The 122,568-nt window shown below is 57.0% G+C and overlaps 35 protein-coding genes across 35 annotated transcripts; 16 read left to right on the top strand and 19 right to left on the bottom strand.

Moving 5' to 3' along the window:
* Nucleotides 1-2,983: 2,983 nt before the first annotated feature.
* P884DRAFT_300920 (alkaline phosphatase-like protein) lies at nucleotides 2,984-5,379 on the top strand (the record flags this gene model as incomplete). Its single annotated transcript, XM_069444814.1, has 7 exons — nucleotides 2,984-3,466; nucleotides 3,548-3,707; nucleotides 3,758-3,924; nucleotides 3,985-4,054; nucleotides 4,117-4,258; nucleotides 4,352-4,986; nucleotides 5,165-5,379. The coding sequence occupies 7 exons, from the start codon at nucleotides 2,984-2,986 to the stop codon at nucleotides 5,377-5,379; spliced, it is 1,872 nt and encodes a 623-aa protein (XP_069296428.1).
* Nucleotides 5,380-5,454: 75 nt separating this feature from the next.
* On the bottom strand, nucleotides 5,455-7,200 carry P884DRAFT_246040 (glycoside hydrolase family 33 protein). Its single transcript, XM_069440453.1, has one exon. The coding sequence runs from the start codon at nucleotides 6,753-6,755 to the stop codon at nucleotides 5,526-5,528; it is 1,230 nt and encodes a 409-aa protein (XP_069296427.1). The 5' UTR covers nucleotides 6,756-7,200; the 3' UTR covers nucleotides 5,455-5,525.
* Nucleotides 7,201-7,673: 473 nt separating this feature from the next.
* Nucleotides 7,674-11,792, top strand: P884DRAFT_330677 (P-loop containing nucleoside triphosphate hydrolase protein; the record flags this gene model as incomplete). The annotated part of the gene is made up of 4 exons (XM_069445696.1): nucleotides 7,674-9,574; nucleotides 9,632-9,885; nucleotides 9,943-10,152; nucleotides 11,195-11,792. The coding sequence occupies 4 exons, from the start codon at nucleotides 7,674-7,676 to the stop codon at nucleotides 11,482-11,484; spliced, it is 2,655 nt and encodes an 884-aa protein (XP_069296426.1). The 3' UTR covers nucleotides 11,485-11,792.
* Nucleotides 11,793-12,313: 521 nt separating this feature from the next.
* Nucleotides 12,314-14,927, bottom strand: P884DRAFT_278680 (kinase-like domain-containing protein; the record flags this gene model as incomplete). Its single annotated transcript, XM_069443215.1, has 3 exons — nucleotides 12,314-13,752; nucleotides 13,829-14,465; nucleotides 14,541-14,927. The coding sequence occupies 3 exons, from the start codon at nucleotides 14,925-14,927 to the stop codon at nucleotides 12,314-12,316; spliced, it is 2,463 nt and encodes an 820-aa protein (XP_069296425.1).
* A 2,170-nt stretch (nucleotides 14,928-17,097) lies between these two features.
* Nucleotides 17,098-19,536, top strand: P884DRAFT_330675 (uncharacterized protein). Its single transcript, XM_069445695.1, has 2 exons — nucleotides 17,098-17,399; nucleotides 17,455-19,536. Exons 1-2 carry the CDS (start codon nucleotides 17,194-17,196, stop codon nucleotides 19,421-19,423), a joined length of 2,175 nt encoding a protein of 724 aa, XP_069296424.1. The 5' UTR covers nucleotides 17,098-17,193; the 3' UTR covers nucleotides 19,424-19,536.
* A 1,453-nt stretch (nucleotides 19,537-20,989) lies between these two features.
* On the top strand, nucleotides 20,990-22,328 carry P884DRAFT_204010 (uncharacterized protein; the record flags this gene model as incomplete). Its single annotated transcript, XM_069438542.1, has 5 exons — nucleotides 20,990-21,065; nucleotides 21,146-21,182; nucleotides 21,276-21,414; nucleotides 21,527-21,870; nucleotides 22,037-22,328. The coding sequence occupies 5 exons, from the start codon at nucleotides 20,990-20,992 to the stop codon at nucleotides 22,326-22,328; spliced, it is 888 nt and encodes a 295-aa protein (XP_069296423.1).
* Nucleotides 22,329-24,834: 2,506 nt separating this feature from the next.
* On the top strand, nucleotides 24,835-26,471 carry P884DRAFT_278678 (soluble quino protein glucose/sorbosone dehydrogenase; the record flags this gene model as incomplete). Its single annotated transcript, XM_069443214.1, has 2 exons — nucleotides 24,835-25,182; nucleotides 25,266-26,471. The coding sequence occupies 2 exons, from the start codon at nucleotides 24,835-24,837 to the stop codon at nucleotides 26,469-26,471; spliced, it is 1,554 nt and encodes a 517-aa protein (XP_069296422.1).
* Nucleotides 26,472-27,417: 946 nt separating this feature from the next.
* On the bottom strand, nucleotides 27,418-28,741 carry P884DRAFT_270840 (WD40-repeat-containing domain protein; the record flags this gene model as incomplete). Its single annotated transcript, XM_069442385.1, has 4 exons — nucleotides 27,418-28,165; nucleotides 28,362-28,507; nucleotides 28,597-28,644; nucleotides 28,739-28,741. 4 exons carry the CDS (start codon nucleotides 28,739-28,741, stop codon nucleotides 27,418-27,420), a joined length of 945 nt encoding a protein of 314 aa, XP_069296421.1.
* Nucleotides 28,742-29,491: 750 nt separating this feature from the next.
* Nucleotides 29,492-30,721, top strand: P884DRAFT_203989 (uncharacterized protein; the record flags this gene model as incomplete). Its single annotated transcript, XM_069438540.1, has 2 exons — nucleotides 29,492-29,611; nucleotides 29,681-30,721. 2 exons carry the CDS (start codon nucleotides 29,492-29,494, stop codon nucleotides 30,719-30,721), a joined length of 1,161 nt encoding a protein of 386 aa, XP_069296420.1.
* A 1,083-nt stretch (nucleotides 30,722-31,804) lies between these two features.
* P884DRAFT_204042 (isoprenoid synthase domain-containing protein) lies at nucleotides 31,805-33,250 on the top strand (the record flags this gene model as incomplete). The annotated part of the gene is made up of 5 exons (XM_069438546.1): nucleotides 31,805-32,031; nucleotides 32,169-32,606; nucleotides 32,661-32,750; nucleotides 32,820-32,853; nucleotides 32,945-33,250. 5 exons carry the CDS (start codon nucleotides 31,805-31,807, stop codon nucleotides 33,248-33,250), a joined length of 1,095 nt encoding a protein of 364 aa, XP_069296419.1.
* Nucleotides 33,251-33,896: 646 nt separating this feature from the next.
* Nucleotides 33,897-34,871, top strand: P884DRAFT_203551 (DOPA-like domain-containing protein; the record flags this gene model as incomplete). The annotated part of the gene is made up of 3 exons (XM_069438507.1): nucleotides 33,897-34,075; nucleotides 34,212-34,249; nucleotides 34,426-34,871. 3 exons carry the CDS (start codon nucleotides 33,897-33,899, stop codon nucleotides 34,869-34,871), a joined length of 663 nt encoding a protein of 220 aa, XP_069296418.1.
* A 1,051-nt stretch (nucleotides 34,872-35,922) lies between these two features.
* On the top strand, nucleotides 35,923-36,340 carry P884DRAFT_300909 (uncharacterized protein; the record flags this gene model as incomplete). The annotated part of the gene is made up of 3 exons (XM_069444813.1): nucleotides 35,923-36,022; nucleotides 36,082-36,127; nucleotides 36,271-36,340. 3 exons carry the CDS (start codon nucleotides 35,923-35,925, stop codon nucleotides 36,338-36,340), a joined length of 216 nt encoding a protein of 71 aa, XP_069296417.1.
* An 874-nt stretch (nucleotides 36,341-37,214) lies between these two features.
* On the top strand, nucleotides 37,215-43,541 carry P884DRAFT_270837 (uncharacterized protein; the record flags this gene model as incomplete). Its single annotated transcript, XM_069442384.1, has 3 exons — nucleotides 37,215-37,497; nucleotides 37,563-42,860; nucleotides 42,922-43,541. 3 exons carry the CDS (start codon nucleotides 37,215-37,217, stop codon nucleotides 43,539-43,541), a joined length of 6,201 nt encoding a protein of 2,066 aa, XP_069296416.1.
* Nucleotides 43,542-50,141: 6,600 nt separating this feature from the next.
* Nucleotides 50,142-51,233, bottom strand: P884DRAFT_203972 (uncharacterized protein; the record flags this gene model as incomplete). Its single annotated transcript, XM_069438538.1, has 3 exons — nucleotides 50,142-50,267; nucleotides 50,358-50,959; nucleotides 51,044-51,233. 3 exons carry the CDS (start codon nucleotides 51,231-51,233, stop codon nucleotides 50,142-50,144), a joined length of 918 nt encoding a protein of 305 aa, XP_069296415.1.
* A 2,677-nt stretch (nucleotides 51,234-53,910) lies between these two features.
* Nucleotides 53,911-55,078, bottom strand: P884DRAFT_309943 (uncharacterized protein; the record flags this gene model as incomplete). The annotated part of the gene is made up of 5 exons (XM_069445178.1): nucleotides 54,938-55,078; nucleotides 54,734-54,854; nucleotides 54,458-54,472; nucleotides 54,329-54,395; nucleotides 53,911-54,165 (listed from the first exon to the last, which is right to left on the bottom strand). Exons 1-5 carry the CDS (start codon nucleotides 55,023-55,025, stop codon nucleotides 53,911-53,913), a joined length of 546 nt encoding a protein of 181 aa, XP_069296414.1. The 5' UTR covers nucleotides 55,026-55,078.
* Nucleotides 55,079-59,647: 4,569 nt separating this feature from the next.
* Nucleotides 59,648-60,168, bottom strand: P884DRAFT_261245 (uncharacterized protein). Its single transcript, XM_069441540.1, has 2 exons — nucleotides 60,032-60,168; nucleotides 59,648-59,965 (listed from the first exon to the last, which is right to left on the bottom strand). Exons 1-2 carry the CDS (start codon nucleotides 60,156-60,158, stop codon nucleotides 59,721-59,723), a joined length of 372 nt encoding a protein of 123 aa, XP_069296413.1. The 5' UTR covers nucleotides 60,159-60,168; the 3' UTR covers nucleotides 59,648-59,720.
* Nucleotides 60,169-64,478: 4,310 nt separating this feature from the next.
* P884DRAFT_300905 (beta-tubulin) lies at nucleotides 64,479-66,370 on the bottom strand (the record flags this gene model as incomplete). The annotated part of the gene is made up of 7 exons (XM_069444812.1): nucleotides 64,479-64,872; nucleotides 64,950-65,740; nucleotides 65,808-65,862; nucleotides 65,919-65,960; nucleotides 66,033-66,058; nucleotides 66,131-66,154; nucleotides 66,359-66,370. 7 exons carry the CDS (start codon nucleotides 66,368-66,370, stop codon nucleotides 64,479-64,481), a joined length of 1,344 nt encoding a protein of 447 aa, XP_069296412.1.
* A 786-nt stretch (nucleotides 66,371-67,156) lies between these two features.
* On the bottom strand, nucleotides 67,157-69,919 carry P884DRAFT_226451 (P-loop containing nucleoside triphosphate hydrolase protein). The gene is made up of 3 exons (XM_069439653.1): nucleotides 68,983-69,919; nucleotides 68,827-68,907; nucleotides 67,157-68,760 (listed from the first exon to the last, which is right to left on the bottom strand). Exons 1-3 carry the CDS (start codon nucleotides 69,763-69,765, stop codon nucleotides 67,375-67,377), a joined length of 2,250 nt encoding a protein of 749 aa, XP_069296411.1. The 5' UTR covers nucleotides 69,766-69,919; the 3' UTR covers nucleotides 67,157-67,374.
* A 5,697-nt stretch (nucleotides 69,920-75,616) lies between these two features.
* P884DRAFT_270832 (uncharacterized protein) lies at nucleotides 75,617-79,222 on the top strand (the record flags this gene model as incomplete). Its single annotated transcript, XM_069442383.1, has 2 exons — nucleotides 75,617-75,634; nucleotides 75,842-79,222. The coding sequence occupies 2 exons, from the start codon at nucleotides 75,617-75,619 to the stop codon at nucleotides 79,220-79,222; spliced, it is 3,399 nt and encodes a 1,132-aa protein (XP_069296410.1).
* A 1,948-nt stretch (nucleotides 79,223-81,170) lies between these two features.
* P884DRAFT_278669 (uncharacterized protein) lies at nucleotides 81,171-81,944 on the bottom strand (the record flags this gene model as incomplete). The annotated part of the gene is made up of 2 exons (XM_069443213.1): nucleotides 81,171-81,865; nucleotides 81,932-81,944. The coding sequence occupies 2 exons, from the start codon at nucleotides 81,942-81,944 to the stop codon at nucleotides 81,171-81,173; spliced, it is 708 nt and encodes a 235-aa protein (XP_069296409.1).
* A 2,575-nt stretch (nucleotides 81,945-84,519) lies between these two features.
* Nucleotides 84,520-87,412, bottom strand: P884DRAFT_226443 (uncharacterized protein). The gene is made up of 4 exons (XM_069439652.1): nucleotides 86,026-87,412; nucleotides 85,587-85,966; nucleotides 85,128-85,518; nucleotides 84,520-85,030 (listed from the first exon to the last, which is right to left on the bottom strand). The coding sequence occupies exons 1-4, from the start codon at nucleotides 87,045-87,047 to the stop codon at nucleotides 84,757-84,759; spliced, it is 2,067 nt and encodes a 688-aa protein (XP_069296408.1). The 5' UTR covers nucleotides 87,048-87,412; the 3' UTR covers nucleotides 84,520-84,756.
* Nucleotides 87,413-89,177: 1,765 nt separating this feature from the next.
* Nucleotides 89,178-90,635, bottom strand: P884DRAFT_270829 (SRP40, C-terminal domain-containing protein; the record flags this gene model as incomplete). Its single annotated transcript, XM_069442382.1, has 1 exon — nucleotides 89,178-90,635. One exon carries the CDS (start codon nucleotides 90,633-90,635, stop codon nucleotides 89,178-89,180), a length of 1,458 nt encoding a protein of 485 aa, XP_069296407.1.
* Nucleotides 90,636-91,225: 590 nt separating this feature from the next.
* P884DRAFT_285968 (uncharacterized protein) lies at nucleotides 91,226-92,480 on the bottom strand (the record flags this gene model as incomplete). The annotated part of the gene is made up of 2 exons (XM_069443800.1): nucleotides 91,226-92,309; nucleotides 92,426-92,480. The coding sequence occupies 2 exons, from the start codon at nucleotides 92,478-92,480 to the stop codon at nucleotides 91,348-91,350; spliced, it is 1,017 nt and encodes a 338-aa protein (XP_069296406.1). The 3' UTR covers nucleotides 91,226-91,347.
* Nucleotides 92,481-92,602: 122 nt separating this feature from the next.
* Nucleotides 92,603-93,006, top strand: P884DRAFT_261233 (uncharacterized protein). The gene has a single exon (XM_069441539.1). It carries the CDS (start codon nucleotides 92,781-92,783, stop codon nucleotides 92,940-92,942), a length of 162 nt encoding a protein of 53 aa, XP_069296405.1. The 5' UTR covers nucleotides 92,603-92,780; the 3' UTR covers nucleotides 92,943-93,006.
* Nucleotides 93,007-93,023: 17 nt separating this feature from the next.
* Nucleotides 93,024-95,403, bottom strand: P884DRAFT_226437 (uncharacterized protein). Its single transcript, XM_069439651.1, has 3 exons — nucleotides 94,905-95,403; nucleotides 93,766-94,753; nucleotides 93,024-93,651 (listed from the first exon to the last, which is right to left on the bottom strand). The coding sequence occupies exons 1-3, from the start codon at nucleotides 95,250-95,252 to the stop codon at nucleotides 93,482-93,484; spliced, it is 1,506 nt and encodes a 501-aa protein (XP_069296404.1). The 5' UTR covers nucleotides 95,253-95,403; the 3' UTR covers nucleotides 93,024-93,481.
* Nucleotides 95,404-95,615: 212 nt separating this feature from the next.
* On the top strand, nucleotides 95,616-96,577 carry P884DRAFT_285966 (trimeric LpxA-like protein). Its single transcript, XM_069443799.1, has 2 exons — nucleotides 95,616-96,258; nucleotides 96,367-96,577. Exons 1-2 carry the CDS (start codon nucleotides 95,869-95,871, stop codon nucleotides 96,553-96,555), a joined length of 579 nt encoding a protein of 192 aa, XP_069296403.1. The 5' UTR covers nucleotides 95,616-95,868; the 3' UTR covers nucleotides 96,556-96,577.
* Nucleotides 96,578-96,670: 93 nt separating this feature from the next.
* P884DRAFT_261230 (uncharacterized protein) lies at nucleotides 96,671-99,062 on the bottom strand. The gene has a single exon (XM_069441538.1). The coding sequence runs from the start codon at nucleotides 98,633-98,635 to the stop codon at nucleotides 96,836-96,838; it is 1,800 nt and encodes a 599-aa protein (XP_069296402.1). The 5' UTR covers nucleotides 98,636-99,062; the 3' UTR covers nucleotides 96,671-96,835.
* A 2,050-nt stretch (nucleotides 99,063-101,112) lies between these two features.
* P884DRAFT_203633 (uncharacterized protein) lies at nucleotides 101,113-102,219 on the top strand (the record flags this gene model as incomplete). The annotated part of the gene is made up of 1 exon (XM_069438512.1): nucleotides 101,113-102,219. The coding sequence occupies one exon, from the start codon at nucleotides 101,113-101,115 to the stop codon at nucleotides 102,217-102,219; it is 1,107 nt and encodes a 368-aa protein (XP_069296401.1).
* A 153-nt stretch (nucleotides 102,220-102,372) lies between these two features.
* On the bottom strand, nucleotides 102,373-104,927 carry P884DRAFT_330654 (P-loop containing nucleoside triphosphate hydrolase protein). Its single transcript, XM_069445694.1, has 2 exons — nucleotides 104,614-104,927; nucleotides 102,373-104,560 (listed from the first exon to the last, which is right to left on the bottom strand). Exons 1-2 carry the CDS (start codon nucleotides 104,845-104,847, stop codon nucleotides 102,440-102,442), a joined length of 2,355 nt encoding a protein of 784 aa, XP_069296400.1. The 5' UTR covers nucleotides 104,848-104,927; the 3' UTR covers nucleotides 102,373-102,439.
* A 514-nt stretch (nucleotides 104,928-105,441) lies between these two features.
* On the top strand, nucleotides 105,442-106,738 carry P884DRAFT_300892 (FtsJ-like methyltransferase-domain-containing protein; the record flags this gene model as incomplete). Its single annotated transcript, XM_069444811.1, has 2 exons — nucleotides 105,442-105,544; nucleotides 105,636-106,738. 2 exons carry the CDS (start codon nucleotides 105,442-105,444, stop codon nucleotides 106,736-106,738), a joined length of 1,206 nt encoding a protein of 401 aa, XP_069296399.1.
* A 316-nt stretch (nucleotides 106,739-107,054) lies between these two features.
* P884DRAFT_293041 (uncharacterized protein) lies at nucleotides 107,055-107,866 on the bottom strand (the record flags this gene model as incomplete). Its single annotated transcript, XM_069444198.1, has 2 exons — nucleotides 107,567-107,866; nucleotides 107,055-107,349 (listed from the first exon to the last, which is right to left on the bottom strand). Coding segments are annotated over exons 1-2 (549 nt in total), but the record flags the coding sequence as incomplete, so codon positions are not given.
* An 823-nt stretch (nucleotides 107,867-108,689) lies between these two features.
* Nucleotides 108,690-110,659, bottom strand: P884DRAFT_309883 (uncharacterized protein; the record flags this gene model as incomplete). The annotated part of the gene is made up of 6 exons (XM_069445177.1): nucleotides 110,327-110,659; nucleotides 110,211-110,254; nucleotides 110,000-110,128; nucleotides 109,483-109,899; nucleotides 109,198-109,382; nucleotides 108,690-109,080 (listed from the first exon to the last, which is right to left on the bottom strand). Exons 1-6 carry the CDS (start codon nucleotides 110,568-110,570, stop codon nucleotides 108,690-108,692), a joined length of 1,410 nt encoding a protein of 469 aa, XP_069296397.1. The 5' UTR covers nucleotides 110,571-110,659.
* A 2,313-nt stretch (nucleotides 110,660-112,972) lies between these two features.
* P884DRAFT_203713 (peptidase M24, structural domain-containing protein) lies at nucleotides 112,973-114,764 on the bottom strand (the record flags this gene model as incomplete). Its single annotated transcript, XM_069438516.1, has 6 exons — nucleotides 112,973-113,029; nucleotides 113,089-113,175; nucleotides 113,236-113,400; nucleotides 113,501-113,764; nucleotides 113,835-114,655; nucleotides 114,716-114,764. The coding sequence occupies 6 exons, from the start codon at nucleotides 114,762-114,764 to the stop codon at nucleotides 112,973-112,975; spliced, it is 1,443 nt and encodes a 480-aa protein (XP_069296396.1).
* Nucleotides 114,765-116,322: 1,558 nt separating this feature from the next.
* On the bottom strand, nucleotides 116,323-117,564 carry P884DRAFT_261220 (uncharacterized protein). The gene is made up of 4 exons (XM_069441537.1): nucleotides 117,214-117,564; nucleotides 116,939-117,040; nucleotides 116,656-116,857; nucleotides 116,323-116,493 (listed from the first exon to the last, which is right to left on the bottom strand). Exons 1-4 carry the CDS (start codon nucleotides 117,322-117,324, stop codon nucleotides 116,489-116,491), a joined length of 420 nt encoding a protein of 139 aa, XP_069296395.1. The 5' UTR covers nucleotides 117,325-117,564; the 3' UTR covers nucleotides 116,323-116,488.
* Nucleotides 117,565-118,058: 494 nt separating this feature from the next.
* On the top strand, nucleotides 118,059-121,636 carry P884DRAFT_300887 (TUP1-like enhancer of split-domain-containing protein; the record flags this gene model as incomplete). Its single annotated transcript, XM_069444810.1, has 5 exons — nucleotides 118,059-118,095; nucleotides 118,191-118,265; nucleotides 118,334-118,552; nucleotides 118,616-121,408; nucleotides 121,506-121,636. 5 exons carry the CDS (start codon nucleotides 118,059-118,061, stop codon nucleotides 121,634-121,636), a joined length of 3,255 nt encoding a protein of 1,084 aa, XP_069296394.1.
* Nucleotides 121,637-122,568: the final 932 nt, after the last annotated feature.

The following is a 122,568-nucleotide window of genomic DNA, read 5'->3' as shown; positions in this document are numbered from 1 at the left end:
GGATGGAGGGTGACAAGTCCGGGCAGGGGATTCTTCTGTCCGGGACCGGAAACGGCGAGGCTGTCCCGGTAGAAGGGGAGGGGGGAGGGGGGCGTCGCCAGGAGAGGATGGGATTCAGGGACGGATTGCAGTATCCGCCATGTTCGAAACACGATGTGATTGAGATGTGCAGTCAACGATTGCGACGGCTACGGCAAATGGGCACAAAAACTGCAATCACTGCATCTCATCAGGCCCCGACTAGGTATATAGCGGCTGTTGAGACGCATTCGATCGCAGGCGAGCCGCACTTTGTGTCGGGAGTGGGACTCGTGGGCAAAGCGTGCGGGCGACGGGGCTCTGGCGCCGACTGCCGCTGCACTCTTTCATTGGTTATTTTTGTGTGAAGCCGCCTCGAGCTTGCCGGGCCTCAAATCCAGGAACTGCGGGTGCTCGCATGATGGAGCAGGGTTTGGCGGGCGCAGCGCATGTGCTGTGCGACCTGTGAGCGTTGCTATCGCCCGTCCTTGGCTCAACTGAGGTGTGAGTGACGGGAGTTGCGAGGTCCTCCCGTTCCCTGGTTGGCTGGATCAGTTTGGATGTGCAGACGGGCCAGCGGTAAAGGCGCCCTGCTGATTGGTTGGCAACATCGAGGCCGCACATGCCCCGCCATCCACCCGCATCTGCCCCTGTAACCGGTTGCACACTCCCTGCGCTAGTTAAACCCTCTTGCTCCCGTCACTCTCCTGTCCAAGGTTAGTAGTGTAAAGACGCTTCCCCACCATGGAAGCCGATATAGCACAGCACACAGCCACCACCGCAGTGTGTGCGTCTCTGAAATAAGGTCTTTAGCAATAGACATTGACAGATCTCAAAATCCGATACAGAAGAATACAGGCATTGTCTAAATACAAGTGACCATCTGGATAATAACTTTTTTTGTTTGTTCTTGAGCGGCAAGTGTGAGCGGGTGCTGTCCAGACCAAAAGGCTCTGGCGCACTTCATAGTGGATTCGGTACCTCTCGTTTTGATTCGGTCCGTTGCTTTGGCGGGCATCACTTGCTGTCACAGGCGCGAGATATCGCTGATCACAGTGACCAGAGCGCTGAGTGGCACGACCACAAGCAAAAGCATCCGCTGCAGAAGTACGTACCACAGTATACGGGATAGATCGGCCTTGTTCCAGTGAATGGAACCACAGAAGTAGGAATTAAGTCTTACAGAGTGTATACCGAGTAGACTCGTAAACGAGATACTCAATGTTGTTTGATCCACATGAGGAGGGTAGTGTAGATAGAGATGTCAAGCCGGTCCACGACCGGTCTGCGCCCTTCACAAGTTATTATCTCAGACGTACTTGGAACTCATCTCAACAGCAACCTGCGTCTTGGAGTACTGGCAGCATGAAGCTTCATGTACGTACTACGTGTGCCCAACAAATCCATGATTTGAATCATTGCTCCATGCATTTTCCATATAAGATTCGGACCACTACTTGTAAGTCGAAAACTAGAGTGATTATGTAATCGTGTGCGAACACTTGAGAGAGGGTGTGCCTGCCTGCGTTTGCTATAGAGATCCTCTCGTGTGTCTCTCAATCCTTGCCATGGGTTCTCGGTGGGGATCGAGCGATAATCTTGGTTGAGATCGCGGACTCCGAAGTCGCTGAAGTGTGTATCAAGTCGATACCCTACTTTATAAGGTACACACACACGACGGGTGACACACTTTGATCAGTACCATGATCACGCACGTGCCAACAATCAACCCTCACACGGTTCTGTATTACGCTTCTACATGTAGTATGCTTCTCGTTTCCGAGTGCTATACGTACACTCTGATCGCATGCTGCCTGGAACTGTTTAAGGAGGACTTTTTTATGTTAGTGTAAATCCCCCTTTATTCCCCGACCCAACTCGTTGCCAAACGGGCGGAAGCCAGTAGCATGGCCTCGCATGGTTAAGCGAAGCCTCGATGACTGCGTCCCTAAAATGAACATGTATTGAAGAGCGAAGGAAGGAGCTTCGCTTCAATAAACGGCTAATCCTCTAGATAAAAATCTGACCGACCATCGGATGCTACATTCTTGGCCTCCCGCGGTACTCCTTCCCTATATATCGCTAGTAAATAAGGGTGGCATTGGCCACAGAGGTGTGGCTAGGCTGTTAAGCCCCTCGCACGAAGTAGTTGGGATGGAAATGCCCCGACACGGTTGAACCTACGGCCGATTGTGCGAAGCTTCATGCCCACTGTGGGCCACGACAAGAGCTGCGCGAAGCGTATAACATAGTCAGGGTTTTTTATATATGCACATGGGATGGATTAAACTGCTCCGTCCGCTGAGGCTCGATCCGAAACCGAGGTGCATATCTCACTCAGTGCGACCATGCCAGCTTTTTTGCAAAGATGACTGTCATTCCAATTGCATTTGAAGTATCAACACAACAGGAATCCCTCGCGCCGACCTTTTATGAAAAAGGAAACATCCAACTGGCGTGCTTACAACTAGTCCGCTGCTATTTGCTAGAGAAGATCGAGCCTTGGTTGCCGATTAATTAATTACTACCGGTTTCCGACTTCGATACTACCTTTCAACCTTTCAAGAACCCCGCGCAGCATCCGCCCAATAGCACTGCAGCACCGCTTCACGTTGCTCAAGCAGGCCCTGCCTCCGTCAATAACACTAATTGCATCATTCAGGAACCAACAGAGCTCGTGTATATGTGGGCAAGACTTATTGGTCCTCCCCGCCATGGGATGCAGAAGGTTGTCTGAATTAGAAGGAGGAAGGAGGAAAGAGGACGAGATACCTTGTCCTACCTCAAGCATCCACCGGATATGCCGGGGGTGTGGGGGTGGAATATGGCAATAGAGCATCCGAGGGCTTCCAGAAAATGATATAAATTTAGTATGGATGGGATGGGAGCTAGGGGGAGGTGAAGAGGGCAGAAGAGGGCAGTTTGGTCGCTGCATGCTCGGTCAACCTCCCAGAGACTGACGACGATGCATATCCTGTCGACTCTGAGCCTCGCAGCTCTGTCGGCGCCTCTGGCGTCTGCCTCATTTGTTGGGAACATCAACTACCTCAGCCCCTCCCGGCGCCATGTCAACCTCGGCATCGACGTCCCGGCAGTCGCCCGCCGCAGCGTGAAGCGCGGCGCCGTGCCGTATAAGCCATCCGAGTTGAACTTCACTCACGGCATCGCGTCTGGCGACCCCTATCCGGACAGCGTCATTCTCTGGACCCGCGTCGCGCCGTCCCTGGCTTCAGACAACAGCAATGTGACCGTCGAGGGAACCGTTGACCTGTACAATCACGAGACCGAAATGTACGTCAAGGCGGATCCTAACCCAGTTTGCGTCGAATGGAAGGTCTGGGAAGCCCAGGAGAAAGGCTCGAAACGTCCTGGTCACGGCGGATCCGGGAAGCACGTTGTTTCGCAGGGTACTGCCTACACTACTAGCGATATCGACTACACTGTCAAGGTTGGTGAGAATAAGAGGCAAAAAAAGAGAAGAAGAAAACATGCGTCTTGTGCGGTAATTCATGAGGCTGACGAAACGCAGGTCGAGGCCAAGGGCCTGAAGCCATTCACCACCTACAACTACCAATTCAACGTTTGCAAGTCCGATAACGCCAGCCCGGTGGGAAGGACAAAAACGGCTCCAAGGGAGGATGCTAAGCTGGACGAGATCAAGCTTGCGGTGTTCTCGTGCAGCAATTTCCGTAAGATAACTCTCATCCGGCTTCGCGATCACTGCTGACTGGTAGCTCAGCCAATGGCTATTTCAATGCCTACGGCAACGCGGCGCGGAAGGACAAGCACGACTACGTGGTCCACCTAGGTGACTACATATACGAAGGAGCTCAGGGGGGCGAGCGTGCACACAACCCGACACGCATCATCTTTAGCCTGTGGGACTATAGGACCCGTCACGGACAGGTGAGTGTGTCGGGCTTAGATACCGGAATACAGCAGGTGACTGACGAAAACAACAAACAGTACCGCACTGATCCCGATTTGCAGCTCCTGTCTCAGAACTATGCTTGGATGCCGACGTGGGATGATCATGGTATGGGCCGCCATGGCCATGCTGCTTGGGATCGGGGCTTGGTGCTGACATGAACGAAACAGAAATTGCCAACAACGGTTACAGGGACGGATTCAGCGCGCTGAACAACACCGAAGACTCCTTCCGCAAGGACGGCCCGTCCATCAGCGTCGATCAGCGTAAGATGAACGCCGTGCGGGCCTACTTCGAGTGGATGCCTATCCGGTAAGTATTATTAATATGCTATTTGATATTCCCGCTCCATCCCCCAACCCACCGATATCTCACCAGCCGAAAAGGCAACTGACTTTCACCCAGCCAAGTCGACCTCGACGACAATCTTCGGATCTGGCGGTCCTTCAAACTAGGCCGCCTGCTGGACCTGATCATCCTCGATACGCGCAACTACGACCGTAGCATCACTAGCCTGGGCTGGAACGACCACTACATCGACCTGATCCGTGACGACGCCTCGCGGTCGCTGATGGGCTCGCGCCAGGAGCACTGGTTCTACAACCAGCTGACCGAGTCGTCGCGGCGGGGGGCCGCCTGGCGCGTCGTCGGCAGCCAGGTCATCTTCTCGGACATCAACAACAGCGGCGACACGTGGTCGGGGTACACGGCCAACCGCAACCGCACGCTCAAGCACCTGTACGATAACAAGATCGGCAACAACGTCTTCCTCGCCGGCGACAGCCACCAGAACTGGGTCTCGGACCTGGCCTGGCTCGGCGAGAAGCCGTACAGCTCCCAGACCGGCGAGGGCGCCGTGGGCGTCGAGTTCGCCGGCACCGCCGTCAGCTCATCCGGCCAGAGCGGCCCCATCCTGGCCGCGCGCGAGAAGGCCCGCCAGCAGGTCGAGGCCAACGAGCTGATGCAGTGGCAGGAGGGGTACTACCGCGGTTACTTCATCCTCAAGATCCGCGAGGAAGCGGTAACGGCGCAGTATTTTGGTAAGTTTCTGCCCCTTAAATTAATTAGTAGCATTGCGGATGGTTATTTCTATTCGGGAAATAAAGAAAAAGGAGGTGTGCAAAAAAAAAGGGGGGGGGGGAAGAGAAAGGAAAAAAAAGAAGAAAAAAAAAACCAAAAAGAATAGAAGAGCTTACTAATTCTTCGGCACTATGATAGGCTCGCCCAGCGTGGCCACCCCCAATGCGTGGGACCTCCCGCTGGCCAACTTCACGATCGCTTCGGGAAAGAATCACCTGACGCGTCCAGTGGCCGGCGGCAACGTCGAGGCCGGGTTCGTCCGCGGCGGCACGACGACGGGCACGAACCTGACGCTCAACACGGAGACCGGGAAGTGGGACGTTGTTGGGTTCGAGAAGATGTACATCAAATAACTAATTAATCAACCAAGGCGCCGCGTAATTCTGTCGCCCTATCGCTCTAAAATACCAGAATTGCGATAGTAACGAGCTGCTTCGCATTGCATTTCTTGGTCTAATTATGATCTCATGAAAAGGAGCATTCAACCCGCACTGGCCCCCTAATTGCGCGGCCCGTTCAGGATCCACGACAGGTTGAAGCGTCTCCAGATGATGGCGCGGTACGACTTCTCGCCGCCCTTGTCGTTGTAAAAGTCGCTCTCGACCAGGGCACCGATCTTGTAGTCGGCCGTCTTGGTCATGCTCGAGTACCCGCCCTCGTAGCCGGCGCCGGACACGGGGGCGTCGCTGAGCTCGCGCCCGAAGTTGAACTCGGCCGCGTCGCTGTCGTAGCTGATGCGCACGCGCATCGCCCGGCGGCTGTCCTTGCTGGCCGAGTTCACGAAGACGACCCGCGCCGGGCCCTTGTCGTCGGCCAGGTTGTACAGCAGCACCGAGCCCTCGCACCCGGGATCCGGCAGGCCCGTGTCGTCGGCGAAGGCGCCGAAGCTGGTGAGGTTGCCGCGGGCCACGCGGCGGTAGTCGCTGTTGCTGCCCGGCCGGTCGTTGCGGTAGAGCCGGCCGTCGGGCGTCTGCGCGATGGTGCCCTCGGACCCGGCGCCCGGGAGAGACTGCACCGACCAGGTGCGGTTGCCGGGGGGCCCGCGCCCGATGATGTTGCGCTGCTGTGCGGGCACCACCAGCTCGCCCGTGGCCAGGCGGATGCCAATGCCCGGCCCGACGGCGTCCCAGGCCCGGCCGGCCGGGGTCAGCGTCTCGGTCAAGTCCTCGGGCTTGGACCAGGTCGCGCCGTCGTCGGTGCTCTTGCTGAGGTACAGGTGGCGGCGGCCCTCCCAGGTGCTATCGATCTTCTTGGTCTTGGTCCCGTCCGGCAGTGTGTCGCCCCCGTTCTGGCTGTACTGGGCGCCGTTCCAGGACATGAAGAGGTAGATGGTGTCGCCGTCGACCACGGGCGTCGGGTTACCCCACGTTCCGGCGCCGGCGCCGACGACTTCCTTCAGTGGCTCCCAGTCGCTGAAGGAGGCGCCGTGGCTGGCGGTGGTCTTGGTGCGCTTGTAGACCAGGTTGATGTCGCCATAGTCGCGGTTGTTGTGGCGGCGGCCCTCGGCAAAGGCGAGGATCCGGCCTGTGTTAGTCCGGACAGCGGCCGGGATGCGGAACGAGTGGAAGCCGACGCCGCTCGAGAGCTTATCGGGTGAGGCCATGTTGGCGCTGCGGAACAGAACGAACTCTTCATGGTAGGGGGTGGCGTCCTTGGCCGGGTCGGGAACGTTGGCGTGCGACAAGGGGGCGAGCGCCGCCCACAAGGCGATGCCCTGTAGCCAGCGCATAGCTACGCTAACTCTGTGATAGAATGTAACTAATTACAGTACAGTATCGCCAGATAATGAGTGATGCTCTTGTCGTAACTATGCTGCGGATTGCAAGCTACCTCCGACTTGGAAAAAAAAAATACGTCGGGTTGCCATCGTTCTTATGCGTTTGCTCGACACGACGTGTTCGAGAAAGCTGGCCGCCGAGCCTTTCAACTCGGCTTATTCAATCTTCTGGCCGACGAGGTGGCCGAGGCAACTGACAGATACCTCTCTCATGGCTGTGTCGTCGTGAATTCGGAAAGCGCTTCGCATGGGGGGCAGACGGCAGTGAAATTATGATCTAGCGATAGACCACTGGAAACGAACGGAACGAGCACGTGGGTTTCGGCGTTTCCCGAGCGCCCCAGGTCTTGATACTGTTTTAAGATGCAGTCGGGATGATATGCTGACCCGACTCTCGGTTGTTTCAACATTGTCCGGGGTAATCGAGGTGCCTTATTACTTGCCCTACTGTAAGAAAGGTAGTAAGTACTCCGTGCAGATTACGAACAAGCCGTTCCTAGTCCATGTTCGGAAACCTGGGCAGTCAGCAAAGTCACGTGCTAACGTGCGCTAGTCGCCCCACATCCAAACGCGACTTCCGCGCCTCGAGCGGATGAACCAGTGTCCGCAGGAGGGAATCGGGAAGGAGGGCTTGTCTGCTGCTTCTCACCCTGGTACTCGAAGGCCGAAACTAACAAGTCCACCGACCTCCCCAAGGTATCTAAGGAAGGTACCTACGCTGCCTATAGTGGCCCGGGTCCCCATTGGTTAGGGGGACCCTGCACCCAAAGTATGGCCAAGGTTCTTCTCTAAGCCTGCGTTTTATTCACCTTACCGCGCTCACGCGCTTGCGCGCTCGCATTTTCGCGCGTCCGTCGATTCGTGACCGGAATGGGACCCCCAGTGCCGAGTCATCCGATTCTCAATGGCCTCAACGACGCGCAGCGCCGCGCTGTCACCTCGGAGGCGGCAACGGTGGCCATCCTCGCTGGACCAGGAAGCGGCAAGACCCATACACTGACGACTCGAGTTGTCTGGCTGGTCGACCAAATGGGAATCCGTCCACAGGATGTTATCGTTGCTACTTTTACCGTTAAGGCCGCCCGTGAGATGAAGGAGCGCATCGGCAAGGCCCTCGGCAATGGCAGGGAGAACAAACTCATCCTGGGCACATTCCACAGCATCGCCCGCCGCTATCTCGCCGCGTACGGACGGCACATTGGTCTCAGCCAGGACTTTGGCATTGCCGACGCCAGCGACTCCAGCGAGATCATCAAGCGCATCTGCAAGAGGCTGCAGCTCGCAGTCGACCCTGCTGGTGCACGGGCCTGGATCAGCAAGAAGAAATCCAAGGGCACCGAGGTCCCCTCCAAGACGGCCCGCCAGGAGGCGAGCAAGGTGGCAGGGCTGCAGGAGCTCGACACCTGCTATCGCGAGTATCAGAAACATCTCGAGACCGCTAATCTCCTAGACTACGACGACCTCCTGATCAGATGTGTCGAGCTGCTGCAGAAATTCCCGTCCTGCGTCTCCAACATCCAGACGGTGCTCATCGACGAGTATCAAGACACCAACGGGGTGCAGTACGACTTGATGAAGCTCTTCGCTCAGCATCGGAAGAGGATCACAACGGTGGGAGATCCGGACCAGAGCATCTACGGGTGGCGGTCGGCCGAGATCAGGAATCTGTGGAAGATGCTCCGCGAGTACCCAGAGACGGAAGAGATAGCCCTTGAGGAGAACTACAGATCCTCACAAGCGATTCTCGACTTGTCACTCGAGGTCATCAAGCAGGATCAGAAGCGGTATAAGAAGGTCCTCAAGCCCACCCACAACAAAGGCTCCCGCCCGGTGCTCCGCCGTTTGAAGACCGCCTCCGCCGAAGCTGACTGGATTGTGTCGGAGATCAGAAGGGTGCTCGTCATGTCCGGAAATATGTTGACCCACAACGATGTAGCCATCTTGCTGCGCTCGGCAGCCCTTTCGAGGCACATCGAGGCTTCCCTTGGAAAGGCGGGCATCCCATACCGAATGGTCGGCGGCTTCAAGTTTTACGAACGTGCGGAGATCAAGACTCTCATCGACTACCTTCGCGTCATCCATCAACCCAAAAATAACGATGCGCTCGCAAACATTGTCAACGTGCCGAGGCGCGGAATCGGCGAGGCTACCGTCAAAGCACTGCTCGAAGAGGCCGAGACATCTGCGCTCAGTCTCTGGGACGTCTTGACGAAGCATTGCCGAGGGGATCGAAAAGCAGAGACAAAGATCACAAAGCAGGCCGAGCAGCAGCTCAGTGGCGGCTTGCTGCGCCCGCTACAGGATATCAGGAGACGGGTCGCAGAAGCCTGCGAGCCCAACGGGAGGCCTTTTGGGCTAGTCGAGATGATTGAGCAGCTTCTCACCAGGTTGAGCTTTGAGGAATACCTCAAGAAGAAATATCCGGATCCCGATGACCACGGGCAGAGGTGGGCTAACGTGCAAGAACTTCTCGGTCTTGCCGCTGAATTTGAGCGCGACATGGACCGGTCGAACGAAGACGACCTCCCTGAAATTGAGGGGCTTGATCAGACGAGAGAGACGGGAGTCCTGCCACGTTTCCTAGCCAACGTGGCTCTCGCATCCGATGCTCAGACCGAGGACGACGGGCAAGAGAGCCGGCCCTTGGTGACCATCTCCACAATTCACGCGGCAAAAGGTCTTGAGTGGCCCGTCGTCTTTGTTCCTGCGGTCTACGACGGCTCCATTCCTCACACTCGAGCCGAGGACGGAGACGAGGAGCGAAGGTTGCTGTACGTGGCCATGACGAGGGCCCAAAGCCTACTGTATCTTAGTTGCCCGCTTTTTAGCGCCAATGGCAACGGGGAGCGCAACAGACTGTCGCCTTTCGTTGATCCCGTCAGCCGCTTCTTCTTGAACAAAGGCCCGTGCCTTGATCGGCGGGTCATGGCCGAGATTGCCAGGATCCTCCGCCGAGAACTGCCAGCGGAAAGGCTTATTTACGAAAGAATGCCTGCTATGTTCAGTATGGAGGACGATCTGTTTCCGGTAGATCCTGAAGAGGAATCAGAGAGGACGGAGCACGGCTTCGACCACGAGGATGGTCGCTATAGAGACAATGCAGTCCGGGCAAAAAGACCTCGACTACATGGGCCAATAGGAGGACAAGACAGCGACGAGGAGGTTCCCTGGAAGCAGTACATGACTCCCATGGAGCAAATATCTACGTTCTCCGTCGCCCCATTTCCTGGTTTTGTCAGTGTGGGGGCCCATCAAGCTGCTATCACTGCTGCCAACTCCGCCGCCACGACTGCGCCGAAGGCCGAGAAGAGCAAGCCATCAGCGAGCAAACGACCCCCAGATCAGAAGAGTATCATAGGGTTCGTCAAGATCCATTCTGTTTCTGCTCGTCCGCAATCCGGAGCGGCATCAGCGTCCAAGCCGAGCAGTGCAGTTTCAGTACGGAGTGGGCTTGAAGTGCAACCCAAAGCTGCTTCAGCACAGCCGGCGATCGACCCGAATCTCGCTGGTCATAGACTAGGATCGGGAAAGTTGGTGTCTCGCCCGGCAATCCCAAGCGAGGAAACCTCGATCAAAAGGAAACAGTACGCCTGCTTTTCCAGCTCGCCCCCCCGGCCAACGGCTGTGGAGGAGACGAATCGGGAGGGCAGCAACACGACAGGGCTGGATGACGATAATGAGCCGCCGCCGGGAGGCATTCGCCCGGCGTCCTCTCTGCATGCGACGTCGGCTGGACTTGGCGGCATGTTCAGGAGGCCCCGAGGCCTTGGTCAGCAGTCTCTCGCTCCAATGGAGAGGCTGCGGAGGCCGTTCAAACCGTTGTCTATAACCAAGCGTCAGGACTAGGCCGAGCTGATGCGTTATGGTTATGCGTTATGTCTAAACCCTAATGGGACATGTCCAGATATTTAGTGTCTTCTCGGCGCCAATCCGGCTTCTTCCGGCCATAACGGTTATGGCGCAAAAGTACCTGTAACTGCTTACTTGCCTATTCGGGCAACCCCTGATATGAGCAATCAGGAACGAACAATACCACGCGTCAAGCAACTTTGACCATGTCGTGGGCGTCAACTTCTATATATACCATGCTTCGTAGCACGCATCCAACACTCCTCGTTCATCATCGACACCGCTTGCAAACCACCTCGCTCTTCTAGTAGCCAACACAGCCACTGCCAGGCAGAACACAACCCATCACCAACAACTTTCTCCTCAGCGCCATATATCAACTACTAAGGCACATAACAAGCCGTCCTCCACCATGGCCAGCTCTTTCCGCATGCCAGGCCCACGCCTCCTCCTCACCGCCCGCTCGGCCACTCTCTCTTCCGCAGCAGCACCTCGTCTCAGCCACGCTCAAGGCTGGACCAAGCCCCTCCCCCCCACCTCAGTCTCCCCCCTCTCCTCCTCGACCTCCTCCTCCTTCTCGACCTGCCACGCCATGCGCAGCAGTGGCGCCCATTCGGGGGGCGCTACTCCGAGCCCCAGCCCGTCCTACCCGGCCTTGTCCCTCCGGCGCATCGTGGCCAACCCGCGCACGCGCGCTGCCCTGGCCGTCGGGGTTGTCCTCCTGGCCGCTGTGGACACGTACGTGTACGTGACGTACTGGCCGAAGATCGCGGGGAAGGGACGGGGCGGTGGTGTGCCGGAGATGGGTGGTGAAGGCGATTCGCGGGAGTGAGGCACGATCTTTATCGTCTCTCGTTCGTTTACCCGGATCCGAGAGGAAGGGATGCAGGCCGATATTGAATTCGGGCAAGGGATCCAAAGCTGGCGATAGTGATTTCGAGGATGTGTGTGAGCTGGCTTCATGGGGACACGACGAGCATATAGTTGTTTCCGGGAAGGTTCCTCGAGAGCTTTCTGAACTATATACAGTACATCATCTTGATCGCTCGTCGAGATTTGGATTGGAGGATGAGTCAAAAATCACTAGTCTTTTGTGTGTCTGGTAGTTCAGGAGAGGGCAACACCACTTGCTACTATGAGTTTCCCAAACATCTACTTGTATAGATGCGCATACATACATTGAACAAAATACCGCACTCTCTTCCTTCCGTCGCCAGCATTCCCGCTCCTACACAAGGCCCAAATGCTCGTGAAACATGGCCATGTAGAAATCCTGATCAAGATACCCTTTGAAACCCCCGCCCCCTCAACCCCCCTCTTCTCTAGACAGACTTCATGCGAAACTCGATAGCTCTCGAGGCCGGGTACCGCAAGATGAAGGGAGGCATCACAAGATCAGCATTAAATACTAGTTAGCATAATAAAAAGGTTCAGGTCTGAAAAGACGCAACCCCCCAGCATCGTCAGGACTGGACAAAGCCATGACCAGCCTAACATGACACGCACTGAAATGTAAAACATCTTTGATGGCCCTCCCTTGTTATACGTACCCCTCTCTCCCCTCTCCTCCTCCTCCGCCCGCCTCAATCCGAGACGTGAACGTTTCACCCCGTGCCCCCCCCCCCCCCCCCCCCGGGGCAGGGGCCAACCTCCCGCTCTGCCTACAACCTCAGCTTCCTTACGATCTGTTCTGCCGTGGCCTTGTACTGCCACGTATCGCCCCCTAGCCGCTTGAACTGCACGCCGTGCAGGCTGACGATGGGGACCTTGACGATGAGCACTTCGAAGCGGATCTCGCCGTCGGCCACGCGCTCCTCGCCGCGCGAGGGCGAGCGGTACCTCTCCTCCTCGGCGATGCTTGGCGCGTGGGTGCAGCTGAAGCCGCCCTTGATCTCGGTGTAGTCGACGCCGAGCATCTTGAGCACGCGCTTGATGTCGGCGCGGATCTCGGACAGCGGCTTGGTCGACGTCGTCGACACGCTGAAGATGCCCTTGAGGTACACGGGCTTGGCGAGGTCCGGGTCCTCGGGCTCGAGCCGCTCGTTGGAGCCGCCGCTGGTCTCTCCGCCTTCGCCTTCGCCTTCGAGGCCGAGCTCGGCATCCGTCTCTTCCCGGAGGGGGGGTTCCTGATGGGGTGTATGGGGGGTCTGCGGCTGATCGCGCGCCTCCGCCTCGCGCCTGGCGCGGCGCGCCTGGATGCTCTCCCGGCGGGCGTGGCCGAGGGACTTGGCCCGCTTGGAGACGGATTTCTGTAGCGAGATGGCTTTGGCGTCGGACGGCTCTTTCCTCCTGTCGCGCGTGCTGAGTCTGCGGAGGAGGGAAACGGGGCCGTTGCCGCCCTTCTTCGTCGGCACCATGTCCGGCGAGAGCAAGCCGTTCTGGACCGGCTCCCGAACCTGGTCTTCGCTATGCGACCTGGCCCTGTGTCGCGTCCGGCTGTTCTCGGTGTGTGCTGGTTGCGGAGGCACGATCTCGGCAAGCGAATGCTTCTCCTTGTGCCGCGCGATCGGTGATGGCGGAACGGGTGGCGGCGCCTGCGCTTGTTGCGGAGATGACGGCGGGACCTGTTGCACCTTGGGTGGAACTGCGGGTTGCGCGGCTTGCGCCTCTTGCCGCTCGCGCTCGAACTTCTCCCGGACGAGATAGTAGACGGAAATCATGGGATCGAACGCGTTGAGCGGATCATCACCGATGGGCAGCCCATCGGAGCTACCGTTGGTCAAGGTCTCCTTGCTGGTAATCGAGTTTCGCCTCTTATAGAAATCGAAGCCAAAACCGCGTCGCTTCTCCGCACCTTGGGGGTTCGGTTGTGGCTGCTCCCGCTCCTTCTCCAAGCGTCGCACCGCTGCTTGGTACTTTGGTGACGTGATCTTCTTGGTTAATTCCTCGCGGATGTACTCCGGGGGGCCAAACTTGAATCCCGTCATATGGGCGATGACCTCCTCGTCGAGCGGCAGTTTCAGGGGCTCGCGGTGCGGAAGAAAGTTCTCCGGAGGGCCATTATACCCTTTGAGCATCCATGGGTGGTTCATGACCTCATGCATGGTGGCGCGTTGTTTCGGATCCGTAACCAGCATCCTGGAAATGAGGTGCTTGCACTCTAGACTTGGGTCAGCGAGGGTTGGGGGAAGAGAAAAGGGGGTGGGGGAGGGGAAACGGAGCACGCCGTGGCTTACCACTAGACAGCCAATTGGGATAGTCGACTTCGCCCTTTTTGATCTTCTGGTGGAGAGCGGGCATGTATTGGTCGTCGAACGGCACCTTGCCGCAGACGAGCACAAACAGAACCACGCCGAAACTCCACACATCGACCTCGGGACCCGTGTATGGTCTCGCCTGGAGCAGCTCCGGAGCGGCAAAGTAGAGACTGCCACAGTACGTCTTGAGCTTCCTATCCTCGTCGGGCGAGAAGAGATTGCTAAGGCCAAAGTCGATAATCTTGATGTCGCCCGTCTTGCTAATCAAGATGTTCTCAATCTTCAGGTCCCGGTGGACGATGCTATTTCGGTGACAGTAGTCGACGGCACTCGCTATTTGGCGCGCAAACTTCCTGGCCTGCTTCTCCTTGAGCTTTCCGTGGGAGATGATGTAGTCGAGCATCTGGCCACCGTTGACATACTCAAAGAGCATGTACCAGTGCCATCGTGTTCGCAGGTTATCGCGCAGGCCGCAGATGTATTGATGGTTCAGCAGGCTGACGATGGCAGCCTCGCGGGCGTTGCGATCCTCCCGGGCGGCGTCGGCCCGCTCTCGCTCTTCTCTGCTCAGCCGTCCGTCATCGGGCGACACCCTGTCGATGATCTTACAGGCGACCTGCATTCGAACAAAACAAAAACTGGAGCGTTAGCTAGGCAGCCCGGGCACACCGCGTGGGGTCGAGAAACTTGCCAGCTCGTTTGTGCCCTCCTTCCTGGCCAGCTTGACCTTGCCCATGCTCCCCTGGCCGATCGTCTTGATGAAGGCATAGTTGCCTGACGGGGCGGGGATGACGGTGCGATACCTGTGCTTGGACGGACGCTGCGCGTAATGATCGGCGGCGGCGGCGTTGGCGGCGTTGGCGGCGGGCCTGTCGTGGGGCTCCTCGGCGGCGGGAGCGGGCACGTCGGACGGCGGATGCCGTGGGGACTGCGCCGCACCCGTCGTCGAGCGCTGGCTGCTGCGGCGGTGGGGGCGCGATGCTTCGGCTCGTGTCGATGACTCGGACCGTGGAAGGGGTTCAGGGCGCGATGCAGTCGGTGGCCGGCGTGTCCGAACGGATTGCGACCGCATGGGCATGTCAGCCCCGGCGGAGAGTGCTGTGGTCATCGCGGCCGAGGGGGGAACGCAGAGCTCAGGCGGCAAGGTGGCGGAGGCTCGCTATGGCCAGAACCGACGATTGGGAAAAACGTGGTGCACGGAAACCGCCCTCAAGCGGGAATCACACCATTCAATGTTGATGTGTAGATGGAGAGGGGTGATGCTTTGTCTATCGAGGAGAAAAGTCAACACGATTATGTGCAGGTCGCCTGAGGTATCGATCGGCTGGCGGTTCGTAACTGGGGCGTTCGGGTTGGTGGAGGGAAGAATGGATAGGTGACGGCGGGAAGGGGCTGATGGTGAGTGGAGCGAAAGAGCGCCGAGTTGCGGCGCATGCGGGATTGGGAATTGATGGCTTTGGCCGAACTTTGGATGGCCGCTCCTTTGTGCGATGTGCGGTTTGGATGCGCCGCGTATTCCCAAGAAATCCCAGGGTCACCAGGCCGTCCACGGGTCGCACCAAGGTTGGGCAGTCGAGGCCGCTTTTCAGCACCTGAGAGTTGAGGGGGGACAACTCTCGGCGATTTTGGCTGGACGCTGGCGTCAGGGGGGGGCGGCGCCTTCCTCTGTAATCCGTACAGTGGAGCCCAAGCGGCTGGTATCCACGCGCTACCCGGTAGGAACAGGAGGTAATTTCGAGGCATGCTACTGGGGCCTCGCGGTTTCCATATTTGCCCCCCCCTCCCCCCGTGCCATAACATGGCCATAGCTAACGTAGGTTACGTAGTTGCTTGCGCTACGTGTCGAGAGCCTTGTGTATCACTCTCCCTCGGACCTTACAGCCCATCCCCGCTGCTCCATGATCCCCTGAAAGTCTCATCGACTTTTGTCTCTGATCCCTGAACTTCAAGTCAGATACCCTGACATGTGCCCGATTCGGGGGTGATTAGGGTCCATTAACTGGCCCCTGCTCCGGCAGACCGGACCTCGAGCTGCTTGTCGGGCCCTGATTGCCAAATTCGAAACAACAACCTGCAGGATGATGGCGTCACTACCTGCAAACGACTCTGCCAAACAAGGTTTCGGCCACGTCGACCGGAGTCCACGGAGAGCTGCTACGGAGTAGTTGTAAGAGTTATTGGCATTGAACCCATCTACGGAGTGTGACCATCAACTCCAGCTGCGTCTTTTTTAGAGGAGGTTGGCGGAGGCGTGCTGCCTCTGCGGGCCTGGCTCAGTGGCTGCTTGATCGCCTCTTGATTGGCCTTTGAGGGGCGGGAATATGTGGTGTGCTGCACCAACTCGGTGACCAGCGCGGCCGCCGACCCAACCGTTGACCTCACCAAAGTAAACTGTCCAAGCAGCAGGAATGGCACTTTAAGTCACCCCCGATAGCTCAAAGTAAAGAGATAACAACAAACCCCACTGCCCATTCTCTGCTCAATCTCCAAATAAGGCATCGATAAGGCCGAAGGGGAGGGCGGTTACGTCCCAACACGCCTGGAAGAAGAATGATGGATGTTGGTAATTTGCGTTTGGAAAGAGCACTCTCGATATCATGGTGCTGATAATCGGATGGCTCTATGGATTTTAACGCTGAGCGTTTCACTTAATCAACGATAGGCCGAGGGCAGGGTCTAGGATGTCACCAAGCAATGCGTTCACTATACTCCGAGTACTCCAATAGGGAAAGCTACATCGCAGCGACCTGGCCCCTGTTAACGTGATATTGCCGATGAAGTGAACAGTCACGGCATGAGGAGCGGGAAAGATGATAAAAAAGAGGCGTGAATAAGAGGAAAACTAATGATTCAGGATGAAGCTAGCTCCGATAATCAACTCTAAGTGCCGTGGCACACCGGGCCCGACGGACACAGCATGGAATGTGCTCGAGGGGCTGGGTTGGCTGCTCGAAGGTACAACAGTACATAAAACTATGCATACTCGAGTACATACGGATAACGTTACATACCAAGTCCTACGGCAGCAAGGAGAACTGGAGAGCTTCAACGTGTGGCTGGAACCAGGAATCTCAATTCGTCTCCAAGAAAAGGCCCCACATGCACTTGGCTCCCCGCATTGCGGAAAGCCAGCCCCACCGGTCTCACTACGGATTACATCCCAGCTTTACCGCCTTCCACTCCAGGCAGCATTTCATGAGTTTCATGAGCCGTCGATACCAGGCACTTGTACGTCAATTTAGTGGAGAAGTCGACGACATCTTCAATACGGGGGCTGTTGGCAACTTGGATCCCTTCGAAGAAGTTCATTTTCGCCTACGAGCTCATGCTCCTTTGGCATTCCCATGTCCTACAAGAGATCTCGTGCGACCTACGAGGCTGACGTTACTGCGCAACGATCGCCGTACGTCGCGTTCGGAACGCCACTCCCGCCGCTCGACTCGGAAGCCCGTGACGATGGCTCGTACGTGCCGCTATGGAAGCAGGAGGTGAGGGATGAGCGGGGGAGGAAGAGGCTTCACGGCGCGTTTACCGGCGGATGGAGTGCAGGGCAAGTATGCACGATTTGTCGCTCCCGGAAAACGAGCTCGCTGACATGTGCCCAGCTATTTCAACACTGTCGGCTCTAAAGAAGGATGGACACCTTCAACCTTTGTCTCTTCTCGAACGAATCGCCGCAAGGATGACCCTAACGCGGTGCAGCTGCGCCCGGAGGACTACATGGACGAGGAGGATCTCGCCGATGCGGAAGAAGCGAGGAAAATCCAGACCCGAGCCGCGTTTTCCGGGCTGGGCTCGACCGCCGATGATGCTACGAGAAGGAATGGTCTGATGGATCTTTTTCGCGCAGAAGGCGATACAATGGGCACGAGACTGCTCAAGAAGATGGGCTGGAAAGAAGGACAGGGAATTGGGCCCAAGGTCCGCAGGACGGCTCGCCTAGAACTCAGCAGCGACACCGGTGATCCGGGGGAAACCTACCTTTTCGCGCCAGAAGATGTCCCAATGATTAGCTTTGCGCGCAAGACCGACCACAGAGGGCTGGGATACGAGGGAGAAACGAGGTTGGCACCTCTCAGCCTCGGAACCAAGCATGACTCCGATTCCGACGATGACGAAGGAGCGAGCAGCTTAGGGCGCCCGAAGTTTACACTATTCGCCGGCCGCAAGAAAGAGCGAGAGAAGAGCCGCGGAGGGATAGGGGTTGGTATACTGAATGATACCGGCTCCGACGACGAAGATCCCTACGAGATTGGTCCGCGAATATCGTATAACCGAGTAATAGGAGGAGACAAGAAGAAGAAAAAGGCCACAACCGCGATAAACCCAGCGCTAAAGGCGAAACCGGCATTCATACCGTCCAAGAAGTCAGGCTTGGGGAAGATTGCGCTTGGGGTCAGGAAGTGCCATGATGGGCGGTTACCCCTGGATGGCTTCGTCTTTGGCAGGGAGCCCGACGCCCTGACGTCTGAAATCAATAGCGAAGGAAAATATCCTCCCCCAAAGATCCCGGACGGCTGGGTCTCGGCGAAACAATCAAAGTCTCAGGCGGGCGCAACTGGCTACGTCTCCGCAGCAGAGGCCGCCAGGGCGTCCACGCTTGATCCGAAGGCGCGCGCGGCGATCCTTGGTGAAAAACCACTCCCCGGGAAATCCGTTTTTGACTTCATGTCTGCAGAAGCTCGGGAGCATCTGGCGGCTGTGACCGGCAAGAAAGACCTCCCGCCCGCTCGGGGCGAGGTTCCGGCCGAGTATGCGCTCAGCGAGGCGGACCGGTTGCAAGAGATTCTCAGCCGCGTCCCACAGCTGGGGAAGGAGACGGCGGTTGCGGCCATTTCCAGGGGCGCCAGCGGTAACGCGCCTTATCGAGACGACGAGGCCAAGCGCGCGAGGTACATTGCATTCCTGGAGTACCAGGCTGGGTTCAAGCCGACTCCGGGGACGAAACCGCCCAAGATGAACAACGAAGAGTGGCTAAGGGAGCTGCACGAATTCTACAACTGCGCCAGGATATTCAGGCCCATGACCGGTTTCATGGCCAGCCGGTTTACGACTTCGACAAACCAGTCCAGCCCCGGCTCGGGCGGCGAGGCGGAAGAGCGAGATTTGCTCTCGAAGCCACCAGCCAAACCCCAGGATCCGTCTGAGGAGGCAGCCAAGCTTGGTATGTTTGGGCCGATGACGAGATCCGTCACCGAGTTCTACCCCGCCCGGCTGCTATGCAAGCGCTTCAATGTGAAGCCGCCAGAGCATGTGCAAACCAATGATCCCGGAGCGGCTTCGGCGGCTTCAGGAAAGGCAAAGTACGATACTGCGACTCAGTTCAGTACCACGCAAACGTATGGGTCATCGGGACAAGAACCCATGGCCCTCGAATTTGGTTCGGTCCATTCCTCCTCCGCCGGCACGCCTAGAGATGCCGGCTCGAACCTCGAAGACGAGGCTGCTGGCCGGCAACCTTCAGGCCCCGGAAAGGCTGTCATTGATACGAGCAGGAACGAGGCTCTAGAAGGGGAGAGGGCGGGCGAGGATGTCTTCAAAGCCATCTTTGGGGATAGCGATGACGAGGACTGATCTGTACATGTATAATCACAAAGAATATTACCATTTGACTTGGGCCTCGAGAGGTTAATCATGCATGCACTTGGTGCGATTTTATGCCAATGTTTGATCATCAACGGACCAAGAATATTCATTTCATGAAACTTATTGCATATCTGTCTCTCGCCTCCTTTTAGTTATCCTGCCTTCTGTTCTCTTCCGACAATGAATACGGATTACATAGACCCTCTTCCCGCACTGGGGAACCTGGTCTTCATTGCCCAGATGTCATCCCTTCTGATTGGGTCATTTCGGGCGGTTACAGTTGCTGGGTCGGTATGGAGTCCGATAACTACTGTACGGAGCCCGATTGTGGGCCGCCCCGCTAATCCCAGCCAGACAAGGGACTCGGCGGCTGGCAACACTTCAGGGGCCTGACAGCATGCCATCTCGCGTGCCCCGGGGTTCAATTCGCAGCGCTGGGACAGCCTCATCTCAGCGGCATTAGGTAGCGATCGTTTATTCCTCTAACCTTCTGTCTCTCCACCCTTGGACTCCGGAACAGCCTTATATACGGAATCTCTCTAAGGTTTTGCACTTTATACTGTTTTCGGCCCTTTTTTTTTTGTTTGTGCGCCAAGTCGAGCCCGCGTTGAGGGCCTTTTTGGGTGCCTTCCCTTACGTGCGAGCATCGGAGCTACTGGCCTATCTCGGGTTAACAGCAACCAACAAGCACTAAATCCGTCCCTACCTGGCCTTAATACTAGGTACCTAATAAGGGACCTCATCTGGGGAAGCTGCCTATCCACCTCCCAGGTAGGACTCACTAAACGCTGGTCACCGAATTGGGCACCCAAACGAACCTCAGCCGCGACCGGTCTTTCTGTCGCAATCTCGAGAGCCAAGCCATCCCAGAGACACGCTGAACATTAGAGCGACAGCATTTTAACGAAGCACATCTCCGACCACAGCCATCCCGTCCGACAACTTCCCGTCGCCGCCGTCACGTTGTGTAACCGGCGTGATCCCGGCAGCTCGTACTCCGAGCCCATCTCCCGCAAACGACGCAGCAGTGTTTACGAGGAAGCAGGCATTCCACAACCCCCCGACACCGTGGCCGAGCAGAAACTAGCGCACTTCACCGCTGAGGCCGACGACGAGCTCCTCCAGATACCCGACTCCCAGGATTCACCATCCCGTCAGCGCTCCCCGCCGCCGCAGTATCCTGCCTCCGAGGCCTCGGGCTCCTCAGCCTTTCGGCCACCACCCTCCTTTTCGTCGCTCTTTCCTGCCCAGGACAACGAAGCCGCGGAAACCCTCCAGGATCCTTGCGAGCCGTACAGACACCCGGACGACGGAGTCAGTGACCAAGAAGCGACCGCTTCTGCCTCTTGCCTCGCGGCCCCAGCGTATGCGCCTGCTGTCGACCAAGTAGAGACCGGGTCGTCAAACAGCGCGTCTGCAGTCCGGCAACTCCAGGACGAGACCAAGCGCGCGCTCCCGCAGGATACCAAGGGAGACAGCGCCAAGGACGAGGAAACAGAGCCGCCGCCGGCGTATTCGGAGGGAACCAGCCCCCTCCACTCCTTCACATACCTCATGGCTGCCGCAGGAGGAGCCGCGAGCATCATCACCCAGGTGCAGCAGGGCGGCCCGCCGCTCAATCCCCTCGGAGGTAGGTGCACGCCGGCGCCGGCGACGATCGTATCGTCAATCGATGAAGATGGCTAACGCAAGCTAACGTTGCGTCTGCAGATGTGCCTGGGGACGAGACCATCGTGATGGATCTGCGGTGAGATCCGAACCCCCGCCTACTCCTCGAGCAGCAAGCAGAATGAGCAGTCAACTGACCTCTTCCTTTCTTTTCCCTTCTCTTTCGTTTTAGGGGCACCCGCTTTAAGCTGTCCCGAGACGAACTGTTAACACTACCGGAGTTTGTCCTGCTATCACTCTTCCCCAATGGCCTCTTTCCCGAGGGGCACATGGGTGGTGGATTCTCGGAAGGAGATGCCGTTCAAGTCGACGTATGTTTTTTGCTTGTATTGAGGAGGCAGGACGGTTGTCTCAGCATCCGCTACATGCCTACCATGATTCCCTCCCGTGTGTTTCTGGACCACCGCTAACGCATACCGGCAGTACGACCCGGCGTCACTGCAGTACATGCTGGACTTCTTCCGGAACGTGGCGCAAAGTATCCCAACCGAGCCCAGCAACGGGCAAGAGGGCGCCGACGGCCTGGTGTCGTTCGACCCGTCGGCTCGGGACGAGAGCAGCCGGCGCGCGGGCATCATCGTGCTGCGCGAGGACCTTGACTTCTACGCAATCCCACCCAAGCAGGACATCGAGCAGCCAGAGATGATCGAGGTCAAGCGGGCGGCCGCCCGGGCGCTCCTCAAGCAGGACGGCATCTTCAGCGGCCTCAAGAAGAGCGACGAACCGGGAACGACCGAGGCACACCTCATCGAGATGTTGACGGCGGGGTAAGTCCTCGCCCTCGCACACCCCTCGAATTTTTTTTTCTCCCCTTCCTCTTTCGTCTTCCTCTGTCTCTAGGTACACATGGAAACGTGCGCGCGCATGCACACACTCATATACATATTCGTATCATATGCCAGTATACTACCTGCAGGCTAACGTTGAATTTAGCGGGTTCAATCACGACGACCGCTGGGGCCACCGGGCTCCCGAGCCCAACAAGGCTGTCATCTGCTCGCTGGCGCTAGCGCGCCTTCGCTCCGACATCCGCGGCAACGAAATGGGCAGCGGCGCCGTCGGCATGGCCCAGAAACTGCTGCTCTTCTGGCGCAAACCCGCCCGCCGCTGCTGGTGGGAGGGCGTGGAGCTCGAGAACGTCGAGGGCCTGCCCGCCGGCACCAAGCTCAAGGTCTGGATCCGCAGGGTCTGGACGCTCGAGATGAGCGTCATCGGGCTGCGTTAGGCAGGTTGGTAGGCAGTACTGAGGGAAGTGGTAGCTGCTGTGTTGTTTGGGACAAACATACCACGCGTCTGGGAAACCAAGGGGACACACACATTCTGCTACGTCTTCACAGCGCCCGCTACCTTTTGCTTGTCACCATTTCTTTGCTTTGTCGTTTCGTTTTCACGTCCACCAGAGGACTTTCCTTGCTTTTCTTTCTTCCCCCTTTCCTCTGCAAGGCATGCGGTTTGCTTGGGCACCAAGACAGGATCTGTTAATATACCTCTCCGTTGGAGACACGTGTACGCTACAGTCGATATCCTCGGTGGTGTGAATGTGGTCGTGTAGTACCGATGCAGCTCAATGACAGTCCCTCTCGGACTGTCATCTCCCGGGCCCGGCCTCTGGCGGGGTGATCGACAGCTCTTCTCAGAGGGATCAACTGCCTAAGGTCCTCAGTCACGGAAGCAACATGCCGCATGCAACAGCTGCACACCCTGCGTATCACTGAGTAGCGCAGACCTCCAGGCGAGGTTTGATCTGGCTCTGCTGTTCGATCGGCGTTTATTCCATACCCAAGCAGATAGTTTGGTCCAGCAATCAACCCACTGGCTCCACCACTGTTCACTTACACACACACACCCACACATACACATCTCACCTCCTCACCTGCGTGTCTCGCGCGGGGTACTACAACACCAGGCCGTTTTGATCTTCACCTCGTTATTACTCGCTGTTTCATAAACAGCGGCTCTCAAAATCCTGGTGTGCCCCGAATGAATTAGAAGTCGTCAAATAAAACTCCCCAAGCCGTTGGTCCGTCTCTCTCTGAGTCTCGCTCCATGGTTTTACAACGTCGCCACGGAAACGTACCTTCTCAATAAGCTCCTAACCGCACCTCTCGGACCAATCTCTGCGCACTTTGCTTTTCAGGGAAAGACCCAAATTGTCGGTGATGCTTGCGGGTAAGCTCAATGTCATGATCCTTGCGGCAGGAGAACATACGCGGTTTGAAGATGTGAGAACCATCAGCGTGAAATCAGGCTGATGGACTCTCAGGAGCGTCAACCGATCCGGCTGCCCATACAATATCTAACGAGCAGTGAATCTTACCACGTTACCGAGCGAGGATATGTCAGTTAACTCAGAGTGCCCTATCTCATCTGTCAAAGTGCGCGGCTGGACCCCAAGAATGTTGGGAGATTCGATGGCAATGCTTTTCAGGTCTAGTTGTAAATATATAAATAAAGAAAAGGAAAGAAAGAAAGAGAAATGATAATCATAATATACACGAGGTACATTGGTTGTGCCACGAGCCAGGCAGTCATCTTTCATGTTTGCTCTTCAAGGCCTCGACGACCTGCAACTGAGAATACTAATTATAATATGTACTCAAAATCACCTCGCGTGGGAGCGCAAATGAATACCTCACATGAGCTTTCCACAACAGGTTGCTATGCTGAACTTTGGGCATGCAATGCGATAATCGATCGAACAGGGATAGAGACTGGTGTTTATAGCCTGGATGTACCTCTGTAGAAAGCGCCCGAGGTTATCTCTAAACAATTAACAGACACAGAGAACAGGAATTTCACACAGGCACCTCGGCGGCTAAGCGGAGTACATCATCTCACCACAGTCAAAGCAGTAACTGGAGGGCTTGAAGCCATTCCGGCTAGTGTCTAGTAAAAGAAAATGATCCTGGTACCCCATTGTCCTTTTTTTTCCATATTCATTACCCATCTGGACGGAAGACGCACGAATCACAGGACCACACCTCCCTTATCTCCGGTCCCTTCCTTTATTAAGGGCTCGGTACTGCCCAGAGTGCCGTATTGGGAAGGGAAACCCAACGTCCACTCTGGCGTGTGTATACCTAGGTACCTAGGTACTGTGCCTGACAACAAGGGATACACATTCCTAGATCGTAGTACTTCACAATACTACAATGTATGTGAAACAGCGTGCTCGAGTAGCGTGAGCGGGCCGATTTGGTGCATGAATGCGGGGCGAAACGGCAGAAGAAGGAATGACATCACCCCAAAAAGCCACTAAATGCAACACCGATCCCCAGGGAGTCCCAGGCCCTGATACGACCCAAGACAACTTCAAGCATCATCGCGATCACCGAAACCTCGGCCGTCGGCCTATGAGGATATCGCTCGACCAGGTACGCGCAGGCTTGCATCGGGGAGGAAAGATGCGAATCGGGATCTTGTCCCGGCTGGGCACGCCAGGATTCGACCGGCAGGTGGCTGCCGTACCGTGACGCCTCCCACCAATTGCGGCCTGCAGGTACGGATAGAGTAGTACGCGTATTCAACGAGCAACTTGATCAATTCAACCCGTTATTTATAATCAGCCGCATCCCTTAGTCGAGACTCGAAGGTCAGGTTCCCACCTTCCAAGTCGAGACACCTGGAGTGAGCAGGTTTCTTTCGTGAAAACACGCCAATTGTCGCCGACTTGCACAAGCAGATCAGATTGGGAAGAGCAACTGAGAACAAGAAGAAGAAGAAGAGACACCATGATTCCTCTCACAAAGCGAGCCGCTGCCGCTGCGTTGCTGCTGTCCTGTGTCACAGCACAGGATACCACCGCGATTGCTACGGCTACTGGCTCGGTCCCATCGGCATGTGCAACGCTGACGCCGGCTTACTCGCCGCCCGTCGTGGCAAAGGGGTGGAAGGCCCAGTTGATTGCCACGGGTCTCACCAGGCCCCGCGGCATCAAGTCCGACTCGAATGGCGGACTGCTCGTGGTTGAGCAAGGCGTCGGCCTGACGCACCTGACGCTCAACGACAACGGCGGTACCTGTGTGTCCGTCGCGAAGAACGTCTCCGTCATCGAGGACTCAAAGGTAGGCAGCATACAAGTGCATACTTTTTAGCCAAGCTCGAGTGTCAGCTCTCCACGCGTACAGTACGCGGGCATCCGGATGGCTGACCGAAACGTTAGCTCAACCATGGCCTCGAGTTGTCGGAGGACGGCAGAACCCTCTACGTCTCCTCGTCTGAGTACGTCGACCGCTACCATTATGACCCCGACACCGCCGCCGTGGGCGAGCGCACCCGCTTGGTAGCCAACATGACCAACCCGGGCGGTGGCCACTCCACTCGCAGTCTCCTGCTCTCCAAGTCGCAGCCCGACCTCCTCCTCGTTTCCCGCGGCAGCGCCACCAACATCGACCCGCTTGCTGCCGACCAGTCCACCGGCGTCTCCAGCATCCGCGCCTTCAACATCTCCGACGCCGCCACCGGTGAGAACCCTTACGACTACCCCTCCGACGGTCTGCTCGTCGGCTGGGGCTTGCGCAACTCGGTCGGCGTTGCCGAGCACCCCGTCACGGGCACCATCTGGTCCGTCGAGAACTCGGCCGACAACGTCGCCCGCCTCGGGCAGGACATCCACGAGGACAACCCGGGCGAGGAGCTCAACTACCACGGCCTCCTCAACGACACGTCCTCCCCGCTCCTCGGCGCCAACTACGGTTACCCCTCCTGCTTCGCCCTCTGGAACGTGACCGACTTCCCCTCCCAGGGCGACCTCGTCGTGGGCAGCCAGTTCTCCCTCGACAACGACGCGACCGTCAACGACACCTCCTGCGCCGAGAGCACCACCCCGCCGCGCCTCACCTTCGAGGCCCACACCGCCCCGCTCGACATCGAGTTCCTGCCCGGCAACGGCTCCCGCGCCTTCATCTCGTTCCACGGCAGCTGGAACCGCGACCGCCCAGCCGGCTACAAGCTGGCCTACGTCCCCTTCTCCTCGGCCGGCGAGCCCGCCGACCAGAGCGACAGCCGCGCCGCCGCCCGCGACATCCTCACCGCGCCCGACGTCACCCAATGCTCCCGCCGGGGCGCCTGCTTCCGCCCCGTCGGGCTGGCCTTCGACGCCGCCGCCCAGAGGCTGTTCGTCTCGAGCGACGCGACCGGCGAGATCTGGGTCGTCCTGAGGGACGGCGACGAGGAGGAGGAGGAGGAGGAGGAGGAGATTGAAGGGAGGCAGACGCCCACCGATACCTCCGCGCAGCCGGGGAGCACGTCCTCGGGCGCCGCGACGCCCGGGGCGGCGCTTCGCGGTGTGGGGGCCGAAGGGTGGGTGGTGGTTGTTGCTGTGACGGCTTGGATGATGGTAGTCGGGGGCCTTGGGTTCGTCGTCTGAGAGCGTTGACGACGAGATGAGGGGGGAGCGAGGAAGGGATGATGAGTTATGTTATGGGTTGCTTTAAAATAAGAATTCCGTTCGTTGATGAGCAGATTTTGTGTATTTTGGGGTCAACCTTTTAATAGGGATAGGATCTGCGGTACAGTTTGGTCTTCAGCACACACACACTCTCTCTCTCTCTGACGATAAATCCTGAACAAATTCTGTTAATTACCCTTTCCATCCTTCTTTCCTTCCTTCTTAAGTCGGACCCCCTAGATTCCGACCACCCCCCCTTCCAACCACCAACTCACATACAAAATCAGCAAACTCACACTCTTCAATCCCTTAAAAAACACTCTACATAGACACTATTAAAATCCGTTTTTCAAGATATAATCATGCATTATAACAGTTATCCTAGAGATAAGTATTTATTTCTATATAAGTAAATTTTAAAAGAGAAGAGTCTTCGAGAAGATCTGTTAATAGCTGCTATATATTTACTAGTATTTTTAACATTTTATATCCTTATAGTACTTACATTAAAATCGATAAATAGAAAATTAGCTTTAGAAATAAGATTTACTATTTGAGATAGATAGTTCTCTACTACTTTTATATACTGTTACTATTTTCTTGTTACTTTTCTTAGGGGCTTTAATTTCTAATATATAACCCTGAGGGTTAAATATGTAGTAGTCGGAATGGGAGGGTGGTCCCAATCCTGGGGGCCTGACTTACCTTCCTAATAATTCACGCGCGACGGGAGCCATCCTCCCAACTACTCCCAAGTAGTTAGATACCCCTCTTCAATGGAGGGAAGAAGGAAAAAAAAATCAAGAAGCGTCACAGTCAAGTACGGCAAGACGAGTGCAACAAAACTGCATTAGCTCTAATACCGACCGAGAAAGAACCGTAAACGCCCAAGCCTCCCCCCCGTAAGATTGGTTGGCATACGCCATCACTCCTCGATCGTCTTGACGCATTCCCACTCGCCCTTGAGGTTCTCCTTCCACAGGGTCACCTTGTTGTCGCCGCCGCTGGCGGCCAGCACGTTGCCGCTGAGCGACCAGCTGACGCGCCAGACGGCGGCGTCAAAGTTGAGGACCTTGCAGTTCCACTGCAGCGGGTTGGCCGGGTCGCTGGTCCAGATGCGCACGGTGCGGTCCTCGGAGGCGCTGGCGATGTAGCTCTTCTGCAGCACGGTCGGGCTCCAGGCGACGTCGCGGACCCAGTCGGTGTGGCCCGTCAGGGGCTCGCGCTCGAGCTTGTACGTGTTGGTGGCGGGGTCGTAGGCCCAGATCTTGAGCGCGTTGTCGGAGCCGCCCGTGACGAAGCGCCGGTTGCCCGTCGACTTGGGCCCCGGCTTGCTGCTGACGATGCTGCCGGGGCTGGTGGCGGGCGCCCACGAGACCGAGTTGACGCCGAGACCGTGCGCGTGGAAGATGCTGTGCTCCCAGCTGTTGTCCCGGAACTCGAGCACGCTCACGTTGCCGTCCGACGAGGCGCACGCCAGCAGGCAGCCCGCCTCGTGCGGCGACCACGACACCACGTTGACGCTCGCCTTGTGCAGCGCAAAGTCAAAGATGCGCTGCCACGCCCCGTTCAGCTCCCGCCAGATCAGCACCTTGCCGTCGTACCCCGCGCTCGCCAGGATGTTGCCGTACTTGGGATGCGCCCACGAGACGCACCAGACCGCCCCGTCGTGCCTGTTTTTTTGATTTGATTTTTGATCGTTGGTTATTCACCTTGTTCCATCACGCATGAGGTTTCCTGTCCCCGCACCATATCTTGCTCCCTACTACGGAACTTGTTCGGGGAGTTTGTAGGAAACAGGGAGCAGGGGAGAGGAACGAATGAAGGGAAGGGAAGGGAAGGAAAGCAGAGCCAGAACCTCCGACGTACCCTTTCAGCGTCTCGGTCAACCGTTGTGTCTCGCCCTCAATCTCGAAGATCTTGATGGTGCGGTCCGAGGAGCAGGTCGCTAACCTCCGGCCGTAATAGTCGAGGACTGCATCGTGCTGGTAGTTCGTCAGATTCCCTTTGCCTCTCTGGCGGATCGTCGCAGCTCTCGCAGTTTCGTAGCGTGCGCTCGGCGAAACGGGCGGGTTGGGGCGGCCGCGAAAGGAGGAAAACGTACAATCATGTCGTCGTGGCCAGAGTTGGCAATGACCTGGGTTCCGGCTGCCTGGAGAGAGCTGCATTAGCAACCACGTGCGATGGATGATGGGAAGAGCGGCCTCCGTTGAACAAGATGGAAACAGTGAACGGGCTGCGCGTACCATTGTGTTGACGGGCTTTCTATTCACCGAGTGCGAAGTGTGCAGAAACAATAGTAATACAAGCCGTGTGTTCTTTCCCGTTCAATTGTCGCCGTTGGTTGTCCGGGGCGTAGCTTGTCAATGGCTTTCGCAAAGAGATTCGAACGGCAAGCTGGGCCGCTGTGTTGCAGTCGCCCCAGTCGTGATGCACACAGTTAATGATGCACACCCCTGTTGTTGTTGTCCAGCTGGCCAGAAAATCGAAGGTGAGGTCTTGGCCACCGTGGCGTTGCAGGGGTCTCACCTACGGGCCCCACACAATGCCGCCCCGCAGGCTCTTCGGCTCTTGGCTTGCCCCTCGTCACAGGCCTGTTCCCGGGCCGCCGCAGCCATCGAACACATCCGGCGAGACGGACACCGACGCTTCCATCACCACGCTCCATGGAGAAACTTGGCGGCCGCACCTCACGCGTGATGAAGCGGGGCCCAATGGTGGGAATGGCCTCAGCACTCTATTGTCTATAGACCATGCCTATTCATTCGAGCATTCTCTTTTCTTCTTTTTAAAACGCGACCGCATTAAAACCATCGGCTCGGCTCAACAACGCCGCCTGCCTCGGACAACCTCGGCATCTCCAACTACCCTTGGGTTATCCTCTTTTTGCCCGCAACAAAGCAACGCTGGGGATTATTCGCCTGGGATTATTCGCCTTGGGTATACCGGATCATACTCTCGCATCTCACCAGATTGCCTCCCACAAATCGCTTCCCAAGATGGCCGACAGCATGTGTGGCCCGTCCAACGGCGCCAAAAATCTCCTGGTGCACATCGACCGCGACCGCACCCATCACCAGGATCGCCTCGTTAACGCGCCCCATGCCGGCGCAGGCAATGTGAGTATTTTCCTTCTGGAACGACACGCCTAGCCTAGCAGCACCCAGCGCTGATCGCCTTCTTGCCAGGCTTTCCGATCGCAGACCCCCTTCGCGAATGGCGCCGAGTCGGCCTTCGGAGGCTTCCAGCAGGGCGGCGCGCCCCTCGACGCCGCCTTCGGCCCCGGTCTGGACATAAACAACGTCGTTGACGCCAGAGCTCACGGCCACCCCGTTCCCGGTGTCCCCTCGACGATCGGCCACATGGGCCCCGGCGCTCCCGCTGCTCGCCTGGCTTCTCCTGCTACCGGTGGTGCCTCCCACCAGGAGTGGGTCAACCAGTTCTCAAGCATGCAGATCGGCGGTGGTGCGGCCGGGCCCAGCACCGCCATGCCTGCCCAGATGCGTCCGACTGCTATGGGCGCCTTGAACCCGGCCATGAACGTGCAGCAGCCTGCGTTCGGCATGCCCCTCTACGCCGGGCCCCCCCCTCCTGTCTTTGGTTTTCAGAACCCGGCCATGAACCCAGTGGCTCAGCAGCAGCAGCAGCAACAGCCCCAGGCTACGGTCTCCCAGGACTCGGCTCTTGACGTCGAGGCCTTTAACCGCGCGTTTGGCGAATACGACGACGCCAACTTTGAGACGGAGTTGGCCGACTGGACCGAGAAGCAGAAGATTGCCAACAACGAGTTCACCGAGGCGCAGGACAAGTGGATGGCCGAGCACGGCCCGCGCGCCGAGCCCACCACCGAGGTCAAGCCGCCCTCGGCCGACGAGATGGAGGTCATCGACGCCAACCTGGAGAAGCTCGCGCAGGAGCAGGACAAGCGCCGGTCCGACGACGAGCTCGCGCGCGCCGCCGTCGACATTGTCAACTCGGTCGCCGACAACACGTCCGAGAAGTTCAAGAACTCGCGCTTCTTCGAGCTCATGCGCCGCATCGGCAACCGCGAGGTCGTTGTCGAGGGCGACAGCTTCGTCAACGCCGTCACCGGCGAGACAGTCAACACTTCGCACGACGACGACGACAATGGCGGCGGTGCTAATGGTCACCACGAATCCGGAAAAAGCTCCGACTCGGCCACGCCTCAGAAGACGGACGGCGCTGCCGCTCAGGGTCAGGCGGCTTGATCCTTACGATTTTATGCCGCCGCCTGGACTCCTAGGATAATGGGGAGATGTAACGACAGCTTTCCGGTCTTGGCTTTGAACCTGTACCATGCATCGTTACCGTCGTCACGTCGCCGCGCACCTCGCCTCGGACTGCTGCTCATTCACCGTCTTGTTTTTAATTCCCCAATGTCATTTGAATCGTTCCATACCCCCTCTGCTGTACCTCTGTAACTTTTGTTTTCATATGGATGGCTTCACCTCCTCGGGCAGGGTCTACCGGGCGTCAAAGCTATAACGGCAATGGCACGGCATGCTGGGATATGGCGGGTTATGGTTATGTTGATCGTTGCATACAAGGATGGTGGCGTTGGGGGAAACTTTGGAGAAGGGAAGGGTTACGGTTTCCTGTGCTGGCATTCTTCCCATCTGGCTTGAACTTTTTTTTCTACCTTTCCTACCCGTTACATTGGCATTCTCGTATTCGCAGGGGCTATCGCATCGACAATACATTGCGTCGCATGGCGTGGCAAGGCCCTAAGCGGTTCGTGCGGGATCCCTTATCGATCCGGGGCGTGCTGCCTCTTTGCGGACAGAGCTTTTAGCGGATCCGGTGGGTCGCTTTCTCTCTACGTTTCTGAGCTCTCTCTATCTGGGCTGGTTTTAGAGCTGCCGCTGTAGACGTCTAGACGGCTGTCGGCTGGGTTCTTGTTGTCTTGCCCTACGATCTTTGTTCGCCTAGAGCAGTTGAATCCAGTGCCCTGGCAAATCGAGAAAACTGTTTTCGAGAGGGGGAAGCCTTGCCTTTGGTTTTTTTTTTCTGGTGACATGTGCATGGGGGAACAGATTCGGATACCTGACGGATAAGGTATATGTAACCTCGAGTAAGGTGGAAGGGTTAGGCCAGCGGCGGGAGCGGTGAGATTACTGCACTTCAACCCACAGCAGTAACTTCAGGCCACAATTGCATGCACAAGGGATTTATTTCCGCTTTGGGGATGTGGAGTCGTTAGTGAGCGATCGCGACAATATCACAGCAGACTTTATCCCCAGCCCTGACCCCGCGACTGCCCGTCAGAGAGCAGAGCGATCCACAAAGCCGAAATGACAGAGCACGAAGGCGCCGCCATCTCGGCCGAGACCCTCTCCGGCCAAGTACTCCGCATCCCGGATCTCCGCCCGGCGTTCGCGTCGTGGAAGCAAGGCGTCAACCCCAACCACGAGTGGGTGAAGACTGCCGTGGAGGAGCGGTTGGAGGGCCTGATCGAGAACAAAGAGGTCCTGGCCAAGGTGAAGGCGACTGATATCACGCTCTTTGCTTCTGGGTATGTGTGCGCACATGTCTACACCAACGTTCTTTTGCCTCTTTTTTTTTTTTTTTTTGTTCTTCATCTCTTTTTGTTCTCTTTTTCCTTTTCCATTCCCTGTTACAGTTTGCTGATCACTCACCATGTCCTGTGCACCGCAGCCTGTTCCCGACCGCATCTGCAGAGGACTTGAAGACGGCCGCATTGTACTACGTCTGGCTCTTCCTGTGGGACGATGTCATCGACGGCGCGGAAGCTGATGGGGCCGGCGATGCGCTGGCTGCAGAGGCCTACTGCCGGCGGTCTGTCGCCTTCGTGAGGCGCGCTCTCGGGGTCGACGGGGCCGAGACTGCCCTGTGCCCGGAGGAGGGGGCGCCAACGCGCATCTGTGAGAGCTTCGGCGACGTGGGCAGGCGGATCGTCGAACGGGGTTGCCGGGCCGAGCAGAGGAGGGGGCTGTTTGAGCGGTTGAGGGAGTACATGGAGGGTTGCGTGACGGAGTACAAGTGGCGATTGTCCGGGAGGGTGCCGAGCGTGGAGCAGTTCTACTCGTGGCGGCTCAAGACGTCGTCGGTAGATGCCATGCTGGAACTTTGCCGGTTGGTGATCCTCCTCAGACTGTTGATGATGGGCGCAGCGCTGATGGCATCTAGGATCATCAACAATATCGATCTCCCCAATGATATTCTCGGGTCGGAAGAGCATGCAGCCATGGGCCGCTCGGTGAACAAGCTGCTGATTATGTGAGTCTGCTCCCCTGGGCTGTGAACGCCATCATCCGGGCGTGCTCTTGCTGATTCGTCGCTGCTTAGCATCAACGAGTTATTTTCACTTAGAAAAGAGCTGGTTAGTTGTGCCCCATCTACGCCACCTGGGACGGAAGCAGTCCCCATCCCAGTCCCTGTCCCCAGAAGTACTCGGCTGAGTTCGAATACAGAAAGATGGCGCATTCGGAAACCTTGTGCCCGTCACAATGCGTGCTCTCAATTTGGATCTCGAGGGCGCGACGCAAGCTTTGATACAGGATATCCACGGTTCCATCAAGGATTTTAACGATAATGCCTCGGCCATCCGCTCCAGGATCGTGCCGGAGCAGGGTGTCGGGGTCGCGGAGCAGTTGCGGCGGCTAACCGAGTCATACCAGGCGATTGCCACGACGGTGCTCAACTTTTCCATCCAGAGCCCGCGGTATGGGCTGTCCAAGTACAGGCAGGACGATGGTTCATATGCTGTTCCACTCTAACGAATGCAAGGCCAAGAATCCTTGAGAATCCCCCAGTGGTAGCACAGGCATAGCACAACCCGATTCCGCCACCTCTTTCCACTTGTTCCGAGACTCGGCTTCTCGGCGCGCTCCGGTGTTCATGGCTCCGGCTGGCACGACCTGAAACCGGACAGCCAAAAGGCCCACATCCTTCTCGCAGGAACTCGTACAGCATGAGCGTGGTGGGTCGATCGAGGGCATGGCCACCTCGTTGAAGAATTGCATGATACTAAGCAACATCATATGGGTCTGTTGAGGAGTTGCGGCAATGCGATGCTCCTGGTCGGGAGGGATGAATCCAAGCGGAGCCCGGTTGGGATTGGATGTGATGTCAATCGCCTCTACCTCCGGGGGCGGACGTCCCGTGGCCGGATCACGTCAAGTCCGGCCAATGTTGTCTCAGTGCGGGGCACCCGCGCCGAAAAGGCGTCAGGCCACTTGGATCGTGCTCCTCTATCAACTGTGGAACCCGCTGCGTCTCTCAAATCCGGCCCCGTGTTGTACGTACGAACTACATCACCGCAGAAAACTTCCGTCCGCATCAACAGTTCAAGAGATCAAAGTTGGACACCCGAGGTCCGCCCTCCTCAGCTGCGATTCTCGAAACCAAAAACCCAATCAATCAATGGCCGACATACTCAACTACACCTACCCCTCCCCCTTGGCGGGCTACGAAGATGCCCCGCCTCTTCCCGAGGAGCGGGCCGAGGACGGCAAGAGTTACCGGAATCCGCAGACGGGTGTGCTCAGCAGCGCGTACGAGAGGTTTCCCGACCCGCTGGACAACGGGCGGAGGGGAGGATTGTAAGTGCGGCGGCACCTTGAGCTAGTGCCGTGCCATATTCCTCCGTGTCGGTCCAACATACCTACGGACCGTACCTTGAGAGACATTTCGAATTTCCGCCTCATCTTTACGCGCCGGTTGGCTGACAGACCGTAGCGACGTTCACGTCTATTACTTCCAAAACAACCCGGAGCGTAAGTCACCCACCTATCTAAGCGCTCACCCTGGAGAACAACCCCGCCTCTAGCTGTTCTCACTCTCCAATCCTCCCCCAGAGATATAGGGGGAAGAAATGAAGTGTGAAGAAAAAGTGAAATAAAAGAGAAAAAAAAAAGAAGGAGTGACTAAAACAAAAGACTATGACCCGCAGAGACCCAATACGCCCGCCAGCTCTGGGAGCGCATCCGCCGCGAGTTTCCCGAGCTGCGCATCTACACCTTCTGGGACCGGCCCATCGGCCCGCACCCGGTCGCCATGTTTGAGGTGAACCTGCTCTCGCCCGCCCAGTTCGGCGCCTTCATCCCCTGGCTGGCCATCTGGCGCGGGCCCCTCTCCGTCCTCGTCCACCCCAACACCACCGAGGCCGACGGCGGCGCCGAGCTGCCCCTGGCCGAGCGCGAGCTGCGCAACCACACCCAGCGCGCCATCTGGATGGGCGAGCGCCTGCCCCTGGACGTCGCCCGGTTTCGGAACCTGAGGAAGCCGGCGCCGGCTGCCGGGGCCGGGGCCGGGGCCGGTGTTGCTGAGGCTGCGGCGTCGTCGTCGTCGACGACGACGACGGCGGCAACCACAGTGACTCCCGCTCCATCGTCCTGATGGTCTAGGCAAGTTACACAGTAGTGACATGCGGTAGGCTCAGTAGTTGTTCCGGTGTTGCCGGTTTGTTTGGCGGCGTCCCTTTGAAAGATCGTTGCGGTCGGGGCTGACATCCTGGCAAGTCTTAGTTTCTGGGATCTCTCGAAAATGCTGTGCTCCGTAGCCAAAGATAGTTCCCCGGCTTTGAGTTTGGCCGTGGCTGACATCCGGGTGGAAGATGTCAGGAGCAACGAGATGTGCCACGGCATTTACCGGCACTTGGCATCTCTCCTCGATAGGGTCCCTTTTTTTCAACGGGATAACCTCAAGTGATGGGAGCTTCGGATTGGTGTTTGAACTCGCCGGGGATCGCAGAACCAAGAAATAATTATGACACGTCCAAAGAAAGAACCCACTTCCATCTCCATTGTCAGTGCCCTCCTTCTCCTTTGGCTCGACTTTAAAATGAGAAACCCAGATTATCCTCAGGTCTCCTTCATTTCTACCCATGAGCGTGGCTTGCAGAAGTCCTCTCACGCCATTCGCCGATGTAACTAACCTTCTTGGCACCGCTGCGAGTCAAGGGCCATTGATGTTCAGCTGGCCTTTCTCGACACCAACAATGGCTCGACCGCGCCTCTCAGCGGCTACCATGTTGGACCCTTGCCCTCGTTAGAACGACGGCAGCCTCGATCGAGTATGTGTATGTGACGGACGCGGACCTTGCCTGCGTTTCCTGCCCTGGTAGAGCAACCCTCCATCCCAGATATCCTCCTCCGCACGACGGCAGGCTAACCCCATCAACGCTCTCGGACATCATGTGCGCGGGAGGCCGTGGGCTACAACATCCAGTCGCTGACTTACGACGCGTGCCGCGAGGCCGTGTCGACACTCCGGTCGTGTGTCCGCACACCAAGAGCAACAACTTTGCCTCAGTCTCGTCCGGGATCTCGGTGTCGGTCAGCTACGAGTGCGGTTCAACGGCCAGCGAGGACCAAGCATCGGCCCAGAACCAGAACTCGCTCGTGGTCAGCCAGTTGATCAACCGACCAAATCTTCGTGCGCGGGGCACATGGCCGATGTCTCGTCCGCCCGGGGCATGTTTGCCGCCTACTGTGCTATGAACGACGCCACTACCAAGTTTCCGGTGCCGTCCACCCCCCGGGGCGACAGTACGTCAACCGGTCTAGCGCTGTTGGGCACCCTCGCTCGTCACTGACGGGATAACCAGTGTCATACTATATCACGGATCTTCCGGACTATAGCTCCCTCGCTCCGTGCGCAGCATCAGGTCTGAGCTATGCCGTTCAGGTTGTAAGTTCTTTGCAACCGATCCCCGAACGAGACCCACGACGAGACGCGGTATTCACGCGTTCTCGCGCCCCGCATCCAAGCCACGGCCACTGACGGCCGCTTGTAGCAAAGCGGCAGCAGCAGCAGCCACGACCAGAGGCATCATGGCGGGCGGGGCCAGTTCCGGACTTGCATGAGATGGACGCGGGTCATCGGGCGGGTGGGATGGAGCAGAGGTGATAATGCCCAGACTGACAGTCGAAACGTTGATTTGTTTGGCTTGGCATCCTGATGGATGTCAAAGAAACCAGGGAATTTATTGATTATTCTTTTCTCTTTTTCTTCTTCTAAGGCAAAAGGGGAGGGAGAGGTGAGGGTCTCGTTGATGCTGAAGCTCAGAAACCCGCTCATGTTGCTCTCTTGGCGGTCGCCCCTTGGAATGCTGCGCATTTGGGAGTAATGAAGATGTATGTACGGTATGGTAAGCGAGTGCGCGAAGAAACTTTTTTAAGCTTCAGAGTAAATTGGTGGTCGCCTTCAATTGGAAGGAGCAAGGTCGAGACTTTGATTTTTTTTGAAAAAAAATATTTTTCTGTAAAAATCAAGGCTGATAAAGTACAGTAAAACATCTGGAAGACCTCATCATAGACCAATGTGCTAGTATCCGAACAACAGAGAATGAGAAAAGAGTCCATCGAGCCAATTCACATTGTTAGGCTCCTTCAAGCAAACAAACAGGGCGGGTGCGCACAGACCAACCAACGCCTGACTGAGCTCTCAGTGCTCAGCTGTCTTTGTGTCACGGCCCCACAAAAGTCGTTGCTGTGCTGATTGGCAGCCGCGCGCAAGCTCAACCTTCCCTGCCGAAAACAGTTCAACCAAAGAAACGGTCCCAGTTCGGGATCTCTTTCCTTTTCTCAACCTTCAAAGGAAAACCTCAATCACGCGATCCAACCAGAACCAGGAGTCACCCTAGCTTTTCATCCATCAAGTAACGACCCGAACGTCGTCGACAGGCTCACCAGTGCCCCTACCTGCACATGCACTGAGAAATCCGGATCGCGACACACGATGGCGGCGGCCGACGTGGACCTCGCCTACCTCTCGACGCAGGGCGGCGTGCCAGAGTCCGACCTTAACACGATCGTGACTGCCCCGACAGCGGACCTGGTCGCAAAGGTCCTCGGCGCCATCGTCATCAAGCTCCGCGACCTCGAGCAGGAAAAATTTCAACTCAGCGTCGAGCTCGAAGCCGCGTACAGAGGTGCAGAGTCGCGATGCGAACAATTCAAGGCGACGACCGACAAAGCCCTGAAGGAGGTGGAGGAGGTGCGGCAGAAGCTCCAGAGCGAAGGTACGCCCGCGTGTGCCGCGATCGTCTCCCCCCAAAGAATGCTGGCTGACATGCCCTCGGCTCAGAATCCGCCCGTCGCTCACTGGAGAACGAGCTTGAGGCCCTCAGGTCCTCGGGGACAACGTCTCTGTCGGAGATCGAGACCCTCCGGGCGCGCATCGCCTCTCTCGAGACCTCGAACCGCGAAACATTGGCGATCGTCGACTCAAAGACGACGGCCAACGCCGGCCTCGCCGAGGAGCTCCAGAAGCAACACCAGAAGATTCTGAAGCTCAACCAGGAAATCACGGCGCTGAATCAGTCCGTCCAGACCGCCCAGACGGCGGCGAACTCGGCCAAGTACCGCGAGGAATCTCTCAAGCAGGAGCTCGAGCTCGCCAAAAAGAACAACGACTGGTTCGACAACGAGCTCAAGACAAAGACGGCCGAGTGCCTCAAGATCCGGAAGGAGAAGGGTGCCCGAATTGCGGAACTTCAACGACAAAATGAGGAGGCTCTCTCCAACATCGAATCCCTAACCCGGACCGAGCAGCAACTGCGGAAGCGGCTGGAGGAGGCGCAGGCGAAGGCGGAAGAGGCCCTGACAAAGGTGCAACAGCTGCAGGAATCTGCCGCCCGAGCCGAGGAGAGCTTCAGGCAAGAGTTGGAGTCGTCCAGGCGCTTGGTGGAGCTGAAGGACCAGCAATCACAAACCCACCGCAACCGCCTCAAGGAGGTGGAGCTTCGGCTAGAACAGGTCAAGGACGACTGCGCAGAAGAGATCCGGCGCGTCCGCCGCGAGCTGGAGAAGGAGAGGGAGGATCACGCCCAGACAGAGCAGCAGCTCCAGGAGCTCCAGTCCGAAGCGGACCGTCTCAGAGCCATCGTCGACTCTAACAGCGGCGTCCCCGGTTCGGCGCCGCAAACCCCACGGGCCAATGGCTCCTTCCAGGGCCGCCCGTCCTCCCCGTTCGGCACCCCGGCGTCGATCCGCGGTAAAGCATCCTATCGTGCCACCGAGACCCTGGAGGAGCTTCTCAGGGTCAAGGCCCAACTCGCTGGCGAGCAACGTCGGAGTCAGAAGCTCCAGGAGGAGCTCGACGACGCCGTCAGCCTGTGGGAGGCCAAGATGCCCGAGTATCAGGAAATGGTTGCCGAGAACGAAAGGCTCCGGCTCGAATCCGCTCACATGTCGGAACTCGCCGAGCAGTCCTACGAGCAGCGAGACGCTGCCGTCAAGGCCGCGCGGAAAGCCGAGGGTGCTGCTGCCGCGGCACAGGCCGAAGTCAAGATCCTGCAAGCACAGCTTCGCGACCTCAGCACGCAGATCCACGTCCTGATTTTCAACATCCATGCTCGGGAGAAGGGCATGGACCAGCTCACAGAAGAGGAGGTGGCTCAATTTGAGCGCCTCCAACGCGGCGAGGTTGCCGAGAACGCGCTGGACGACATGTCCGACACTCATCGCTTCATCACCGAGAGGTTCACAGTCTTCAAGGACATCTACGAGCTGCAGCAGAAGAACGAGGAGCTGCTGAAGCTCACGCGCGAGCTTGCCACCAAGATGGAGAACGAGGAGGCTCTGGCCGCCAAACAGCAAGCGGCCCAGGATCACGAGGAGGTACAGGAACTTCGCAGCACGGTCTCGGCACTGCAAGACGAGGTTCAGTCTATCACGGTGCGCATGAAGAGCTACATGACGGAACGCGACATGTTCCGGCGCATGCTCCAGCAGAAAGCAACGGCTTCCGAGATTCAGCAAGCCCTCGGCCTTCCCCGCGAAGGCGGCCAGCGCGAGGTGCTCGCTAGTGTCGAGCAGCCTCCGCAAGCCGAGGAGGCGAACTTGGCCGTGGCCCTGAGGGAGTTACAGGCGCATTTTGATTCTTATCGCAACGACCAAGCCGCGGACCGGAACGCCATGAAGGACCAGATCGAGAAGCTTTCGACCGAGAAGAGCGCCCTCCAGAGTGAGGTTTCACGGCTCTCTAGCCAGCTCACCCTCTCGACGGAGCGATACAATATGCTCGAGTCGAACTTCAAGGCCCTGCAGAACGAGAAGCAGGAGCTACAGAAACGGAACCAATCCCTCTCCGAAGCCGCGGCCAAGCAAGACATCCGCACTCAGCAAGTCGCCGAGGATCTTGTCGAGGCTCGCGGTCTAGTCGAGAGCTTGCGGAGCGAGACCGCGAACCTCCGTGCCGAGAAGACGCTGTGGAAGACAATCCAGGAGCGGCTCAGCCAAGACAACGAGAGTCTCGCGCAGGAGAAGGCCAGGCTGAATACTCTGCTTGCGAACCAGCAGTCGATCCTCAATGAGCGTGAGCTCTCGGAATCTGAGACAAGGCGCAGGCTCCAGGCGCAGGTTGACTCCCTGACCAGTGAGCTCAGTACCACGAAGCGGAAGCTGTCCGAGGAGGTCGAGGAGAGCAAGAAGATCCAGCTGCGGAAGGAATTCGACGCTCAGCAGTTCCAGAAGAGGATCGACGAACTGACCGCCATGATCGGCCAGATCAAGGAGGAGAACGTGCAGATCAAGACGACTCGCGATCATCTCCAGGCCCGCGTCGGGGAGCTGGAGATTGAGCTCCGAAATGCTCAAGAACGCGCCGAACGCCTCCGGCCTCTGCCCACACCGAGGCCCGGAACGATCAACGAACGATCCACCGGCGACAGCGAGTCGCAGGCGCGTATCGAAGAATTGGAAAATGAGGTCCAGGAACTCAAGAACAGCTTGGACCTACTCAACGTCCAGCTCGACAATGCGAAGCAGCAGGCCGAGCAGTTCAAGCAGCTCAGCAAGGATATGGAGGAAGAACTTACAAGCCTCAACGAGACCCACGACCAGTACCGCGCAGAGATGGATGCGGCCCTCGAGGCCAAGGCGAACGCAGCCAACGAGCTGCAACAACGCATTGAGGCACTCACCATCGAACTCTCCAACTCGAATAACGAGCTCAACAGGCTGCGGGATTCGCAGGGCGACATCGCCAGGAAATATGAAGAGAAGGAGAGGATGCTCAATAGCGAGATCGATCGCCTCAAGGACGAAGAAGAGCGCTACAAGGAGGCTGCACGTTTCCACCAGCAAGACCTCCGCGCACAGGCCGAGATCGCCACCAAAGCCCAGCAGGAATACGAGCAAGAGCTTGTCAAGCACGCCGAAGCGGCCCAGCTTTTGCAACAGATTCGCGCCGAGCACAACGAACTCAAGACCAAGGCTGCCGCGTGGCGGGCGGAGGCGGAATCTGCGAGGCTTTCGCTCACCCAAAGCGAGCAATCCTGGGAGGAGCGCCGGCTACAGCTCGAACAGGAAATCTCGGAGCTCAAGACACGGCGTGAGGACGTCGCCGCGCAAAACAAGCTGCTCCACCAGCAGCTCGACAGCGTCACAGCGCAGATTACGGCTTTGCAGCAAAACCGGGTTCGGGCCGAAGGCGAGGCTCCGCCGCCCTCGGTTGCGGACACGGCAACGGAAGGCCTACGCGAGCTGAACAATTACCTGCGCCGGGAGAAGGAAATTCTCGAGGTGCAATACGACATCAAGGTCCAGGAGGCTAAGAGGCTGCAACAGCAGCTCGAGTACTCGCAGTCTCAGCTTGACGAGGCGCGCCTGAAGCTCGACCAGGAGCGCAGAGCGCACTCGAATAGCTCTAAGACCTCCCTCACCTACAAAGAGCTCATGGACAAGCTGAACGAGCTCAATCTGATCCGCGAGAGCAACGTCACGCTTCGCAATGAGAACCACCGCGCTCAAGCTCAGCTTGAGAAGAAAAACGAACAAATTGCGGCGCTCGAGGCCAAGATCCAACCTCTCGAGGCTCGCATCTCGGAGCTTGAACTCGACAAGGGCTTCAAAGAGCAAGAGATCCGGCAGCTCCAGGAGGCTCGCGAAGGCTTGCAGAAGAGAATCGAATCGATCCTCAGCAAGTATGGCCAGGCTGACCCTCAGGAGGCAGAACAGCTCAAGGAGACCATCACGAGCCTCGAGGCTGAGCGGGATGCCCTCCAGCAAAAGGTCAGGGACGCCGAGGAAGCCTTGGAGACGAAGACGAACGAGTGGAAGACGACCAAGGAGCGCCTCGCCGAGGACTTCAAGACACGGTTCAGGAATATGAAGGCGCAGCGTGACGAGGCCAACACCGAGAAGAACACGCTCCAGAGCAGCCTCGACGCGGCCAACCAGCGGTTGGCTGATGTGGAGAGGGAGCTCGAGGCGGCCAAGCAGGAGCTGCGCGGCCTGGCGGAGAAGAACAAGGCCCTCGAGCAACAAGCACAACAAGCGGAACAAGCGGCTCCGGCGGCCGCACCAGCGGTCGAGCAGCCTACTGCAGCGCCTGCTGACTCGGCCGAAGCCGCGGAGCTCACCAAGGAACTTGACAGCTTGAGACAGCAACTGGAGGCTGTCACGTCCCAGAAAGCCGCGGCGGAGGCTCAGGTCGAGCAGCTCAAGACGGAGCTCGCGACGGCCATCTCGGAGCGAGATAACGCCCTGGAACAGGCCTTGGCGGCAAAATCCGGCGACGCCGTCATGGCGGATGCTGCTCCTGCGCCCACCCAGCCGGCCACTGGCCTGTCTGCTGAGGAGCGCAAGGCCTTAGAGGAGAGAATCGCGGTTGCCGAAGCCAAGGCGGCTGAATTCGAACGAAAGGCCAAGGAGCTCGAGGAGCAGTCGGACGCCATCCTCAAGCAGCGGTCGGACAAGATGAAGAATGCCCTCAACAAGAAGCTCACGGAGTCGAAAGAGGCGATGGAAAAGCAGGCCCAGGAGGATAGGAAGAGGATGCAGGAGGAATTCGAGCTGAAGCTGCAACAAGAGCTGGCGATCATCAAGGCCGAACAGCAAACTGCCGCGCCCAGAAACGGCGTTCCTTCAACTCCTGCCAAGCCGTCGTCCGAGGCGCAGCCTCCGCAGACTCCGGTCGCCGATCTCAACTCCATGAATGATGCACAAATCCGGGATTTTGTCGCCACGAACCCGACGGTCTCGAGCATCGTGAAGGCCAACGTGAAGAGGATGGTCGCGGTTGAGGCCAAGAAGGCCAAGGAGGAGGCCGAGGCGGCTCTCAAGGCCGAATATGACCAGAAGATTGCGAACGCGAGGGAGCTAGCCGAGAAGAAATCCAGCTTGCGGATCAATATGCTTGACAAGCAGAACAAGACAGCGCAGGCGAAGCTCTCGGTCGTTGAGACGGCGGCTAAGGACACCCCGCAGCGGCCAGTGATCGAAGTCTGGAACATTGCCAAGGAAGCGAAGCCTCCGGTCCCTCCGCCGGCCCCGGCTTCCACGCAACTTTCTGCTGCTTCGGCCGCAGCCCATCCTGCCGCCGCCAGTACTCCGCCGGCAGCTGCGGGCCAGCCGAGCCAGCCGAGCCAGGCCGCTTCAGGTATGTGTTCGCCGTTTCTACTACGAGGTAATATCACTGCAGTATCCTAACAACGTGCCAGCCACAGCCGTCAAAGACGAGTCCAAGCCCGCGGGAGCTGGTACAGCACCTCCGAGTGCTGTTCCGCAGCCGGCAAAGCCGGCCTCCGGAATACCACCTCCAGTCGTCAACAATCCCTTCGGCGCGCCTGCTACTGCCCCGAGCAGCAGTCTCCCACAACCTGCTGCAACCCAACAGCAACAGAAGCAACAGAAGCAGCAGCAGCAGCAGCAGCAGCAGCAGCAGCAAGGACAACAACAACCACCTCAACAACAACAACCCCAACAACAAGAGCAGCAGCCGCAGCAGCAGCAACAGCAACAGCAACAGCAAGCTCAGCCGCAACAGCAGCAGCAACCAAGAGGCATCCCTGTTCCATCTGGCCGCGGTGGGGCTGCAGGCCGTGGTGCGCGGGGTGGTCTCTACCAGGCTGGGCCCGGGCGTGGTGGTCAGGGACAGCGCGGGCGTGGTGGCTTTGGGCGTGGTGGCGGTAATGCTGGATTGAATCCCAATGCGGGAGAGTTCAACCCTGCAGGGGGAGGTGGCTCTGGTGCTGGGAACAAGAGACCCAGGGATGGGGCAGATGGAGGAGGACCTGGAGAGGGGGGAAGGGGAGGGAAGAGGGCTAGGGGCGGTGGTTGAACCGAACAGCCCCGTGAAGGGCTGGCAACTCTAGTTCGAATATAAGGACTAGATAAGGCGGTTCTGCAGGGGAGAAAAGGGGGAAACGAAAGGGAAGGCTATCTCTTACTCGTTTGGCTACGGTGGGAAAGAGGTGATGAGGAAAGGGACGTTCAATGGGTCTACGATACCCTGACATGGAGAACGGGTGCAATGGTAAAGGGGCAGAAAGAAGAAGGAAAGACTGCTACAGCCGCATGAGTTTCCCTTGTCACTCTGTACTATCTGTTTTACTTGCTCTCTTGCATGGGCATGGATGGCATAGTTCCTTTGTTATGCAAGGAGGGAGGAATGTAATGGGATATGGTTTCGGCTGACTCGTTGTTCTCGGACGTGGAAAGGGGATCGCGATAGCTCAGCTGCTTGAGGGTTTCAGTTCTGCGGCGAGCATGAACATGCCACACTTCTGTCCCTCCCCTCTTGGCCGTTTCTCCCAGGAGAGAGCTCGTCGATGCCTCGCGGACGGTGCGTAGTGCGAGTGTGAGAACCTGACTGGGAGCTCCCCTTCCATCCGCGTGAGTGGCAGGACGACGGTTACAAACACACACGCGCAGACACACGCGCGCGCGTGCGGACGCGCGGGGTATGGGCACGGCGGACAGAAAAACGTACCATCGTGGCACTCACATGTCCCATCAGTCTGGACTCCGTATTCCTTCCCTGTACCATTCCCCCTCTTGCCGGTTGCCCGCGAAGGAGCGAGACACGCTCGCGCCGCGACGGCTTCTGTCGTGGCGGGCGATACGATGCGCTCGGGGGATTCGCGGGTATGACTCGGGAATTGGGATATATAGAGGGTGGGGGGCTGGTATCAGGGGAGATCGCTGATCTCCAACATCTTGACTAGGCATATGTGCGTGCCGTCACATCTCATACTCCCCTAGAGTGTATGTATCTCATGCATGTTCCCAGGTTCATGTTGGTCCCTCGTCCATGGTTGATGATGGATCTGGCTCCCCGAAAAAGACAGGTGTCTCCTAGGTCAATAATGAATCATTAGTAGTAGACCATGGGGCCCAGAACGGCTCGCAGGAGTAGATTCCGAAGGCGAGGACTCTCACGAAAGACACCAATTTGTCGAAAGCTAGCGCCTTCCCCATAGGCCCGAAGTCGATGTGCCACGGGACCCGGAAAGAACTCCTGTGGCGAGCGTGTGTGGAGAAAGGGAATCGCAATGTGACGAGAGTACGGAGGATAACCAGTTTGCTGACTGGAGGTGCGTCGTCGCAGGGATCGGGCACGTTTAAACGGCCCGTAGGGCTGACTGTTGGGAAGATCGATACAGGTAGGTGACTGATGTACAGTACAGTACATACCTTACGTAGACTCCTATGGAGGTGCTGCGCACTCTACGCAGGACGGAATGCAGTAGGTACCCGAAGAATGAAGATGATGGTTGAGATGGTTCGGTACCTTGCTTTCGCGGTAAACGTTGTTTCTTGAGTACCTACCATACCTCCTTCCCTCCGTCCCTCCCTACCTACCTACGTACCTACCTTAAGCAAATAAGGCACCTAATAACGAGATTGGGAGGCTCTGCCCATGTTCCAGCTTGACTCAACACACCAACAAATCAACATTGGAAGTTCTCAACCCTCAGGGAAAGAACGAATGGGCCGGGATTACGGCGGAGTTAGGGCAAGTGGTAGTTACTCCGTACAATCCCTCGAAGGTGGCGCAAGGGCCTTTGCTGGTAAAAACCTGTTCAAAGAGCAATGAATTCAACCTTAGCCAAACTCTCCAAGCAAGCTTGACGTTTTTGCATATTGCTTGCAGTGACCTGAGAGGTTCTCTCGCACTTGCTCGCATCGCCATCATTTTAGTGCTATACATACTATCTGCAGTTAAGATCGGCGGGCCTGGGGGAAAAAGGAATAGCAGAGCCAATCGGGTGGCCCTAGAGCTGGTGGACGGAACGTTGACAGTTCGTGCGTTGATCCTTCCACCCTGGATCGCGCCCGAGTTCACTGTACGAATTACAGTGCACGACAGGGGGGTGGAAGTGCTCCGTCTCTACGGATTACTGTGTGATGTTAACTATCTCCGGCCGTGTCTCGGGCGGAAAACGCGGTCTTCGGACGGCAAGTCGATCCGCCCGGTCCCGGAGAAGTCGAGGATATTCCCGCTCTGAGATCCTCGAACGGAACTACTTACAAACAACTAGGTATGGACGTTAACCCCAGCAGAGTTCCCCCGCGCCCCCTTTGTCGCGGCTATAGCGCAACTCCGACTCCGTTTCCGCCGTCTGCGACCATCTTCGGGCCCGGACTGCGACACCTCATGGACGAACCCGAAACCGGCTCACAAGCACAAGGACCAACAACTTCTTGCAGGCGAGCCAGTAATCAGATACATTCGCATGCCATAACGCGTTTCGCCTTCATCCCAACACGACGCGGCGCACTTTCCTTATTTTATTTTTTTCCTTCTTCTGCTGCACGGATCTTTTCACCCCAGATCTGGCTGTTTCGGAGGGTCTAACTAACAAATGGGCGACGGACATGGAACAGTGGATTGGAATGCCTGTCGAAGTATCGCACCAAACGGTCTTGGCTTTTTTTTTGGCCCCGGAACAGCCGGACACACCCAAAAACAGCACCAGAGCCAGGGAGGGCGCTTAGACGGCAAGGAGGACGGAGTTCATACGGAACTCCAAGTTTCAAAGTCTAAAAGGTATCATACGTAGTGTATGTATGTACAGACGTCCACGCGTCCCCTCGATAGCCGCAGCAGTGGGTTGCACACCAGGACTCCTAGTGCGCCACGTTCTGGCTTTCGCGTGCGACTGTGCCGCTCACTGGACCCCACCTTTCCATGCGCACGGCGCTTGTGCTCCCCCCCTTGAGCGCACTGGGTTCTGATATTGACGAAGTGTATCCCAAGGTACGGAATCCTTCCGTACCTTGCATGCTGAGTTACCTATTTCGTACGAAAGGAAAGGAAACAGGCGAGAAGACGCAGAACGGCCAAATAGAGCCCAACATTGTAATCTGTAATTACGACCGACCTCTTTAGCCGGCCAGAAACACCAACCGACTCAGCAGCGTTCAATTACCCATTATCTATTCAGTACAGTCTCCCGCCAGCCTGGAACAAGCCGGATTGATAGCGAAGCGTTGCATTCCCGTGAGGAAACAGAAGAACGTCACCGTTTATCCATCCGTCATTGTTCAACCCCTTCCCATCCCTCCTCCGTCGTGCACACGGCAACTCCGTGATGCAGACATCGCGGGGCTAAGCCGAACAGAGAATCCTCTGCCCTGCTTGTGCCGTCTAGCAGGGCGGCTATCTCTGTATGTGGACAGACAATGCCTACCAAGTCGTAATTAATGAGACCAGTGGGCATAGCACTACATACAGTACGAGACTGGTACACCATCGTCAATCCGCGAGCCTGTGTTTCGACCCGGCCTGGGCCGGCCCAGGCCACGCCTTATCGCACGATTTGTCTGGAGCACAGCAACGCTAGTGTATAAGATCATCGCGTTATACCTACGTATGTACCAAGTACATACATACATACATTCATTCATAGCTGCCACCGTTGTTCCCTTCTCCGTACGCCCACAAAGTTGCCATGTTTTGGGCTCCGCCGCACACCGACATTGCAACAGAAACTCATCCGAACCATCGCCGTCGCCATCGCCGACCAGGCACTCGAAACATGGCGGGCCCCACGGGCGCGCGGCACCGTCGTTCTGTGCCCGCCCCGATTTCCGTGCGACCTTCTAGAAGAAAAAAATGCCGGGTTTGCGCATCATCGGGCCTTCCGACGCTGCGCCGCAGCGTACGTATGTACCTACATACACTAGCCTGCCCTCTTGCAACAGCCCACGCGGCACCGAACGACAGGGCAAAGCACGAAAACGCACGTGGACCTTCCAACCCAGCCTCGCTTGCTTGCTCTACCCCACCCCCTTCCTCCCTCCCTTCCTTCTTTTCCATTTGGCTACCGGCCCCGTAGGAAGGCGCGAAGGAAGGAAGGTTTAATTGAGGGTGGTACAGGTACGGATTACTCAGTAGGGCGCGCTGATCTGGTGCACATCCCCCACTAGACGAAAAACCATCCTCCACCACCCACTGTGTGCGTTGCGTGTGCCTCGCCAAATCTCCCGACCCCGATCCCCAACCGGCCTCAGTCCCTCCCCTCCTTCGTTGCTTTCCCCATGATTCTGTGTTTGTTGACCGTTGCCAGCCCGGGGCCCCTCCACTCGGTGTCTCAGGAAACATCGGGCTAAAACTGCCCGCCCGTGTTTCGTACCGCCTAAAACACAGCGGCGGCGACGGCGCCGCCGCCGCCAACGCCGCTGGCGCCAAACTAAGGTTTGCTGGAACTCAGTAAGCGAGGAAGCACCCGCTCGTATATGTGTGCGTGTGTGTGTGTGTGCGCGCGTGTGCGCGTGTCAGGTGTTGCCGGCGCTGGCCGAGCCATGGTACATTTTTGTTCAGTGCAGCTCTTGTACTGTACACCCTCCACTTCTTCCCAGCAGCAAGGAACCTTGTCCCGGGCAATATTTCACCAAATATACCTTCCTACGTAACGTTTACATATGATCCAAGAAGGGTTGATGCGATTGTACACACATAAAGACGTACACGGCACTAAGCAGCGTACATGTGCGAGCCATCGGATTTCTTGCTTCCCATCAGGCTAGCATGAACGTCATAACAAAAGAATGGGGGTACATAACCTACAGATACGCAGGCGGTACAAGACCCTCTAGCATGGTTCCTACTGGTGGTCAGCAACCGTTACGCTGTTGTCGTCATCGAAGGGAGAGCGACCGAAAGGATCAATAAACGAAGCAGCTCAACCGAACCACACGAAACAACACAAAACACGGCCTCTACCCGGCGCACCCGGCCACTAGCTGCTCTCTTCCAGACTAGTAGTGGCGTGTTGTACCGTAGTCTAGACTCCCCAAATGAACAAGATACATGCAGGAACATGGAAAGAGGAAGAACATGACAGGGCGGTGATGGGAGATGGCGCAGACAAGACATGAAACAAAACGAAATGCAGAAACGCAAAACAGGATAACTGAGAAACGAGACGGAAGAAGAAGAAGAAGGAAAAGCCCCCCCCCCCCCCCGGGGCCGCCGCCGCCGCCGCAACACCAAAGAAAAGCGGGCGGCCGGGCTCCAATCTTGTAACAGCCCCCGGGCTCGGGGTGGGATGTTTTAACAATTCCTTACTTGTCGCATGTACACACTGTACAATACAGCAACATAACGTACTCCGGTATTTCTTTTTTTTTTTTTTTCAAAAAAAAGGGGGCTAGAGGGAAGAAGGGAGAAGGACGAAGGTGGTGGGTTGGGGGGGGGGGGGGGGGGGGGGGGGGGGGGGGGGGGGGGGGGGGGGGGGGGGGGGGGGAGAAAGGGAAAGGGCGCCGGTCTGGGCTCCCCTCTGTTCAGCCCTATCGCCGCCTCTCCGCCTCGCTTATTGCCGACCGTCCTTCTTGCTGACGGTTTCAACACTAGCGCAGGCCCGGCGGGCCAAAGAGAGAGCGCGAGAACAAGGGGGAAAAGCGGAGGATGGAGCGAAGGGAGGAAGGAGGCGGAGGTGGAGGCGGAGGTGAAACCAAGGTAGTAGTGAATACCGAAGTAGTGGATTTGTCAGACTTCAATCTCCCATCTTCTCGCACTCATCCATCTTCCTCTCCTCCCTTTCTCTCGGGACTTGTCCCTTATTCCACCCCCCCCCCCCTTCTCCCTCTCCCCGTTTTCCCCCACGCGGGTATGTGCCCCGAACGGTTGACGCGTTTGTTAGGTCGTCCGTTTCGCAGCTCCTCAGGTCGGATCGCTGTCGCGCATCATTGGACCTGCAGAAGAAGAAGAAGTAGATCATGGCAAACTTGAGCAGCGTGGCTTATTGAGAGCCATGTACGCGGGTAGCAGAGCTAGCTCTTAAGATATTCGCGGCGAGTTCCACGACGGACGGTGTTAAGACATAAGTTAGCATGAGCTGCTTCAAAACACTTTTTTTTTCGATATCTCCCGACTATTTATGATGTTGGGCGGCGAGAGAGAATATATAGAACAAGTAGGCAATAGTTATATATATTGGAATGCCATCCAACCGTTGTTGGCCTGAAGTCCGTACTTCGAGTCGAGCGCTTCGACTGCGAGGAAAAGTCGATGAGAATACCAATATAACCCTGTCCTGCCAGTGCGCCACAACTCCCACAAACAACAAAAACAACCAAGTTGTCCCTCCAAGTGTGTGTGTGTGTGGCTCAATGCTTCCCAAGCTCCCAGTCCTCGAACGTTCCCCCATTCGTCTCTCATCAGCAAGAAAACAAGTGTGGGCTCGCTTCTCCTCCTCACAAAAAAAAAAAGAAGGGGAGATTTCAACGTAGATAATAGTACCAGCGATGGTTCTCATGTTCTACATCGCGCAAAACAAATTAAACGGACCAAAAAAAAAAGGAAATACCCGGAAATTAAACCTAAGTGCCTTCCCGCGGCAGTTAGAAGAATCCAACGTTGTTTCATCTCGCATGTCTTTCCGGAGAGCCCTTCGTTTTTGTTCTTTTTTATTTCCTTTTTTTGCGTTTTTTTTTACCCCTGCTGGACAAGGCCGGGAGAGCCCGGCATGGAGAGCGGCGTGGTCGGGTACGCGTCATAGCTCCCCGAGTCCGAGCAGGCGGCGGACTGATCATAGGAGTGCGAGAGAGATGGCGGAGTCTGTCATTCAACACGGCTACGGTCAGCAACGGGCTCGGCCATGGTGAGGAAGAGGGAGAGGGAGGAGGAGGAGGAGGAGGTTATACTCACATGCGGCATCTGGTCGTATGGCGAAGGGTGGCCGGCGTTCATGTCCATGCCTGGCACGACGGAGGGGTAGCCGTTGTAGTTCATGTACGACAGGCCGTCCTCGGCCGGCAGCGCACTGGGATAGCCGGGCTCCCGCTTGATGGCGTCGTTGAAGTGGGTCATGGAGGGCAGCGTCACCGGCACCGGCTGCGGCGGCGACAGGTACTCAGTGTAGGCCTCGGTCGTCATTGGGCGGTAACCCTGCATGCCCCCGTATTGCGCCATCATCATCTCTTCAGGAGGGGCCGGGTAGGTCGAGTAGATAAACATGGGTGGCGTGTGTGACCGCTCACGCCCGTCGTATGAGGGGGGGAAGAGGTACTCGTCGTCGTGGTGCATGGGTGGGGTGTATTGGCCCTGCACGGTCGGCTTCGCTTGGGCAGGCTGCGGCTGCGGCGGCGGCGGCGGAGGCGGCGGTGCTTGTTGTTGCCTCTGGGCCTTGGTTGTCTGTGTCCGCTTCGCCTTGGCCGGCGGGCTCTGCTTCTCGTTGCCCGACGATGAGGCATCATCTGAGGAACCCGCCCGCCTCTCGAGCTCCTCTAGTCTCTTCTTGAGCTTCTTGCCTGTATCGTTGCGAGAGGTTAGCGACCAGAACAGGCACGACACTTCGCAGATGCTCCTCCGGCAAGCAAGGACGGTACACGTACGGTAATTGCGCTGGGCAATGCGGTTCTGTATCCTCCGGCGCTCAGCGAGGTCGGAAATCTTGGTCCAGTCCTCGTCCGGGTTGGCGGAGCTGCTGAAGGCGCTGCTCGTGCTGTGGCTGGAGTATTGCCGCGCCGGGGCAGGTGCTGATTGCACCGGGTAGGCATATGTGTGTTGGGACATGGCGAACATCTTGCTCGTCTGTTGTTCGAGACGTCCAAGGTGTTTTGGGGAGAAGGGTGAGGGGGTGAGCAATATGAAAGAGGAGGTGAGAACCAAATCCCCAGATGCGAGGGGAAGGCAAGGGACAATGGAAGATATAAGGAGCTCCAAAGAGCTCGGCGTTGCTTCCAACAAGTCCGAGACGGATCTTCTTTCTTGAGGATGAGATGGTCTCGCAGCCACCGGAAGTCGGGGAGGCTCCAAGATTAAATATTGCAAAGCCCGTTCGCTCGGCCATGGGGGAGGGAGGCTTGCTTCAAGCCCACATGGCGGCGTCGGGGTCGGGTCAAGGTACCTCAACCCTGGGTTCCTCGCCAATTCCATCGTCGCGGTCACCCACCCACACCCAAAGCCCCGGCAAGGGGGGGGGGCGCGGCTCGATCGAGGCTCGAAGCTGTTGTCCGGCAGTGGAAACGAGCAGGGATACAGGGCATGCGCGGGAATCCCACACCCCTGGAAGGTGGGGGGGAAGGGCGCGATGGAACGCAGGGTATCGTAGGGTAGTGTATCGTCGATATGTGGGGTGTGCGTGGTGAATCCTGAGGAAGGCAGTGAGCGTAGTGTACACCACAAAGTACATGTGGCCGCTATCCTGCAGCCTGGCTTGAGGTACCCGCTACGGTTCCGGGACAGGGGTCGTCGTGTCCGGAATGGAGGGGCGGCCTTGCTAACTGGGCGCATGCACGGAACCTGCGACCTCGCACAGCGGTGCCAAGCGGGGTAGGTAGGTAGTGAGCTGCATTGTAGTGGAGGGCACTGCTCGCCCTGGGCAGGCCGAAGACAACCTAACTGGGTGCTCCGTGGCCGCGGAGGAGCCTCCGTTTGCTGTTCCTGCTCCGGATGACTGGGAGCTGAAATGCGATATGTTTTCCCCCTCGTACAGACGAGATGGCAAAGCAGCCGACAAACATCGCACAGACTTCGTCCTTTGGCTGTTGTCGGGGAGAGAGAAGAGACGAGTCGGCTCCATCGCGAGCTGGACCCTCGATCACGGAGGGTGTCTCAGCGCATCGCGCATGAGGAGGAAAGCTGGGGTGTATGCCCAGAAACAATACAAAAGACCGCAAGGTGCAGTGCATCCAACCATCGGAGCGGCATGCGTGGCTCGGTTTACGAGAGGGCGCTGCGCAACTGCCTTCGGGTGCAGCAACAGAGACGGAGCCGAAGCTCGGGTGGGAAACGGAGCAACGGGCTCGCCCAGGCAGCCAGAAAATTAGCCCGCGCATGCGTTAGGCTATTTTGCCCGCTCTTGTTGGTCGCGCTAACATTAGTACGTAGCTCGCACAAGACCTTGGCGGTGTGGACCAGGCTTCAATCTGATTGGATGGTCGTCTCCCCGCGGATCATCACACTAGTGGAGGTGCCTCTTTGCCCGTAGGGCTGCGGTTACGCTTTCTCTTTTAGGAAACCCCAAGCTTTTTCATTTGGCCAGGATAAGTGAAATGAACTCAGCATTAAGAATTTGGGGTTGCTGAGTCGGGAGCACTCGAAACACCAGCTGAGAGATATCCCCCCCCCCCCGGTGTCTTTGCCCATGTCGACGAAACGGGCTCGCCGTCCCGTGAAGCGGCTGGCTTACGGGCTGTATCACTTGCCGCACGAGTCTGGCCTGTTTTTTGGGTTTAATGGGGGATGGCGTGTGTTTCGGATCTGTTCGTACATATGTATCTGCTCTGTACGATACGGATGGTTTCATACATAAAGTCGCATAGATACCATAGATACACGTGTGGTCCTGTGACGATATAGCTAAAATCTACCATGTTAGACTGCTTGACGGGCGACTTCGCTCGGCGCTTGTTGGCCCAATCCTCGAGTTGCAGGGCCCTAAAATAAGGTTTTTGTTTTGGCGCCTTGGCATCGCGACAAGCCGTCCCAAACCAGGGCAAGCCGCTCAAAAGAATGTCGTTGCCTATCGTGCCCTGTTCAATCCGTTTGTCTTGGATGTCTCCATTAGCTACCTCTCGCCTCCAGCGTCGGCTACACATCCCGTTCCGGGAGCCTCCGTCGGCTTCCGCTACACAGGCCCGCTGTTCCTCGTCGCGCGCGTAAGGGCCAGTAATCCTTGAGAGGTCCCAAATCTGCACAATTCCTGCTTGTGACACCGCAGAGCACGAGGCTTTAGTTGGCGTATTGAGTTTCTCGCGGCCGTTCACTAGCAACCTATTCAACTGCGAAGGTCGGCCTGCCATTTTACCGAGTGCGGTTTCAGCGCTCTTAATTGACTTTCAAAGAGCGGACGGCAAAGCATCCCGCTAAAATATAGGGCAAAACCCACAAGCAGCCCCACCAAAAGACTCCTTAATCCGCGGTAGATTGCCAGGCTCAGATCCGCCGGGCGTGCCAAGTACACTACAGTTAGTTAGCCGGACAATCTCGCTACTAATGTACCAATTGAAACGTAGCAGAATGGCCCACGCAGTTACCTCGCTAGGATTCCACTTTGCTGAAATAGGGAGGTTTGTACGGATCCGTACATACATGTAACTAACGGACGGGAACACACCACGCTTCTGCGCAAAAAGACCAGGAAGCGCCAGAGATCCAACTCGAGGCTCTATCATTCCCTGCCATCTATACCAGGCAACGAGATCGCAGCACGGCGAAATATGTGCCGAGCTCGGCAAAGCCTTCGCCCACCACTTCTTCACCGTTGCGATGCTTCCAAAACAGCCTCGGCCAGGACGCTGCCCGTCGTCATGACGACGTGGGGCGTGGAGGAACCGAACGGCAGTCCGAGCCCCAGCCACTCGGGTTGGCTTGGGGCCTTGGAGAACCGGGGAGGCGCAGCGTCGTCGACGTGGTTGAGGTCCGAAGAAGGATCCGGGAGATGGGGCTTTCCGCCCAATCCCAAGCCACCGCCATCGGTGAACAATGCAATGCCACGATGGTCCGCTAATACCTTTAAGTTCCTTGTAGTTCGCATGGCTAGAGGACGACGGTGGGGCCGGCCAGGACAACGCTGTGGATGTGTTACCGTACGTAAGGAACATGCCATATTCCACGTAGCGACGTTCTACACAGTAAGTAGGCTTCTGGCACCCTTTTTCCCACTGACGACAGACCTGTGTTTGCATGCCACTTGGCGGGTGGGGCCGGCTCTTTCCAGAGGCTCGGGACGGCTTTGCAAAGCTACACAGTACATCAATACCAGGCCTAGTCAGGCATGTGCTGTACCCTCCGTACACACATACCACAGATACAGGGCACTGCCAGTGCAACAAAGGTAGCTACGTATGTAGTTACTGAGTCCATGATAAGACTGCATAGCATCCCGGGCCACACGTTGAGACACTTCCACGTGTATTTCGTTGTCTGCATCTCGGATTTGGGCCTGACTTTTGGATCCGTACCTGCGCGACTCCCCGCGTCGTCCCACCCGGGCAGGGTGTACAATACAAACACTTGCAATAAGAGAGAAGCGAGTGAGCATCGCTCCCAAGAGTTCTAGCAGCGTTGCAAGAACCTACATTAGCGTGTACCCGAGCCCCAGGACTCGGCGGTTCAACTTGTTGATAACGTCATTTTGCTCCTGCTCTCGCGGCTGCTTAGCGCGGCCCAACGGATCGCCGTAGCGCTCGTTGTTGCTAACTGCTAACGTTATAAAACTGCTGTGGGTCCCTGTTCAACAACCCACAACGGCTCGTTTACGCTTACACTAGTAACTACCTCACGATAAGTAGCAGACGAACGGGAAGGATCTCGCCCAGTTTTCGCTTGCGCCCAACCTATCAGCTCTTTGCCTCCCCAGCGAAGCGTCATTCTTTCGACATGACCCGGGCGGGCGCGCTCGCGCTCGCCTTTTTTTACCGGGTCGTCCGAACAAGGGGCGGGGAATGAAGGTTGAAGGTAGCTAGGAGGATTTGTCAACGGGGCGTTCTTCTGGATTACCTATCGATGACAAAACGAAGGCACCGCACCGCCTCGGCGGATCGATTGACAGCCACATGCGCCCTACAATTTAGTTTCCCCATCCTTCAACCCCAGATAGGCAATCAGACAACATGCATCCCCTGAGTTCCGGCCCTGCAGGGGCAAGTCTGCTTCCGCTGCATCGTGCACGTGGAGGTAGGTATGTATCCGTACGGATTACTAGACATACCTATAAGCAGATGACAGTTACCGAGCCTTTGGCTCCTCCCCTCTTCCCCACCTATTCCGCAGCATGGCGCGTGTTTTGTCGCCCTACTGTGTACAGAGTTCAACGTGGGGAGGTAATCCGTATCTTCCATGACGCTCTGCTCGATGGATGTACGGATTCCGTACTTCGTTATGTGCGATATTGCGCACCGTACAAGTATAGTTACACTACAGGCATAGCAATGCCAGGGTCGGCGTAGCCGGACGATCGTGGTGCGTCGAGGCCCCCCCTCTCCACCGCTCCGTTCTGTGGCACTTGCGGATAGCTTGGCACGAAGTACTGTACGAATGGACGTAGGTATGTAGTTGTGTACATATGTACGTACACTACACGCGCGATCGCACACTCATCGTACACTACGAATTCAGTTCCTCAAGTGGTGTATCCGCACTTCTTGATAGGGCGTTGTGTCGGAAGGGGGGAGGGTGAGGGTCCCAGGTCTGGGCCAGACGGCCGGTCAGAGACCAATGATTGTGGGCGTCTCTCTCGGCTGTATCTCGAAACATGCTTCCTGATCAGGCAATAGGCCTTCAGCAGTGTGCAAGAACGGCGTTCCCGTCGTTGCGTATTATGCACCTGCGACGTGCGGATTCTTCTCTCTCGCTCTCTCTCACTCACTCACTCTCTCTCTCTCTTTTATCTTTTAATGTTTTGCTTTTGTTGCTTTTTCAACCTCTCAACATGGTTTGTTAGGAATGCTCCGTACTCTGTTCAAGCTTTTGTGTAACCCTCAGTGTACCCCTTCCCCCAAAGTGAACCACAACCAAGGTGTAGTATAACTCCTTTGTCTGGCACGAAGAAGTGGCCGGCCAGGGTGTTCACAAGCAACAGCGGCCTCAGCGGTTTCAGGTTGGGTTTTTTTTGGGGTGTGGGGGGAGATACGGACTATTCCGCATTGGCTTTGTCCGTGAAAGCCTTCCGTGCTGCCTGTGCCGCCTCCTGGGGTTAATAGGAGATGGGATCAATGGATTCTGGTTTCAAAGCCCAAACTTAAGTGTACATGCCTCTCCAAACATGTGGAGACGATTTCACCTAATCAGCTTTTTTTTCCAGGCCAAGAAGGGGCCCCCTGATGGAATCAGAGCAACTATCAACAGATGCGCATGGTTGCGTCCTGACGGAACGCCCATCAATCTGGTGCTTTTGGAGGGAGGCGTTTGGGTCAAAGGGGTCAGTCGGCCATGGCTTGGTGATCAGCACAGCCCGTTGCTCCTTCCTGAAGGAGACTCGAGAAAAAAAGGGGAAAAAACGAAAATAAAATAGAGGCTGAGGCGACAGGACCGCCAGGCCTGATGCCTGTCGAGCGATGAACGAATGAATGGGAAGGAAGCGAAAGATGCGCGGCTGCGTCATACGTTGGACTCGCGGTGATTGGTGGCCCGACGCTCGTGCTTGTTGGGTCGTACCGTCGCGCGCCCATACTTCCTCGCGTTCAGCGACTCCCCGAGTATGTACACTGCGCTAGTGCCCGGATTGAGACGCATCCGGAGGCGCGGCTGCGTGATCCGTACACCACCTACTACCAAGCAGCAGTGTTGTGTGTGTGCATACCGCAGTCAATGGGGAACCCTGGACTCGGTCCCTCAGGGTTCCCAGAAGTACGGTTTGCTCCGCGGCGATTCGTTGCTTGAGACCGGGGCCATGGGCTTGGGGTAGCGTCCTTGTAGCGCGGCCCCATTCATTTGATCAGTAAACTTCCCCGCGGACTTAGTAACGCAGCTGTGGGCTATGTCCGCAGGAAATGTAATCAGCTTCTGATTAACTCCGCAGACGCAAGCATAGAAGCTAACAAATCAGACGCGCGAGGGCCGGAAACTTATTTTCACTGTACAGGGTTAACCAATTAATCACCACCTTGTCTGGTTCGGCGATAAGAGTTTCGCCGGTCCCAAAAGCGACATCAATGTTATGCTTCTCGGGGATTTTGGCCGTCCGCCCAGAGGGCCGCGGGCAGAAAAGAGCGAGGAACAGCGGCCTGCAGATGCAGCGGCAATGTATGTTCCCGGGCCCAGTGCCCTAACCTCGGGTCCACGTGCCAGCCAAATGTGGAAAAATCATGTTGGGTGGCCTCGTTGTCCAGGCAAAAACGTTTTTATATTAGAGACTCTGGATAGCAATGAAACGCTACTGCTGCCGACACCCGCTGCGCACCAAGATGGCCTGGGGTTTGGGCATCAACCTCACCACAACGAGCATTCGTCGAGGAAGAGCTTAGTGTGCATTTTCTTTTCCTTATTCGCTCCTGTACTTGACAGAAATAGTGCCGTCCCTTTTCCGCATTCTATTCGTTACTACTCTCTCGAGGTCGGCTTGCGTAGAGCTGTCTCATGGCACCAATAAAAAATGATTGTCGAGCTTTACCTTCTTGCAGAGGGCAAAATACCCGCGTTCGGAAAGTTTCGTTTCGGAGTGGAACGGAACTGGAAACGGCGCGGTTGGCACTTGCCGTGCTCCGTTTCGGCCTATCGCTCTGCACGTGTCCGGTTGATCCGGGGCTTGGTCTTCTTTACGACGGCACCGAGGGCGCGGTGTGTCTAACAAATAACTGCCTGCGTGGTGCTGAATACAAATATGCACAGATTGATTTTCCCATTGGGTTCGCTGCGACCAAGTCGGTCCCGTGGGTGCCGTCAAAACAGCAACGCTTTGCCTGACGGGGAAAAGACGGCAGAAAAAGACGGAGAGAGAGCTACGAACAAAGTACATGACTTGTCTTGCAGATACACCCTTCTCCGTGTACTTACACAACACACGCACACTACCCCACGCGCGACACCAATACCAGGACGAGATTGAAACACGTAGTGTGGTTATTGGCCAGACCCGTACTGCGTATATACAGTACATACGCTGCACCACCTCGTAGGGCTGGCCGATGCGGTGGCTTATTGCTCGCCTCCCTTCCTCCACAGGAGCACAGCAGCACAGCAGCACAGCAGCACAGCGCAAGCATCCAGTGGATGCGACGTGTACCACTCCGCTGTTCCCCACGACATCGATGAGCGTCGGAACAAAGCCACAGTCGCTTGTCTGGGATCCGTGTCTACTGTACCCACGGGACTTTTTTTTTTCTTTTTGGTTAAAAGGATCGCGTCGACTCAGACGCTGATTCCCCGGGTTCGCTCGGAATCGGAGCGCACGGAGCTGCCGTCCAGGGCCGCCCCCGGCAATGAAAACGAGGGATACGAAAAAGGAACACTGCCCACTTCCCAATTACTAGCACTGATCTGCACTTAGAATTGGGCAACTCGTTGCCGTCGATATGGCGGTGTAGGAGGCGGCCGAGAATGCGAGCTCGACGAAAAGAACCCTACAGGACTTGCATGGGGGGAGTATGAGCGAGAGCGTCGGGCTGGGTGCTAAGTAAGTACCCTGACTTGTCGGATTTCCGACAAGCACACAAATGAGTAGCCCCCGGGAAGGGAGCAAGGTAGCACTGCACGAGGTGGTTGTCGGTGTTGCGGGCGGGCCGCCTGACAAATGCATGTTTTGGGCCGCGCCTACAGGTTACCTTACCTCGCGGCCTGCACATCAGTATGTATGTATGTACGCACGTCCGTATGTACGCACTCATGTAAGGTCTGTATGAAGTACGCAGTAGTGTATGTATCTTGTAGGGCTGAACTCCAAGGAAAGAAGTGCGGGCCGGTTGATGTTTTGTGACGCAGCATTCTAACTGGTTTGGTGCTCGCACACCAAGAACATCCCCATGAAAACTTGGGCAGTGAGTATCGAGGTGTTCAGCGTCCCGCTGAAACCTGGCCGGGGCGAGAAGTAAAGTTCGTGTTGTGCCGCCATGCAGCAACAACAGGTTCTATGCTGCCGCTCTTTTGGGCGGGCTTCTCGGAAAGGGCCCTGGGACCGAAGCAGCTCAAACGTCCCGGGAAGCATCCCATGTAGCCATTTCCGTCTTCATAATTGCATGCCAGTCCCCGAGGCGGTCAAGACAAGGCAGGACACTGTCATCTGGTGTGGTAGAAATGGCCATCTCTTCGGGCGGGTGTGGTTGCCAGGTTGCAGCGACAGGAGCCGAGAATGCCACCCCAACATTGAGCCAGATACGCACCCGTCGCTTAGTAAACAACTCGCAGTTGAGTCACCGGTCGAGGGTGTCCAGTGCTCCCTTCCTCCGAGTACGTCTGCTCCTTCCGTTCCCTCCGCGCCCTTGCGCGGCTACGGTCTACGGAGTCGGTCATGAACTTTTGTCCCGCCTGTGGCCGCACCTTGGCAGAAAAGGTAGCAAGGGCGATTGGTGACGTTGAATGAGAGAGTTATTTGTAATTGGCCAGTTACAAGGATGGGCTTCCCTAGCGCGTCTAACTGATGCCTGCCAGCCAGACGGTCGCGGCTGGGAGGATCCTGTGTAACGCAACACCCAAGCCACTGTCAATTTGCCGCCAAACAAGAACTAAGTAACATCCTGGGCAGAGCCCGGCCTCCGTTTCTTCCAGCATCGAGTCAATCAAACAGGGCGGGGTAGTTGCCGCGTCTCTCTGATTGCTGCCCCGTATCTCGACGAGTCGGACGCGAGGCAGTCCGATCATGGGTCCGCTCAGGTTATCTACGGATAATGGTGGGACTGATACTTAGTATCCGATCCGTATGTCTGTGTGTACTCCGTACGTACATGCGTTTTGCGAAAGTTCCCGTCCTACCGCGGTAGCGAAATGGCAGATGAGGGAGGAGTGAGTCGTGTCAAGCCAACGAGAAACGCGGAGGTGCAGTCGCCAAAGCGAGCCCAAAGCGAGCCTCATCACGCATGGCGCGGGGGCCACGGTACCGGGGCTGTTCTGTGCAACCGGTCTGGGTGCATTGCATGCTTGGGCAGTACTATGTAGACGAGCAGACGCGGAAGAGCAGCAGCAGGCAGCTTGGCGTTGCAGTGCGTCAATGCAAGGTTGGGGATGTGGCGGCGCAGCACCTCGAGCAGATCCCGCCTGTTCTTGGTGTGCCCGCGAGAACTGCCAGCAAAAAGGAGCGGAGTGGGGCGGTAACAGGGATCCGGGGTTCTCCACAGGGCTTCTTTGTTTCCGTTGGGACTCCGTTTGAGCAAGAAATGCCAAGCTTTTTTCCCCCGGTCCACCTCGGAGCGTTCTCACGAGGCTGCGCTTGCGATGATGCTTTCGCATCGACCTCGTTCAAAACACCACCCATCGAACGGCCTGGGGGTTGCAATGGGTCGAACCGGCCACATCAGGATGTGCACGGTTCTAATTCTGCATAGCAACCCTGACTTGATTCGGTTTGACTCCTCCCAAACACACTCACATACAGAAGTCAGTTCACACTGCAGTCGCGCGCCAGCCGTGCTTGCTATCTTCAGCTGAACGGCGCCCCGGTGACCAGAAAAGGGAGGTCCGCCTGCCGTCTAGGTTCTACTTACAACAATTCTTGGAGGAGGAAAGAGCATGCTTTCGACGCCAGGTACACCTATGCAGGTGCCTGATGGGACAGCCTGAGGACCTGAAACCTGTACGAGCAAGAGCCACATGTACATACATACAGTAACATCGGGTGCCTTCCCTAGTATCATCTGCCAAAGAACAACAAATATCATTCCAGCTTGAGAACACGCCACAGGACGAGGATGATGCTCAGAGCCATAGATTGCCGATCCCTCGTGCCTAGCCCTGTGGCGTCTTGTCCCAGCTATTGATCGAATCCTGCGGCATGCATCGAGAGCGTGTGTGGCCTAGGCAGCCGCCGTTGTGGTAGAACAGGCGGTGGGACCGTGCATGGCTTTGAGACTGCTTTCGTATACTTTTTTTTTTTTACACCCTGGGCCAAATCCCGTAGTGGACGCCTCTCCCACGACTCGAACCTGAGCGGGCGTAGCCTTGTCGATCGCACCATAGTCTCTCCCAAGAAGCAAGCCGACAAGACAGAAGATGGGCCCTGGACCATCATCTCGGACTGCATCAGCATCGGCAATAACTATTGCTCAACAGGGAGTACAGGGTGATTCGCTTCTCAGCTCCGATATAGCGCCCTTCCGGCCTGGCCCTGTGCGTTCACGCAGGGTCCTGGGACCCTCCCACGTATGTATGTATGTATGTACATACAGTACATACCAGGTTAGTGTACATAAGAAAGCCCCGGGGGATGGTTACCTTCTGCCGCCCTCGGATTCCCATCCCTATGTTACGTCTATTGACCGCCGGTCTCCCGGTCTCGGCGGACCTGTCAACAAGTCCGTCGTTAATGCTCCATCAATAACTATCTCCGTCATTCGGACTTTACGTGTCCAAACACCAACCTCCGCCTCGGCGTTTGTCCTGCTCTACTGTATTCAACTCCGCGTCCCAGACACCTAGTCCTGTTGGTCCGGGGGGCGGCCAGCCAGAGAGAGTCAAGTCGGTTTAGAGGCCCCAACTGCTGTACCGTACTGTGTATGTCCCCATCAAGTGCCGGGGGGGCGGAAGACCCAAGTGGGTGGAACACGGCGCTTCGCAGTCAGCACCCAATCGCTCTAGCGCATCATGGTACACTACGCTAAAGGGTCTCGAAAAGCCGTCTCGCCCTGTTAGGGCTGAGACCCGCCCCCTCCCCCCCTCCCCCCGATAAGTTGCAGTAGCGCTCGGTTCGACTTGTGTCTGTCCGAGGTGGCCCCGTCACCTTCCAGGAGGCCCAAGTCTGAAGAGACACACACCGACATGCAAAGGCTTGAAAGGCAGGACGGGTATGTAGTCAAGGTCATGGGCAGACGCGCGCATCCTCGAGCGGCTCAGAGCCCCGGGTCTCCGTCTGGCTCCGCTATGCCGCGGATACGTATGAGGACGCGATCGTCGTCGCACACCAGTCGTCTCGCAGTCGCCAAACGGCACCGGGACGACGAACTGCAGACAAGGGGAGGAAAGGGGCCAGCCTATCGGTCCAGCAGGAAACTTGTGCCACCGGCGCCGTTAGCGTGGTGCCTCCGTATGTGTGGACGCGAACCAGGCTTCACCGGTGACTCTCGGGGTCCCACACGCCATGTCGACGACCTTCGGTAGGTCCTGTGTCACGATCAGTTCAGGCGGTCTGCAGGGCAAGAAGGATCCTGTGGGGTGGCTGTGGCTGTGTGTCCACCCCCGCAGAACCACGCCTATCAACCGCGTACGCGTTCCTCTTGCTTATATTCTCCTTTTTAGGAAGTTGATATGGATAGGAACTCCTCTTATACGCAAATCCCGGCCAAGGACGGGCTCTGGCTTTATTCAGCGTCGCCATCCCAGCCGTTTCCGGAACCAAGGAGAGGCTCTAGCGCCTTGTAGCGGATGTACGTACATATACAAGTTCGTCTCAGCCGGTGCCAGATGAGACTTTGGCGCATGTTGCCTCCTCTGGGCGTGGGCGAGGTAACGAGTTCACCGTCTAACACGAGTCTGAGGCCCTGTCACACTTGGCTTGCTTGACGGAAATGCCCGAGACTTGTCAAACAGGATTTCCCATTTCGAGCGAGGAAGAAATGGGTTGAACTTCCAGAAAAGAAGAGCTGATGTGTCAGGGACGTCGTCGGGTCAAGCAAACAGAAGACGCTTTGCCGCGCAAAATGTAGTCTCTTGTTTCAAAACCATGTGAGTCAGTGCTAGAACGCTCTAGCTCTGGCTCTGTAGTGCTCAGCACGAAGGCTGAGACAATACAGAGGCTAGGGGTACAGCGATTGAGAGCAAGGAAGCCGAACTGTAGTCCAGCAAGACATCCACACCGCCGCCATTGAATACTCAGGAGAACACGAACATATGCAAGACCTCAAAGGCCGCAAAGCATCCCGAAGCCCGGCAGTAGACCCCGAGTCTGACCCCCCGCCCCCTGAGTCCCTATATATATATATATATATACGCCCTTAGCATTATCTATGCTTGAACGTCGCTGATAAGACGGATACTCTACATGGGCGGTCTAAGGTAATGCTTCTCCTGGAAGAAGCTCCACATTGTTTGTGTTGGCTGTCGACCTGGGACTACTCCGTCTGATGATCCTTTACCGCAGGACTCCGAGCATTGCAGTGACATCCCATTGTTGTTGGGTGGAGGTGCCGGGTATTGCGTCGTTCCCTAGGAGCCTTGTAACAGTAGTGAGTGGGTGAGACACACGACTGTCTTAAAACTGTTCCCGGGACATCACAGTGTTGACGATGTGTCTACCAGGGGGTGAGAAAGGGGCGGGGGAGGGAAGCTGTCTACTTGAACTGCTTCGCAGTCCAAGGACAGCGCATGGCCAACGAAACCCGTGTGGTCGTTTCCGTGTACACACATACCACAAACAGAGGACGAATTACAAAAACAGGCCATATGCTCCTGCTGTAGTTGAGGATCATCCTCTGGGTGTGTCCCCCCCTGAAATGACTACTGGATCGGGTTACATTTACCATGCCCACCCAGTTTCTGTTAGACAGTCTAATCGGACGAAGCACAGAAAAGAGAGCAAGCCAAAGTTTGCTCCGCTGGCCCTCGGGGCAAGATTGTTGTCTCAGAGGTCCCTCATATGCCTGGTGTTGATGGTACATGATCCCGGGCCAAACACACACACACACACACACACACACGTAGACACACTCAGGCGCGGGCGCGCACATGTGCTCCCAGCCACCGCGTGATGATGACACGTGTAGAACAGCGTAGAGCGCAGGCAGCTGCATTACAGAACGGGAGAAGGAGGAAGAAGGTAGAGGGGGCAAGTCCAGGTTGGTGCCATGAAGAGAGTTTGAAGCATTCGAGGGAACAAGACGGATAAACGGCGTCAAATCCAAGGGACCAAACAACGCAGTGAGGACTGGGAGGCATTCGACACCAGAGACAGGTGCATGATTTTGTTGCCTTAGGTATAACAATGGGGGGTCCAACCGAGACCGATCAGATGCCTCCCCGTTTCCTATTAAATTATTGATATCACCAACACAAACTTCGCCGCTCAAACTCCAAAGAGCCGTATCCACAGACACAGGCGGCAGATCAAGTCGAATGAATAACGGCAGCACGCCCGATGTCATCATTATCCACCCTTCCAAGAAACTAGCTCACAGTTGACCTGCATGCCCAACAGGTGCTGCTGACCTCGGCGGATACGGAGGGCGAGAAGCAAGCCCGGGGAGCTTACTCCTCCTGCTCAAGAGGAGCCTCCTCCTCGTACTCTCCCTCCTCATCGTCGACACCAGCATCCTGGTACTGCTGGTACTCCGAGACGAGATCGTTCATGTTGGACTCAGCCTCGGTGAACTCCATCTCATCCATACCCTCGCCAGTGTACCAGTGCAAGAAAGCCTTGCGACGGAACATGGCAGTGAACTGCTCGCCAATGCGCTTGAACAGCTCCTGAATAGCCGTCGAGTTACCAACAAAGGTCGACGACATCTTGAGACCGCGCGGCGGGATCGAGCACAGAGCGGTCTGGACGTTGTTCGGAATCCACTCGACGAAGTAAGACGAGTTCTTGTTCTGGACGTTGCGCATCTGGTCCTCAACCTCCTTCATCGAGACCTTGCCACGGCTGTCGCATCGTTAGCACCTCGTCCGTCAATCTGTAACACCGGGAGGGAAGGGGGGAGGGGGTATTGTATATCTCACAAGATGGCAGAGCAGGTCAGGTAGCGACCGTTGCGGAAGTCGGACGCAGCCATCATGTTCTTGGGGTCGAACATCTGCTGGGTCAACTCCGGAACGGAGACGGCGCGGAACGAGTGGGCGCCGCGGCTGGTGAGCGGAGCGAAGCCGACCATGAAGAAGTGGAGACGAGGGAAAGGAACCATGTTGACAGCCAGCTTGCGGAGATCCGAGTTGAGCTGGCCGGGGAAGCGGAGCGAGACGGTGACACCCGACATGACGGCAGAGACCAGGTAGTTGAGGTCGCCGTACGAGGGGTTGGACAGCTTGAGGGTGCGCATGCAGATGTCGTAGAGAGCCTCGTTGTCAATGCAGAAGGTCTCGTCCGAGTTCTCGACCAGCTGGTGGACCGAGAGGGTGGCGTTGTAGGGCTCAACGACCGTGTCCGAGACTTTGGGGGAAGGGACAACGGAGAAGGTGGCCATCATGCGGTCGGGGAACTCCTCGCGAATCTTGGAGATCAGGAGGGTACCCATACCGGCACCGGTACCACCACCGAGGGAGTGGGTAATCTGGAAACCCTGGAGGCAGTCGCAGCCCTCAGCCTCGCGACGGACGACATCGAGGACCTGGTCGACGAGTTCGGCGCCCTCGGTGTAGTGACCCTTGGCCCAGTTGTTGCCAGCACCAGACTGGCCGAAGACGAAGTTGTCCGGGCGGAAGAGCTGGCCAAAGGGACCAGCACGCACAGCGTCCATGGTGCCGGGCTCCAAGTCGACGAGGACGGCACGAGGGACATACTTGTTGCCGGAAGCCTGTTCAAAGAGAAAAAGGTAAGCACGCCATCACCCAACTCGTCAACGGGTGGTAGACAAGACGTACCTCGTTGAAGTAGACGTTCATGCGCTCGAGCTGCAGCTCGGAAGTGCCATTGTACCTATCGGAGCGGTGAGCGAGGGCTTCATCGATCTGGGACTATTGACGGCTACGTACACGCCATTGCTGTCGAGGCCGTGCTCGCCGGAGATGGTCTGCCTGAAGAAGAAGTCAGTTTGGATTGCCTTTCGATGACAAGAGGTTTTGATTCCGTATCGAACTTGGACGTACCAGAAAGCGGCACCGATTTGGTTACCCTAGGGAGCTAGGTGTCAATCAACCTGCACCACCCAGTATACGCCGCAAGGTTCGAACCGGTCATCACTTACGCACTGGCCGGTCTGGAGGTGAACCTGTGACACGAAAAGCAGTCAGCATCGCGTTCTTGCCATCGTGACGGTGCTGTCGCGGTTCGGCTGGTCGAGAGCTCATGGAACGATGCTGTCCCAGAGTGTGGGGTTGATCAGGGGCCGCCATCTTCCCACCCCCCCCCAAAAAAAAAAAACCAGACGCGTCGAGGGCGTGCGGCACGAAATGCGAGGGGCGGAGAGACTTACAATCTCACGCATCTTGATGGTTTTCGTAAAAAGCTGGTCTGCAAAGCGATGTGAGCTGCAGGAGGGAAACCGAAGTTGAGCGGATGTGTGCTGTGGAAAAGCTGTCGGGTGGTGGAGAAGTCTGTCGGCAAGAGGAGATTGTTTGATTTTGGGCGAGAAATGAAAAGGCGAGGATCGTTCACCGCTTGCTGCTGCCGAGTGGAGATTAGGCACGCCCAAAATCGGGCAAGACTCGCTCGGCTGGCTGTCTCGGTGGTCCCTGCGTTCTCGCTTGTTTACACCATTCCTTATTCGATTGGAGGCAGAAGGGAAGCGCGTCGCGCTAGGCCAATTTCGTCTTGTCTCTGGTGCTTTTTTGGAGGGGCAATTGTTGAAACCTCACAAGCTCGACGGGCAGGCAGGATATCGGAATGGAGAATGCCACGAAAAAGATAACCGCAAAAACAACACGGTCTTTTAGAAAACACTATGCTAGGAACGAGAATGTAGACATGGGACCAAACTCTCGCACTACTGTCAATCAGTTGTACGCAGAACATTAGCAAAGTCTCCAGAACTGTTGGCCTAACTCGCGGGCATTTCCGCGGCGTCTGCCTGATCAGGCGGTTCGACCAACTTCCCTTTGTCCATTACCTCGCACGGATACCTACTCCATACCTCACCCCCAACTCCGGGACATGAAACCTAGTTGTCTTTGGCCCGAATTTGGTTCTCTGAATTTGCCTTGTTTATGTCAGAGAGTCTTCAACACAAGAAGTGCTGGAGGGAGCACAACAAATGGGATTAACCACTACGACCGTTCGGCATATCCCCGGGAACCAATAGGCAGGCACCATGAAAACACCACAGGCAGCAGAATGAGGCTTACCCTCTTGTGGGTAGTGTACGGCATTCAAGACTCTGAGACAGACCAGCTATGCGCCGACTCATGCCTGCCTTTGACGGCCATAATGCTCACCCCACCAAAACGCTGCTATTGCAGATTATGTACGGATTACTACCATATATGTTCTCAATTAATGAGCCTTGACCACGCCCGCCGCGTCAGCCTGCGCTGAGATCCTCTTCTTGTAGGCCTGCACGTCGCCCGGGAACTTCTCCACCGTGCCGTTTTCACACACCCACAGCGAGGTGCACACCGTCTGCAGCATGGTCACGTCGTGGGATACCATCAAGACGCCGCCCTGGAACTCCTTGAGGGCGTCGGCCAAGGCGTCCATGGCTTCGATATCCAGGTGGTTGGACGGCTCGTCCATGACCAGGATGTGGGGATTGGTAAGGGCCAGACAGGCAAACGCGACACGGGACTTCTGACCACCGGACAGGAGCGCCATCTTCTGCAGGCCCGTAGTGCCCGTGATGCCAAAGGCGCCCAGCTGCCGGCGGTACTCCTCGTCCGTCTTACCCGGGTAGTTCTTGGCCATGAAGCTGACGGCGCTCGCGTTGAGGTCGAGCGCGTCCACGTGATGCTGAGCGAAGTAGCCGATGCGCAGGCGGGGGTGCTGCGTGATGGTGCCGCTCGTCGGCTGCAATTTACCAATGAGGAGCTTGAGCACTGTGGTCTTGCCCGCCCCGTTGGGCCCGACGATGCCAATGCGCGAGTCGAGCTGGACGTCGAGGTCGACGTTCCTGAGCAGGATCTTGTCCCTTGTGTAGCCAAACGTGACACCGGACATCTGGACGATGGGCGGCGAGAGCTTTTCGACTTCTGGGAACTTGAAACGCACGCTGTACTCGGTCTCTGGCGGCTCCAGGACCGGCATGCGCTCCAGCTTCTTGATGCGGGACTGGGCCTCCGACGACTTGGCCGCGTTGTAACGGAACTTGTCGATGAATGCTTGGAGATGGGCACGCTGCGCCATCTGGTTCTCGTACTCCCTCTTGGCCGTCTTCTTCCGCTCCTCCCTGGTGGCATAGAAGGAGTCAAAGTTGGCGCCGCGGTAGTAGTCGAGCCGCTGAGAATGTTGGTGGATGATGTCGGTGGCGACTTCGTTCAGGAACGCCCTGTCGTGGGACACGACGAGAACGGTGCTAGGGTAGCTTTGCAGGTAATTAGAAAGGAAGGTGATCGAGGGAACGTCCAACATGTTGGAAGGTTCGTCGAGAAGCAGCAGGTCGGGCTCGCAAAACAGGGCGCGCGCAAGGGCGAGACGCATCCTCCAGCCACCAGAGAAGGTCTTGGTCGCGTATTGCTGCCGCTCGGGCGAGAAGCCGAGACCTGCCAAAATACTCGCAGCCCTGGATTCCGCCTTGTCGGACTCCATTTCAGCGAGCTTGGCCTGGATGTCTCCGAGGCGCTGATCTTGGGCCTCCCGCTCCTTGTCGAGCCTGAGAGCGTCGGTTGACGTGTCGGCCATCGACGCTCGCTGAGCCTCGATATCCGCCAGCTTTTGGGTGATTTCCTAAAATGCGAGTTAGATGGAGGGGCAGAGAGCGCGTATAAGCCTCCAAGGCCACGACTAACTTACCGCTTGCTCTTTGAGCAGCACCTTGCGCCAGACATCGGCGTCCAGGACCGCCTGGAGTGCCGGGGTATCGTCACCGGTGATCTGCCGTCGCTATTAGCCACATGCCTGCAACATAGCGAAGAAAGAAAAAAAAAAAAGTGGGCAACTCAGACATACCTCTTGCTCGACGTGAAGGATAGAGATGTGTGTGGGGATGGGCACTTCTCTTCGGGACAAAGCCCTGAGGAGAGTCGACTTGCCGACACCGTTGTGACCAACGAGGCCGTAACGATGGCCGTGAGAAAGAGTAAGGCTTGTGTCTGTCAGAATCCTATTTCCTCCGATCGACACGTCGAAGTTGTCAATCTTGATGTCCTTGGACTTTCCGCCCTGGCTACCCATCTGCAGGGGGTTGACAGCCATGTAGAACTCCTCGTACGACTGAGTCGGGTCTGGCTGGTTGAGCAGGCGCGAAGCCTCATACTCGACGGTCTTGAAGGTCTTCTTCTTCTGCTTGGCGGCGATCTTGCGCTCGGCCTTCTCGAGCTTCCTCTTGTCGACCTTGGACTCGACCTTTCGGGTATTGGCCGACTCGAGGTCGACCGAGCTGGTGGCGACGGCCAAGGTCGAGGAGATGTTCCTCTGAGCGCTCACCTGGATGGTCTGGTCGAGACGCCTGACAGCCGGGCCCCTCCGCTCCTCGCTGTTGCTGGTGGCAGCGTACTTGTCCACCCACTTCTCGACCAGGCTGCGAATCTTGTCGTGGGTGGCAGCGCCGGCGTTCCCGGAAGCCGAGAGGAGCAGCTCCGTGATGGTAGCTGCGGCCTCGTCGAGCGGGGACCGCCCGGAGGCATCCTCGTCACCGGCCCATGCGGTGGAGGCATGGGTGAGGTAGCCGGCCGAGTACTCCGAAATCACCGGGTCGATGTTCGGGAGCACGGCGCGGATCTCGGCCTCCATGGCAGGCTTCGGCGATTTGGTTTCGTGAATGATCTGGGACCGGCAAATGACAGATCACGGGTTTGTAGTGGGCGCACACCCTCTTGCCGGATTGGGATGTTTGAACACAAGCTCGTGGTGCCCTAGTGCAATCTGTATGCCCTGGTCCTCGGAGTACTTGGTAGGTACCTGATTTTTGGAAATGGCACCTGGCAAGCTGCAGGCGGGGCGAATTTCAGGTGGTGGGACAAGTGATTCTGCCTGTGGCTGAAACTGCCGTTCTCCTGCAGCCGTCAAACAACTGGCAACTTGCCAAGGTCAGGATGCGGTGCTCGGCGCTTGTCGCGCTGGAGCACCGGATTACTGCAGTAGCTCGATCCGCATTCAATAGTACGGAATACATACAAGCTCTACTCCGTATGGTACCACTACGTCCGTACTCCTCCTCCCGACTGCATACAACCTTTAAGGAAACCAGCGTATTTCGTGTATTTCGTGTATTCCGTACACTATGAATGACCCAGCGTTGGAAGAACTTGGCCATGTATGGCCAGCTTGACAATTTTTTTTTTTTTTTAAAAAAGGTGCCTTCGCAATTTAAACGCGGCTCGGCCTAGTAACACAATTCCGCGTCGACGTGTTACACCTCGCCAATCGGAAATGCGATCGCATCACCTCGGGTCAACTTCTGACGCGACCCTATGCCACTTGCTACAGCATTTTGCGAGCCCATGATGCGGTTGCCCTTGCGGCTCAATCGAGACCCAATTCATCCCTTGGGAAATATTGCCTGCGTAGAATCGGCGCGTCGTTCCGCTTTCCGGTCACCGGGTGACCGGATTGGTGATAGGTGTGACTGAAGTCGCTGCAGCCCCTATCCTTTGATGACTGCATCGAGAAAACGACCCAAATGGCTCGGAAGGATAGGGTCATTTGCCTGCAATGGTGTCTTCAATAAGCGTTGAAACTCACATTTCACAAAGTATCTCTTATGGTTCCTGAAGAAGAGGGCCGGCACCAGGCTTATCCCAGGATGTCTTTTTAGGTACGGAAACATACCACAGAACTGAGAAAGGCTTATTAGAGGGTATGTACGAACAAGCCTGGTGCTGGGATGTTTCTTCTCCGCTCTTGCACTTCCCTGCAGAAGCCATCCTTCCACGTCGAAGGAGCAACTCTCCCTTTCTGTTTCAGCTCCTCCGCCGCTGGGCGATCTGTTCCTAGATGTTCCCAGACATTCACGGGATGCGTTGCCGGGTGCGGAAAGCTTACCAGGCACCAGGCTTGCTACAGTGAATGGTGGCTTTTCGGTTCTTAGAGGAAATCTCCTTGGGCTCTTCTTGCACATGCGAAGACCCGACGGGGAAGCTGCTCAAACTCCCGCTCTTTAGCCTTTGCCCTGGCCCGCTTTTTGTGACAATTGGTCTAGTTGAAGATTTGTGATACCGCGTGTGATCAATATATCGTGCACAACCCTTGGGAAGACTCGCGGGATAAGCTGCGGTATACGCAACAATGGCTACGGAGTATACGACAGCGGGTCCATGGTGAAGCGGGACGGCTTGATGCGTTGCAGAGGTCTGAGCTGCATACTATATACGGAGTAATTCGACGCGGTCGGTTTGATAGGACGACGGGGAAAGAGCACAAACGAAACACTCGTCTTGTACAACGCTTCTAAGACTACCTCACATAACTATGTTGCTAATCTGGAACATCGTTGTTTGTCCTTGACGGGGGGAAGAAAAAAGAAAAAAAGAAGAATCCATTGTGGGTGTCACAGGGTGCCGGCTTGTGGTCAAACCATGAAACTTGGCTCACAGGGTGACACGATGGAGGGCATACGGCATCAACAACAATGCCATGAAGTCGTCCCCGCCCCTGACCCCCTTCCTTCCCCCCCCCCCCCCCCGGGCCCCAAAAAACCTCTCAAGTCTCAAAGGCTGGGTGAGCACTTTAGTTATGGTAGCTCGGCCGAGGGTGCTACTGTACGTGATGTACCAGCATAAGACAAGCAAAGCAGATGCCCGGCCGGCCGTGTAGCAACAGCACCGTATTGCCGCGTTTTCGGCCGAGCAAGGACAGGAACCTGTCGCCAAAATATGTAATAGTATGTAGATGGCCGCGCCAGAGCAAATGGAATCGGAAAACCGTTATGCGGAAGGCCGGGCATCCCCGGCGGTTCCTAGTCTATTGTGGTGGAGCTGTCTTGCCTAAATCTCCATGACCATTTCGATGAGATACTCGAGGCCGTATGAGGTGCCGGTCACCTGGCTTGAGACATCAATGAGCAGAGGTGAGTGCGGGTAGGAATCCGAGCCGCAGGTTGGGGAAATAAACGCTGCGTAAAACGACAGGCATATGTCTTGTTAATAGTTATCAAAAAAGCTATTTTACATCATCTCTCCTGACCGTCGCCAACGAAGCCGGGTTGCCAGGATGCGGAGGTCTCAACCTTGTTGAAGTTTTGCGGCTGGAGTGTGCCGGAGGCCATGGAGGGGTCCTGAACGGGGGGATGAAACTTTCAAGCTGCGAGGGTCTCACCGACAAACACATGCTCTACATATGTATGTACATGTACACGCATCATGGATGTGCATGTACGCTACCTGTAGGTATAAAAATGTGCCGAATGATTGAACCCGTGCTGTTCGGGATGTTTTGGTTGCTGGCATTGCGCTTACAACATGCCGCGGGGCAGAATGTGGGAACCCGCGTCCGAGGAACGCCTTGGATCACTGCTCTCCTATGGAGCTGGGCAGCTCAGTTATTGGAAGGAGGTTACTCTGCAGTAACACACAGATCAACCACTTCGCGGAACTATTACACATCTTGTGTCAGAGCCGTTTCCATAACTGGGCTGGTTCCGATAATCGCTTCGCCGAACTTGATATCCATTCGTTGGTTATTCCTGTTCTAGGATGAACATGGGGCCATTCTTCAGTAGTTGAGAAATGAGAGTGAGCATCGTATGTTTTGCAGGCCAATTTCGGAAACGTGAGCTGCATGCCCGCTCTCGAGACATATGGTAGCAAGGCTGATGGATAGTCGACGTCATCTTGAAGGGAATGCGGAGATGGAGGGTCGCGTCGTCGCCCATGGAACTGGGAATATTACATGCTCTGGTACGGAGTAGGGAGCAAAGTTTCACCACGGAAAAACTCCCTGGTTACACATTCCGGGCAGTATCGCCACCCATTTACAACCACCACGTCAGGAAATTGGTTAAACTCCTAGAAAAAAGTAGATAAATAGAAAACTATTGCAATCAGGATACGCATTTCATTTTATCTATCTGCTGATAATGTGGTTTAATGGTAGTTATGGTGTCTTAATTCCCGCTCTGAAGCTTGGTGTACTCCAACTTTGGTTCCTAGCAATACCTTGTAATACCAGGTCAGGGGGTCAAACTTACCCATAATACCCATAGTACGGCTTACATAGTACGGATTACACTACACTACTCTGTAGGTCACACTTCGGAGGGACTTGTAAATCCTTGCTTGGTAGTACCTGCCAGGGTGAGGCGCGTGGCCACTCTACGCACAAAGCTATCCATGGCAACAGGCGAGATGGACCTTGGTAGTCGGTTTCTGAGACCGTCATTCGCTAATGTAGCATTGCAAGACTGTTTCGCGTTCCCGGTAGTCATGCCTGCCCTGCATGGTTCGCATGGCCTCATGCTTCCATTGTCCACTGACACTGGGGCATTGTGCCGTGCCTTGGAAGGATGGGTGGATCGGGTTTGGGTGGATCTTCTACAGTAATTAAATGCCCTGCGATGCTGTGGAATTCCCGAGCAGGCCTCCGCGCCCTGGCTCAGAAGACCCTCTCCGTTGCTCCTACACCGGGTTGGTACCTACGTATCTATGTATTTACGGATATAAGAAACGAAATTCCTGTCATCCGTAAGGTATGTATGTACATGCATTCAAACATATGGTATGGACACATTCATAAGTACATACATCCGTACACTTGCGGGTTGGCAGTTGCTATTGCTATGGACATAAATATATTGACGACTGCCAATAAATACTTGAAGTACGCGATCTTGTATTTGGCCCTGAGGCTTGCACATGCGTTGTTGTGCCTGACGGACCTGACAACATTGGGCATGTCAAGAGATTCCCCCGATACATTACCAAGACGACGAAAACTCTCGGCAGACTCGGCGGCGGATCTGATTCAGCCTTCACACAAAATTCCTTGTAATCCATATGTATGTACAGTACTTTACAACTCAACAGCACCGCACAATGACAATCATCAGCGGCTCTGGTTCAAGAGTGGCGGATTACGGAGTGCCCAGGCGCACACCACCAGGTCCAGTCGGTCAGCTCGTGCACGAAATTTGACCCGCCCAAAGTTCACTATAAACGCCGGCTTCGAGATCAATCCATGGGTAGCCAGTCATCCAGCGCCGTCGTACCGACATGCAACTGCACCAGTGCCTCCCTTAACGTATCAGGCTAGAGGAAACGAATTCCACTGGCGAGGCTGCCACACAATGCGCAAGCGCGCAGCGAGATGTACATACAGCGCTGCATCTCTCGTCAAAACAAGCAGCTCATCGAGATTAGAGGAAGCGCCGTGGAGCCCTGTGTGTACCGTACGTTCCAGCCTGTTGGTTGCCCAGAGTTAAATGAGTGAACACAGCAGCTTGGAGGCCAAGGCGAGCCTTTGTGTTTGTGCGATACGGAGGTATCCGTACTGCGTGACTTTGGTTTGTTGTTGTACAGGGGCATGGGGCCCCCGATACCGATACCCGAAAGAAGCGACGATCTGAGAGCCAATCCTGGTAGTTAATTGGTGTTCTCCCGAACAATCAAGCCTGGCCAGGCCTCAGCCATCTCCGTCCCCTGTCAGCACGTCAGTGTCAAAACAAGCCCACGCCGCCCTACGCTCCTCACTCCTCGCACTAGCCGAAGGTAGCGAGTGCAGCGGTCTCCACTCTTCCTTCCGGAGGTAGCATACGTACGGATCCGTATCTACATAGTAGGGTAGTGCAGCAAGAAGAACCCCCCGGCGCTTGGACAGGTTCCCCGTGTTGTTGCACCCACTCTTCCAACTTGTCGAGTGCAGAGTGCAACTGTAGACTGCCGCTCGCCCAAACTTGGTTGTGCGCGTCTGTCTTCTTCTCCAGTTCTGGTTTTTCTCTCATTCTTTCCTCTTTGCTCCGACGGCTTTGCCAGGACGAGCTTTCCCTTCTTTTAGCATGTTTTTTGCGAAGACCCACTGAGTGTCCGGTGCGCCTGCCCGTGTCGCGTTCTCTGTTTTGGTTCAGCGTTGGTGGGCGGACGTAGCTCCTTCCCCGGATCAAAGCGAGAGAGAAGAGAGGAACGTGTGCGCGAGGCCCACGGCCGCGACCATTGTCCCATCTTGACGCGGCCAACTTTTTCGTCTGGCGCCAATTGCAGCTCGCCGCGAAAACAAGCCAACGGGCAGTAGCATCCGTTGTTGTGAACTGCCTCTGCCGACAACTGCTGCGCGCAGCGACGCCGACCGCATCTCTCCCACGCTGACTCGACGCCCTGGTTTCCCAACAACACCACGCGGTATTCGAGCTCGCCAAAACGGCCGGTTGGGTGCATAATTCCCCATTTCGCCAGAAACGGAATTTCGGCGCACAGGTCGGAGTGCTTTCGCAGGCCTGATCCGTTTCCAAAAGTTAGGCGCTTCGAACCTCGACTGCGGGAACGCGCCTGCAGCATTGGCTATCCGCGTACTTCGGCCCTTCGTTTCCGCCTCGAGACGTCTCCCTTCCCGTCATGCCCTGACGATGCAAACTACGACTTTCATAATCACCGAGTTCCCTGCCCCTCTTCGCTCCCACGGCTGCTTGCCGTCAACATAACAGCCCGCATTCAGGATGCAGGCCGTGCCGAGTGTAAGTGTCGACCAGCAAAACCCGTGCGATGCACCGGGCAGAAGCGCAAATCAAGAGTGCAAACAAACATGTCCGGCCCGATTTTGCTTTCAAATCCCGGCCTGATCACAAAGCACAATACCTCCTTGCCCCTCTTTCCGCTACCCAGAGTATGCCCTCTGGGAAGCGCGATAATATCACGAATGCTAACCGGCCTGGATAACACAGCTTGCGGGGACCGGCACTGCTACCGCTGCCGCCGCCGTTGGGTTGGTTTTTGGCCAACCTCCCGAACCCGAAGTGCCATGGTCGAGCCCAGTCCAACACAGATTCCCCGCCGACTACGATGGCTTCCGAGCGCAAGCTGTCCCTCCCCGCCCCAGCACGAGTGCGGTTCCAAACTATCACCCTTGCTCGTCACCAACCGAGGAATTTCCCTACTCCTCCTTCCATCAGCTCGCCGATGAACATCCGAGTCCCCTTGCCTCGAACCCGACAAGCCCATTAAGCCCATTAAGCCCATTAAGCCCGACGAGTGCCCCCCGGCCGATGACGGGTAATTCGGCCATGTTGCCAAGGTCCAGCAGCAGGAGGCACTCCTTCATACGGCCAGGTGACTTGGCGTCCCAGCCCATATCAGAGAACAAGAGGGATTCGGTTTCGTCAAGGGATTCCTGGATAAGGAGGCTGTCACTCCGGCCGCTGTCCCAGCATGGGAGCCGAAGGTCCAGCGTGGGCCCGGATTCGTCTTCCATGGCCTTTTCCCACGGCTCTAGTGTTCCGATCCTTGGTCAGCCACCGACCTCGCGTGCCTCTCCGAACAAGCTGGTCAAGAGAACAACAACATCTGGGCAAAACGGCGCAGGAGGGGACGCAAGACGGCGTGGCTCTATATCACAGGTTCTGACGCTCCGCAGGCCAGCTACCAGCCACCAACGGTCGGCCACGATGCAGGAATTTCAACATCAGCTTGCGCTTGCCGAGCCACTCTCGCGGGGGATGAAGGTCCCGCTCGACGGCTACAACCCTTCGCCCACTTCCATGACGTTTGCGCCCACGCGGGATAATGCTGGTCAATCCGGAAGATGGACCTCATTCTTTCACGCTCGAAGGTCAAGTGTTTCGGGAGGGGATATTTCTGGGTTACCGCCCGGAAGTAGTCCTCTCCACAACCTCTTCCCCCGCAGGAGGTTATCGTTGGCTCGGAGCCACGACTTTCGCGCCTACCTCACGAAACCGAGTCATCTGGCTGAGGTTTCCGTATCCGCAGATGAGGCCGAGGTCCCGCCTGATCAGCTCACGAGCGGCAACAAGCAAGACAACAAGCAAGACACCTCGCTGCCCGCGGCCGATCTAGCCACGGCGGCTGATTCAATGGCTGACCGGCCCCCAAGAAGATCCTTTTCAATGCATTTTAGCTCGGCTAGCAACTGGATTGCGAGAACCGGAAACTCTCGGCGTCCGCGACGAAGTACTATCGACGCGAAATCCGGCGCAGGCAGCGACGTTCCGGACCCCGGAGCTGTGCCGCACGACCAAGCTCAAACCCCGGTTCAACTGCGGCTCGGAGGATCGCATGCGCCACCCAAGACGGAAGAAAACCCTCATTATAAACCAGAGCCCGAATTGGGCTCATCACATCTCGTGCGGACGCGCAAGAGAAACTCATCGTCTCCCTTACCACCTCTTAATCACTTGCCTAACTTAAGCACTGATGTTACACGCGGTCCCACAAAGGCGCTCCAAAGCCCCATCAATTATTCTCACACTCCTTCTGTGACCACACACAGCCGAGGACCGTCTGGCGAGCGGTCGGTAACTCTTGCTGGCTCTGACGTTTCAGCCCGTGATGGTACCTTTAGGGACGACGAGGACACTGATTTCAAGAGCGACGATATGTATGATTCCTTCCGCACAGGGGCTTCTTCCAATCGCATGAGGTCCGTCGAGACGCCAGCGGAGTCCGTGCTCGATGAGTCTCCACTTAGCACTGCCAACAACGGGAGGACAAAGAGGCTGTCGATTCAGGAGATGCTCGGCCGGTCTTGGGATGGCGAAACCAAGATCACGGAAGAGGACGAAGGCATTGACGTGCCGACCAGGCCCGGGCATCAAGCCGGCTCTTCCGAGTTTGACTCCCAGGGTACCAAGAACGGGTTTGGGTTTGAGTTTAGCGGGCTACATGGATCGTCCCTGGCCGACCCGAGCCTTGAGCGTTTGTCCTTTGACGATGACGACGATGATGACTGGCCACGAGATGACGAGAATACCCTAAGCAACCATCTCTCACCGCCAAGCTCGACCAACTCAAGGCGCGTCAGCCCTACGATGCGAGAAGCCCTCAGAAACATCAGTGGCAATGGCAGCCTAGACTGTCAGCGGGAAAGCATGAGTGACCGGCCGAGGAGCAACATATTCGATTGGTCCGAGCCGTCGGTTCACGATAAGCTTGACTCCGGCATGCCGCGGCCGAAGACGGCTCATGGGAAACAAGAGCCGGACCTGAGAGGGGGCCGGACCATCAGCCGGAAACTGCCTGGCGCTGCCCACATACGGAGCCAGAGCGTCCCAGTTGTCGTTCCCGATTTCTCAGACGGCTCCAAGCAACTGCCGAAGTTTGGGACCTGGGGTTTGGGAACCAAGACTGCGAGTGAGGACTGGGATGATGACTTTGAGTTCGACGGGGAGGAATCCGCGATATGCTCTCCCGGGGGCAAAGACTCGGCTACGAGTTTTTCGGTGGTGGTCCCTGCTTCCATCCAGGCAACGCAGCCTAGCGTCCGAGCGCACTCTGGCCAGATACGTGAACTATCTTTACTGGTAAACGATCTGAAACGCTTATGCCGTCACGGTAAAGACCTCGATATTCTTCGAGGACCGTTAGCATCAAAGTGGGCAGATGCCGAGAGCATCATCGCCCTCGCGTCACCGGATGAGGAGGATGAGGATCTGGGCTCGACGAAGCCTTCGATGGATTTCGACCGATCTAAGATCGATGAACAGTTCCTGGAAGACGGCTTTGACGGTTCTTTCCTCGACCACATCGACGAGTCCTTTGGGTTTTCCGAGTCCGAGATGTCAAAAACCGCGGTAATACGAGAGCGGCATAGCCCCAAACGGCGGTCCGTGTTTTCGCCAGAAGACGACATTTTCGGTAACTGGCCATTGAACCAAGGTTCTGCCACCCCCAGCAGATGCTCGAGTCCCAGCCGGAACTCTGCGGTTGTTTCGACCGTGATTGAGGCAATAAAAAAGCAGCAGCAGAAAAACGACCGGGCTAAGGGCCCAGGCCACAAGACACCCGACACAAAACTCTTCTTCGACACCAACAGTCTCCAGGAACTGGTCAAGCGGGCCGGACAGCTGCGCGACGCGCTCTCGGACGCTGTCCGTAAGGCGGAGCTGCTCACCCAGAGCCCTGCCGGAACTCCCCGGCGTGAACGGCACTCCGGTCACCAGAACCTTGATGGCAGCCCCGCGTTTACAAGAGTCTTTGTGGACCCCGGCTCGAGCCCACCGAGACGCCTACCCAACAGCCGGAGTAACCCTTCGATCCTGAGCAGGGCATCGATCGACTCGCCACGGATGCAGATGATGACAGTCAGTTAAGGCTCGCTCATTGTTTCCTCACCACCCAAATAACGGGTGGCATCACTTTGTTTTTCCCACTGATGACACGATACCCTTTCGCTCACGGTCTAACTGAGAATCGACAAGTTAGGCTTCTTTAATGGCGGACGTGCAACGGCTCAAGTATTCGAACCGGGACTGTATCTGTAGAACTACTTCCCTTCTGGTCTGAACGGACATGGTTGCTTGCTTGCATAGGCTTGCATAGGAGTTGATCAAGAGGAAGACACCAAAGGGGCACAGGACGGGGTTAAAAAATGGCGCGGCGTTGTCTTGTGAATTTTTTTCTGGTTGCCTTTCTGCATGGCATGACATGGCTCAGCATGATGTGGTAATTGGTGGTATGGCATGTGGTATGGTTCGACACAGTAGTGTTAAGGGGTACCGACCAAACCAGACCGGGAACGAGATGAACGAAGCATGCTCAGATATTGAAGGGGGGAAGAAAACAAACTTTGATGGACCGAGATGCAAAGACGATGAGGGACTGCGAGGGAGTCAAGCAAGCAGCACTGCGCCGGTATAGACTTGGGCTGAACTCAGCAACTCGGGTGGTCAATCGCTGTTCCCTTGCCGATTCTGCCAGTCTTCGTTTCCTTAGGATCAAATGCCCTCTTCCTTCCTTGGCCTGGCTTTGGGGGGGCTTCTTTTTCATTTTTTTCTTCTTCTCATAGTCTCTTCCCCCGGTGTGTCTGGTAGATTTAGGTACTTGTCGATGGCTGTGTTGGACTTTGTTAATGACATTGGAGATGGCTTGAATGCAAAATGGTTGATGGCTGGCTTTAGAATTGCCACGGCTTTGCTTCTTGTGGCCTATGGGATGTGTCAAGGAATATACAAAATGTGAGCTCGCCGGGGTTGGTATGAAGAGTTGAGCAGCCAAGCTTGTAATTCTGGAAACTGACGCTCTTTGGGCGTTTGCGCACTGCTCTTCAACTGGTGGAACGCTCAGACCTGTTATCATCATCACCATCATCATCATCCACATGGGACTACTGCCACTATTAAGCATGCCACAGGGAGAAAATCGTGCCCGTTGATAGGCCTGAGCAACTTTACCTCATCGAGACGGCTTCTGGCCAGGAGTCCATGTGAAAATAAATGCCTTACAGGTGAGTATGTCCAGAATTAGTTCAATGCACCGGACAAAGTATGCGCATTCCTCCACCAATGGATAGGGCAACAGCTCATATTCACCAAACGCTTCCTCTTCCTCTTTGAATTGAAACTACACGTATGTCCACATGTTGACATTGTGGCACGCGCTCTGACATCACTCGAATCGCTTCAGAAGCTGAACGGAGTTAGTCACGGATCGAAATGATGGACAACATCGCAGGTCACTAGAATGACGCTTCGGCTGAGTGACATACAAACGCATACATACGCTATTGCAATTCCATTCATGGAATAACCGGTAATCAACGGCTAAAAAAGTTCAGTGTGTGATTCTATCAGAGAACTGGCGAGGAACATGAACACCTATGGGTGACTTAGTTTTGCGGTTGAGTGACGGATGTTTGTGCATTGTTCAACTATAATAACCAGGTCCGGATGTATTGCTTGGTTACAGACCCGCAAAGAGCTAACTGACACAGGTCGTAGAATCTCACGCCAGGGCTGAGGCAAAGAACCCTTTGTCGATATCTATTTTACACGCCAAATTGTGCATACACGCTTGCAAGCCAGGAAAACCCTGTTCAGTGGTCCGAAGAGACGGAACTAATGATAAAACCTTAAAAAATCGAGTCGGAGCCTGCTTTGACAACGGCAGACTCGTGAAACCAAGGTGGGTCCCACGAAACCTAGGAAAACTAACAAAGATACGAAAAAAACTTGAGTGAAAATCCCCTCTTCAATGCCCGACAGACATTGAAGGATAAACGATCATTCCAAGAAGCCAAAGCACCAATTTTTTTAAAACTTTTCACTCCTTTGCTCCATGCGCGAGCGCAATGTTCTTCCAGTGATCACGCTCGGCCGTCAACTGCACAATCCGTTGCTCCAACTCCTCAAGACGCTGTGCCTTGCGTTCACGAGACTTGCGAGCAGCAAGTGTGTTACGAGCACGCTTCATGGCAACAACATCAGTGGGGTCATCAACAATGATAGGAGGCAGAGGCTTATCGCGACGGCGAGAACCAACACCGGCGATCGAGGACGGACGGCTAGATGGCGGCGATGTACCCGATGACTTGCGACGATGTCCCGGAGCCGAGGCTACTCCCGAATCATCCGACTTGGAAGCAGGAGACTGCTCAGCACTGGCGGGCTTTGGAGCCGCCTCAGGTCGGGAGTTCGCCTGAGGGAAGAGAGGGTACCAAGTGTCGGTGGATCCGGTGTCGAAGTCCCCACTTCCAAACGTGGGCGAAACATCATAGGCGTCAAACTCCGGCGACTCGCCATAGAGAGATGGCGAGGTCAAAGCCGTGAGCGCAGTCGAGTTCGGCGCCGACATGAAGGGTTCCTGGATCAGGAGATCCTGGGGCGAGACGGTGCCCACGGTGGTTGTCGAGCTGGAGGAACTAGCACCCAGGTCGAACACACTGGCGAGGGCGGGCGAAGAGTACGCCGTGGTGGAAGCACCACCCTCGAAGGCGGTGAATTCGTCCAGATCGAGATCTGAAGTGGGGTGTAAGCCAAAATATTGGGGACGAGAGGGCAGGGGTGAGGCGGGGAGGTGTCTACCTTGGATGTTCATCTTGCCTCGCTGGGTCTTGTTACCAGTGCTTTGCGAGAAAAGAGGAACAGGCGGGCGCGCAGGCCGGTTCTGCTTCTGCAGATTCACAGCGACCGACGATGATGGAGCAGACGAAGCGTAGAACTGACGATTCTGCGCAGGAGAACTAAACCGATTGGTGAAAACCGAAGAAGTCGCTTGGTGACCAGTGGCCTGGATGATGCTAGCAACCCGCTGGTTCTGCAGAGACGGCGAGGTCGGGACCGATTGTTGCGGAAACAACGGCTGATGACAATATTGCTGACTTTGGGTGACACCTCCGGTGGCGGAAGCTTGCGAGACAGAGCGACTAGGTTGACGCTGCTTGATCGGCTGATCGAACAAGACGAAGTCTTGCTGATGAGGCGGCAGGTTCAGGTGCTGAAGATGCTGTTGTTGCGCGGATGATGCCGGCAGGCTCGAGGAACTGGAGGGAAGCCATCTTGACTGATTGGGATCCGTGGTGAAGACTGGAAAGTCTTGGCCGGGAATGGCGGCGGTGTTGTTTTGAGAACTTGAGCGCGAGCTGGGAAGCAGTGTGCTTAAGTTCAGTTCAACCTTTGCAGGCGAAACTGAAGTCGGTGGTTGTTGAGTGGGGAGGTAGTTGCTAAAATTTGTGGAAGAAATTTTGGCGACTTTGCAAATGCAAGTCGTCGGACTGGGGGAAAAGGATGCTTTAACGCATCTTGGTGGCTGTCTCGAAATGCTCGACTCTGTTCTTTGTGTGGAAGTTTGGGGTTGGAGGAGAGGAAGAGCAGGCAGCCTAAACTGGGGGGAGTTGGAAGACTTTTTATCAGGCAGCGAGCGAGTGCAGCAAGGCTTGCGCGCACATGCGGAAAGGGTCTGCAGGCTGCGATGTGATTTGATTGGCCGAGTGCAGCGGGCAGCCCTAAATGGAAAGTGTGAGTCACACTTCCCACGCGGCCTTGCTCCAGAAAATTTCCCCACAAGCCCCCAAGAGGTTCTAGCGTGCTTGTCGTGCAAGGAAGCAAGAGGCACACTCAGGAACCGTATCTGTACCCCATGGTCCAGATAAGCTCAGCGAACTATGTGTTTCTATTCGATCTAATCGGCACAAAAGATCCAGGAAACCATTCCTGTCATATTGGGATATCCTTCTTCTTGGTGTCTCTGAGGTGCCGAACTTGAGGGGTTTTGTCCGCACACTTTTGTACTTTCCTGTAGCGACCCACTGCACTGCCCCCACCGTGTGTCCCATCTGTCCGCAAATAGCCAATGGGACCAAGGCGCTACACGGGCGACCCACGGCTGTGATTTGCTTGGAGGGGCAGGGCGGGCAGGCTTACGCCGACGGCACGGAACCAGGCCTCCAAAGGGCGCGCGATTGACACCCCGGACAGGAAAGGCGATCTACTGCCTTCTCCAGTCCGAGAAACCCATAGTGTGTGTAGGTGTTCTCAACTGCTTTTGTGGCTTGAAACCAGGATGGAAGGGGCGGGATGGGAAAGGGACGCACCCTGGTCTACCCGGTTGGGCTTGCGAAGCTTCCGTCCTCACGAGTTTCAGACGCGCAGCATCTTGCGAAAGCCGTCGGCTTCGCACACCTGTGCAATAACGGAATCCTCCGTACCAGAATCCCAATGGACGGATCACACCAAACCTCGGTTGCCAACCAATCCCCGATCAATCGCCCCGCCGTTGTCGGCATTCCGTCCTCGTTGCTGGCTGGGCCGCGCGGAGATATGTCTGACCCGATCAAAATTTCTACAATAATCGCGCTTGGCGCAGGGTTCTGCAAAGCTTCGCCTGATGCACGCTGCATGTTGCTGCGCGCTCGGGGACAACGCAGGGAAAATATGTCCCTTGTGCTTTTTAAGGGAATCGCGGCCGCGGCATCGCCGTCGAATCAAAATGCTCAATTGGAATTGAGCATTCGTGATGTTGCAATTGAGTTTGGTGACTCACATTCGCTAAGAAACTGATCCTAGCCCTCGCGATGATCTGCAGCAGCCCCAGACTGCCTGGGTCCACTGCGACAATTCCGTTGCATTTGGCGGCCCAGGATGCTGAAGTCGGAGCGGAGAGGCGAAGCTGAATTGGGGGCCGTCAGTCGTATCCAAGGAAGCCGGCCGCTGATCCTCTCAACCATGCCTCGTCTGAGGATTGTAAAGTTGCCGTTCAGCCGGGAACTCTCCGGACCCACTCCCGGGTCATTCCCGAGGGAGTTGGGGAACAGTCGGAGGGGAGGCGGCCTTTTTGCCCGTGTTGTCCCTTACTTGGTTCGTAGAGATTGGGCCTGGCTTGGGGAACGTTGATGCTGTGTCGTCCCGACTCGGCTTCATTTTTTTTTTTTTACACTAGGGCTCGGGCCGCCTCGGCAGCAAGGTTTGGCCAGCTAGCAACAGCGAAGGCAAGGCCCAGGCGCGGTCACGATGAGACCAGGCCCTCGGGTCCAGGACCAAGGACAAGCCAATGACTTCATCGCGGCATCTCACCAAAGTTGGTTTCATTCCCTGAATAAAGCGCCAACAGATTCACCTCACGGCGACGAGCGATGCGCTGCTTGTCCGCTTGTCCGCTGCAGCAGTGTGCTGAGCGGCAACCTGACGAGAAAAACCTTGTCATTGTGATAAGGTCGTGTGAAGAGTCGGTCATCTCTCGGTCATTAGGCATAGCCCGCCAGGTATCAAAAGAAAAAAGTATCACCGCCAATGGGCGGAAACTCACGGAAACAGGGACCGCAGCAGGAATAAAAGGAACATCAAAACAAGGAACCCGAAACCATAGCCATTCCCCAGTCCAAACGCCCGTATCATCCGATCCATAACCCTCCTCATACGGGAGGCAACCCCCCGGCAGGCTTGTCGGCGGCCACGTCTCCCTCCGCTGCCATCTCGCCGGCTCCGTCCTTGAGCGTGAACTCGCCGTCGACGATCCTCTGGCAGAACTCGTCCCACATCTTCTCCCAGCTCCCGCGCACCTCGCTCCTCAGCTCGGGCTCCATGCACGAGTGCTCGATGCTCCACTCGACCAGCTGGCGCAGGCCGTGGAGTGTCATGTCCGGCTTACCCGCAATGATCTGGTAAAAGTCGTGCGAGAGGCGGGATCTGCAGCATGGACAGGCGTGTGAGCCCAAGAGTCGGGGGTGACGAGTTGGGGAGATATGTTGCGAGGGGAAGGGGGAAGGGGGAGCGAGGGTCATACCGAAACAGAGTCCCATTATCCGCACTGATGGTACACGGTACATTGTTCGCCAGCAGGTTGTACACCGAGTGGCCGCTTATTCTCGGGGTCAAGCCCAGGATTTCGTTGGAGATGGGGCAGACCTCGACGCAGACGCCGCGCTGCTTCATCTCGCCCATGACGTAGGGGTGCCGCGGCAGGGCAAAACCGTGGCCGATGCGCTTGGCGCCGAGCAGCAAGGCGTCCAGGAGGTTGCCGTCGGCGTCGGTGCCGATGTCGAGTGTCTCACCGCAGTGGAGGAGTAAAGGTATCTCGATGTCGGCGGCCTTGCAGAGGGCCTGGAACTGGAGGAATTGTCGGGTGAAGGCCTTGAGAGGCTTGCCTTTGCTTTCCTCGCCCACTAGGTCAAAGCCTGGGCGGGTTTGTCAGTTTGCGACCTCGGAGGAAGTTGCTCGAGCAGATGCCCGCTCGTTGGCTTACCAGCAATGTACGTTGAAAATTTCTTGTCCGTCTTGAATTGGAAGCACTGCATTAACGCCTCGCCGACCTGCTCCTCGCCGAAGGAACGCGGAGTGCAGTAGATGACCTTCAGGCCCTTCAGGATCCGACGCTGATGGTCCTTTTGGAAGGCTTCGTATTCGTCGATGATCAGGTTCATGATCCCGACATTGTCGATCCGGGAGGAGCCGTCGTCCTCCCATACTTGGTTCGACGACATGAAGTTTGGCCTGATCTCTGCATACTGGATATTGTCGGCGACGAACTCGTCGAGGCACTGCCGGGTGTACCTCCTATATGCGGTCTTGTAGTTGAACAGACCCTTCATCATCTGGGTTCGGGCATTGAACCTTTCCCATGCACTAGAGACAACGTCAGCGAGCCGGGCAGACCTGTAAAGTTATCCCTGAGCCGGACTGACCCTTCCGCAGTCTGAAGAAGGTTATGAGCTTCTTCCTCCTGAAAGACCAGCTTGCTTTGTAACCACGCATCGGCCGCTTCTGGCCCCCCGGGATACGCCTCTCTGAACTCCTGAAACTGCATCACGGACCCGCCTCCGTAGTCTTTGTGGAAAAGGTTCCCTGCTCCCCTTTCATCGACTGCTTTCTCGTTCATGATGCTGAACTGTATCCTGCAGAGATCATACGCTTCTGGCCGATCAAGGGGGATGTTGCTCCAGATAAACATGCGTTTCATGTCCTTGGCAATTCCCAGCAGAACGCTAGGGAGGAGATTGGAGTTGAAGTGAATGTGGAGATGTGCGCCCTTGGGCATGGCCCGACACAGGGCGAAGAGTTGTGTTTGTTCGATGAGGTCTGCATTGGAGAGGAAGTGATCACCGTAGAAGCGTGGGTGCTCCTGGCCGCGGTAGCCACGCTTCTTGGGCGCCGTCTCATAGAAGCGAGCAATGTCGTTCTTTTTGAGATGCTGAAAGACCGCGTTGGCCTTAACCTCGATGGGCTTTGCCGTCTTTGTACAGGCAGAGTCAAACCCCAGCGAGCGCTCATACTCGGTGCCCTTTTGGCGCAGATCACTGTACTCGTGCGCTTTCTTTTCGGAGTACGAGGCGAGCTTTTCCTCCAACTCTTTGCTGATCCGAAAGGAAGTGCTCTCCTCACCGGGCCGACCCTTCTCGGAACTGCCGCGGAGCTCCCGAAGAAACTGGCCGGGTATCTCACGAATCCTATCGATGTCGGGCGGCTGCGCAACCTCTCCCTGGCTTTGCCGCTTGGCCGCCATGCTGCCGCGGCCCGTCACGGTACTGCCTTTGGCGGCGGCAGTCTCGGAAGGGCTGCTACGGAATGGGTTAGCAACGAGGGCGGCCAAGCGGCGTCGACGGGTTGGCTTGACAATGTCCGAGAGCGCTAGCGACTGTCCTTGACCAGCAGCCTTCTCGCCATTGCGGTCGGATCCGGGCGAGCCTTGGCTGCTAGATATGCCCATGTCTTGGCGAGATTCGGCGGGCAGGTCAAAAGAAACGGAGTGTAAGACGGAATCGTTGGAGCGATTGTTCCTCCAGCACTGGTGCAAAGTTACGTGCTCGAGGAGAGAGGTAATCACACCGATGGCCCCGATGGGTGAGAAGGTGACGCGATTGCGAATAACACGCAGGCAACCGACTGTTGAGGCGTGACGGGGTTCCGGCGAGAGACGAGAGGACGAGAGTGCGGTGCCGCGGATTATGAGGGATGCGCGTGTCTGCCGTCGCCCTGCCCGGACTCTGGCATCGTGAAGCCTTCCAAGTTACTTGATTAAGATGAGAGAGCCTGGCACAAAGCCACTCGCAGCGCGATTGCCCATCTTGACCAACCGCGCGCCAACGCAATGTGTGCTGGGTCACAGTGGCTTGTGCCCAACCTGGGAAGGCGCTCGTCTTGGCGGGCTGGGTAGCGTTGGTAACGACAACATGCCGTGCCTGGCGCTCATGCACCAAGCCGCAGAAACCCGCCCGTTTGATCGGACGCTCCACTTCTGCGCCCCTAGGCTGAATATCGGGCGCAACATAAGAATAAGCGTTCTATCTTGTTAGCCCACTGACGGATTCGCGGCCGTTGGGAACCACCGTCTTGGGCAAACCAGGCCCATTCGTAGCTTGCATCCCCTGCACCGTTCCGTATGTAGGTTCCATGCCATCGATTACCGAAACCCAAGCTCTGGTAATATTCATGCTCATTTCAAAAATACGAAATAATACGACGACCAGTTTCCCTCGGTTGGCCCGCTGCTTGTCTTGTTCCCGAGCCCCTGAGGCTGATTCTCTACATTCAAAATATTCGTTCGATTATCATGTCTGTGCCACTCTAGGTCCTCCGTACCTAATTATGCCTCCTCACCGCGTCAGTAGAAAACTTACTCCTAGCATATTTCCCTAAATCCGCCTAATCTAGTTACCAAAACATGAAGCAGAGAGAATCATCCAAAGGGGCTAATACCGCCTTACTTCTCCACCTCCAAACACGCCTCGGAATCAGTCTAGTTCTTTGCATTTAACCTGACGGTCCACCTAATTAGGTATCTGGGCTAGCACGGTGAGGCGCAAGGACATTTGAAAAGAGCAGCCCGAAGTGACTTTCGCTCTGTACATGGGAGAACGTAACATATCGTGACGAGATTGGGCGGGGAATGGCCGAGTGTCGCTTTGGGGACACTCCGGTTAAGTAGGTAATTACTAGGATGAAAGCCCTCCTCCACGGTATTAACTAACGGTTTCAACTTGGCAGTCAGCGGACATGAGGCTTTGCGCTGCACCACCAATGGGCACTGACAACTTACTTACAACCTGGAAGAGGGGCCCATTTTTCACTACTGCTGCTCGGTTACTGCGGGAAACATGTGCGTTCTTGCTCCACAACTTACGGTTTCTGCTCGCTGTGTCCCCCAATCAGCCTTGATAACAAAGTGGTGAGGCTTAATTAGTAGTGTTCTAGGCCATAGCGATGGGCGAGAACGAAAGAGGATCACATGTTCCTGGCGGGCCATTTCGCGCGTCGATTCCACGAGTCTCTTCCCCGTACGCTTTACCTTATATCATCTAGTCGATCAAAGGTGGTTAGGAGAAACTCGTTTATAGGTGTTTACGTCTGACTGGAACCTCTGTCCCAATTATCTTGTTCTTGGAGCGTGCTGACTTGCATGTCGAAAAGTTTTTCTTCACTCCTGCGGTGGCCGCCCCAGTCGGTTACGAGGCACACAACGGTGGGGTAATTTGGAATGCCCATTGAGGCCAGATGGGAACCGCCTCGTTTTGCGAAAATGCCACTCTACGGTCGTTGACCAATATCTAAAGCTATCTCTACAACTGAATTCCGGCGCGGAATCTAAGCTAAAAGACAGATTGCCCGAGACTCCTTGCTATGCCATGTCTACTTAAGGTGCCTAACCAGGCGACCTAAACATCGCCTCTCTCCTAATAAACCAGCTACATTGGAAGTGTAGCAGAAGCCACCCATATATATCTAGATGCTTTTGGACGCCTGCGACACTCTCCAGGAAACCCTTCACGCCAATGAAAAAAAAAAAAAAAAAAGAAAAGAAAAGAAAAGAAATAGTTTAAAGTGACCTTCCTAAAGGAGTCTAGTCGTCAAACTTGATGCCCCCCTTCGCGTTTGTATCGATCCGCCCACCGCGGTAACTGCCCTTCTTCTTCTTGTTCTTTTCCTTGGTGAAGCTCTTGCCTCGCGTAACACTCAAGTCTTCGTGGGCCTTGCGGCCCCATTCATGGCCGGAAAAGGCATTGGAGGCGAAGCGCGGGTCGACCTGGATGTTGCGGTTGACGCGCGAGAAGGGCTGGTTGACCTTGCCGTTGTTGTTGTTGTTGTTGTTGTTGCCGCCCTTACCGCGGTTGTTGGTCTTAACTGTGGCCGGGTCCGGTGGGAGCGGGGCAAACTTGTCCACGGGATAGACCTTGGGCGAGGTCCGGTCGAGAGTGGCAGAGGAGTCAGAACCGCCGCCGGCCGGCGAGGTGGACTTGGCGCTCTTCGTCTTGGTCTTGGTCTCGGTCTTCTCCGAGTCGGACTCAGAATCTGAGGAGGAATCGGACGACGAGGAGTCACTAGAAGAGTCGGAGTCTGAACCAGACTCGGGGAGAGGGACCTTGGCCGCTTCTTCGGCTTCGTCCTCGGATTCGTCATCGGAGTCGGAGGAGGACGAGTCTGACTCTGATTCAGAAGACGAAGACTCGGAGGACGAGGACTCGGAGGAAGAAGAAGAAGACTCGGAGGACGATTCGGTCTTCTTCTTCTTGGACGTTTCCTTCTTTGCCGCAGCCTTCTTGGTCGCAGGCTTGGACTCAGCCTCAGACTCGGAGCTGGAGTCGGAATCCGTGTCGGAACTCGAGTCGGAACTCGAATCAGAGTCGGAGGAAGAGTCGGAGGAAGAATCAGAAGACTCGCTGGCGGCCGGGGCGGCGACAATCTTCTGCTTCTTGGGCGCGGGAGCCTCCTCGTCAGAGCTGGAATCGGAGTCGGAGTCGGACGAGTCACTGCTCTCGGAAGCAGCCTTGCGTTTGAGAGGGTTAGCTGCAGGCTTCGCCGTTTCTTTCTTGTCCTCGCTCTCGCTGTCGCTGCTGTCGCTCTCGCTGCTGCTGCTGCTGCTCGAGTCAGCGCTCGAGGACTCCTCCTCTGCTACGTCTTTCATTTCCACGTCGGTATTGTCGCCGCTATCGCTGTCGCTGTCGCTGTCGCTGTCCGACGACTCGGACTCGCTACTGCTGCTCTCGCTGCTTCTGCTGCTCTCATCACTGCTGGCCCTGGCCGCTGTCGCGGTAGTAGCCTTCTGAGAAGTCTTCCAGGCGTTGAAGACAGAAACCAGAGAATCCTTCCCAGCGACGTCCGACTTCTCGCTCTTCCAGCCCTTCTTGGCCCGCTGCTTCGTGAACGCGCGATGGGCGTCGGAAAAGTCGTGCTCCGAAAGGAACGATTCGACCATATCGAGGAGCTGCGCAGGCGGCTCCGCGGTCGATCCGGGCTTCTCGGCGGCCGCGGGGCCCTTCTTCTGGGACCCGCTGGCCTTGGGCTTCTTGTTTCCCGGCATCGTGGATGTGCAGCTGCTCTGAGTGGCCGGTTTTTGCGCGGTCAGTGCAGAGTTGTTGGAAAATAGCCAGGCTGGCGGAGCCGACATGGGCGAGAGGATCGCGTTGTGAGTCGGGGAAAGTGGCTGTCACAGCCCCTGCACAATCTTCTCGGTAGGCGAAGGTGAACAAGGCTGTTCAAGGGCAGGCGCGTGCTTCTTTTCTCAAAAAAGCTCTGAAAATTTCGAGATTTTGCTTTCGGGTTACGCGCCTCACCGCCTTTTTTCCTACTTTTTCTGCCAGATAGAATCCGTGGGTCCGAGAAGCGCCCCACAGCGTCCCTTGCATGAGAGAGCGGGGTTCTTCCCAGGGGTTGCTGCTCTTCTCTCCGAGACTCGATATGCTAACAGAGATTAGGGCGGCTCAAGCATTCACTGCGAGGTCGAGAACATAATGTCAATTACTTTGGACCTGACGCGACCTGCTCAAGGATGAATGGGGGATTTTTTTTTTTGGCCAGGATAGTCAACGTGCCACAAGCTCCAAGCACAAAGTTATCCGTTCACATTTCCATATTTTTGTGAAATTTCATTACCAATGCAATGGCTCCTGTGCTCCGTCAGCAGGAGAAACACTGGGCTCATATGCATCACTAGGTGCCTATGGTAATCATCTTGTTTCTTCCATTAGACAGCGTCGAATCCAATATTGAAAGAAGAAGTTCTTGAGAGAGCATCATGGCCGCGCCACGGTGGCGGCCCTCTGCGCGGCCAGCTCCCTCCCGCATCTCTCCCAGACTTCCATCCCCGTCAAGATGGTGCTACCGAGCATCAAGACGGCCACGTACCCGGGGGCCAACGGCACCCATCCCACCACCGACCCAGGCACGGCCAGATCCATGATATCCGCCGCCAGCCTCCTGACCACCTTCCTCCTCGCCGCCTTCCTTTCCTCTCTCACCTCCTCCTCCTCCTCCTCCTCCTCCTCGTCGTTCTCCTCCCCACCATCCTTACTGTCCCGGTCCTTGCCCCCTCCCAGCTGCCCCGTTCCGGGCCGGGCCCCGCCAGCTGACCTCGCCAATCGGACCGCGGACGCCAGGATGCCGCACACCAGGCCGGCGAACCAGAACCGCTGCCCGTCGAGCACCAGCCGCGCCACTGCCTCGGGCGAATCCCAGACGCGCAGGCCCGGCACGTCCAGCACCGCCTCGACGAAGACGGCGCTCTCCAGAAGGAGGTACATGCCCGTGAAGGACTTGCTGCCAAAGTCCAGCCACTTTTCGACTACGACGACGCCGCCGCCGCCGCCGACGCCTGCCGCTGGTCCCGGCGTCGCTGGCGTTCTCTTCGTCGGGCCGCCTTGGCGCCCCTCCTTCTCATTCTCATCATGACGTGCCCGTGGTTGTGATTGAGCTTGCGCTTGTGGTTGCTCCTGGAGCGAGGAGAGGACGGACCAGGCGGCGGCGAAGGAGTCGAGGAAGCGGAAGAAGCGGACGGCCTGGCGGAGGGAGGCAATGCGTTTGCGGAGAAGCGTGAGCGTGGTGGTGCTGCTGCTGATGGTGGTGGGGGAGGTTTTGAATATTGCTGGGGGGGAAGAAAAAGGGGCAAGGAAGACCAGGAACAAGTAGGAGAGAGTAGGGAAATGGAGGAGGATGGTTGTGAGGGCCTGAAGCAGCCGGAGAAGGCGCTCTATGCCGTCTGCTAGACATTAAAAAGGGGAAAAGTGGTGGTCAGCTTAGCCACGGATTTTCGTCTTTGTGGTTGGGTTGAAAGGAGGTCGAGACTCGATTTGCGAACTCTCGTTTATCACTTACAGGCATCGGTCCCAAACCTCACAAACTGCTCAAACACAGTGATGCCGCTTGTCATCTTTGTTGCTGATCTTTCCCACTCCGGAGATGGAGTGTTAACAGAGTAAGATATGACACTATATGGTATGTATCAGCATTGGCCAGCCCACGCCCAGTGTCGTTGTCGTCGCCGCCAGATGTCCGGGGAAAGCGGTCATGAAGCGGAACAGTCTTGTTTACTAGGTACAGATTCATAGTTTTCAGCTTCTTTGCATCTTTTTGCCTGCAACTTTCCCTTGGCAGCCCCACTCTTGAACCCCTGAGATTACCAGTAACGCTATTTAGCTGCACCCGTACTTAGGATTGAACAGATATCTGCATGCTGATACTCCAGGAACCCCTTCTCTCCTTCGTTACCCTCATTGTCGCCATACCCAGGCTTCTCACCGCCGAGCCATTCCGCCACTCATCTAGCCTTCAATCCAGGCACCACACATGGTGGGAGGACATTTTTCTTGAACCAGGCCCATGCTTCCCCTGACATATCTGTTTATATTTGGGGGTCCCATTTGGTTACAATAGATTCGATTGTCCCGTAACGGCACAACCACGTGTTTGTTGCCTCAGAAAAAAGTTCACCAACCAGAAACCGCTTCGGCCATTCCGGCTTAATGGCGAGCTCTTATTATTAGTAAGAAAGTGGAGGGTCTAGTACCGACTCGAAAGACAGAGGAGACTCTCTCAAAGAAGGACTGCTTTCGTCAGTATGGCCGAGGAGCAGCAAAAGGCTTAAAGATCCGTAGTCCTTCTGCACAAGAATGGCGGCCCAGTGGATGGTACGCCGAGTTCTACATGCAGGAAACCCCGAGGCACATCTCTTCACAAGGGACATTCCCAACCAAGACCCGTCCGCCTCGGAACCGGCCGCTCGGGCTCGACAAAGTAAACAAGTACAGCCCGCGCGGGCGCTCTACGGCGAACGTAGGCCTATGTACAATGCAGTGTACAGGACGCACCACTCCTCCATCAACCCGCTCAGACCATTTTGGCCACTCGGTTTAGCAGCCATTCCCCCCCTTTTTACATACCCGGCGAGACGAGCTTGCCCTGTTCCCTGGCGTTGTGGGTCCAGCCGCCGGCCAGCGCCTCGCCGCCCGTCTCCTTGGCGAACTTTTGCATGCGGGCCTCCAGCTCGGGGCGGAAGTGGCGGATCAGGCCCTGGATGGGCCAGGCGAAGGCTTCGCCAAGAGCTAGAAGGGGGGACGAGAGAAAAAAGAAAAACAGTCAGCATTAACAATACTTACTCTCGATGAATCAAAGGAGCAGGTCAAAAGAAGGGGAATAAAGAAAAGAGAAAAACGTACCGCAAATGGTATGCCCCTCGACCTGCTTGGTCAGCTCCTGCAGCATGTCGATCTCGCGCTCGCGGCCCATGCCCTTCTCGAAGCGCTTCATGATCTGCTCGGTCCACTTGGAGCCCTCGCGGCAGGGGGTGCACTGGCCGCACGACTCGTGGCGGTAGAAGTGGCTCAGGCGGGAGATGGCGCGGACCACATCGGCGCTCTTGTCCATGACGATGACGGCGGCGGTGCCCAGGCCGGACTGGCTGTCCTTGAGCGCGTCAAAGTCCATCAGCTGGTCGTCGCACACGTGCTTGGGCAGGATCGGGGTCGAGGAGCCGCCCGGGATGACGGCCAGGAGGTTGTCCCAGCCGCCGCGGACGCCGCCGCAGTGCTTCTCGATCAGCTCGCGCATCGGGATGCTCATCTCCTCCTCGACCGTGCACGGGTTGTTGACGTGCCCGCTGATGCAGAAGAGCTTGGTGCCCTGGTTGCGCTCGCGCCCGAAGGACGCGAACCAGCTGCCGCCGCGCCGGCAGATGGTCGGCGCCACCGCCACCGTCTCCACGTTGGCGACGGTGGACGGGCAGCCGAAGAGGCCGACGGCGGCCGGGAACGGCGGCTTGAGGCGCGGCTTGCCCGGCTTTCCCTCGAGCGACTCGATCAGGCTGGTCTCCTCGCCGCAGACGTAGGCGCCGGCGCCGCGGTGGATGTAGACGTCAAAGTCGTAGCCCGAGCCGCAGGCGTTCTTGCCGATGAGGCCCTCGGCGTAGGCCTCGTTGATGGCGTTCTGCAGGATGGCGGCCTCCTGGACGAACTCGCCGCGGATGTAGATGTAGGCGGCCGAGGCGTTCATGGCGCGGCCGGCGACCAGGCAGCCCTCGACCAGCTTGTGGGGGTCCTTGCGCATGATCTCGCGGTCCTTGCAGGTGCCCGGCTCACCCTCGTCGGCGTTGACCACCAGGTACCTCGGCTTGTTGTCCTTGTCCCAGTCCTTAAAGTTCATGAACGACTGCGGGCGCGCGGTTGGTCAGCTAAATGGACGATCGACCAAATGTTTTGTTTTTCTCCTCCCCCCCCCTCTCTCTCCATAGCCACTAGCCATGGAGGAGAAAGAGAGAAGGGGGGGGGGGGGGAATGAAAGAACTAAATCCGATACGCACCCATTTCAGGCCCGAAGGGAAACCGGCACCACCGCGCCCGCGCAGGCCGGAAGCCTTGATCTCGCTGATGATCCAGTCGTGGCCCTTGAGGAGGATCTCCTTGGTCTTGTGCCAGTCGCCCATCTTCTTGGCGTGCTTGAGGTCGGGCGGGAAGCGGCCGTAGAGGTTCTGGAAGATGCGGTCCTGATCACGCAGGCCGCCGTAGGTGCGGACCGTGGCGGCGGCATTGGCGTCCTGGACGGTAGCGAAGGAGCGGCATTGCGAGGGTGTCGTCGTGGAAATGGCCGAAACGGCGCTCGAGATCGTCCTTGTCGACGCCTTGGTGGGCGCCGCAGTTCGTGACAGCATGGCGAATGGTCTCTCTGCCCGGCAGAGCAGAGGTGTGGGATGCCAATTGGCCGCGGCCGGGGAAGACTGTCGGGGTTTCGTTGGGACGAGATGAGGTTGGCCTCGTGGCGATGGGGGCAGTTGCACCGAGTTGAGCGCCTTTCTGTCGTTTGGTTTCGGGAGCACGCTGATTGGCTGCGGGTTTCGGCTGTGGCGGGTGCTCTGGGTTTCTGCTCGAAGCTGTGGCGGGACTTGCGCCAAGACCACTGACGCAGCGCCCTGTGGGGAAGCTCGCCAAACAATTGCATTCTTTTTTGACTTGCTCTTTCAGTGGTCGGCTCAAACCGTGTGCAATGGCACACAGCTCAAACGCGCAGCGCGTTCGCAGCCCGTTGCGGCGGATCGAAATGCAGTCACGTCAATAACCATGGCCAGTCATCCACTACCCACACCACGGATAACATCACCACAACCAATACCGCCGGCATCGCCATAGCAGGATAACTAATTTTCCATTCGAGGGACTTTACACAAATATACACGGTAGATCGAGAGAGAGAGAGAGAGAGAGAGAGAGAGAGAGAGAAGGCCAAAGAAGAGGAATCAAAAATACAAAAGGGAGAACGACAACGCAGACATGTCCTCCAAACGGCACTCCATGCTCCCCCCGGTATCCTCGGGTCCCAAACCGCCCGTGCAGTTCTCCTCGTCCATCGTCATCGCCGACTCGGCCGTGCTGACGGGCACGCACCCGATCACGATCCACAGCGAGAGCGTGGTGCACCCGCGCGCCCGGCTCGACTCGCTCGCGGGGCGCGTCACGATCGGGCGCCGCTGCGTCGTGCACGAGCGGGCGACGGTCGGCTCCGTGGGCGCGTCCGGCCGCGTCACCGAGGCGGCCGTCACGCTGGCCGACTACGTCACCGTCGAGGTCGGCGCGGCCGTGGAGGCGGGCGACACCTTCATCGGCGAGGGCACCGTCGTTGGCGTCGGGGCCAAGGTCGGGGCGGGGGCTGTGATCGGAAAGGTGTGTGTGCCTCTCTCTCTCCCCTACTTCTTCTTTTTAAAACCCTCCTTCCTTTCTTTTCTCTTGGGGAAAACAAAAGACAACCATGCTGACACAAGGTGTGGACAGCACTGCACCCTGACTCCGCATACCGAGATTGCCGCCGGGGAGGTGGTGCCCGACTTTACCGTGGTGTACTCCAACGGGATGCGGAGGACAGACAAGCGCGGAGTGGCCGAGCTGAAGAACAAGGGGCTCGCGCGCCAGATCGATGTGCTGAGGAGGATAATACCCAGTAATCCGGCCAAGTTTGCTTGATGTACATGTTTTTCACCTGTTGCTTTTCCTCTTTTTTTTTTTTTTTTTTCTCTTTCATTCACTTTAGAAGGAGATACCCCCAGTCAGCCGCAAAGCAAAATCATATGCTCATTTTGCCTTTTTTTGTGTTCTAAATTCCAACACCTGTTGATATCAGTTCGTAGTCTCCCCTGCGCCTGTAAATGTGCAACCTCCCCCCTTATTTTTTCACACCTTTTTCCACACCTTTTCCCCTCCTTTTCCTCTCCTTTTCCTCTCCTTTTCCCCTTCTATTTTCCCTTCACAAATACCGTATTTTCATCCACTCGCTTGTGCCGAGTCCCAAGTTGAGACCGTTCTCGGCCCACCACCTCCTGACCTTGGTCTGATCGCCCAGCGAATCTTCCAACGCCTCCTCGACGTCCATCGTCTTGTATTCCACCCTGTTCCCCTTGCGGCCGCCCATGCCCGGCAGTTCCCCGTGCGCGTACTGGCGCCACCACTCCAGCACGGGTATGTGCGCGTGCAAGGTGGCCTCGATCAGGATCTGGTTGTCGAACTGGAACTTGTCGTCGCCCCTCAGCTGGCGCCACAGGTCCAGCACCTTGACCTGCCCCCAGCGGCTCGCCATCTTGCACACGGCGTCCTGGTGACCGACGGGGATGCCGCTCTCCTCCCACCAGCGGATGACGGCGACCTGGCCCCACTGGGCGGCGGCGAGCAGCGACCGGCCGGGCTTGATGACGATGGAGGGGTCCTGCCGGCCGGCCTCGCGCCACCACTCGAGCACGTGCACGTGGCCCTTGGCCGAGGCCGCCTCGAAGGCCTGCTCGTCGTACTTGAGGGGCAGGCCGGAGCGGCGCCACCAGTCGAGAATGTGCACGAAGCCGTGACCCGAGGCGTGGTTGAGCGCCTCGACGTCGTACTGTTTCTCGAGGAATGAGGGCGAACGGGCCCACCAGTCGAGAATCTCGGTGCGGCCGTAGTAGGCCGACGCCTTGGTCGGGATCGTCTTGCCGTCGAAGCATTTGAAGATGTGAGGGAGGTTTGCCTCGATGTAGGTGAGCACGCCCGTGAGGGAGAACTTGAAGATGAGGTGGACGGCGAGCGCCGAGAGGTCGTGGAAGGTGGGCGGGGCGTGGGCGAGCTTGTCGCAGACCGCCTTGGTGTCGGCGGTGAGGAGGGTCCATTCCAGCGAGTGCATGAAGACCTGGAGCGGGTCATTGGGGTCCTTGGGCTCGCGCCGCCAGCCCTGGCTGGTGGGCATCTCGAGGTTCGTGTAGACGCCGAGGCAGGTGGCGAGCTCCCAGTCGTTGGTGAACTCGAGGATCATGCTCCAGATCTCGGGTGGGAGGGTGCTCCGGGCCTTCGCTCTCATCGCCGGGGGCGTGCCCGGTTGGGCGCTGATCTCCATGTCGTGGCCCAGCTTCAGAAAGTCGGCCTGGTTCTTGATGATGCCGAGTAGCTCGTTGAAGCCGTCCCACTCGACGATGCGCTTGGGATGGGGGCTCTTATCGTAATGCCAGAGGATCGGGGGCATGACCCGGATCCACCCCCACTTGCGATGCAGCTTGCTCATCTGGCGCTTGGTGACGGGGTTCTCCCACATCTGGGTGCTCATGCCGGGCACCATAATGATCCGTTTGGAGGCGTCCCAGCTCCGGAGCACCTCGAGCAGCAGGGTGTCCGAGATGCCGCACATCATCTTGGCGAGGGTGTCGGCGTCGACAGGCGCGAGGACGAGCAGGTCGGCCCACTCGACCAGCTCGGACGCCGATTGCTGACACGACTCGATGTCCCTAGGACTCGGGCCGTCCGGGGAGCCCCTCCTCAAGCTCTGATTCTGGAGCACGATGATCTCCTGCGCCAGCCTGTGTGTCATGTCGTCGACGATGGCTCTTGTGGAGATCTGGGGTTCTTTGGAAAGGCGGACGGTGATGGCCTCCGCAAACGCCACGTCCCTTGAGCCATTGGCGGCGACGAGCAGATGCAGCGAGCGGGGGCGCTGCGTCTCGTGGAGAGAGGGGCTCGAGGAGAGCCGGCCACTTCGCGGTGGACGGCCAACACCTGTGAGTTGCGGGCTTGGGTAGGCTTCCGACATGACAGCGGTCGAAGAAAGTCGCGTAGACGCGGAGGCCGAGGGTGCGGGTAGCGGTTATCCTACAAACTCCCGCTGGCTGCTGTGATGAATGAACTTCTGCTTACACCGTTCTTAACCCGGATGGATCTTGGATGCAGGGCCAAAAAAAAAGGCGGAGAGCGAACGCTGCCGAACCAGTGCGTGCTCGAAATTCTGGTCCGATGGATAGATGGAAGGATGGCTCTTGGGTGGCGGTTAAGTAGGAGATAATGGCAGAAGCAGCGCAGCTTGCCAGGTGTACTGTATGTATAAGTATGTGCTTCGTACTCAGGTACGAAGCAGTATGTTAGTGGAATGAATCTCGAACAGACGGAAATCTCGATGCGCCCAAGTCGCGATTCAGAATCGTAATGGTTGCTGGTTGCCTGACGGTTCCATTTTCCCCAGACCTTGGCTGAAGGTCGTCCCTGCCCGTCAATCGCAGTTCCACTCGGAACGCAACGGTTGCCCTCGGGCCGCTCCAAGGCTGCGTGACGTGGGCGGTCCCTTGCGGGCCCGTATGAATTAACTAGTGCATTACAGTACTGTATGTACGCTCATACAGGTAAGGTACGTACTCTACCCTGCACTAGCAGGACTGTGTAGTCCGCCCCTTGACGTAGGTACCTGGTGTATGTATGACTACGAAACACAAGGTAGGGCCATACATAATAAGTTTCCGCCTGACGTAAGGCATGGAAGGTCGGGTGGATAAGGTATGTACTATAGCATGTGCGTAGGCAAGGATCTGAGGTAGGTAAGGTAGGGACCTAAAGTGGTGTGGGGAGCGCTGTATGTCGTACTGACCTTGCATGACAAGGGAAGAGTGGATATGGTACGTATCTTCGTACTGGAAAGCGGCTCAAACCACAGTTCAGTGTTAAATTTACCAGGTTAACTACTTGTGTATGTACTGTACTAAGTACCTCAATCCAACTGCAACCGGCCCTCCTCGCCGCTGCCGCTCAAATGCGCCCCTACCTTTTTTTTTTTTTGCCTGCCTAACACAGGCTCTACAAGCACATGTAACGTATTTTAATTCCTGTCGTTTGCATCTAATGTCTGGTTGACTGCATTTTTAGACATGCTGATACCTTACTGCGCCCACGCTACTACCCCATATCCCCAACGGCCGTCGCACCGACTCGATACCTGGGCAATAGTCAACCGAGCCGACCGCTATCCGTGGCTCATTCCCAAAAAGCTGGATATACTGGGTGCGGTCCCACGATCCGCTGCGTACGGCACTGCTGCAGAACCCACGCCGGTCTGACTGGAGCAGTATGTACTTGCAGAGCTTTGGGTACAGATACTTGTGGGTCAAGGTATGAGGGTATTCGCCTTTGAAAGGAAGCCCTGATTGCTAGCCTTTCGAAAGCGTGCTCATATGGGCGTCGCAGACCAAGACGGGTGGCCCTGAGCTGAAGACGCGACAGTTGATGAGTGTCGCCAGACTCCGATTACCTGAAACGATAACGACGGGGGAGGGAGTACGGGCTTGGAAGGACGCTTCTCCGTCTTCTAGTTCTTTCCGGCCATTTGCTGTGTAGGCTGTTGTTTCTTGCCCGCTGCCGGATGAACTCCGCGCGCAGCCACATGCGTCGTCTTTCTTTGATCACGGACTCTCGGGGCTGGGCTCTCCCGGGTTCCGATTTGCGAGGAACTTGGCTAACAAAGGTTTTGTACCGGAGAAGAGAGATGCTCCAAGAGACCAACACACCGTCAATGCAATATTCAGACCATTGAGGGGAATCGGCTCTCTCTGGTTCATACACCCTGGCGAGACAGGTTTGCACGCACCTTGCGACAGGTGGCGGTCTTTGTTCCCCCTTCTCTACGGGAAACAAGCACTGCATCCCCGGCTCGGCTCTGGGACCCGGCCATGTGTTTCCCCGGAAAAGCATGCCGAAACTCTCACCCCGCTGGCCATGTGGCTTTCCTGACAGGCTCGGAGCCGGTTGGTCAACCTCTAACGGTCGGTTGTTTCCGACTTGACCCCGGCCGAGCCCCGATATCCGCCCCTCCTGATCACCTCCTCACCACTTTCAAGGCACTTGTTCAGCGCAACTGCTGCTGTCCCGGATGCCATCGATAATGGAAAAGGGTCCCAAGTGTCAGGACAAGGTGAAAGACAAGGGGTAAGCAGCAACGATGCATGGCCTTGCGATAAACCGGGCCACCTCCAGAGCCATAAAACAACCTCCACCACACCCCGATGGTGTAGCTATTTCAGTCAGATGCGGACTGCACCAGGTCTTTCTTGCAGAAGAATCAGCGACTGCGCGTAGTGTATCCCCAGAACCCCCTCTCAACCCAATACAACCGTCAGCTGCTCGTTGTCGCCCTTCTGCTGCATAACAGTCCCTCCCTCCTCCCCCAGACTCCACCACTACGGCGGCAGTAGAATGGCTGCATCTGCTACGCCAACGGCTGGCAATGCCCCCATTCGCTTTCTCCAAATGCAGATGGCCTCCTCATCTGCACCAAGGCCAACCACGGCCCGTTTCTTGTCGAAAGCGGAGTCGGCTCCTGGTCTCATGAAAACCCCCAACTTCCCAAGCACGACCACCCTAGATTCTGGTTCTGGTACCTCGTCTACCGTCAGCACCCTCGTGGCACCACCCAGAGGGTCATATCCAGGGTTGCTGCCTACCTGGGAAGCCGAGCAGGCCATCAGAGAGTTCATCGACAGGCATTGGTCCCACCGTGCCGATTACATCAAGGTCGACTGCCGGCTCACCCTGCCCGAGCTCCGCGCCCTCGGCAGGCTGTCCCGCGAAGAGGGCTCGCTGGCCTGCCGGCGCCTGATCCGCGTGCCCGCCATCCACGAGGAGGTGGCCCTCTCGCTGTGGGAGCACCTCGCCGAGGAGGAGGAGAAGGAGGCGGAGGAGGAGGAGGAGGCGGGAGACGCCGCTCCAACCGCGGTGGTCACCGTCCCGTCGTTCTCGCAGATGCCGCTCGTGGATCCATCCGCCGCCGGCGACGCTCGTGTTGTGCCCGCCAACAACAGCAGCTGCGAGGCAGCGGAACCCCGGACGAGGCGGCGACGGCCACGACAACGACGGCTCCCGCTCCCGCTCCGGCTCCCGCTCCGGCTCAAATCCCTCGTCACGAGCCTCCTCTTCCCCGAGACACGAGCACCACCACCGCCCAAGCCGCACACCACGCCCGCGCTCAACCGAACGGCAGCCGGCAACCCGCATTCTTGCCCCTTTTGCTCCGGGGACTGCGCCACCTCCCTTTCCGCCGCTGCGCGGCAACAGCAGCAGCAGCAGCAGGCACACAAGCCCGCTCTCTGGCGGCGGGAGAATGCCTCCGCCTCCCCACCGCCGTGCCCACCGCCGTGCCCACCGCCGTCGCCCAGGCTGTCCGGGGACACGCTTACTGCGTCGCGCACGGGGGAGAGCGCCGGCCGTGCCGAAGCGTCGGCGTCGGAGAAGGGCGACGCGAGGAGCAAGCCTCGGCCCGCCGGCCCAGTTTTTCACCAGCCCGCGCCAGGACTGATGAGCCTTTGGAAAGGGCAGCAGCCGGTGGGGAGAGAAAGGCGGCGTCGCGCGTCAGGGTGAGGAAGTTGTTGTGGGCAGGCTTGCTCCGACCGGATCGGGGGGGTTTGCCGGGCGGCATTGGGGAGGGGGTAGATAGTGTTTGTTGTCTGTTCATCTCGGGGGATGGCGTTGTTGGCGCGAGGAGAGCGGAGGACTGGGGCGATATTGAGAAACCCGGAAAGAAAAATGCATAACTTTGGTATTTTGACGGCGCCTTCCATCTCTATGCAAGACCGTAATTTTACAATCCCAGCCCCTCAACCTGACCCAAAAACTCCCCCCTCGCCCCCCTCAGGAGCGCATCCACGTCGACGCCGTTCAGATACCTCTCGCTCACTCCCGTGTTGACTCTCTTGCTCAGCAGCTCCTTGAGCTCCCAGCGCCACTGCTTCACCTCGGCCTTGCTCACCGCCGCCGCCTCCTTCTCCCGCATCTTCCTCCCGCTGCCGCGGCCCTTCCACGAGCAGGCCGCCTCCAGCTCGTCCGGGTCGTACTCGACCCCGAGCTCGTCGGCGGCCTTCCGCAGCCAGTCCTCCTCCCTGGCCCCGCGCTCCTTGGCGATGGTCGTCTCGGTGATCTTCTTGGCCAGCGTCACCCGCGGCCGCAGGTGCGCCACCAGCCGCCGGTCGATGTCGACCGTCTGGACCCCGACGCCGGCGCTGGCCAGCTTGGCCCGCGGCGTGTGCGCGGCCGCGGCCGCGGCCGCGTGCACCTTGGCGATGAGCCGCCGCGTCGGCACGGCCTCTTTCGGCCCGCACAGGAGGATCGAGATGCCCGAGTGGTTGGCGCGCGCCGTCCGGCCCGACCGGTGCACGTAGTCGTCCGCCGTGCGCGGGACGTGGTAGTGGATGACGAGGTCGATCTCGGGTATGTCGAGGCCGCGGGCGGCCACGTCGGTCGCGACGAGGATGGAAGACGCCGGTGGCGAGGACGACGGCGCGGGGCTGTTCTTCTTGTTATTGGCGGCGTTGGCGCCCGCTCTGAACCGCTCGATCGAGCGGAGGCGCGCTTTTTGCTCCATGTCGGAGTGGAGGGCAAAGGCTGGGAGGTTGAGAGCCTGCAGGAAGGGCGTCAGACGCCGGACGGTGTTGATCGAGTTGGTAAATACTAGCGCGCGGCGGGTGGGCTGCAAGAGGAGGACGGCGTAGAGGTAGAGGTCTTTTTCGAGGTCGCCGCACTGGATGAGGCCTTCCCTCAGGTTCTCGGCCATCTGGGAGACCGGATTGGTGTCGACGAACTTGGGGCGCGGCTCGCGAAAGTTGAGCTTCTTCAGGAGGTACTCGAGCGACTCGGCGTCGCCCATGAGGTTGTAGCGGGCCTTGCCGGCGAGCTTCTGCTGGAGGTTCTTGTTGAAAGTCGCTGAGAACACGAGGGTCTGGCGGTTGTGCCGCGGCGTCTCGTCGTCCGAATCCCCGTCGTCCTCCACCTCCTCCCCGGGCGCTTTTCTGTCCAGAGCATTCATGATCTCCTCGGCTTCCTTGAAGTGCCCGTCCTTCAGCAGCCGGTCGGCTTCGTCGACAACCAGGAAACTGATACCCCTCAATGCCCCGAGTACCGAGTTGCTCGAGCTCGTCAGCTCCCACATTCTGCCGGGCGTCCCGACCAAGATGTCGGCCTTCTCAAACTGACGCTGCTGCTTCTGAACCGCGAGGCCGCCGGTTACTGAGCAGACGTAGGGCCCGGTGGTGAGCCCGGCACAGAGTTGCTTCAGGTGATCGCGGATCTGATGGGCGAGTTCTCGAGTGGGCGAAAGGATCAGAGCGATGGGCTGCTTCTTGTCGGTAGTTTGCGCCTCGGCCCTTCTGGCCAGCCAGCTCTCCACGATAGGAATCCCAAAGGCCAGCGTTTTCCCTGAACCGGTGGCTGCCTTTCCAATGAGATCGTGGCCATTCATGATGTGCGGGATCGCCTTGGCTTGGATCGCGGTCGGCTTGGCGAACTTGAGGCGCGCAATGGCCGACAGCACCTGGGGAGAAAGACCAAGCGGAACCCACTCGGACATGTCGATATCGTTGTCCTCGGCCGGCGCCTCGGCGAGGCTAGCCGCTTGGGCAAAGACGTTCGCTTCCAGTTCGGGGTCACCATTTGCCGATTCGACTTTGGAGCTCTGCTTTTCTTTCTTTCCTCTCTTCTTGTCCTCCTTTTGGGTCTCGGCGTCCCTTTTCGGGGCGTCTTTCCCATCGGCCCCGGTGGCTTTCTTTGCAGCCTTGGGCTGCTTGGCCGAGGCCTCCGGTGCTGCAGGTTCTTCTGATGCCGAACCCTTCACCTCTGTCCCCTCTGGAGATACTTCGGCATCCTCTGGGGGGTCATCAAAACCCCCAAACTCCTCACTGTCCTCCGACTCTGCGTCAGCAGCAGTCACCTGGAACGAGCGTAAGCGCGGTATTCCGAGTACGAGAGATTTGCAAGACTCACAAATTTGACAGTGCCGCCCTCGCGCACGACTTCAACACCCTCAACCTCCTCCAAACCGTAAAAGCCTTCGGCATCATCGAACATTTCTGGCACATCGACCGACTTCCAGGGAAGTGCATCGACGTTTACGACGCGCTTCCCGGAATTCGACTTTTGACGCTTGGAACTGGCAGGCGGCGCCTTGGAGCGTTTGCCATGCCCTTCATTCCGTTTCCTCTTCTTGTCGATGGCCATGCTGAGATTTCCCGTTCGGGATGTGAACAACAATGGTTGGAAGTCGCCTCATTCACTCTCGAGAAATTCATTGTTCTGCGATGAAAAATGCAGGAAACGTCTGATACGGAGTACAGCAAAGTGAAATCTCGGCCCCACTTTCACCGTCGCTTCGGCCGCTGAATGCACCAGGCGCCTCTTCAATCTTTGACTCGCCCGCCCGATAAAGCGACAAGGCTTACAGGTAATTACAGCAGCCCCTCCATCAGTTCCAGTTCAATGAAAAAACCCTGCTCGATGATTCTTACAATCGAACTCTCAGTACTCCGTATTAACCCACAAGACCCTGGATGAGAGAGCACCAGGCACCAGGGTGGCCTCCAACCTCTCCGAGTATTCTTCGAAGCCCTCATCGTAGGAAGTCGTTGCGAATTTTCTACACCTTTGCACTTATCCTCTATGAGATGCCCGAAGGGCTGAGCCATCGGCACATCTAGTGACTCGGGAGTGATCGCGGGGTTTTTTTTCTTTTCTTTTCTTTTCTTTCTTTCTTTCTTTCTTTTTTTTTTAGAGGCTCGCAAGACTCGTAGCAACCACCATCACCCTCGCACTAATATGGGAAAATCGTCCAAAGACAAGCGCGACGCCTACTATCGGCTAGCAAAGGAGCAGGGATGGCGTGCACGAAGCGCATTCAAGCTACTACAACTCGACGAGGGTGAGTAAACTACACTCGCAGCCGCAGCACGAAGTCACTTTTTCTTCCCTTGAGACCTTGCGTTGACTGACTGACCCTTTCTCCCTGGCAGAGTTCAACCTCTTTGAGAATGTCACCCGGGTCGTCGATCTCTGCGCGGCTCCTGGCAGCTGGTCTCAAGTACTCTCACGGGTGCTCATAAAGCGCGAGAAGTTCGGGCGTAGTGCTTGGCAGGACCGGGAAGCCAAGCTCCGTCAACACATGCTCAACATTGTTCCCTCGGATGAGGCTCCTGGCCAGGAGAAGAAGCCCGGCTCAGGGGATGATGCTTCGCCGAAGGAGCAACCCCAGCCTCGGCAGGACGTCAAGATCGTGTCCATCGATCTGCAACCCATCAGCCCGCTTCCAGGGATCATCACGCTCCGCGCAGACATCACCCACCCGGCCACCGTCCCGCTTCTCCTGAAGGCCCTGGACCCCGACTATGACCCCAACACCATGGACCCGCAGGCGTCGCAGCCCGTCGATCTTGTCATCAGCGACGGCGCCCCCGACGTCACCGGCCTGCACGACCTCGACATCTATGTCCAGTCGCAGCTGTTGTTTGCAGCCCTCAACCTGGCCTTGTGCGTGCTCAAGCCCGGCGGCAAGTTTGTCGCCAAGATCTTCCGCGGCCGCAACGTGGACCTGCTCTATGCGCAGCTCAAGATCTTTTTCGAGAAGGTCTACGTGGCCAAGCCGCGGTCGTCCCGGGCGAGCAGCGTGGAGGCCTTCATCGTTTGCATCAACTTCCAGCCGCCAAAGGGGTTCAAAGCCAGCCTGGCGGAGCCGCTCGGCGTCGGCAGCCGGCTGTCGGAGATGCTGGCAGCCAGGAACGCGTCGGCTCCCATCACGGCTCCTGTCCTCATGCAAAACCACGATACGGGCGCCTGGGACACCAGACCTGTGCGGACACGGACGACAGACGAAGACGGAATCTGCGAGGTCGAGGTCGACGACCTCTGCCCTGAGCCGCGTGACAAGGACACCCGGTGGATCGCTCCCTTCGTCGCGTGCGGCGATCTCTCCGCCTTCGACTCGGACGCCTCCTACAGACTACCCGATGACCACGTCTCTCTCGACCCGGTCCAGCCGCCTACCGCACCGCCATACAAACGGGCAATTGAGCTGAGGAGAGCCAACGGCGGCGCGTACGGGAAACCACCGGGCAAATAATTTCTATCCAAATGAACAAGGCCCGCAATAGAATGGGCCAAATAGACGTCACCGAAAGAGAGAGAGAGAGAGAGAGAGAGAGAGAGAGAGAGAGAGAGAGAGAGAGAGAGAGAAAGAGAGAGAAAAGGGAAGATAAATTTGACAAAAGACTTGATAGCCGCCCTTTCACCTGCCTCCGCCGCCCTCCCCAACCGTAAACCCGATCCCGGGCCCCTTCCTCTCGAGAATGAACAGCCCCCTTTCCTTTGGGCTCCCCTTCCCCTTCTCCCCCCCCTCCGGCTCCCCACCGACGTCGTTCACGGCCCGCCCGCGGAGCACCCGCGCGCCGATGGTGGCGCCGTACATGCGCACGGCGGCCTCGTCCCGCGTCAGGAGCATGCACCGGCGCAGGGCCGGCCACGAGGCCAGCACCTCGTCCAGGCAGGCCATCAGCCAGCGGCCCAGGCCGCGCCCCTGGTGCGCGGGCAGCACGTACACGTCCGTCAGGTAGGCGAAGGTGACGTAGTCGGTGACGACGCGGGCGAGGCCGACCATCTTCTTCTTTTTCGGAGGGGCAGGGGCCGCAGCTGCGTCTTGAGCCTTGTCCGCATGATCAGCGGCCTCTTTTGTGTCTGTTGGGGGGGGAAGGATGTGAAAGTCCAATTTTTTTTTTTTTTTTTTTTTTGCTGTTGTTAGTTTGGTTGTTTGAAGACGGGCAGGTAGGTGTGAAGTTCACACTCTATTTGTTCATCTTTCATATCTCGTCCGGGTTTCTTTCAACCAAGGGACCATAAAACCGATAATACAACGGGAGACAGAAGAAGAGGGAAGGAAAAGGAGATGACGGACTTGCTGATCTGTTTGCCTCTTCTTCTTCTCCTTCTTCTTCTTCTTCGTGGAAGTACAGCCCGAAGCAGAGGGACTGCTCGACGCAGCGTTTCAGCGTCGGGAGGGGTAGGGGCTTGGCCCAGTAGACCATGTCCGTGTCGAAGGCGGCATTGATGGCGTCCAGCTGGATGAGTGAGGGGTCGGTGGAGATGGTATAACTGCTGTTGTCCGGCAACCGGCGCGTCCAGTTCCGAATCTCCTCGGTGGGCGGCGGCATCCTGTCTGATCGAGAAGGGCAAAAAAAAAAAAAAAAAAAAAAAAATCTAGGTCCTAGAATTCTCAGACATATGTGAGGAAGGGGAAAGTGATAGGTTGAAAAGAGTCGGGTCTCTTGAGCCGACCTGAATGCGGAGTGCGCGCAGAGGAGGATACGGAGATGCCACAGAGTCGCGTGTTTTATACCCCATATGAGACAGGAAGGCCCCTCAATGACTGGCTATCTGACGGAAGTCACTGCTGCATTCGAGCGGGCAGGTACGCAAAGGGCGCGCACCGGCCCGCCAATGAGTCACTGGAGATTCGGCGCTGGGCTCGGGATCAAGAAGCGAGGAGGAGCATTAACGTTATTTTTCGGAGTGTCTTGGCATCCGACCTCGAACGATGACATTATGGGACACAAGTCTCATTCATGGATTCAGCACAGCTTATCGCCGACTGTGGAAGGAGGGAAACAAACCCCTGCCCCCTGTCAACCTAAGGTACCTAAGTTGACTCATCCTGAACTCCGGTCGCCTTGAAGCCGTTTCTCAGGAACCACGAAAACAACATCAACATATCCCCAGTCGATCACGAGAGACCGCTGCTGTTTATCGGTCGAGGACAAGGGAGCTTCGATATGAAGGGTTATTCTGCCCTCTGATTACAGAACTCGTCGAAATAAGAAGCAAACATTAAGGATTGTTATTTACAAGGCCCCCCCTAAATTGGGGGTGGTTTTTGGAAGAGAAGACAGCAGCACAAAGACCACCCTCAACCACCGGCTACCACTTGCCACCTGCCACCTGCCACCAGCCACCAGCCACCAGCCAGCTACGGAGACGAAATCAAAGAGGAAATCCCCCCCCCCAAAAAAAAAGAATGTCGTTTAGTAGTAGAGAGGGTGCTCGGGATCCGTCAGGTCAAAGACGACGGAAGAGTGGGGCTTGCCGCCGCCGCGGTTGGCGAAGTCGCGGCTGAAGTCGATGGAGCGGTTGAAGGCGAGGCTGCCGTCGTCGAGGAGGTCGATGTAGAGGGCCTTGAAGTCGGCGGGGGTGTTGATGAGGCCGATGGAGCCCGTCTGGACGAAGTAGTCCGTCACGAGCAGGTGCTTCTGGTCCGGCGTCACCTTGACGTAGTGCGGCCCGATCGTCGGCTGGTCCTCGTCCGGGTCGTCGAGCCGCCTGACGTTGCCGAGGTCGCTGATGTCCAGCGCCGCGATGTGGTTGGCCGTGGTCAGGGTCAGGTAGAGGAAGCGGCCGTCCTGGGTGAGGTCGGAGCTGGAGAAAAAAAAAAAAAAAAGGGGGGGGGGGGGGGGGTTTTTTGGGGATCCTTTTTTTCTTTTACCTTCCTCCCTTCTCTCGATTCTTCTGTTCTCTTCTGCGAGGGTGCCTTACTAGATGGCCGTGGTGTCACGAGCCTTGGGACCGAGGTCGTACAGCAGCTCGGCAACACCGGGCTTTCCGTTGGCGTCCTTGCGCTGGGGGTAGATGATCCAGACTTGGCCGGTCTGGACTGCGGTCGCGATAGCGGCACCCTCGGGGTTACCAGGAATGTGCTTGACGTCTTGGATACCGCCGCCCTATATGAGTATCTGTTAACACTGTTGACATTACTCCCCCCCCTTCCCCTCCCGCTTTTGCTTCTCTTCCATTCAGAGAGGTAATCGTGGCAAAACCCACATTCGGAATGGTGATGGTGTTGAGGATCTTCTTCGTCTTGAGATCCCACAGGCGGACCGTGTTGGCCTTCTTGATGCCGAGGCTGGGCTTGAGGATGCTGATGGGCTCCACAAAGTCGGAGGTGAGGATGTTGCCCCTCTCCCAGTCGATGCTCAGGCCGTGGGGGTTGAACTGCTGGCCGAGGATGTTCAGCGTGCCCTCTACGTCCTCGGGCCACTCGTGGATCACGTTGAACTCGGCATCGGTCTCGACCAGACGGCCGGGGGAGGTGCCGACGGCCGAGCCCATGTAGGTGATGAAGAAGCCGCCGTCGGGCTTGGCGCGGATCTCGTCCGTGATGGACGAGAGGAGAGCCCGGTTGCTCTTGAGGAACTTGGGCCGGTACGGGTTGGACGTGTCAAAGTAGAAGGCAGTGTCCTGCCCCTCGAGTCAGCGTGGAACTTGTCGAGCGATTCCATGGTGGCCGCTGTCCCCCCCCCCCCCCCCCGGGGCCAAAAAAAAAGCACACCGTACATACCTGAGTCTTGAGCAGGGACAGGAGGCCGCCTCCAATTAGGGTCTTGCCGTCAAGCGAAGGCCCAAGGTGGTGAGGATCATTTCCACTGGTAGGCACGTCGGTAACCCACAGGAGCGTGCCGAACGTGTCCTGGAAACCAGTCAGTCAGATGCCACTAGCCTACATGTAAGTGGCATGAGTAAAAGGAAGAGTTCTCTTTCGTTTTACGTACGTCATCGAGACTGTAGGTGGCGAGGAAGTCTGGAGGAGCACATTCTACATTAGTACATAGAAGCGGGCACGAAGATGCACGAAGATGACCTGCGTTCCAATCATCTCAACACTTACCCTTGTGTTTCTTGTCACCGGCGCCGGTCCAGAAGTAGCCAATCTTCTTGGGCTTGATATCGCTGGCCTCGAACGGAGGGCTGTCCAGCGGGGGTGTGGGAACCTGCAGGATGGGCAGCGGCGGAGCCAGGTCGTTCAGGGGCTCCGTGACGCCCGGGATTGCAGGAATGAGCGGGGGCAGGGAGATGGAGATGGCGTGGCTCAGGGAGGCCGCCGGTATCAGGTGGGCAAGTGAGGACTTCATGATGATGGAAAGCCTTGGTAGACCGACCAGCTCGGTGGTTTTTTGAGAAGTTTGACCACGAGTCTCAAGGTGTGCTCGGGATGACGCCGAATCTGAGCAGATTGTTGACGATGGTGGTGGCAGCGAGGAAAGGAAGGGGGCCCAAGCAAGTCTCCAGGAGGCTCTCTCTCTTTATACACGTCTTCTCTCCTCGCCTTGCCAGCTTCGTGCCCAACGATCATTCCCTTTAACCGCCATAGCTCGACGCGACATTTCCATTACAGAGCACGCAAGCTGATGGTTTTTTCGCCGTTCTGGTAACAGCTGAGATTGGACGTAGCAGAAAGAAGCAGTGATCGGCTGCGACTAAGGTGTAGTTGGTGTACAGAGCCAGGAGAGACGTGCCGCCCCCCCCCCCCCCCAACTTCGCTCATGCAAGCTCTCGAGTTTTATAAAGCGTGAAGAGCGTGGGTGCCCTGGACAGGAGACGTTATTCCGCAGCCCGGAAAAGGGGCGCCATAATGGTAAGCACGGCGCGGGAGGCGCACCGCAGAGAACGCATCCATGTCGGTGTGCTTCGTCCAGGGTTGAGAGATGCTGATTTGACTACCTAGCTAGAACTTACTCCTGTCGAACATGATCAGTAAAGCTCAAAGTCAGAACCAGGAAATTCCATTTAGTCCCACGGCCTCCGTTAGGAAACTTGTGTTCCGCAAGCCACTGGCAGTGGTGGTCATTGATCCGCGGATCTGTCTGTAGGCTGGGGCCCCCTTCTCCTCCCCCTCCTCCCCCCCCCCCCCCCCCCCCCCCCCCCAGATTGTACGTACATGTATCTATGTATGTACATACATGGATGGTCATGCACTCCACGACCAAAGCAACCTTATGGTTTGCTCCTGCAGACAGGACGGAATGACATGACTGATGCATTGCCGGGGAATGCATGTCAGCTGAAACAGAGTGCAGAAGGCCGCCGCATGGTAAGGGTTGCCGATACAAGCCTTGGTGTTTTGGTGTGTGCACTGTACGAGTAATGTACACAGTAATGTAGTAGTGTAATAGTGTATGGTGCGGAATCCGGGAAGCTTGCCTTGTCCACTGTCCGATGAGAGGAGGTGACGGACAGGAGGGAAGGCCGAAGGCGCTCGGGAAGAAGCGTGGTATCACGACATTGCTTGGCATGGTGGTGAAATCGCAGCCCTGTCGGCAGATCCCCACGTGCATCTGTCAAACTTCAAAATCTAATAAGCTTTTCAAAGGTACATACATACGATCTGCTTCCCCCCGCATTCCTGCTTTTGTCTCGCCGCCTCGTGGGCCTGGACGAACCGACCGGCTGGAGCGGTCCCGGCAGCCATCCGAGCCGCCGGCGACCAGATCTCGACGCGCTGATCGGAATTTGACATGCCCATGTACGGCCGCATCGTCAGTGGGGGTGCAGATGTTGTCATCGCGTGGTCGCCGACTTGAACCTGTGAGATCCGCATCGGGGACGTCATCACCTACCGACTCGTTGCTTGCCGCCAATGAGAGTGTCCCCGCTGGCCACCTCAGCACCCGGCCTAGGCCAGCGAGGTATGGATCGCTCTGCCACATCGTTCGACACGCAGGTGATTTCCGTAGCCAACCTCCTCACGCCCGCGGCAATGGTGTGTAGATGCGGGTATGAAGATGCGGTGCCTCGCATAGTTCCGGGATGGTAACCACCCTCAGCGGATGGGACGCATATCGACCGGCGTCGAAAGAATTGTTGGCTGGCGCCACTGCCAAGCAGGTGCTTTCCTTCAAGGGAAGTCTCTAGCGTTGATCTTGATGGAATACTGGCGAAGGAAGCAGAAGAACTGGCGGGCGCCGAATCACACGAGAACGCGAGAGCGATGCTGCTGCTTTGCCGCCGTCACTTGGAAGATTGGCCTCAGAACCGACCTGCGTCCTGTTCGTCCTATACGGGGGGGGGGGGGGGGATAAAAAAAAGATCTTTTGGGGGGAAAAAGACCCAAAAAGGGGGGGGGAGGGGGGGCGGAAGGAGCGGGGGGGGGGGGGGGGGGGGGGGATAAAGAAGATGTCATTGATGAGGAAACGAGCCCAAAGGTAGTGTGTAGAGTTGGCGTAGAACGGCGCGGGGAGGCTGGGTCGCTGTGATCAACGGCAACCTCCAGAGCGCCACTCGGGCCGGACCAGTGCTGCCGTCTCTCGTGTCATGCCTGCATTTGGGGGGAGCAGCGTGCTTCGAACGAGGTGGTAGTGTGTGGGGACGGTTTTGGATTCATCGTACTAAGAGACACCCCTCCGCATTCGCGTGAACAGTGCTGGGAAAACAACCCCCATGGGGGGAAAAAAACCAACACCGAGGAGTAGGAAAGAAAGAAATACCAAATGCCTAGACCTGCCACAACCCCCACCAACAACAACAATCACCCATGTTAATAGTCGTCTCCACGGCTGAAGACCTCCTTATGTGTCTCGCGAAGGAGAAAAGTCTGAGACAAGGTCAGGATACGCATCTCAGAGAACAAAAGAGATCCAGGGGGGAACTCACGTGCTCGAACTGGGCCGAATACGACCCCTTGATGTCCGTAAGAGGCACGTACTCTTCCACGATCCCATTCTGGATCAGGCAATTCATCTATGTTTCGTTTGTCAGCAAAACGGGCACTCTACTCGACGGCGAACGGGGCAATCCTACGCCAGCCAGATACTTCTCGACGCCGAGACGCTCGAGATAGCGACGGCAGAAGACGATGGTGCCAAAGTTCTCTCGGATCGTCTTGTGGAGCCGCTTGGCCGAGGACAGAGGCACGGGCACACTAAGCGGGGCATTGTAGTTGAGCCCGTAGCCGTAGACGCCAACCTGCTCAAGCCGTCAGGTCAGTCAGCCAGCCCAGTTCGCTCTCTCTCTTCTTAGCTCGGCCGGGAGAGGCGGGGGGAGAAGGGGGGGGGGGGGGACTAACGTCATCAACGGTGTAGCCACGCCCGGTAGACCCAAACGTCTCGATGGCAAACACCTCGCCCTCTTCCATCTTGGTCTGGTCGCGGTTCTTCACAAACGGAATGGACTTGCCGCCGTGGATGCGGTACTGCTTGATGTCGTGAGCGCAGAGGTTGCGGACGGGCTTGACGCGGTACGTCTTGCCGCGGATCTCGACCTCATAGCTCTCAATGACTTCCTGAATGGCGGCGCTCACATCGCTGATGCGGACGTCGACTCCGGCAGTCTAGGAGGAGGGGAGGAAAAGTCAGCGCCGGGTTCAGCGTGTTCTACGGAGCGAAGGGCTCCCCGCTTACCTTCACACCCGTGTTAGTCGCGTCGCGGACCGCGGCGAGGAGGTTGTCATAGGTCGGGTCAAACGCCATGGTAAAGGCGCTGTCGACGATCCAGCCGTTGATGTGAACGCCAAAGTCGACGGTCAAGACGTCCTGCTGCTGCAGCACGACCGGCTTCTGGCCAGGGTTGGGCGTGTAATGGGCCACCTGATGGTTGAGACACAGGCCCGTGGGAAAGCCCATGCCAGACTTCAGCCCGTCTCCGGGCCCCAGGCCGGCATTGTCCAGCAGCGCCCTGACGCTGTCCTCGATGCCCGCCGCGATGTCGTGGAGGGACTGGCCGGGCTTGGCCGTCTCCCGCACCCACCGGCGGGTCTGACGGTGGATCTCGGCAGCCTTGCGGTAGTTGCCGAGAAAGGTCTCGTCTTCCCAGCATTTCCGCCGGTTGTTGTAGCGGATCTCCGCCGCCGTAGTCCGTGCCGTGGCCTGGTATTCCTGCACTTCGCCTTCGGGGAAGTTGCCAGCAGGGAAGAGCTGGTCCAGCGGAATCCTCGGAGGCCAGGACTGCTCGGTGGGCGCGTTCGCCTTGCTCTTCTTGTTGGACTTCTTCTTGCTGCGCTTCCTGCGCTTCTTCTTATTCGCTCGGGCATCTGCCGCAGCTGGGTCTACGTCACGGTGGTTGTCGCCGTCACTCCCGTTGTCGCCGTCGTCGCCGTCGTCGTCATCGTCATCATTGTCACCCCCGCCATTTCCGAGACAGCCATCTCCGTCTTGTCGCTGGTGCGAGCAGCGGGGCTCCCCTCCGCAGATGGAGTTGGACGTATCCAGGCTGGGCGGGATTCCTGGGAGAGTGAGCCCGCTGTCGCGCGACACGACTTGGTCCGGAAAAAAGGATTACATACCATGCCCATCATGTCTACGCTCGTCGTGCTCTGGAGCCTTAGCGCCCATCCCGACATGAACAATATATATAGGTGTCGCCACAGGAGTCACGAGAGTTGATATATTTGTACGAGTCTGAGGTTGGTGCCAGTCACAAAGAGGGAAATTGGGAACGAAGTGAAACAGGCGGCAAAAGGAGGTCCGGATAGTGACGGATCAGTGTTCCGTAAAGTACGGAATAACGCTCGAAACACTGCCCCACTTGCTGCTGCCTGGCAGTCCTTACTGCATCATGTGGCTCCACACAAAGCAGGTATGTAGTGATCCGTCCTCTGGGAAACGCTGGTCTACACTACGGATTGCCTACTGTGGTATGGTAATGTATAAGTTCCCTCGGTACATTGTGAGCTTGTCAATGTTGATGGGGTGGGGATGTGCACTTCTTTCTTCCTTGTATCCTTTCTATTGCCAGTCTGTCCGCTCAGCGTGATCAGTGGTCTTGTCAGCCAGCCATTCAAAAAACAAAGGGACTCACTTGATCATACAGTTTGTCGAGCTAGCTCGGTGGAATTCGTTCTTTCATCTCGAGGCAAATTCAGACATGGCAAGCTAGCCCCAATGGCGGTAGAAGAGAGTTCGGAGCCTTCGAAAGAAGGCGGCTCGGACATACACCACTTGCATTCTACAGTCAAGATACGGAATATATTTGAGTTGGACTTGCTACTGCAAGTAGTGCCCATAACGCCCATCACAAATGAAGAACGTATGGTATATATGTGTGGTACAGTACGGTTCCAACCAAGGCAGTTACACTACTACTGTCGATTAGTGCCCGTTAGTTGGTGGACCTCTCCCCGCGCAGCGGTCCGAAGCGAGACCCCACCGAAACACCCACTGCATCTTGATTGTCTTAGCTCCGCTTCCATGTTACTCCGTTCCTGAACATCAATCTGGGAATCCGCACCGAGACCACACACATGGACCTATCTCCACTCAGCCTTCCTTCTTCTGCCAGCATTCATCGTGGTCTCCCTTTACCGCCATAAACATTAGTTGGTTCTGTTGTGCTCTGTACGTATTCAAACCTGATGGATCTATCCCCAAACAGCTCAGCGGGTTTCGACAGCAGCGGCTCCTCGGTGTGCTGAACCCCTTTTAGGTTTTGGAACAATGCCATGGCATCGCCGGGAAATCCATGACCTTGAAGGACTGGTGGTAATGGACCTACGAAAACCAATGAAAAATTCCGTCTGCCATGCGGCATTGCGCCGCTTGGGTCGAAGGCTAGCAGGCGCGTGGCAAGGGCCCAGGTGAATCCCGAGCTACCATGGACCCGAGAGCACGAGGCTTCCGGGAGCGCAGTCCGTATTCGAGAACTAGAGATAAAAACCCCGAGAAGGTAAAGGCCCTGCATCGGCAGCCCGAGGGACAGCGCAGGCCATGAAACATACCGGGTCTCCGTAAAACAGCGCTTGGAGTTTGGGACCGCGAGCCTCTGCTAGGGTTCCGGGGAGGAAGGAGGTCGCAGCCGACCTCGATAGGCGGGTGGTGCTGGCGTCGCTTCACACCACCCGGGACCAGCCCCATGTTCCTGTGCCGCCCACATTTGCCTCTCTCTCTCTCTCTCTTTTTTTTTTTTTTCTTTCTTTCTCTCTCTCTCTCTCTCTACAACAGCGCCTTTATTGCGTCGTCCGGTTTCGTTTGGCTGGAAAGGGCATCTCCAAGCTGGACCCCCCACCCTTTTTTTCTTTTTCCCTTTTCCTTGTTGCATCTTGTCGTCACTATCTCCCTCCTCACCGTAAGTCAATTCTTGCGACAGATTGCGCGTTCATGCGACAGCGGGCGAGGGGAACCAACACACCGCGCCTAGCTTTCGCCAGCTGTTTTGCTCCTCCCCATCAACGCCTGAATTGCGCTCTCTTGGTATACACAAATGGCTGCATGTTGACATTTTGTGCAGACTCCCGGCTCGAAGTACGGACGCAGATATGGCTCGCGAGACACGGTCGCAGACGGGCAATTCCAAGCCGCGCGTTATCCCAGTCATCGACACCGCGCCCACCATCACCCGCAAGGCAGCGCCCAAGAAGAAGGCCAAGGGCGCCAAACCTATCGGTGTGACCAAGAATAAAGCACCCAAGAAAAAGGGCGTTGTCACAAAAGTAGACACACATTGAGCTCTCCTTACCCGCCTCCTTGGTCGTGTAGTGCTCTTCTCTTGATACTGACAATCGCCCCTGTAGGTCAAATCCGCCGCGAAGAAGACGGAGAAGAAGGTGGTATCGGTCGAGAAGGAAACGCAGAATAATGCCGAAAAGGCTGAGAAGGCCGAGAAGGCCGAGAAGGTAGCACTCCGATCCACGGCCTCCCAGCCTTCCCCTCCCGCTCACGCGCTCTTTTCCCCTTGCTTCATCACCCATGACCCTCCTCCATGTGAGGGCACACTGTCGGCCTTATCATTCCCTCCCCCACCGTTGGCAACACATTAGCCCTGTCTACTGACCGATTGTTTCTGTAGGAGGCCAAGCCCACGACGACGACAAAGAAGAAGGAGCCCGCCGCTACCAAGTGAAAATGACTTGCCCGTATCTTCGCCCTTCCTTCCCTGAGACTGTTGTTCCGACATCATTCCCTTTGGACAAGACGCTGTATACCCTATCGCCGTGTGCTTATGTGTTCCCTGGATGGCCCCGTCACTTTCCTCCGTTGGGTTTTACCTCCGCTTTGGGATCTCTTTTATTTCTTTTTGTTTACCTCTGCCAACAAAGCGCTTGGTTGGTTTCTCGCTTCTGCTGAGCAGTGGAAAGAGGGAGCAATGGGTACATGAATTTACCAAAGGCTTTTACCCTACCTACGGAGTATATTTAGGTGTAATGTGATTTGCGATTAGAGTGCATCGACTTGTGAATGTCTCCTTGGTCGAGTCTGGCGTAAAAGAATTGTGAAAGCATCCGGGGGGGGCTCAACCCACGGCGGCTAGGAGCAGCTGCTTTGCATCACTGGGATGGACCTTCGTGGTAAGGCTGCCTCGTGGCGTACTATATACGGATTATGTACACCTTTAATAGTTGTCTTAAACCAGTGACGGATCCCTGACCAGTGAAATCCGGCCCACTGCTGGCCGCGGCAGGCAAAGGTCCCAGCTGACCTGGAACCAATCAGGGCACCGTTTTGGGCCTGATTAGCCACAGTCTCGCGTCTTCTAGCGTTGCGCGTGCAACGCCTCTGGGCGCCGTGCAACTTGGCGGGCATCGCATGCATTGGTCGCGAATCTCGATCGCCTTTGCGACGGGCGCTCACTCCAACATCCACTCAACAGCTTCGACATGAACGTGTCGCGTCCATTGACGCCTCCCACACAGCATGTATATCCTCAAGCCTTCATGGCTACGCCATAGTGGTAAGCACGCAGAGCGCAAATCCTCGGGGTTTTTGGTGTGCCTTTTTTTTCTTTTTTTCGCAGCAAGTTGTGCTAATCTCGATGAACCTGAACAGGGGAGCAAAAGGACTTTGAAGTCTACAGCTGCCACATCTCCCCCGATGGCTCAAGGCTAGCTACCGCTGGTGGAGGTGCGCCGACCTGATCCAGATCCCCCGGCTCCCCCCAACTGTCGAATCGTTTTGCTGAACCGCGACAGATGGCCACGTCCGAATCTGGTCGACCGAGGCCATCCTCAACGCCGATAAACCCGACTCCGGCAAACCACGACAGCTCTGTCACATGAGCCACCATTTAGGCACCATCCACTCTGTCCGCTTCTCTCCGAACGGCCGTTACCTTGCGTCCGGCGCCGACGATAGAGTGATTTGCATCTACCAGCTCGACAGCAACCCGCCTTCGCACGCGGCGACCTTCGGTAGGGAATTGGAAGATGGGGTCGCTGCGCACCTATCTAAGCTCTGCGGCTGACGCTTTGCAGGCACAAACGAGCCCCCGCCGGTCGAGAATTGGAAGACCCATAAGCGCCTCGTCGGTCATGACAGCGATGTCCAGGATCTCGCCTGGTCATACGATAACTCCATCCTCGTCTCTGTGGGCCTGGATTCGAAGGTGGTGGTGTGGTCGGGACACACGTTTGAGAAGCTGAAGACGATCGCTGTCCACCAGAGCCACGTCAAGGGAATCACGTTCGACCCGGCAAACAAGTTCTTCGCGACGGCGGGCGACGACCGACACATCAAGATCTTCCGCTTCACCCCGCCACCACCAAACGCGACCCAGCATGACATGGTTAACAACTTTGTCCTCGAGACGACGATCAGCGCACCCTTCAAGAGCTCCCCGCTCACGACCTACTTCCGCAGGTGCAGCTGGTCACCAGACGGCAACCACATCGCGGCCGCCAACGCGGTCAACGGGCCCGTGAGCAGCGTCGCCATCATCGAGCGCACCAGGTGGGACAGCGAGATCAACCTGATCGGCCACGAGGCCCCCACCGAAGTGTGCATGTTCTCTCCCCGCCTGTTTCACACCCAGAAACCCGGCGAGAACGGACCCGACAAGGGCAATTCCAGCTTGGTAACTGTTATCGCGTCCGCAGGGCAGGATAAGACGCTGAGCATCTGGAACACCAACACCTCGAGACCGGTCGTCATCTTGCAGGACGTGGCGTCCAAGTCCATTTCCGACCTCGCTTGGACCCCTGATGGCCAGACCCTGTTCGCCTCGAGTCTGGACGGCACCATCCTCGCCGTCAAGTTCGAGACGGGTGAGCTCGGCTGGGTGGCAACCTCGGAGGAGAACGACAAGGCGCTGCAGAAGTACGGTGGATCGAGGAAGGGCATGGGGACTGCCGAGGATGTGGATGGGCTGCACCTCGAGAACCACAGCAAAGAAGGGGAGCTGCGCGGGGCCGAGTCTAGGATGGGCGCTCTGATGGGAGACTTCCAGACCGAGGAGGACAAAGGCAGACCGGTTTCGGCCAACGGCACCAAGTCGTCAGCCAAGAACGGCGAGACAAACGGCGCCCCGGAGCGAAACCAGAAGGAAGAAGGACGCCCCAAGGCGGCACCGGTGGAGGAGAGCGCAGAGAAAACGGCCGAACGGATAGCGGAGCTGAAGTCCAGAGTACAGGTCACCAAGGACGGCAAGAAGAGGGTCGCTCCATTACTGGTCTCCTCATCCGCTACCGGTCTCTTATCTCTGCCCCAGTCGCAGCTGGTCGGTGCCAAATCGACCAAACCAGCACAAAGCGAGGCACCACAAGCAATTCTTGACCTTTCCAAACCGTTTCACGGCTTGCCCAAAGGCGGCATCGCCGCGCTGCTCTTGGGAAACAAGCGGAAAGCGGTCGCGCTGGAGGGAGAGGAAGAGGACGAGCCAGCGGCCAAGCGGCCATCGAACGGCCCCGTACCGGTCCTGGTCGACACTCCCGAGGGGTTGGAGCCCCCTCCGCCGACTACCCCGGCCCAGGGTGTGGTGCCGACGCCGGAATTCCTCCGGCCGGCCGTCATCAACCCCGCTATTTCGGTTTCCCAGGTCAGGCTGGCCGTGCCCAAGGTGCGCTCGCACATCGTCCGGCCGCTCCAGCGGGGCGTCCTTCAGGGCGAGTCCACCCTCGACGAGGCGTCCAGGGTCCCGGAGAACGTCATTCTCGAGGCCAAGAACCCCGTCAAGCCCCGCGAGCCGTCTCACATCACCGCCTCGAAACGCGGAGCACGGCTGTGGCAGGATTTCCTTCCGCGAGCCATCCTCCTCGTGACCGGAAGCAAACACTTCTGGGCGGCCGCCTGCGAGGACGGCTCCCTGCATACCTGGACCCCTGCCGGCCGCCGGCTCCTCAACGGCATCATCCTCGAGTCCCAGCCCGTCATTCTCGAGTCGCGCGAACACTGGCTCCTCTGCATCACCTCGGTCGGCCTCTGCCACGTCCTCAACGTGAAGACCATGTCCGCCCCGCACCCGCCCGTGTCGCTGGCCCCCATCCTCGACATCGCCGTCACCTCTCTCTCCCCGGACGGCGCCGCCCCGGCGCCCGGCGTCACCTCGGCGCACCTCAACAGCACGGGCGCCATCGTCGTTACCCTGAGCAACGGCGACGGCTTCTACTACTCCTCCACCTTGTACGCCTGGCAGCGGCTGTCCGAGTCGTGGTGGGCGCTGGGCAGCCAGTACTGGAACAGCAACGACTCGTCCATCAGCGCGCTGTCGTCGACCGCCGTCGGGCCGGTCCCCACGACGACGACGGCGACGACGACGACGACGACGACGACGACCACCACCACCACCACCACCAACAGCAGCAGCACGACGGGGGCGCCGTCCGACAAGGGCGCGGCGGCCGACGAGGTCAACGTCTCGGCCGGCATTATCCCGTTCCTCGAGCGCCACACCACGACCGAGTTCCTGCTCAAGGGCCGCGCCTTCACCCTGCAGCGGCTCATCAAGACGCTGCTGTCCAAGGACGGCTTCGAGGGCCTCGAGAGCACCGTCAGCGTCGCGCACCTCGAGAACCGCATCGCGGGCGCCCTGGCGCTCGGCGCCCGCGAGGAGTTCCGGCTGTACCTGTTCATGTACGCCAAGCGCATCGGCGCCGAGGGCTTGCGAGGCAAGGTGGAGGAGCTGCTGAACTCCCTCGTGGGCGGGGTGTTGCAGGAGAAGGGGAGCGGCGGCGGCGGCGGAGGAGGGGAGGGGAAGGGGTGGTTCAGCCGGGAGGAGAAGCTGTGCGGGTGGGACAGGAGAGAGCTGCTGAAGGGGGTGGTTCTCATCCTTGGTGAGTCTCGGAATAATTTTTTTTTCCTTCGTTTTCTTTCTTTTTGCTTCTTGTCTCACCCCTTTTATATATGGATACTAACCAAGGCCTTCTCCAGGCAAATTCCGCGACCTCCAGCGCTTGACGGTGCAGTACGCCCGCATCCTGGGATTGACCGCCGGCTGGGAAGAAGAAGGCGGCGAAGGCGGCGAGAACGAAGCCTCGGAGAGAATGCAAGTGGAACAGTGACGTTGCCCTCCCGAATCGAGGCGGCCCGTTATTCTTGTGGTCGGGCCCGGGCCCGGGCCCGGGGCCCCTTGGCTGACGGTGGGAGATGATTAACCCCCCACATGTGAGGGTCCTTTTCCACCGAAGTCCAAGACGGAGGTGCCCTCCAGTAGTTCAACTGCAACAACGGCGATGCTTTTGACGCGCACGAAGAGTAGGACGCTGCCAAATTCACAGAGTGAGAAAAAGGTGGAGGGGGACGCACTGACCGGATGCTACCGATTCTACGAGCGGCAATATTTGACGCCTTAAAAAGTATAAAGGCCGGAGATGATAACGTAGTCTCCCCAAAAAAGGCAGCGAAAGGGCCCTTCGACCCCTCCAGGGCTAGAGTATGCAACCATGAGCGAACTCTTCTCCCAGCTATCTCGGTAGTCGGCGTCTCCATCGTCGCGGTCGGACGTATGTCGCTTCAACGATGCGGTCTTTTCGCTCCACCGGGGATGGCGGAGATCGACTTTTGAAAGGGTAGAGATGGCGGGCAACAACAGATTGGGTGAAGATCGGTGTGCCAGTACGGAAAGGGCGGCGGCCACAACGGGATGGACGGTGTCTGGGATGATACCGAATGACGATATCTATCTATTCTGCGGACGTTCTTGCATGTCTCCGAGGTTGTGGAGGAGCGCTTTGCTAGATGAGTCACTGGACTCCGTCTTGGGGAGCAAGGTCGGGCACGGTCTCGATTTTCTTTTTTCTTTTCTTTTTTCCTGTTTCTCTGTTCCTCGTTGGTGCTCGCAAACTAAGGGGAGAGGGGCGGCGTGGCATGGGCGGTGTGTCCTTCCGGGTGGCGATCAATGGGCGTAATGGAGGAGTGTCCTGGTCTGGGCTGGGAGATGGAAGTTCTGTGTACTTACGTATGTATGTATGTATGTACATACATGAGCGCTGTG

Source organism: Thermothelomyces heterothallicus (genome assembly GCF_042370625.1).
Source record: "Thermothelomyces heterothallicus CBS 202.75 unplaced genomic scaffold P884_scaffold_16, whole genome shotgun sequence".
Taxonomy (NCBI): Eukaryota; Fungi; Ascomycota; class Sordariomycetes; order Sordariales; family Chaetomiaceae; genus Thermothelomyces; species Thermothelomyces heterothallicus.
Note: the sequence above shows the minus strand (reverse complement) of the source record. Positions and strands in the feature narration are given on the sequence as shown.

Bases quoted from the DNA above. Each gene is read 5' to 3' on its own strand.
- P884DRAFT_246040 (XM_069440453.1), bottom strand. From the start codon at position 6,755: ATGCGCTGGCTACAGGGCATCGCCTTGTGGGCGGCGCTCGCCCCCTTG.
- P884DRAFT_226451 (XM_069439653.1), bottom strand. From the start codon at position 69,765: ATGGAGGCCGAGATCCGCGCCGTGCTCCCGAACATCGACCCGGTGATT. The intron at 68,908-68,982 runs GTATGTCTGAGT...TAGCGACGGCAG, and splicing joins TCCTTCACGTCGAGCAAGAG to ATCACCGGTGACGATACCCC. The intron at 68,761-68,826 runs GTAAGTTAGTCG...CTCGCATTTTAG, and splicing joins TGCTGCTCAAAGAGCAAGCG to GAAATCACCCAAAAGCTGGC.
- P884DRAFT_226437 (XM_069439651.1), bottom strand. From the start codon at position 95,252: ATGCTGTCACGAACTGCGGCGCCCACCAAGGCGTCGACAAGGACGATC. The intron at 94,754-94,904 runs GTGCGTATCGGA...GCGCGCCCGCAG, and splicing joins TCCCTTCGGGCCTGAAATGG to TCGTTCATGAACTTTAAGGA. The intron at 93,652-93,765 runs GTACGTTTTTCT...CCCCCCTTCTAG, and splicing joins CGAGGGGCATACCATTTGCG to CTCTTGGCGAAGCCTTCGCC.
- P884DRAFT_330654 (XM_069445694.1), bottom strand. From the start codon at position 104,847: ATGGCCATCGACAAGAAGAGGAAACGGAATGAAGGGCATGGCAAACGC. The intron at 104,561-104,613 runs GTGAGTCTTGCA...CGCTCGTTCCAG, and splicing joins AGGGCGGCACTGTCAAATTT to GTGACTGCTGCTGACGCAGA.
- P884DRAFT_261230 (XM_069441538.1), bottom strand. From the start codon at position 98,635: ATGTCGGAAGCCTACCCAAGCCCGCAACTCACAGGTGTTGGCCGTCCA.
- P884DRAFT_285966 (XM_069443799.1), top strand. From the start codon at position 95,869: ATGTCCTCCAAACGGCACTCCATGCTCCCCCCGGTATCCTCGGGTCCC. The intron at 96,259-96,366 runs GTGTGTGTGCCT...AGGTGTGGACAG, and splicing joins CGGGGGCTGTGATCGGAAAG to CACTGCACCCTGACTCCGCA.
- P884DRAFT_330675 (XM_069445695.1), top strand. From the start codon at position 17,194: ATGTCCTACAAGAGATCTCGTGCGACCTACGAGGCTGACGTTACTGCG. The intron at 17,400-17,454 runs GCAAGTATGCAC...ACATGTGCCCAG, and splicing joins ACCGGCGGATGGAGTGCAGG to CTATTTCAACACTGTCGGCT.
- P884DRAFT_261220 (XM_069441537.1), bottom strand. From the start codon at position 117,324: ATGATGTCGGAACAACAGTCTCAGGGAAGGAAGGGCGAAGATACGGGC. The intron at 117,041-117,213 runs CTACAGAAACAA...TCGGAGTGCTAC, and splicing joins GTCGTCGTGGGCTTGGCCTC to CTTCTCGGCCTTCTCGGCCT. The intron at 116,858-116,938 runs CTACAGGGGCGA...ATGTGTGTCTAC, and splicing joins TTCTTCGCGGCGGATTTGAC to TTTTGTGACAACGCCCTTTT.
- P884DRAFT_261245 (XM_069441540.1), bottom strand. From the start codon at position 60,158: ATGAGGCTCGCTTTGGGCTCGCTTTGGCGACTGCACCTCCGCGTTTCT. The intron at 59,966-60,031 runs GTACGTACGGAG...CATTATCCGTAG, and splicing joins GGAACTTTCGCAAAACGCAT to ATAACCTGAGCGGACCCATG.
- P884DRAFT_261233 (XM_069441539.1), top strand. From the start codon at position 92,781: ATGCTGATACTCCAGGAACCCCTTCTCTCCTTCGTTACCCTCATTGTC.
- P884DRAFT_226443 (XM_069439652.1), bottom strand. From the start codon at position 87,047: ATGGGCATATCTAGCAGCCAAGGCTCGCCCGGATCCGACCGCAATGGC. The intron at 85,519-85,586 runs GTAAGCCAACGA...AAACCCGCCCAG, and splicing joins ATTTTCAACGTACATTGCTG to GCTTTGACCTAGTGGGCGAG. The intron at 85,031-85,127 runs GTATGACCCTCG...TCCATGCTGCAG, and splicing joins GATAATGGGACTCTGTTTCG to ATCCCGCCTCTCGCACGACT.